Source organism: Eurosta solidaginis, chromosome 1 (genome assembly GCF_040869045.1).
Source record: "Eurosta solidaginis isolate ZX-2024a chromosome 1, ASM4086904v1, whole genome shotgun sequence".
Lineage (NCBI taxonomy): Eukaryota > Metazoa > Arthropoda > Insecta > Diptera > Tephritidae > Eurosta > Eurosta solidaginis.
Window position 1 is genome coordinate 379,215,731 of NC_090319.1, and position 144,179 is coordinate 379,359,909.

General features: G+C 36.6%; 1 protein-coding gene across 1 annotated transcript; it reads left to right on the top strand.

The window, feature by feature from the left end:
- The first annotated feature begins 42,679 nt into the window (after nt 1–42,679).
- beat-Va (beaten path Va) lies at nt 42,680–92,448 on the top strand. The gene is made up of 7 exons (XM_067768819.1): nt 42,680–42,824; nt 54,739–54,892; nt 69,745–69,953; nt 70,309–70,442; nt 70,653–70,929; nt 73,085–73,194; nt 92,335–92,448. The coding sequence occupies exons 1-7, from the start codon at nt 42,782–42,784 to the stop codon at nt 92,446–92,448; spliced, it is 1,041 nt and encodes a 346-aa protein (XP_067624920.1). The 5' UTR covers nt 42,680–42,781.
- Nucleotides 92,449–144,179: the final 51,731 nt, after the last annotated feature.

The window sequence follows — 144,179 nt, forward strand, 5'->3', positions numbered from 1 at the left end:
CAACCGTTATCCATTCAAAGTTATAATACCCTGTGTACAAGTACAGCTGGGTATAAAAATTTAAGTACCAGCTAAAAGCTTAATTTGCAATAAAAAGTTGAAATATACCAGACTTGACTTACTTTTAAAACAAAACACAAAAATAAAAGTAAATTGTTCCGAAACCATTTGGAATTGATACCGAAATATAAATTCCAAGAACTACCCTAATATACTTTCTTTTAACTTGGAATATTTGATTGTCAAATAGAAAAATGTTTTCTTATTTTCATATTGAAATTTCGAGTATAACTATTTAATAGGTTTCGTCCATGAAGCAATAAACCCGAGAGGTGAAGTCAGTAGTACAGCAACAAAGAGCAAGGAAGGCTAAGTTCGGGTGTAACCGAACATTATATACTCAGATGCCAAATTACAGCTTGCAATACTTTTAAATTACCTTCTTTTAAAAGTAGGAGATGCCACGCCCGTTGTCCAAAATTTTACTAATTTTCTATTCTGCGTCATAAGATCAACCCACCTACCTAGTCTCATCGCTTTGTCCGTCTTTGGTAATGAATAATCGCACTTTTTCGGTTTTTCGAAATTTCCGAAATCGAAAAAGTGGGCGTGGTTATTATCCGATTACGTTCATTTTAAAAAGCGATCTGAGATGAGTACTGAGGAACTTACATTCCAAATTTTACTCAAGTTATCATAAAATTTACTCAAGTTATCGTGTTTACGGACGGACGGACGGACGGACGGACATGGCTAAATGAATTTCTTTTTTCGCCAAGATCATTTTGATATATAGAAGTTTATATCTATCTAGATTAGTTTGTACCCCAGTGAGCTCTGCTCAGCTGAGTATAAAGTTGTAGGTAGGGAAAGGTTTTGGGGCCATTTTGCGACTTTATTACTTAGTAATGTTATTTGCGCAGAAAAGCAAAACTCGATTCCTCTTCACATTTAAAACGAAGGCATGAAAAAAAGAAGAGAAAACAACTCCCAGCGGGTTAGGTGGTTAGAATATACCTGCGGTAGGTATGCCTGACGTAAGAAGCGACTAAAATACAAGATTCAAAGGGTTGTGTAGCGCAACCTTTTCGAGTTGCCAACGCAATTTATAGCTTCTCCAAACCCAATTGTCAACCTTACCTATCCGTAGCGAATCCTGTTTCATTAACAGGCGAGCTTCTGGCGACCCCGAACTCCTCATGGATCTAGGGGGTGGGAGGGAAGGATGGCCTAGAAGGTCGCATGTGGTCATAACAAATCGTTCGCGAAATGGTAGGGCTTGATACCGAAACGTACCGGATCTGCATCCGGCAAAGAACCATCAAATCGATAACACTCCCCAAGGCCTTCGGGGAGTGTCCTTATCAGTACAACAACAACAACAACAGAAGAGAAAACAGATGAAATAGAGAGAAACGATTTGGATGGAAATCGGAAAAGTAAAATGAACAAGAGGAAGATGGAGAGTGAGAGTAAAAGTAAAAATAAGGTTAATAGTTTGAGAGTGTTAATGGGTGTTAGACTTGGACAAGACAAGAGCGGGGAGAGTGAGAGAAAAAGCGGGAAGATTTGCGGAAAAATTAAAAGGATAGATAGGAAAATGGAATGAGCCGATTAAGATAAACTAGAAATTGCAGAGCGTAGAGTGAATAGGAGAAGAAGCAAATTAAATGGAGGAGAAGCACATTGGTATATAGAGAAATTTAAATTAATGTATGATGAGTTTCATCACACGGCTGGGAGAATTTCATGGTTGTCTAAACGTTTCTAAGTTAGCGAGAGTTGTTTAAAAAAATGTCTGATAAGCCTAACTTTTATTTGCAATCAGGTCACAAGTTATACTCCCAGATTTGTTGAAGCATCGTCGCTGTAAACCTTCTGCCTCCGCACAATGGCATTTTTGCATTATTAAGACACGAAAAATTAATAACTCACTGAAAAATGAATATATTTCATAGAAAGCAAGTGTATAAGTTTGTATGCCTTACCCCCGGCTTTATCCTTTTGCTTTTGGCCAGGTTGTGCAACCCACACCTCACACAACTACCTTTTTTGATCGTCATTATATCAAAAGGGGGAACTACGGGGATGAAGAATCAATTAAGATATATATAATTATATCGAAGTATTGTAGAAATTCAAAAATTATTGTGGTACAGCGTGGTTCAAACTTTTGGCAGGCTTTTCTTTTCACGGTTTTATATATTTTCAGAACAAATATAATACACATAAATGAACTCACAATTTCGTAAAAAATATTGAACCAAAAAACTACTGAACACTTGAAAAACAATATAATTACATCTCGATTTTAAATGACCAAAAAATGTTTTAGCTTTTGTTTCACCAAGTTTAAGTTGGCTGATCACTGCAGTGTATTCCAAGCGGAAATTGCTGCGATTAAGGATGCGGTGGATGGAATGCTATCCAGTGCTACCACGGTTAGGGAATTTAACATCTACTCTGATAGCCAATCGGCTATCAAGACCTTGAGCTCAACTACAGTGCGATCGAGGGTGGTCTGGGAGTGCCTGACCTCGCTTGCGATTGCATCGAATTATTTTACAATTAAGATTATCTGGGTCCCGGGCCATAGTGATATCCCGGGTAACTGTCAAGCGGATCTCTTAGCCCGCATCGGTACAACTGAACCGGATGAAGATGGCTGTAGGGACTTCGGGATCCCGCTGGCCACCTGTGGATTGCTCCTCCATAGCTGGGCCTCGAATCAGCTCAGCAAACGTTGGGCGGATACCACGTCTTGCAGGGTAGCAAGATCTTTCTGGCCGAAAGTGGATGGCAGGAGGTCTGCTGAAATAATTGGGTTCACTAAGGCTCACCTATCAATGGTCATTGGGGTTTTGACAGGGCACTGTCCCATGGGTATCCATGCGGTACGTCTCAATATACTGGAAACTCCATCCTGCTGCAGCTGTATGGAGGATGATGAGGTGGAATCACCAAATCACTTTATGCTTGATTGTCCAGCTTTTGCCAGAATTAGGCGAAAGTACTTCGGTCGCGACTCACTTGGATCTCCCGAGGATATATCCAAAGTTGAGATCGGTATCATTCGGAGCTTTATCGTTGCTACCCAACGATTCTCTAAGTAGCTGGATCTAGGTCACCGTTATTTTTGGTGTATGTGGTATCACAACGGACCTTCGTGTTGTCCAAGTGAGCTATCCTTATCAGGGCAGCTACCACCTAACCTATCCTATCCTACCCTTCACCACAAAGTTTTATATAATTTTAAACTACGCGTTATTTCCTTTCCGTAAATTGTACTATTTAGCGCGTCATCAACAGCTCACAGTTTGACAGCAGATTATTCAATGTTAAGCTTCTCAGAGAAAATCCATCTTCCTTGCAGATACTTTTCGGAGTCGGCATAAAACATGTAGGTCCCGTCCCGCCAATTTGTAAAGAAATTAAAAAAAGGAGCACGACGCAAATTGAAAAAAAGCTCGGCCTCAATCTCTTTGGTGGTGAATCGTACCTAGTACTCTTTTTTATATATGTACATATTACTACACCAAGGGGTTGTGTAGCGCAACATATAGCTTCTCCAACCCAATTGTCAACCTCACCTTCGAGCGGCGAATCCCGTTTCACTAACAGACGAGGCTCTGGCGACTCCAAGCTTCTGATGGAACTTGGTGGTGGGGAAGGAGGGATGGCCTGAAGGTTCAATGTGGCCATATAAATCGTTCCCGAGATGGTCGGGCCAGCACCTTAATGGTACTGTGTTACCGGAGCGTATCGGATCTGTATCCGACAAAGGACCATCACATCGATAACACTCCCCAAAGCCTTCGGGGAGTAACCTAATCGCTACAACAACAACAACAACAACTACACCAGCCTCCTCTTTCTGCTCGATGAGTCTAACTATGACAGAAAAATGTTGGATATTGAGACCATATACCATAAATGCCGGGTTTTCGTATTACAATCCTGCCAGGTACTCTACCGCTAATTCATAATATTGTTTCAGATTGCCAATCTTCTCATTGGCGTTAGCAGTATGTTTCCATATTCCTCAATTTTGGACAATGTGATGCCCTGAAGATCCAGCCATTCATTTCCGTTGACTAAAACTTTTTCGTTTCCACTCAGGAAGAGGAAAAAGCCCCTCCCAAAAAAAGAAAATACAGACCTCAGGCTTTATTTTTTTTCTGGTTACTTCATTTTGCAGAAAGGTATTAATGTAGTATTTTTTTACGATACTGAAAAAATCAATGCCGCAGATAAATCAAGAAGTTTGGGTATTTTTAAATACGACTCTACTGTTTAATATTGCGTTCACATGTCTGGCTTATTGCATCATTGGATCTATCTTAAAAAGTTTTGATTTTTTTGCTTTGTTCGAAGTTTTATACCAGAAATCCCCTTGTCCTTTGGATGCAATGAAAGCGTCGTATAAATTTCAATATGCAAAAAAAAATGAAAGGCGCGCTAACCTCCGAAGAGATATTAGGCAGGGCTTCCCTTCCAATTTGCGTCGTGCTCCTTGTAAGTTTTCCTACGAATTGACTCCGAACGGCATCTGCAAGGCAGATGAGTTTTCACTGAGAGCTTTTCGTGGTATAAATATACTGGGAGTGCTTTCCAAACACTGCCGAGGGGGGACCCCGCTAACACAAAATTTCTTCTAACCCAAAAACCTTGTTTCCAAAATTTGGATGTTGCTTTCCCGGGGCGTGAATCCAGGATCTTCGGTGTGGTATGCAGAGCACGGCGGCCGCCTCAGTATGTAGTTTATAATAAACTTAAGCTTGAATACTTGTAAGTTTTTTTTTATATTTTAACAAACATTTCAATACTTTTCCACTGTTCATTGATATCGAGAATTATTTATGCAATAAAAGTTGTAGTAGCAAATGTTTCCAAACTTAAGGTTAAACAAAGCATGTCACTCCTTCCTACATGCAACCTTCAATGGAACAATCTAAGCATAACTCATAAGGTAAAGTTAAAATTATGAATTTTTCATTATACAGCGCAGCATATTTTACTAACAAACTAAAAGCAACATGAAAACGAAAACAGGTAACTAAGAAGCGAATGTTTTGCTAAAGAAGACAAACTAAACAAAGTTTTAAAACTACAATAAAAACAAACTTAGCAAAAAATATTGCACGATTTTAGTTATGTTTTGCATCCACGCATATCATAAAATATTCAAAAACAAAAACAAAAAAAAAAAAAAAAAAAACCAAATTGTGACAAAAGTGCTTGGATATTTCACGCATAACCTTTGGTCGAATTGGTGCTTTTGTCATGCATGTAAATGCACAAACAACATAATAATAACAAATGCAAGTCAACGTGGAGATACAGAATGTAAATAAAATAACAGCAACAAAAAGACATGCACAAATGTATCTACAATGCATTTTCCGTATGCTCTGCTATTCGTTTTAACATTTTTCTAAATTTAGGTTTTTTTTATTTTTTTTCTATGCAGTACGGAAGGAATGAAAAAAATTCAAAAAGTAGTAAACAACAACTATTTTGTGGAATATGGATATGTGCTAAACCTCGGCTCATCAAGGAAGGGTTTTGGAAGTAAAATTTGCTCCTTTTTATACGTCTTTGCTACTGGAAGTTTTGTGGTCGTACCAGAAACATTTACAATATTTAAATAAAAATTTTTCATATAGAGATCCTCCCTGGGATATATATTTCCAAGTTTATGATGGTTATAATTTAAAATTAAGTGGGTGTGATCTTTAACGACTTTTCCTCAGATCCTAATATCTTATATATTACTAGCAGAACCGGCAGACGTTGTTCTGCCCTACATTTGGCCCAGCTGCATTCATTTTAAAAAGCTCTTTCCGTCTAACTCTGCCCTCCCCCACTTCTCTTTTTCCTAATCCTTTTATTCACTCCTCCTTCCGTCTTTTTCGCTTCATCTATCTCCATCTTCGTCTCATTCTATCTCTCTCTCAGTCTATCTCTTTTGTTCCAGTCCCAGTCCAAGTCCCACTCCGAGTCTCAGTCCCAGTCCTAGTCCTAATCCCAGTACCAGTCCGTCTCTGGTCCGAAAAAAGGATCGTAAACACTAATAGGCAAATTTATATATCAAATTTCAGACAAATCGAATATGACGTATGTAAATAGGTATGTGGGTATTATTAATTCTTGTCTCTATTTCGGCTTCGTATGCATATTTATCAGTTTTGCCAGGTCGATGCGACTAAATCGAATATCACAATGAAAATTACTTTAGAGCTCTCAGCAACAGCTTTAATTTGTTATCCATATTCTATTAACACATTCCCTGGTCCACGTTTGAACAAAATCGACCGACGCTTCTTTTCAAACACCGGCCAACTAACACACATTTTAGCCTTTCCTTTTATATATGTGACCCGGCCTATGAAAAGGTGGCTTATGACTAAAAAACAATTTTTCCACTTCTTTTTCTGGTTTCGATAGTTTTTTTTATCTTTAACAGCTGTTTATCGCAATTTCTTTTTTAAGTCATAAGCCACCTTTTCATAGGCCGCGTCACATGTATAGATTTTTATTTTTCACACTTCACTATAATATTAAAACGAAATGCAGATATTCATTGCTTTTGAAATTCGGCTTAAAAATTGCACATGGAACAACTAAAAACTCTCCTGAATTAAAAAAAAAATTTCATAGTACTTCTAAATCGCGGGACCCCTCAGAAATCCCAGGTCCGGTGAGCTTTGGCCATTAGTGGTCGGAGTGCTTTTGTTTAGCTATATTTTGTTAAAATAATTTGTTAAAAATAAACGATTGTGGGTACACAAATAAATCTATTTGCACTATTGTGAATATTTGATAGGAACTAACACTGCATTACTGACAGTTGCTAACATTCGCCAAATGGCAGCGCAAGCGCATGTAAGTTTATTGAAGTTTGATTGATAGAACAGCTAAAATCTGTTGATATTTTTTATGAGACTTTTATGTTTGTTGCGCAAGATGCGTATGGGTCCGGCTCATAATATAAAGAAACATAATTTAAAAAATTTCAGAGTGAAACTTACGGCTTCTGATTTACAGCTGCAAAACTTTTAAAATTTCTTCTATTAAATGTGGGTGGTGCCACTCCCATTTTTATTCAGTTTTAAGTTTTCGTACTTTGCTACGCCACTTCACTACTGGTGTGAGATATATATAAGTAAAATTTAGTTACATACCGCAAGGTTGTTGCATTGTTTGTTATTATTAGACTTTGAAAACATTTTTTTTTTAATTGCGCGTGGTCGGCACCCGTTTTCGTTAGTTGAGCAATGTTATTATATAAGAGTAAGGACAACGTCCATGCCAAATTCTCAATGATGTGCGTATTGCAAAATTAAAAATTTTCTTCCTCTAAATGTGGGCGGTGCCTATGCCCATTTGCAAAAATTTTACAAAGTTTCTTTTTTTCGTCATAAAATCAAGCAACGTATCAAGTTTCGTGACTTTATGAATGTTGAGTCATGAATTAAGGCATGTTTGCCATTTTGCGAAATATCGATACCGATGTTTTTTAAAGTGGGTTTGGTCGCCAACCCATTCCATTTCTTTTCACGATGTTTATATATAATAATGAGGACGACGAATTTTTCAATATGATATCTTTAACAGATTTGGATTTACGGCTTAGAAATTTTAAAATGCTCTTCTTCTTAATGTGGCCAGTGCCACGCCCATTTTTCAAAATTTCTGTTTTTATTATAAAGTCAAACAACATATGAAGTTCTAGCACCTTCTATATCCTAGGTAATGAATTAATGCATTTTTCCAATATTTTGATGTCGGTTTTCTTAAAGGGGTGTGGTCGCGAGCTTATATGCTAAATTTAATGGAGCGAAGATAGACGCATATGCAAACGACGCCATAATTTCTGTATAAACGACGAAACACTAGAAGAGGCGCTGCGAAGGCTTTTCGTCTGAGCATCCAAAAGCAGTTTTACCGTAAACCCTAGTAAGACGCAGCTGATATTGTTTACTGTTTTGTTTTAAAAACAAAATACCACAGTTTCGACTGTCCACTGTAAATGTTATTTCCATCACTCTGTCTACGAGAGTCCAGTATTTGGGTGTTGAGATAGATAACAAGCTAAGCTGGAAATCTTATATTGAATGTAGGGTCTAAAAAGCTTACCTAGCCTTCTAATCGTGTAAAAAAATCGTCAGCAGAAACTGGAGTTTAAAACCCAAACTTGTCATAGAATTTCATACGACCGTCGCTAGACCCACACTAATATGAGGAACTATAGCATAGAAGCCGGCCATTGACAAGTAGTACAATATTGAAAAGATGACAAGAGTACAGGGGTTAGACCTCGGGAGGTAACTCATTCACTAAGGTCGTATCCAACTGATGAACTAAATGTGCTTCTAAGCCAGCTGTCACTGCACCTTCACATACGTGCAACTACAACTTGTAAGGCTGCAAGACATCTTAATTCCAAATATTGGAACCTGAGGCAGTATGTCACATTAGTATACTTAGAAGGCCTCTCGGTGTGACACCATCATCAGCTTATCACACGCCATCACCAAATTTTGACAGGTGTCGTCAGATAAAGTTTCACTAAAGAGAAGATTGGAAGGAGTTTGGGTGCACAGGCAGGTGCAGTTTGTGAGCAATTTATGGTGCCGCCGTCAGTTCGTCTTCCCAACTTTTGTAGTTTGGAAGGACTCAGGGAGGTGACGCGTGGTGTGCGTTTACTCAATTAGTAGCGCTCATGCCGCTTAGCTCTCCCATCATTTCGTCTGAGGTCGTCAGCAGCTATAAGCCGCAGCTATCTTCGCAAATATAACCCTTTTGTGGGTACATGGGCACAGGAACATTGGGTAAAGAGAATGCAGATGAGCTTTGCAAAGGCAGGCGACCTGACGAGATGCATCAGTCATATATATATATGACAAATTTAAAGAGTTAGCAATCTCCAACTTTTACTTCTCGAACACCTGAAAGATAAGCAAGCAAAACTGGCCTAGTGTCGATAGTAAGAAAACAGAGGAACTACCCAATAGATCAAGGCTCAGCCTGAATTGTGAGAGAATGACGATTTGCAGGAGCTTCAGCGAGGAAGATAGCAATAAAATTGTCTCGCACTTCCTCCAACCTCCAGTTCACACTAGGCTTTTATCAATGGACAGCTAGATAGTAAAAGATATCAACAGGTTCATTGTTCGCCCTAATTGGTTTAAATGGAACTCCGACTAGCCATACTTAAACAGCTGCAATTGGTAGCAGGAGAATGTTTTTGGTGAAAAACCAATATTCCCTCTGACTATTTTTCAATCTGCAGCCTTGGCTTTCAAGTATAAGAGTGGGTTAAGTAAAGCTGTTGGCTGTTTAAAACAGCAATAACAATACTTGGCGCTTTTAAAAATCTTTCTTTCTTACTTTCTCCCCAGTCAATTGTTGAGTATTAATCAGAAATCACTTTCACTAACTATATAAAAGAATGACCTTGCACCAGGTTTCATTGCATGTATAGTGTTGTTCTGCTAGCATTAGTGTTGGGGCTTTGCGTTGTTAATTTTTTTAAATTTCGTTAAAATTTTTTTTCTTCTGTAAGTACGGATGCAGGCATTTAATACGCTTATTGCATGACTTTTTGTACATACCCAAAAATCCTTCCTGCTCAAAGATTTCCCCTCCAATATTACATGTGTCCAAGATGTTTACATATTACTCTTACATGTCGGAAAATGCAACGTTGACGTTGTCACTCCAATTTTATATATATATGTGTATGCACAATGAGAAAGTAGTGCTCGTGAAAATATATGCTAAGTCGATCGATCGTTGGATGCATTACCAGACGGTCCAATGGTCTGGAAGGCTGGCAGTCATTGGTTAGTGTCAACCGTCAAAATTCAGCTCAAGAAGCTCAGCTGCAACTTTTTCTTCGTTGCATTGACGCCATTTTAAATCTCTTAACAAAATATTTACATAAAAATTTATGAATGTAGATGTAGGTGAGTGTTAGTGTGTGTGCATGAAAAATTCCAGTCATGTGCCCAAAACTAAACCCTGCATTATTCATGAAATGATAAGATGACTTTGTGGTGCTGCACGTACAAGGTTAAGCACTTCCATTGCACACGCAAATACGTTTACATGTATATGTGTATGGGTGTCAAAATGTAAATGTGCTGTGTATCTTGCAGCAAGAATACTTTTGCATTACCACACACTTCCTAACATTTTATGCAATCACACTTTTGCTGCATTTTCGCTTTACATTACATTTTAACTCTTCGCGTGTTTCTTACACCTCGCTGTAATTTGTATTCTCTTTCTTCGTTTGTTGGGTGATTTTTCAAAAGTTTTTTTGTTTTTTTTTTTCTTCTTCGTGTTAGTTACAGCTGAAATTGTAAAAAATTGGGTTATATCATTTCGGTTTCTCACATTTTGGTGATAAATTTAAAATTAGGTAATTTGAACCAGATAATACACCCTATCTGTGAGCATCCTTTTATAAATTATTATTATATCAAATCAAATAAGGTTTTAATTTTAAATTAAACTGGGCCATTTAAGGCCACAAAAGTGATATTCAGGGGCATGCTGCAAGACGGGATATTGTCACCTCTGCTATGGAAAATGGTCATCAACCACCTACTAAGGCGGTTCGTTGTAGAACCTATTAAGCTAATGGCGTATGCAGATCATATTGCAGTGTTTACAACAGCTGGGTCTTCGATGGATCTAGAGCTTCGGGATATATATATTAGGGCGTGTCGATTTGTGCGGAGGCAAAAAATCGCCCATTGCTCTGTGAAAATCATATTCTATGGATCAAAGTAAGAAACTTAGCCGAAGGAACCATACCTCTAAAACGAATTCTGATGTCCCCTCTCCACCCAATTTTGGTCGAACTTTTTTGTAGGGGCAAATTTTGAAAAATCCCACTTTGACCCATTTAGAGTGCTCCAATCAAGTCCAAATATATGACCTACCCCCACTAACTTTGGTGGCCCGACCCACCGATGCCAGTGGCACACCCCCTGAAACACTCTAAATGGGTCAAAGTGAGATTTTTCTAAATTTGCCACTACAAAAAAGTTCGACCCAAATTGGGTGGAGGGGGGACATCAGAAATCGTTTTAGAGGTATGGTTACTTCGGCAAAGTTTCTTATTTTGATCCCTAAAATACGATTTTCACAGAGCAATGAGCGATTTTTAAATCGACCCGCCCTAATATATATATATATATATATATATCTGAGCATAAAATTTTGAGCGTCAACGCGGAGAAGACGAATATGATCTTGTTTACTAAGAGTTACAAGGTCCCAAATTATACTAGACCTAAGCTAGGAGGCAAGACCTTGGAGTAAAAACTTTGCACAAAATATCTAGGAATTATTCTAGACAGTAGTCGTGGGAGCTCAACATGGAGGCGAGATTGACGAAGGCCTCTACGGTACTTTATGTCTTGAACACAGACTATACGGATATAGTAATGTAGCGTCATAAAATATTGGGCAGACAGCCAAGGTGTGCTTTTAATTAGTAACCAAAGTCCTAACAATTTGTTATCGGATAACTTAGCGGATATTTATTGGTGGGTTATGGACGTGTTATCTGTTTCTTATCGACGAGTTATTGCTTCAATATCGGTGAGTTCTCGCCGAGATATAGATGGTTTATGAACTCGCTATCTATAAGAAAGTTTATCAAAGCGTTAACGATTCTCTACCGACGAATTATCATTGTTTTATCGAAAATTTAGCATCAAAAAGTTATCCAAATTAAAAGATTTTATATATTTTCGAAAAGCTATCGATTATTTATCGAAATTTTATCAAAAAGTAAAAGCTTTTTTAACGAATGTTATTGTTTTATTATCAAAAATTTATCGATTCCTAAGCAAAAGATTTACTATCGAAAAATCATAGATTTTTTATCGAACAGTTGTCGGTATGTTGTCACAAAGTTGTCAAATTTTTGAGGAAGGTTTTCAGTTTACCATCAAAAAGTTATAAATTTTATATCAAAAATTATCCAAAAGAGGCGTTGCCAACATTTAATCGGCTTGTTATCGTTAGTTAACAACAACTAATCAGTTTTTTGTAAAATAGATACCGATAATACTTCAATATAAAATCAATTGTCTCAACTGCACCCCATCCTTCAACTAGCCGAGAAGAAAATAGTGAGAAGCAAGATGATAAGTTTGCGATAATAATTTACTATCGATAATAGGCAAATAATAAAACAATTACTTGTCGGTGTCGTTTGTTACCGATATCAAGCGTACGAATTTCTGAACAACATTATGGGTTTCTAGTAAAGTAAACTTTGTTTTGGCTTAACTTCATCCCCTGGGCGACCGCTAGTTATTTTCAAAACATTAGTTTTCTACACGCACATCTCTTTGTTTACATAATGAACTTCACAAGTACTTGAACATCAGCTTTTTTTTTTAATCTCTAGTATTTTTGCTTCTGCGTACTTTAGTCGCCTCTTATGACAGAGATATCTACCGAGGAAGAATTCAAAGTATCTTAAGCCGCTGAAGTTATCGAAACTGTGCTGTTGTTATTGTTGCTGTAGAGTTTAGATATTCCCGAAGGTTTTGGGGAATGTTATCAATGTTATTGGTCCCTTGACGGATATAGATCCGGTAAGAAGCACCTTTAAGGTATATGACCGACCATTTTAGGAACGGTTTAACTTATATGACCATATTAAAACTTCTAGGCCAACTCACCATCCACCTTGGCTTTGCCAGAGCCAGGGCTGCAAGAGAAATAGGATTCGCCAAGGTGAAGTTGCCAATTAAAGCTTTATAACTATTACGCGGGCAGCCCCTTGGAAGGCTTGCGCAACTTAAATTCATAACTGACAAACAATTTTATTTAAAATGTCATTCAATCTTTAAATCATTTTCTAACTATCATCAAATCCCTATCATAACACCAACCAAACCTACACAAACAAATACCAAAATGTCTCCAAATAGTAATACAATTTTGAGCAAACATTTAAGTTTGTGCGAGTAACAATTTGCTCACCTGCACTTAAAATTACAAAAGCATTTCCGGTTGCGGCTTTATAACAATAATCATTTTTCGGTTTTCCGAAAAAAAAAAAAACATTATGTGTGCGGGTAGACATGCATTTGTGTGTATGATTATGTATTGTACAAATTTTTATAGCCGGTTATCATAAATATACTGGACAATAGACTTTAGCTCCCTTGTATACTTTAGACCGTTCTAAATCTGCTTTCTACAATCCGTACGCTGCTCTACTTACAAGACTAGCTTTAGTTTCCGAAAAACGTTTAGGATTATTGCACCATATAGCTGTCTAATCACTTCTCCCAGGATGGTTTCTGTATGGTTCTCAGTTCCTCCGAAAACCAGATCGTAGCTGGTTGGCCAGATGGGATTATGCTTAGCTTAGCTTCACACAGCGCATTCCTTAAAGAAGCAGACCGCTCAGCTGCTGCATCGCGATGGAAAGGCGTGGGTGCACCGGCCTTCGATGGGGATGCAACAGTACATCCGCCTTACGGTGTCAAACATATAGCAAATCTAGATATAAAATCAGCGGCCCAACGACGGGTACATGCTCCCTACCAAACATTTCAGTGCATGATCGTTGTTATCAAATTAGCTTTTGATAAGGTTTTACCTTGGTATGATACAAGGTTTATGTAATTTTAAGGCATTAAGTTACACGGCAGCCTCATCGTGAATTCCAAACACTTATAGCGTAATAAATAAAAAAAAGTGTCAATCCTAAAATAGGTAAAAACACTTAGAACTTGTCGACAAAGCCTACAAAAACAAAATGTATTGCCAACTTTCTAACGAAGATACCGTCTTACTCTGCAGAGAATAGTTTATTGCCAATTTCGAGAGCTGGAAAGAGAGCATAACTGCAAAGAAAATATTTTATAGTTCTCTTCAGCGGACAAGAGACTGCATTGCGCCATTGAGTACGCTTTATTGCCAACTTCCCATATAGTAAACTCCCTCCTTCCGAGGTGAAAACACAGTCCACCAATACGCCCACTAGGAAGCCTACACCAAGGTAGGAGATAAGACCCGTGTCCAAGTGTTTTTGATACAATATAAACAGCGCCTAGCGGATACTGTTTTTAATTAATAATAATAATAATACCCAACGGATTAATACCTTCCAAAGCCCCCTCGGCCGGCGCGAGGGGCGCATCCGCATGACGCACGGATTTGTTTTTTTGTTGCCCAGATGGTGTTAGGCAAAGGCTTATTAAGCGTCGAGATCTAAAACTGCCCAGCTACAGAATAAAAATCATCAGCTGAGTACTATACATAGCAGTTAGAAATAATACATATGTAATACATATTATGTATACTATATTGTTAAAAAAGTTAACATTTTTAGTATGTAAAATTTTTATTTTTATTTTATTTGATTTTTTTTTGCTACGAGTTAAGATAGGATAAGACAGTTTTCTTGATGGTAAAAAGTGAATCCGTTATATCAAATGAATTAGAATGAGTGTTAAAATCATGACACAAACACAGAAAAGATTCATTCAATTCGAAACTAGTTCTATACAGCCTAAAAAGAAAAGGTTTTTAATGTCTTAACACTCGTGGTGGCACGTTAAAGTTTACTTCGTTCAAAAGAATTGAACTAGAAATCAATCCATTCAGGAGTTTAGCGATAAACATAAGACCAAATATTTCGCTACGACTTGCAAGGGTTGGAATATTGATAAGTTTCCACCGATTAGTATAAGGAGGAAGATTATACGCAGAGTCCCACTGAAAATTCCTTAAAGAGAAAAGTAGAAATTGCTTTTGTATGGATTCAAGTCTATCTGCACGAACTCGATATTGTGGATTCTAGACTATTGATCCGTATTCTAGTATCGGTCTAACTAAGTGATGAAAAGAGCTTTAGTTACATAAGGGTCACTAAATTCTTTGGACCAGCATTTCACGAATGAAAGAACACCTCTACGACCGTGTGGGTCGCGCAAGTAACTCACCTGTCCACATTCCTTCACCATTCATGGATTGGATGAGCCATATCCTTAAAGTCGCCTTTCACGACAGGTTTCAACCATACCACAGGCATATATATTACTGCTAATCCACAGAGGCAATAAAGAGGGGAATTCAGGTTACAGGAGGGATGAAAACGTTGCCTCTCGGATTCGCCACCAAAGCGTTACCAGGTGCCACCCCTACATGGGGGAGGGTGTATACACCTACATGTCGACGTTATGGGATGTTGTCGGTTTATGCAAGGCGCGATCCTCATCAAAAGAAGCCATAATAGTTAGTTTTTCTGATAATATAAACAGTTTTTTACATGTTTTGCACGTATGGGGAAACTTTTTGGACCTGTCTAGTGTGTACATGTGTATATATATGTTACATGTGTAAGTATGTATGCATGTACATTAGACTGAGTCGAAAAAAAAGTTTCTAATGTCCGCCCCTAAATTTAAAGATTATGTCGAGAGGGTTTCGGAAAAAAAAAATTTTTTTTTGATCCTTCGAAATACAGCCGAAAAGGTTTTTTCATTGTAACTTGGTTATTTGACGCCCGTTTTTTAAAATTGGATTGTCATTATTTTGGCCTTGAGAAGCTTCACATTTCCGTTTAATGTCCTTTCAAGCTATGAAGTTATTTTCACATGATTATGTCAGCTAACAAAGTTGTAACCCCTTAAAGTATCTTTTTTTCCTACCAAACGAATGTTCTTAAAAATTCAAAAAAATGTTCCTTTCAAATCATATTACTAAAATAATAAAAAAGAAGTTATATAACTTTCAATATTTATTGCAACTGTTATTTTACCTGATTCTTATTATAATTAGACCTTAAACTCATGGTATTTATGGAGAAAAAATGATTATTATGGTTTGCATTGAGAAGTTGATAAGGATATCATAAATAGGGGAATTCAAAGTAAATAAGTGAGTCGAACCTGTTGTTTCGTATTTATAATAATAACACTATGCAACAAAATCAACTATTTTTCTTGGTATTGGACAAAACGCACTTTTCGTAGAGATTGAGGCTTAAATAAACAAAGTTCTAACTCCATTTTTCGAAGTTAGCCTCCAAAAAAAAGATATCGGCTTTCAAATTTCGAAATTCTACATTTCGAAATTTAATTTGTTTTGTTAACGCCTTCAGCAAATTGAAAACTTAAAAATGTGGTCGCGGTCCGCTCTTTTCCCTTATTTGAAGGGCTGAATTCTTTTTTTGAGAAATTTGGTATAACAGCTGTTATTCGAGGTAGGAAATCAGACTCTGACTTCTGAACAGTCAGACTCTAACTTCAGCCCTTCAAATAAGGGAAAAGAGCGGACCACACCCAATTTTTTTCTTTTTCAATTTGCTGAACGCGTTAACAAAAAAAATTAAATTTCGAAAAGTAGAATTTCGAAATTTGAAAGCCGATATCTATTTTTTGGAGGCTAACTTCGAAAAACGGAGGTACTTTGTTTACTTAAGCCTCAATCCCTACAAAAAAGTGGATTTTGTCCAATACCCAGAAAAAAAGTTGATCTTGTTGCATAGTGTTATTATTATAAATACGAAACAACAGGCTTGACTCACTTATTTACTTTGACTTCCCCTATTTATGATATTTGGCATATCCTTATTTACTTCTCAATGCAAACCCTAATAATAATTTTTTCTCCATAAATACCATGAGTTTCAGGTCTAAGTATAATAAGAATCAGGTAAAATAACAGTTGCAATAAATATTGAAAGTGATATAACGTCTTTTGTTAATACTTTAATAATATGGTTTGAAAGCAACATTTTTTTGAATTTTTAAGTACTTTTGTTTTGTAAGGAAAAAAGGATACTTTACTTGCAAGTACTCAGTAAGCAGACCTGTAAAGTACTGAGTACATACTTGTACTAGTACCAAATAAGTAAAAGTACTCAAGTACTTCAAATCTAAGTACAAAGTATCAGTACTACAGTACTTGTACTTCGAATCCGAAAGTACAAGTAGATACACTTACGAAATACTTGCAAGTACACCAAAGTACTTTTTCTGATAAAATATGTCACTTTGATTCATAAATGGAAAATCAAAATATGAGTAAAATTTATATTAGAAAGCAACAAGATGTAAAACAACATACCAAATAAGTAAAAATTGCACAACAGCTAACAATAGCCGTGTTTTTTAACACGCGCGTATACGTTTCGTTTGCGCGTGTTAAAAAACGCCTATCTTCGCTTAGATAATGCTTAGGAGACCCATCTAGCGGCTGTGGTAAAACAACTAGCTACAGCAACAGGGTGTACCGAAAAGCGGAGACGCAACGCTCTGATGGCCATAGGGTATAACATATAGCTGAATCAGTTGCGATGAATTGTGGACACACATCAGGCATGCTTAACCAACGAACCGATATCATTTCGTTACGATAATTAACGTTAATAAACGAAACAAAGTCATTTCGTTTCGTTTATTAACGTTAAAAACGTCAAGTTAGCGAAATGATTTCGTTTCGTTTTCTGCCATATCAAAACGAAATCAAATCGTTTATGTTGATTATTAATTTAAAACTATGCTGGCAAAGCTGATTGATGGCGGAGTCATTAAAGGTGAAAGCATTCGCCAAGCTGATTGCAACTTTTCTCATGAATTTTGACAGTACGAACATTTCTCAGAGTATTTTTGACATTACCACCAACGAATTACACAAACAAATTACATGGAGTTTGTGTGTGTATGTGCCCTCGTTGTTACCACCTTACGGCTTCACCATGGCTATAGCATTGCCAGCACAATTCAAACATAAAGTATCACGTTTTTGTTAACGTTTTTAACGTTAACGAAAGCTTTTCGTTTCAGTTAAAAACGAGATACAATTTATCTTGATAATTTCTTTATCGATAATATTTCGAAGTGTTTCAACGGAAACGGTGGAAATTTTTTGATAAACGATTAGCTTAACGTTAAGGTGCATCCCTGACACACATATAATACATAGAATTAGTGTACAGGGTGAAACAAAGACACATATTTCAGTTACATCTGAGTATAATGCGTATTGAAATTTAGTAGGACAAAATTTATGCGCAGCAATTTCAGAGGTGTATTTATAGTTTGTCTCTTAGAAGTCAATATAAAGTTTAAGCGTAAACGGATATACGCGTGTTAAAAAACACGGCTAATATTATTGTATTTTTGCGTTTGCCTTCATTAGTACTAGCTTTTCAAAGGAAAATTCCGTGACTGATTGCCTTCTAGGACTAAAAATAATGGCTGCTAAAGAAAATAAACGCTATACTGGCTCGGAGGAAGCTAACGGTGTATTCATTTTGAGTGGTAGGTCCTTCATAAGAGGATAACTCTGAAGCATATTGAAATTTGTTGATGTATCATTAAAATACCTGTAAAACTCTTCTTCAACCATTTTGTCAAAGATAGGTGATAGTAGGGTGCTGGTTGATCCGCTTCAAAACAGTTCAATACTTATCAAAATACTTCGGAAATACTTACAAGTACTTTATTTATACTTTAAAAATTGAAGTACAAGTACCTCAATACTTATACTTGTACTCATTTTTCGTAGTACTGAGGTACTGATACTTGTACTTGTACTGATACTTTTTCTTTACAGGTCTGTCAGTAAGTATAGCTACTAGTACCTTCGGATTCGAAGTACAAGTACTGTAGTTCTTATATTTTGTACTTACATTTGAAGTACTTGAGTACTTGCACTTATTTGGTACTAGTACAAGTATGTACTCAGTACTTTACAGGTCTGGATGGATTACATCAAAAAATTTTTTTGCAACATCAACTAAATGATTTTTGGACTAAGAGCTGAAAATAAAATTAAAACAGAATATTTACTATTTCTACTGTTTTATTGTAACGTAGAAATAAAATTCTCTTTTAACAGCCACGTATTGTTTTAAATAATCTTTTCTGGTTTGGTAAATTTTAGTACAATTCTGATAAATATAATGATGATTATAAATTTTAATTATTCAATATAGAAGGTTCGGATGTCAAAGAGCAGCTTTTCTTGCTTTTTCGGTGCAAAATTTTTTATAATAAGCCTTCAATGTGTGGATAGTTGATGATAAACCGTCATGGGTTTTGAAATAGTCGGCTATAGGGTCTATGAAATTTTTTTTTTTCTAATTTACTAGTTTTCTACGTATTAAAATTTAAAATAATATAACTTGTAAAATAGACATTTTACAAAAATAATAAACTTGGTCTTGAAGACAACGAATTAAATTCAAGATAGGTATAGGCTTTATATAAAGTAGTGCCTACAGATAGCGCCAAAATTGACGAGACACGAATAAAGTTGAAAAAAATGTTTTTTGGACAAATTCTTACAGTTCTATTGTGTTTTCTTAATTGATTTATAAATAAAAAAATAAAAATAAATAAATAAAATAAAAAAAATAAATGTAAGGCGCGATAACCTCCGAAGAGATCTAAGGCCGAGCTTCTCTTCTAATTTGCGTCGTGCTTCTTTTGATTTTCCCTACAAATTGGCCGGACGGGACCTACATATTTTATGCCGCCTCCGAACGGCATCTGCAAGGCAGATGAGTTTTCACTGAGAGGTTTTCATGGCAGAAATACACTCGGAGCGCTTGCCAGACACTGCCGAGTGGTGACCCCACTTAGAAAATTTTTCTTCTAATTGAAAAACCTTATTTCTAAAATTTTTGATGTTGCATTGCCCGGGGTGTGAACCCAGGGCAAACGGTGTGGTAGGCGGAGCACGATACCATCACACCACGGTGGCCGCCGGAAATCTGGTGTTATAAGATCCGGTAAGAAAATGAAAATCAGTTTATAAGCAACTAAGTTATAGGGTCATAAGTTTCCAAAGGTAAGAAAACCCGGTTTTTACCCGTAACTTAAGATTTTGAGGGTGTCCGGCAAATTTCTTGTATGCACTCTTGCTCAGCTCTCCCGATCTACCAGAAAAATGCCATCATTTCCCAGGTATTTTCACTTTTGTCTTTTTTGTAACACTGTGTAATATTTTCTATTAACAATTTACAACTTGTCAAATATCACTCTGGAGGTACGAACAGTAAAAAAATATATGCCTACACTTAAGTGTAATACTCTTTTATGTGGGGTCACTTCGATATTTTATATTTATTTACTTGAAATTATATTTTGCGTTCTTTAACTCATTCACTTTTTCTTGAAAACAAAGCCTTCACTTCGATGTACCATTTCAATAGAACGATAACATAATACACTCATCTGAATAATGGGATATTGAACGCTCGCGATTTGATTTAACGAATTTTGCAACTGAAACAGGTTAATCAGTGCAGTCATTAGGTTTTGCGTCAGTTGAGTAATATAAATTGTGCCTTATAAACAGCGTTTTGAGCCAGCTGCCAAATTAAATATTTATTCTTAAATTTAAGGAAAAGCACTTTTGAATTTATTTTTCACACTCCATATTAAAACGAAATGCAGAAATTGCACAGGGAACAACAAAAAAAATTTCCTGAATTAAAAAAAAAATGGCGTAGTACATCTAAATCGCGGGCACCTTTAGAAACCCCTGGTCCGGGGAATCCCCCTTCCCCCACCCCTCTCGGCGGGCCTGGGTACAACTTTGTTAGTTGACGTAATCATGTGAAAAGAACTTCATAGCTTAAAAGGACATTAAGCGGAAATGCGAAGCTTCTCAAGGCCAAAATAATTACGTAACAGTTTTAAAAATTAAAGTTACAACGAAAAAACCTTTTCAGCTGTATTTCGAAGGATCAAAAAAAAAAATAAAATTTTTTTTCAGAAAACCCTCTCAACATAATCTTTAAATTAATTTAGGGGCGGATATTAGCAATTTTTTTTGTATGGGGACCAACTCTGTCTAATGTACATAATGTACTTTTATATACATATACATATGTACATTGTACAATCATGGTTATTCAATTGCGGTTGTGCATGCATTATTATTGTCTTTGTCGTTGTTGTTGTTGTTGTGCGGCTGTCATGTGGAATAACAAAAATTGTCATTGTTGTTGCAGCTGCTGCTGTTTGTTGCTTATATATATATGTATGTAAGTATGAAGTTGCCTGCAGCCGCAAGTGCTTTGTATTAACTTTAGTTGCAGTCTTTACATTCAATTATTGTTGTCATTACCTTTTTATTTATATACAAATATGTATAAATATGTTTGCATGTGCGCTGTATTTCTATGTATGTACATATTTGTAGGTTTTATCTACTTGGGCTACTTTATCTCTCGTGCGCTACTTAAAATGTGTTGTTGTTGCAGCATGTTTGTTGTTATCAAGTTCAAATTTTACTGGCAATTTTTTGGAAACCGCAACCGCCCTGTCACAACTTACCGTTATGTGCCATTTTGCAATTGCTTTTGGCATTTAAGCTTTTGCTTTATACTTGATTGTTGTTAATAGCGCCATTTTACTTTATAAATGTGTATGTATGTATGTAAATATGTATATTTTTAATTGTCAGTTTGCCAAAAATAGTTTAATGAAAATTTCATTAGTGGCAATATAAAAGGGACGATTTTGGACAAAATAAGGACATCCACTCTACGGCACTTACTTAATTGACTCATAAATCTGATGATGTTTTTATATGAGGAGCTCCAAATAAAAACGCAATAACTACAATCGAACATATTCGGAAAATTTACATACTCTAAAAAAAAAACATAAAGCCGTATATCAATTTCACACAGAGGACTAATGAAATAATTAGTCAAGTCAATCTTCCGTACAAAATACAAATTTCTAATTATCTCATTAATGCCTTATTGAATGCCTAATAGAGAGAGATAGTTTTGCCGAATTTATTGTTAATGAAACAAATGACAGTCAAAAATAAATGATTTTCAATAATTTACGAAAAATAGAAAAACACCAAAAAATTAAAAATTTTATTTTCGTTGCATTTGCAGCAAGAGATAAAATGGGGTTTTCAAAAGTACGCACATATTTGTGTAGGTGCAACATCTATAAGTATTTGGGCATTCTTTTTTTTTATACTCAGCTGAGCAGAGCTCACAGAGTATATTAACTTTGTTCGCATAACGGTAATCCGTAACGGCATAAACTAATCGAGATAGATAAAGACTTCTATATATCAAAATGATCTGGGAGAAAAAAGAAATGATGAAATTTGTTATGCATGTTCCTGGGCGCTTATCTCAGATCGCTATTTAAAATGAACGAAATCGGACTACAACCACGCCCAAATTTCGAAAAACCGAAAACGTCCGATAATTCATTACCAAAGAGGGATAAAGCGATGAAACTTCGTAGGTGCGTTGACCTCATGACGCAAAATAGAAAATTAGTAAAATTTTGGACATTGAAATAAGATAATTTAAAAGTTTTTCAAGCTGTAATTTGGCAGTCGTTGAAGATATCACGATGAAATTTGGCAGGCATGTTACTCCTATTACTATATATGTGCTAAATAAAAATTAACAAAATCGGATGACGAACACGCCCACTTTAAAAAAAAAATTTTAAAGTCAAATTTTAGCAAAAAATTTAATATCTTTACAGTATATAAGTAAATTATATCAGCATTCAACTCCAGTAATGATATGGTGCAACAAAATACAAAAATAAAAGAAAATTTCAAAATGGGCGTTGCGCCGCCCTTTTTCATTTAATTCGTTTAGAATACTTTTAATGCCATAAGTCGGACAAAAATTTACCAATCCTTGTGAAATTTGGTAGGGGCATAGATTCTATGACGATAACTTATTTCGAAATCAGTTGAAGCCACACCCAGTTTTTATACACAATCGACCGTCTGTCCTTCCGCTCGGCCGTTAACACGATAACTTCAGCAAAAAGCGATATACCATTACTAAACTCAGTTCACGTACTTATCTGAACTCACTTTGTATTGGTGTAAAAAATGGCCGAAATCCGACTATGACCACGCCCACTTTTTCGATATCGAAAATTACGATAAAGGTAAAAAATTCCATAATTCTATACCAAATATGAAAAAAGAGATGAAACATGGTAATTGGATTGGTTTATTGACGCAAAATATAACTTTAGAAAAAGCTTTGTTAAATGGGTGTGACGCTTACCATATTAAGTAGAAGAAAATGAAAAAGTTCTGCAGGGCGAAATCAGAAGCCATTGGAATCTTGGTCGGAATACTGTTCGTGGTATTACATATATAAATAAATTATCGGTACCCGACAAATGATGTTCTGGGTCACCCTGGTCCACATTTCATCGATATCTTGAAAACGCCTTCACATATACAACTAACGTCCACTCCCTTTGAAAACCCTCATTAATACCTTTAATTTGATACCCATATAGTACAAACACATTCTAGAGTCACCCCTGGTCCACCCTTATGGCGATATCTCGAAAAGGCGTCCACCTATAGAACTAAAGCCCACTCTCTTTTAAAATATTCTTTAATACCTTCCATTTGAAATCCATGTCATAAAAACACATTCCAGGGTTACACTAGCTCTCAGCTGAGTATGTAATGTTCGCTTACACCCGAAATTAGCCTTTCTACTTGTTTTTACATGTCTTTATAGTTAAGAAGGAAACGGCTGCTATCCAGTTTAACATAAAAGCGTAATTTTTTTTGGGGCTGTGACAGATGTTCGCTTAATGAAGCAAGTGGCCATATGTGAAAACGAAAACTTAATTATTTCATTAAACAAAATTTATTTGGATGAAGTTTTCTGTGTGAAACCGGTATTACAATTCAATTATTCTAGTAGCTTTCAGTTGCTATCTTGAATATATTAGAAATGAGAATATGAGTTTATAAAAATCCATAAAAAGTTGTAAGTGAACTTACTGCATTTTGATATGGAACCCCTCATATACATTTATATGTAAACATATTTTTAAATTTCTATATGTTCTGCTTTACGCATATTTCTGTTTATATTAAACCCTATAATTCTAGGTACTGCACTCAACAATTCACTGACAAGTGTTTAGATTGTTATGTCGGAGTTGTTAAGTTGTAATATGCATCACCAGGCAACCAGTTATTAAATTTTAAATTGGTTTCTATGAAAGTCTTAAACAAAATAAAAATAAAAAATAATTTGTAAAATAGTTTCATTATGTGGGTAGAGCGTTTTGTATCTGCAGCAACATCCGTTTATACCTATTTGGGTTATTCCGGTCAATGTTAATAAATTTTAAAATTTTGTTTTTAGGCAATTTGACCTATTGTGGGTTCCAGTAGGAAGTAAAAAGATGGTATAGTCACCCGCAATGCTACCACAATAAGTTACAATTCACCCTGGAAGTAGAACAAAATCACAGCATTCCCTTTCTTGACGTCAAGATCCACAAAAATAATGAATCTCTTTTATTCGATTGGTATGCCAAACCTTCGTCATCGGGACGGATGGTCAATTTCCTTTCATCGCAGCCCTTTAAATATAAATTAAACACAGCGAGAATCTCGTAAACAAATTTCTGTCTATAAACCACGAACAATTTTACAAAGCCAATATCGAAAGATATACCAAATATTAAGAAACAACAACTACCCACATAACATGATACAAAATCTAATACAGCAAAAAACACTGAGAACAGAAACGAAACATACCAAAGCACTAACATCGCAAACAACGAATTCAACGAAACAATACTACAGCGTTATATATATCCCCAAATTTACGGAAACTGTTCGCAAAAGCATGAATATTAAGCCGAACATTACAATAGCACATAAATCCAACTGCACCCTATCCAGCATATTTACAAACACAAAGAGCCCATCGAGATCCTGCAACAAAATAATGTTGTGTATGAAATCAGTTGCATGGGAAACAAAAAAGTTAACGAAAATTGCAACCGGGTATATATTGGGACCACAAACCGAAATCTGAGCATACGACTAAGAGAACACGAAGCTGACATACAGAAGAAAAAGAACAATACTGCGTTATCACAACACATAACATCAACTGGACATACAGCTGATCTCGAGAATACCACAATAATAGACAAAAACAAAAGAGGAAAAGTCCGATACAAGTTAGAGAGCCTGCGAATAATGCAAAAAAGGGAATTCACGATAAACAAGAAGGAGGATACAGAAGCGATTGCAGCAAGGTATCTTTTATGTTTATAATATTTTTATATTCAGACCAATTCTAAATATTCTCGCGGAATTTTGTTCTCGCGGATTTTTTATTCCCGCGGAAAAATTCCTCCAATTCTTTTCTCCTAGGGAGAAGAAAAATTGGGGAATAGGAATTTCGAATTTTCGAAGTCAGCTGTTTTGTCAACTGAAATTTCGTTGCGCATTTCTTATTTTGTTTAAAAAATTGAAAAGCTTAATTATTGTTGCGAATTTGTTTGAAATTAAGAAATAAGGTATAAACAATGCACACTATTGCATTTCATGTGGTATACATTGAAATGAGTAATGAATTGGTGCTACAGCAACATCAACAGAGGAGCATAAGAAGAAGACGGCGGGTTAACACAAATCCGCCGGAGTTACCTGCTTTCATTCTGCAAAGCAATTTTCTGGCGGCCACGTCGAGTTGAGTTCGCCTTTCGCCATATGCCAAAATTTAATTAAGCATTCTTTAAAAATCCTTGCGCAATTTCTGGATGGATGCATCAAATATACAAAGAGCTCTTCCGTTGCTTATGATATACTTTTCGACTTAAAATAAAGAATATTGTTGCTGTTGTTGTTGTATTAACAGTGAGAATATTGTGGTAGAATGTAAATACATATTTTAGCGCAAATTTGTACAAATAAGTTTTCTTTCTTAAAAGAACCAATTTCCTTTAACTATTTTGATGCATTCCCTTCAATTTAACTAGTGAAAAAACTCCTATGAAATGGCAAAGAAATCTCCCTCTCCCTCACATTCATAATACCTACTTTTCTCCCATAACCGGTTTCCTCTATTTCGAACATTGTTCAGAATAGGAGGAAAGGGAGAAGTGAAAAAACTCTCAAGGAATTTTTATTTAGAATACGAGGAATGGGAGAAGGGAAAAAACTCGCACGGAATTTTCGTTTAGAATTGGGCTGATTTAGTATGACTATGATACCCATTGCAAGTGGTACCAAATTTTTAGAGTTAAGAAGAAATATCATGTGAGTGATGTTAATTTTTGTTTACGTGTATATATGTATGTGCGTCCTTTTTGTACCTTAATTAGTATTAGCTTAGCAAAAATTGTTGTTTTGTGACACCTTATTGTTCTTGATGTAAATAATTTCAAAAATTGTGACCAAAAACGAATGTAATTATTTCTTATGTTTTATTGTTGAAAATAAATAGACTTCGCCCCTGAAGAAGCCAGGACGGCTAGCGAAACATAGGGCCGCAACAGTGTAACAATTACCATCTTTTTACTTCCTACTGGAACCCACAATAGGTCAAATAGCCTAAAAACAAAATATTAAAATCCGTTTATACCATATATGTAATACTGCCAATAGAAAATGCTCGCAATGTGTTTTGCATTCGAAATCAAAACAAGGCAGCCTATAAAATTTTTGTGATTGTAGCAGCATAAATGTGACAAGAAAAAATTAAAATTTAGGTACATTCGATTATTGAATACAAAAACAAAAACGTTAAAACAGCAATATATCAGCACTTTGATGTTTGGGAGTAATATAGGAGTATTACATATATGTTTTATACTAAAGTTTGTGTGAGCAATTACAAAACATTGAGACTTATAGTTTTCCTCCCATAAGAAGTAGGGATCCCAAAGCATTCATTTAAAGGGAGGGGGCCTTGGATACAATTTTGGAGGGTTTGGTATTATGTCATATATCCTAACAGCATGTTTGGACTACATTGGGAATTTTGGTAAACATTTCGGAATGACTTCAGACAGACCTCTTAAACTTCCATTAATATTAATAATCGTCAATTTTTTTAATTTTTATATCTTTCATGAAAATGGAGTTGTATGATAATTTTGGCACGAATACCAAATAATAATTCCTTATCGGAGAAGAGATAGACCCACCAATAAGCATACCGAAGCGATCACGAAGACGATGTGATTTAGTCATGTCCGTCTGTCTGTTTTAACGAAAACTAGTTGTTAAGTTGTTTTGAGATATTTTGATGAAACTAAATGAGCGGATTAATATAAATATATATATATCATAGGTCAGAGCCGAACGGATCGGACCACTATATTATATCAATCATACAGCCGATCTTTGGAAAAGAGAGTTTTTTAATTATTAATTTATTCTTCATTTTAACAACTTCCCTGACCAATGAGTCATATGTGACTCGCAAGAGCGTATTAAATAAGTTTATGAGTCACATGTGACTCATTTCTTTATACAACTTAAAGACGCTTTCTTGGTATGAACGTGTCATTAGCTGTATTTCGTTGCTAACTAGTACAATTAAAATACTAGCTAGCTTACCGAATTGCATAGAAAGCAACAATAAAAAGTAATCGGGTTGAGTTGGCTAAGCGCTTTCAGTTGAAACCGCTTAGTTAATTGTCGACCTGATTGACAGTGTTGTATAGTGTTGCATATTCAAAAATACGCCACTATTGTGAATGAGCGAATGAAATGAACATACGAATGTGTAGATAAACAAAAATAACAAAATAACAGCGTGGCGGCAGGGTGACATACATACAAACAAACACACGCATTTCATGTATTTTGTTTTTGTAATTCTCTGGTTGAGTGTCAAAAACATACCGCGCTAGAAGTAGAAATGTCATAGCAGGGAAAAAAAGTAACAATTAGCTGATAAACCTCCACCATCTGTATGGTTTTGGCATAATGAAACTGTTTAGCTAGTTGAAGCGTTTTCTTCAAGCTCGCTTGAAAAAAAAATACACCTATTATATATTAGTAAATTCTATGTGAGCGTATATCAAAAGACCTAAACTTTTGGAAAAATAAAGAAAATTTCGAAATTTTTTTTTTGATACCTTTTTCTTATTTTCTTCAATTTTGTATATACTTCTAACTTCAATTAAACAAAAAAGCACATTAATACATGCTTTTGACATACATCAATTTACCGTTATTGTGATTCGAAAACTTAAATTATTTCTTATGGTCCTATATGTTGACATGTGACTCATTGAACGTGGTAAACAAAATTGTTTTTGCTACGTTCAGGAGTCACATTTGACTGACAAAATAAAATAGCCAAAATAAGGTAAATATAGGTCAAATTATTTATAAAAATAATATTTTATAATATATATTCATATTATTCAATTAAGCAATACAAAAAAATAATGGGCGTGGGGCATTCTCAAAGCGCTTTGTATGGGGACAGGGAAGTTGTTAATAGTCGCACAGGATGTCTGTGACCGCTGCTGTAGCAATAAATTCATGTACAATACCCCCTCGCACATTTATCATTAAAAAAGTTGTATCGTAAATTCTTTCTTCTATTAACAGTAAAATAACGTAACATAAACAAAATACCTCACATATGTTTTCTTTTATAACACTAAATTTTAACAGCAATTTCATATGAAATCTCTATTGAAAGTAAATACAGAGATGTTATAACATTGCTACTATGCCACAAGAGAGCGATGATTAACTTTTATAGGCGAGACAATGAGTTAAATAAAAATTCTCTGTTTATGTTTTCTTAAACGAAAGTGAACACAAAATTTCACTCAGAGTAAATACGCGATTACCAACACACACGCACAACAAATTTCCACACAAGAGCGCAGCATGCAAACGGCAGATGAAAAACCGAGCACAGCATCAGCTGAGTGCTTCAAAAGCTGAAAAATATCAAACATACAAGGAAACTGACGAATGTGAGCATATTATAAGCCGAAGTTAAACGAAGGACAACTCTGCTGGCCACTAACAAATTATGATGCTCAACAATCAGGACAGCTGGAGCAGCAACTCAGCACATTTTGACACTTTAGTCAGTTCATAAACTTGAAACAGTGCGGTAAGCGTAAACGGCGACTCTGCAGCAGAGCGCACACAGAAAATATAAAAACAAAAAACAGGGCGAAAGAAATGTGAAAGAGCTTAAAGCAGATAACAAAACGAGAAAATGTAATTTAATTGCAAACTTTTTTTAATGAAACTGAAAAATGTGACAAATATTTACAGATGCTTAAAGTGTAAGATTTCAGTGTGGTTTTGTGTCATAGGATAAAAATAAAAATTTTTTTTCCAAAATCGCAGTAGTGGACGTTGTGCAAGCAAATACATATGTAAAGGGACCCGAAAAATTTTCCGCTTTTAACGTGCTCGTGTGTACGAGGACGGCAACTGTGTGTGTTTGCGCGTGTGTGTGTGAGTAAGTACGCTGCTAACAAGCAGTAAATTTACCGAATGTCGGAGGTCAATTAGTGGCAAGAAATTTATTGATGTGCTTATCTACTGTGCGTTACCAAATAAATTTTACTAAACACACAAAACTAGCGAATGCAGTGTATGGCATGCGAAAATAGAATTAATTACGTGTTAAATGTGCAAAAAATCTCTAAAAGTAGGCAATCTGGAAAATAAAAATAAACGAGTATTTAACAATGATTTGTATCTACGATTGCTATAGTACGAGCAGGTATTTGTTGGGACAAAAGCGTTCGTTTTACAAATAAATAAATGTGTGTAAAACTGGTGTGTGTTCTATTTAATTCTTTGATAAAGTACCGTAAGGAAATCGAAAAAATGTATTACTACATCAGATTACATTTCAGTAATTACGATGAATGTGCGAGTATTTGTTTGAAAATTTTAAAGTAAGTCGTTTAATCGAACCATGTGGATAGATTGGGATCTTTTCGATTTATTTCATTATCTATCGTAAATATTGAACTTTTGTACCTTCCAAAGAGCTAAGCTAAGAAGAAAGCTTACGAATTCATTTGCTTCAATATCGCTGTGCCTGGAGACCCAGCAACGAAATTCATTTAGGTGCCTTATAGATGCCAACAGTGCTCGATATCGGACTTTATCACGTTGAATTGTAATGCCTTAAAGGCGGCCTGGCTATTGATAAAGATCGCAACTTTGATGTCTGGAGCATTATTGAATTTGTGCAGTCTGGCTACTAACTCTATGGTATATACCATTGATTTGCCTGAAGATGCTTTGACTGCATTCCAGCACTAGTTCCATTTTCAAGTTTTGAGTCGTCAGTCGGGAGTGTAGTATCCCTGCCACTGTCTAGGTCTTCCCTACTTTCCTTCCATCAAGGATTCATTGTGTTCTGCAATTAGAAGTCAAAAACTGCCGTGTTGTGGCCGACGTTGTAGTTGTTGTTGTTATAGTGATAAGGACACTGCACGAAGGACTTGGGGAGTGTTATCGATGTTGCTGGTCCTTTGCCGGATGCAGATCCGTTACTTTCCGGTACCAAGCACCATTAAGGTACTAGTCCGACCATCTAGGGAAAGATTTGGTATGACCACATGAAACCTTCTGGGCCATACCGCCCTCCAACACCTTGAACTATCAGGAGTTCGGGTTGCCAGAGCCTTGGCTGTTAAGAAAACAGGATTCGCTTCGGGTAGGTGAGGTTGACAATTGGGTTGGAGAAGCTATATTTTGCGCTGGAAACCCCTTGAGAGGGTTGTGCTACACAACCCCTTGAATCAATTTGGTATTCTAGTCGCCTTTTATGATATTTCTAAGCCAAATTTGTTAGTTTTTTGTATAATTTATGTTAAAAATTTATATATTTATAAAATTTTTTCTATTGACTATAACGTGTTATTATAATTTTTTTTTTCTTTGTAAGTTTTTTCACATTTTTACACTTTTCAAATTTTTTTCCCACATTTTTATACATTTTTTCATTGTAAAACTCTAAGAAATTTGCTTTTAAAAAATATTAAATTTTGTATAACAAAATTCGTTGCTAAAATAATGAGGGTTGGTTTTAATTTGATATAAAATTTTTTTTCTATTAGAATTTTTTTCTTTGCAAATTTTTGTTTCATAAAAATTTTTTTCTTTGCAATTTTTACACTCAGTTGAACAGAGCTCACAGAGTATATTAACTTTGATTGGATAACGGTTGGTTGAACAGGTATAAAGGAATCGAAATAGATATAGACTTCCATATATCAAAATCATCAGTATCGAAAAAAAATTCGACTGAGCCATGTCCGTCCGTCCGTCCGTCTGTCCGTTAACACGATAACTTGAGTAAATTTTGAGGTATCGTGATGAAATTTGGTACGTAGGTTTCTGGGCACTCATCTCAGATCGCTGTTTAAAATGAACAATATCGGACAATAACCACGCCCACTTTTTCGATATCGAATATTTCGAAAAATCGAAATAGTGCGATAATTCATTACCAAATACGCATTAAGCGATGAAACTTGGTAGGTAAGTTGAGCTTATGACGCAGAATAGAAAACTAGTAAATTTTTGGACAATGGGCGTGGCACCGCCCACTTTTAAATGAAGGTAATTTAGAAGTTTTGCAAGCTGTAATTTGGCAGTCGTTGAAGATATCATGATGAAATTTGGCAGGAACGTTACTCTTATTACTTTATGTCTGCTTAATAAAAGTTAGCAAAATCGGAGAATAACCACGCCCACTTTTTAAAAAAATTTTTTTTTGAATTCAAATTTTAAAAGAAAAGTTAATATCTTTACAGCATATAAGTAAATTATGCCAACATTCAACTCCAGTAATGATATGGTGCAACAAAATACAAAAATAAAAGACAATTTCCAAATGGCCATGGCTTCGCCCTTTTTCATTTAATTTGTCTAGGATGCTTTTAATGCCATAAGTCGAACAAAAATTAACCAATCCTTGGGAAAAAGGGCGAAATCGGTTGAAGCCACGCCCAGTTTTTATACACAGTCGACCGTCTGTCCTTCCGCTCGGCCGTTAACACGATAACTTGAGCAAAAATCGATATATCTTTACTAAACTCAGTACACGTACTTATCTGAACTCACTTTGTATTGGTGTAAAAAATGGCCGAAATCCGACTATGACCACATCCACTTTTTCGATATCGAAAATTACGAAAAATGAAAAAATGCCATAATTATATACCAAATACGAAAAAAGGAATGAAACATGGTAAATTGTATTGGTCTATTGACGCAAAATATAACTTTAGAAAAAAACTTTGTAAAATGGGTGTGACACCTACCATATTAAGTAAAAGAAAATGAAAAACTTTTGCAGGGCGAAATCAAAAGCCCTTGGAATCTTGAAAGGAATACTGTACGTGGTATTACATATATAAATAAATTAGCGGTACCTGACAGATGATGTTCTGGATCACCCTGGTCCACATTTTGGTAGATATCTCGAAAACGCCTTCACATATACAACTAAGGGCCACTCCCTTTTAAAACCCTCATTAATACCTTTAATTTGATACCCATATCGTACAAACACATTCTAGAGTCACACGTGGTCCACCTTTATGGCGATATCTCGAAAAGGCGTCCACACATAGAACTAAGGCCCACTCCCTTTTAAAATACTCATTAACACCTTTCATTTGACACCCATATCGTACAAACACATTCTAGAGTCACCCCTGGCCCACCTTTATGGCGATATCTCGAAAGGGCATCCACCTATAGAACTAAGGCCCACTCCCTTTTAAAATACTCATTAACAACTTTCATTTGATACCCATATCGTACAAACAAATTCTAGAGTCACACCTGGTCAACCTTTATGGAGATATCTCGAAAAGGCGTCCACCTATAGAACTAAGACCCACGCCCTTTTAAAATACTCATTAACACCTATCATTTGACACCCATATCGTACAAACAAATTCTAGTGTCACCCCTGGTCCACCTTTATGGCGATATCTCGAAAAGGCGTCCACCTATAGAACTAAGGCCCACACCCTTTTAAAATACTCATTATCACCTTTCATTTGATACCCATATTGGACAAACGCATTCTAGAGTCACCCCTGGTCCACGTTTATGGCGATATCTCGAAAAGGCGTCCACACATAGAACTAAGGCCCACTCCCTTTTAAAACACTTATTAACACCTTTCGTTTGATACCCATATTGTACAAACGCATTCTAGAGTCAACCCTGGTCCACTTTTATAACGATATTCCGAAAAGGCGTCCACATATAGAACTAAGGCCCACTCCCTTTTAAAATACTCATTAACACCTTTCATTTGATACCCATATTGTACAAACACATTCTAGAGTCACCCCTGGTCCACGTTTATGGCGATATCTCGAAAAGGAGTCCACACATAGAACTAAGGCCCACTCCCTTTTAAAACACTTATTAACACCTTTCGTTTGATACCCATATTGTACAAACGCATTCTAGAGTCAACCCTGGTCCACTTTTATAACGATATCCCGAAAAGGCGTCCACCCATAGAACAAAGGCCCACTCCCTTTTAAAACACTTATTACACTTTTCGTTTGACACCCATATTGTAAAAACGCATTCTAGAGTCAACCCAGGTCCACTTTTATAACGATATTCCGAAATCCACCTATAGATAAAAAGTCGAGTTCTCGATTTCTCGGTTCTCGAAGATCTTGCTAGTGTTCGAGAAGAAATCGTAGGCTCTAACATATTTACAATTTATTGGCATTGAAAATATTTCATTAGAGCTATTCGAAAATTTGCAAAAATTTGTGAATATCCATGGAATGCGCGATGTAATTATATAAACACCGTGCAGATAGCAAAAATTCTTTGGAAAATCCCATTAAAGACAATACCAACATAAATTAGGCTATAATACTTCAAATTTACACTCTCAAATACATACCAATCAGTTGATGTGATTCAATAAACAAGTATAATTACGTGTACGCTCCATTTTAAAAATTAAATTAATGATACCATAAGGAAGCACATATATATATATATATCTAAAAGAATAATAATCTATTTGAAAATAGCAACTCATCTGTTTTCAATGCCTTGTAATCTTATGTAACTTATTTATTTACATGCGAAGCTATCGAACGAACAAGATAAGCTTGGTGTCGAAAATATTCAAAGCAACTCATTTGCATACATGCAAAGATGTTTAAAGTGAAACTTTCAAAAGCAGCAACACAAACATACAGACACATGCACAAACATACTGTGCTAGTAGCATTCATGTATATCCCAGGCGCAAAATTGTCAAGTGATTTCTTTTATAAAACAACTCTAAGCAAGCGAAATCAAATCTACTCAGCGCATCGCTGAGTATGCTTTCTGTACTCCATGTTGAAAAGCTAGATGCAATTGAAGATTGGAAAGAGGAAAACACAATGTCTTAAAAAGAGGAGTTTGTGAAGTCTTTAATTTATAAAACGTATGAGTAGTTTTCGCCAATTTGTATGAAAGCCTAAAAAAGGAGCACGGCTCAAATAGGAATAAAAGTTCAACCTAAATCTTAATATTTATTTATTTTGTTAATATTTATATATTTATTTATTTCATATTTCTTGCTTAGCTCGCTATTGGTCTAAGTGTGCAATATTATCGAAACTAACAATATTTTCAAACTGAAATGTGGGCGAAGCCATGTCTACTTCCAAAAATTGTTTACGCAGCTGACTTTTCTTTTGAGATTTTAATGATTGTACAAAATTGTATTTTTTAGGATGCATTTATGGCAACAGAGATTTCCGGTTGCGCTATTTTGGAAATGTAGGCTTGGCTCTAAACCGAGTTTACTAATTTTCACTGCAAATACTCTGCGTAAAATTCCCCAAAAATTATTTAATTACTGTTCGATTTAATACCTTTTAAACCAGATGGTTGGTGCATCAAGGAACTAAACTGCTTAAGAAATCAGAAAAAGCGTTGGTTTAAGAGATATAAAAAATCTGGACTTCCAAATGACTATAGCAGATATGCGTCATAAATATAATTCTTTGAACAAAAAGTGTTACAAAGGCTACATTAATAAGTTTAAGCTGCAACTTTCCTCTAATCCCAAGGCGTTTTTCAATTTTGTTAACACTAAACGAAAGACTACTGGATTCCCATCCATCATGAAATTTAAAGACTTGGTTTTAAGTGACGGTACTACAGTTGCCGATATGTTTGCTGATTTCTTTAAATCAAACTACGCACAAAATTGAGTGCCGGTTCAACCGAATTTTCTTTTTAGCTCGCCACTGCTTTACGGTGTACGAACCCCTTCGATATCCTGTGACGACCGGTTTTTACACCTAGAAAACCTAAAAATTTCTTATGCTAGTGGTCTCGACAGCATTCCTACTTTTGTTGTAAAAAGTTGCTCGGAATATTTGTATCGGCCCTTAACGAATATTTTTAATGCTTCTCTAAAGCAAGGTGTAGTTCCCTGTTTCTGGAAAGAGTCTTTTATTATACCGCTGTACAAAAGTGGCAGTAAATCATGTGTTGCAAACTATAGAGGCATTGCAAAATTTAGCGAAATACCTAAATTTTCGAATCCATTATAACTAAACAACTAGCTCATTCAGTTTCTCTTATCATTAACCCAGCTCAGCATGGCTTCTGCAAATACAAGTCAACTGAGACCAACCTGTTGGAATTCACTACTCATGTCTCTAGAAACTTTAGAAATAACCTACATACCGATGTAATTTACACGGATTTCAACAAAGCTTTCGATAAGGTTTTCCATACTATTCTCACCTATAAACTTAATGGTTTAGGGTTTCCACCTCAACTTCTGAGTTGGATTTCCTCTTATTTAAAAGGAAGGAAACAAAAGGTGTTATTAAAAAACAGCGAATCTCAATTCATTAGGGTTACTTCTGGCGTACCGCAAGGTGGTCACCTTGGTCCTTTGCTATTTTTGCTATTTATTAATGATCTTCCAAGCGCCATAACTCATTCCGAGATTTTGATGTATGCTGACGATGTAAAACTTTTTAAACCTATATTCACTCCGGAAGACAGATTGCTCCTTCAAGAAGATCTCGACAGTTTAGTCAAGTGGTGAAATATTAATAATATGAGCCTCAACCTAAATAAATGTAAATTCATGAGAAAATCATTTCAGTGCACAATTATCGGATTGGTGACTACCGGCTGGAGCAAGTCACTAGATTTATTGACCTGGGTATTACATTGGATCCAAAATTTGACTTTGAATTTCATATTGAAACTTACGCCCATTACAAAAAAAAATTTAACTTTCATTTATAGATCGCTCACATACACATATACTATATATTTTAACAATACAGTCTCTCTGAGCCCTTTACGTGCCGCTTCACCTACCAAAAAAGGGATTTATAATTTCCGTTATCAGCCATGGTTAGTTTTTAAAATTTAACACCACTTAATTCCTTTGAGTCAAATTTGACTCCAGTAGTGAAATTTGTTGTACAAAAGGAGTTCACAGGCTAGGTTTATACAGCCAATACAGTCTGACAAACCATCGAATGAAGGATATACATATTTTTCTTAGCCAGTGATGCAGAAATTTATAACAGCCAAACTTTTGTTCAATTTCTACATATCGAAGCATCTTCCTTACCTTGATACCCTTATACAATCGTAGATCTTTGGTATCATAATTATCTGATCTGTCAGCGTACCTTTCGTCATAGTCGCTTAATGAAAAGTCCAAGTACGATACGATTACGGACCGAGTAGTCTGCGAAAGACCTTATTTTTAAACAACTTTGATTTCCACTTCCTGCAGGCTTGTTATTGCCAGGGATCATAACCCCACCACTTTTTTCAAATTGGATATAACCAAACTAATAGTGGGGGACCACGATAACTACTTTGAAAATTTCGTTGAGATTGACTGAGAGCTTTGTACACCCAAAGGACACACAAATTTTTATTTATAAGACAGAAATAAAAGCACTTTTGCCAAATCCCGAAATGATATCTTTTGTGACTTTTGAATTGTCTCCTTTTATTAATTTAAATATTTGTCTCCCAACTGTAGGGGGTTACACGTCCGTTTTTCATGGTGTCATTAGTATTCATTGATGAAAACCTCCCGTCCCTATCCTAAAATAGAAAGTCGCAACAATTTCTACACTAAGACTTAGAAATATCTCTGAGCTAAAGATCGGAAACATCACAGGCCAAAAGAAATTATGGGGTTTTGGTGTGTTCACTTTGTACAGATCTCTCTGGGAAAGAGGAAATCCATATACTGACCCTGACTCGAATGCTTGGTCTGCGGATGGATCAACAATTGATGACGAAAAAATGGGAGCTGATATCTATAGAAGAAATTGTACTTGCAGTAGAGAATATCTACGAAGGGGCTTATCCTCTAGGAGTATTCTTTATTTGTCAGACAGCCAGGCAGGCTTGCATGCCTTGCAGTCCTACAAAATTACTTCTACGAGTGGATGATAAAACAGCATTCTATAGCCCTTCTGTGGACGACTCGCAAAAGAACACCTAAACAGGGTAACAAAGCAGTTCAGACAAAACTTGATTCATTGCCAGGACAAGGCCAAATTGTTTATGCTCTCAGCAACGAGAGTGTCAGACAAACTCATTGATCTAAGCAGATAGGACCTTCGAGTTTTCACTGGGTACTATGTTTGCGTATCTAAATAAATAGGAAAAAGCCACATCTCAGCGAAGTCGTTAGTAAAGTCGTATCTCCGGAGACCGATTAAAAAGGTTGTAACGGAAAAGCTTGTTTTGTGGTCAAAAAAGCTTAAGTTTAATTTATTTATTTAAATTTTACTATTCGCAAAAGATTTAGATTGGTCAATAAGTTTTTTATTTCAATTACAATCTTTTCAGTTGAGCTCCTGAGATACGACTTCAATAACAAATTCGCTGAGATACGTTCTTTTTAGCAAAACTTTTAAATTACGACCTTTCTTTTAGAACAGGTCGATATGGAACATAGTCTGCGATATCAACTTAATAAGTTTAATCTATCCGATACACAAATACGTCGCTTTTGTGAGTTGGAGCATGAAATACCGGCTCGGGATCTTTGTAAATGTGTCGCTCTTGCAAAGCAGATACTCTCCCACCCAGGTGGCGTGGCTCTTAGTCCTTTCGTGATATGCCATTAAAAGGCTGAAAGATAAAACACAATAAATCTAAATAAAAGTTGAAGTGAATTGAGGCCTAATAATAACAGTAATATCTCAATTAGCTATGCCATGTTTTTCCATTCTTCGAAAATTCTATATCAAAAAGTGTGATTGGTTTTATCCCAATTAAATTTTTTTCAATACCAATCTGTGTGTAAGTATAACGAGTATAATCAATAATTATTTCACCTATATTTTAAGGCTTTTTAGCTACCGAAATACAGCTTTCATAAGTGATTCTTTGTTCTTCCCTCTTCTACTGGGTAACTTCGACGGTCGCTACTTGACACATCAAAAGCAAATGCGTTACCAGCTGTCGCCTTTTGTTGAGAGAAATTCCCATAACCGACATACATTTACTACACATCGTATGCGTTATCATATACACGGTTGCCACTTTTGGTCCATTTGGACCAAAAATGGTCCCTTCCAACCCCATTTGGTCCGCTGGCCTCTTTTTTCAATTTTGATCCTTTTTAGACAGTAGCCACGATTTTGGTACTGTTCTTCCTTTTTAACTGAGGTTAAAATTCACAACTCTGCCCACAACCTTTGGCACACTTTCATTCACCCGCGAATAATTTTCAATTTACTTATGTATATGGAAATCTTGCCACAAAAACTGCTCAGTCAATAAAATGTAGTAGACCAATGACATTTCATAGCAGATATTTTAGGCGAGGCATTAATAAGAAAAGTGATGTATCTAAGGGAAAACACATTACAGGGACTTATCAGAAAAAATCTTGTGTTAGTATCCAGATATTTCGATCGGTTATCAAAAAGTTTTCGTGATATATTTTTTTCATTAGTTGAGCTTAGAAAATTTTTCTCAAATGCACGTGTGCCTCTAAGAAATTTGGAATGTCTTCCACTGATGGAGCCATTACGATGGCCGTCGAGTTAAAATTTGAATTAAAGACTAAGTAAAATAATGAAACTAATTGGTTTTATGTTTGATAACACTTTCAAAATTTTTTACAAAGAAATCCTATGTAAAAATTGCAGCAGTATTGTGGTGTTCCAGAAGTATTGTGGTGTTCCAGGAGTATTGTGGTGTTAAGGCACGCCGAATACTTAAAAACTAGGTAGCTTGGCATAAGAAATATTTTAACTGTAAGTAAGGCAGGAATACTTCATGAAAGCGGTAACTTTAAAATTGAACAAATTTACTTTTATATTCAGATTTTGAAGCAAATGTAAAAAAGATTTGATTACGAAAGAAGTGTTTTGTGTTTTATTCTTGTAGGTGCAGAACCCCATAAACTTCAAAAAGAATGCTGTTAACTAATTTCTAGTACCTAACTAAATGTAATCAGGTTCCATTATTGCACAGTTGAAACTCTTAAGACGTTTGATTTTTAATTTAAAGCCTGGGGCAAGAATCAGTACATGTGAGTTTTTCAAAAATCACACTTACTAAATCTATTCTTTGGTATGAAATTTCAACATTCAGGGGAAAAAGTAAGCATCATTTATGATTTACTGAGTTTTCTCATAGGTCGGCTACACCAAAACGCAAATTTTTGAGCCTTTTCTTACTAAGACCTAACTGCGCTATAAAATTTCTTTCTTTCCAATTAACAACATAATGCTGGAACTAAGAGCTTTGTCAGCAAAACGATATTCAAAACGTATAGTTAGTGAATAAAAAATAAAAAAAAAAATAGTTAGTTAGTAATAGTTAGTGAAGGCATAGACTTATCCTAGAAATTTGAAAATATATTACCTAAAAGTAGTGTTTTTGTTTGTACAGTTTGTATTAAGTCTCCTGTTCGCTAAGTTTATTAAAATTTTGTATAGGAAAACCTTGAAACATCCTGAAATATTATATTTAACAACGACTACGACACTTTTGCGAATTGCTTGTAGCACAATCAAACAAAACAAAAATTTGGTCCTTTTTTTCTGAGATTTGGTCCTTTTTTTCTACCAATTTTGGTCCCAAAAGAAAAAAATTGTGTGGCAACCGTAATCATATACGTTTACTAAATGAGGTTTACGCATGTACACATAAACACGCACCACTGCCTATGAAGAAGCTAGAAATATTTTACTTACATTTATTCTTTTCAACAATGGAATCGCGCCTTTAAAATGATGTTGGTTAATGATGACAAAGGAAAGCTTTTGTTTTTATTGTTGTTGTCTAACAAAATTCTTTCACAAATCTGTGTGTTGATAAGATTTAAATTAGAAAAGATTAGTAATAACAATAATAAATGGGATGAACATTATATAAACCTTAAGAGAATTGTATTTATCATGCTGTTGGCATATTAAAGTGAAAAAGTTAGAATGTGAAAAAATAAATGAAGAGAAACCTCTCCTAATATACCCCTCTATTGGGCGCACACCTGCCTTGAACAAACAGTTTTTCGTGCATTCGTAAGCGGACGAAGTGACACATATGTATTTGCCAAATAAAAAAGGGGGCTGCCCGAAAAAATCCAATTTTGCATTATATAAACACGTACTAACGTTTAAGAAGCGTTATTGTCTGTCACTACTTAATAAGGCTTTTATCTAATTGAAAAGTAAGGTTTCCAGATTGCCTGAAGTTAGTTAGGATAGGTTGAACTGGTCGATCCTTAAGAGCTTCACATAAGTTGAATGTGTCCACAGCGCTATCAAATATTGTAAACCCACCTCCAGAGCCATTAGCTTTGTTATGAAATAGCTAAGTCCACTTGGAAGGAACTAAAAGTTACCTACGGCCCACGCCACTACCGAATTCTAGAGCAGAAAGTTTGTTTTGACGTGATAAATGATACTTGGAGCTCTACGACTTTTTAACTTACATACTTCGTCGATCATATGCAGATGTTGTCTTTTTTCGTAGTTTATCCACCTTTCCGCTTCTATCTATGCCCATATGACGGCATGCCTTTAGTCAACATAAGATTTTAAGCTTCCCCCTATTTCAAATCTTCCAAGTGCTCATTTGTACTTTAGCACGTTTCCAACTGTTGTGCTATGCGAGATCATGGCCGCAAAAACCGCCTGGTTGTCAATACAGAAGTTTACGCAGTTTTTTCTACAATCTCTGTCAGTTTATACGATCTTGTTACTACCGGATGGGCACAGCATAATATAGACCATCTCAGTTTGGCTCCATTATTGTATCGTGTATCGTATCTTTCGACATTTCGGCTCCTTTGACCAACCCTTCCAACTCTACTGAGGCTCTAAATTCGCAGCCGAGGCAAGTGCTTACATATATTTTAGAACATAAACATAATAAAATAATTTTAAAAATTTTTTTAGCTAAACGGTTTTATTGAAAACAATACTTACATTAAGTAGTAATAATACTAAATGCTAGCAAATAATTAGGTAGGTCCTAGGTACTAGTAATCACACTCCCTATCAATCTACGCCGTTAATCAGACAATTAAATAAAAGCGTTGGGCGCGTGAAATTTCTAAAAATGTGAGGCGTAGCATAATCTGATTAAGGTTCAGTTGGTCTTATATATGACTATCAATAGAAATTTGATGCGTCTAACGCTTTTATTTAATTGTCTGATCAGCGCCCCAGATTGATGTGTGAAAACTAGTACCTAAGACCTACCTAATTATTTGCTAGCATTTAGTATTATTACTACTTAATGTAAGTATTGTTTTCAATAAATCCGTTTAACATAAAAAAATTTTTTTAATTATTTTATTTTCATGTTTTTAGTATTTATTTAATTGCCTATTATTTCTCATTCTATTTAGTTCATTTAGTGACTCATTATTACAAGGACTCTTTCCTAACAATTTTTTACAATCTAAGTCCTCAATACATAATCCTTCCAAAGACTTTACGCGACTCTACGCCACGTGTGCTTGTCCCTCCTCCAACTCCTAAATATTTTGATGTCATTTCTACCGGACTGTATGTAATATTTGTTCCAAATATGAGCCAAATCGGACATCATAGGTCGTTTTCTATTCATGTATGTATTATTTGTTCCAAATATGAGCCAAATCGGACCACAAATACGATTTTTGTGAATATGTCGATCCTTGCGCCACCTAGCGACGATTTTTTTCATAGGTCGCTTTTTATTCTTGTATGTATTATGTGTTCCAAATATGAGCGAAATCGGACCACAAATGCAATTTTTTTTTTATTATTGCATTGTTATCGGATTCTGAACTATATTCCAAGTTTCAAGCTTGTAGCTTATCGGGAAGTTACTTAAATTTCAATTACAAAATTTGTTCACAACGGCCGTGCATGCGGCTGTGCGGCCTGCCTCTCAAGTCAAGCTAGATAAAACCGCTCAAAAATAAAAATGGTTTTTAAGGTTGTGAGTACTAAATCTATTAACTAATTAAAAAAATGTAAAATAGCGACCCATTCTGTTGAGGAGATACCTCTCTTGAGCGGCAAAAGTTTGTTGACGGTGAGTTTTCGCCCCAGGCGAAGTTTCACTGTACATATAAATTTGGAATTAATCAATTACAAGCACGCAATGGTACCATAGGTCTTATTATTTGTTAGTGCTGTGAATGTGAAATAAAGTAAAAATTGTATCAATGAAACCACCTCAAAAACAAACACAAAAAATCAAAAAGATAATTAGTAAAACTAATTAAATCTAATTTAAAGGAAATAAAAATAATTTCAGTTCATCCGCCAGCTCTCTTGAGCATAAACGTGTGTTATACAAACCATGAAAAAACAAAATTTAATGTAAAAAACACTGTTAAAAATTTAACGATAAGCAATATTTAAATCTTCTGCAAAATATTCTTCCTCTTCATACGCCCCAACTGTTGCCAACAATTTGCCAAAGCCACAGCATGGATTTGGTGCTTTTGCTCTGCTTATTTCTTCTAATAGCGGGTAAGTCGCAGCTTTTCTTAATCTGCATACTTTATTATTTCTTATATGTAATTACTTTTTTTTTTGCACTTCAAACTTTTTTAATTGCGAAAAAAAGTTACAAAGTTTGTATATTTGAAATTGCATTTGTATTTGTTCTATTAATTAATTGCTTTGTTCTTACATATGAATACCATCTGATATATGTATATATGTATGTATGTACTTACGAATTATATACATACATGTCACTGTCGCTGTAGGTACAGAAACTTTTCTTTATTTTATTCATTCACAGCTGAAGTTATTGTCATTCAAAGTTAGACAGTATTATTACGTATACACATACAGCAGTCAACACGAAAATAACACCGTCCACTTTTATCACATTTCATCAACTAAATTCTTATTTCTCCCATTCTCATTATTTAAAAATAAATTCTTTAAATCTTGCAACTAAAACAATGCAAACGAATTGCTAAAACGTTTTGAAAAAATACGAAAATTTTGAACTTTCAATTTAGGAATTTTTTGAATGTTATATGAGTATGCAGTAAGTAATTTAACTCTGACAATTCTCATTAATTTTTGACAGCTTTTTTCAGTTAAATATTGTTGTTGTTTTTGTAGCAGTGCTTCGTCCAATAGGTCTGACCAATCACAAATTGTCCTCAATATCCTCTAACGGGAGTCCGGGGAGACTAGCTGTTTCAACCGGGGTGGACCATAATGAAAGAGGTGTTAGAGGCGTTGGTTCCGCATTAAAATTGGAGGTATGGTTGGTGTCATGTGGGGACACATTGCAAGCAGGGCATACATTTTGTATGTCGGGGTTGATTCTAGATAAGTAAGAGTTTAACCTGTTACAGTATCCAGATCGAAGTTGGGCTAGAGTGACACGCGTTTCCCTAGGGAGTGTGCGTTCCTCTTCCGCATGTTTAGGGTATTGCTCTTTGAGTACTGGATTCACCGGGCAATTCCTGGCTTAGAGGTCCGACGCCTGTTTATGGAGTTCACCAAGGACCTGCTTATGTTTTTTGGCTTCACACGGCTGTGATCTCAGGTGCCGTATTTCCTCATAGTGATTGCGGAGGTGGCTCCTTAAGCCCCTGGGCGGTGTTGGCTCATCAATCAGATGTCTGTTGGGATACCCAGGTTTCTGGGTATTCAACAGAAACTGTTTGGTTAGCATTTCATTTCTTTCCTTATTGAGAGTATTCTCGCCTCACTATGTAGATGGTGCTCTGGGGACATAAGGAGACAACCCGTGGCGGTTCTGGGGGCAGCATTTTGGCAGGCCTGTAGCTTCTTCCAGTGGGTAATCTTTAGGCTTGGCGACCATATCGGGGACGAGTAGCATGCAATCGGCTGGCCAATTGCTTTGTAAGTGGTAATGAGCGTTTCTTTATCTTTTCCCCAAGTACTGCCAGCAAGAGATTAGAGGATTTTATTACGGCTCTGGATTTTCGGTACATTTGCGGCTGCATGCTCCCCAAAACGTAGATCCTGATCGAACGTCACACCCAAGATTTTGGGTATAAGATAGTCGGTAGCGTAGTGCTATTGACGTGGACGTTCAAAATGGTCGACATTTGGGACGTCCATGTTGTAAATAAAGTCGCCGCTGATTTAGTTGGTGATAATGTCAGGTTTCGCGTGGTGAAGGAACTGAAGACATCAGGGAGGTAGCCATTTATTTTGTTATATAGCTCATCGATCTGTGGGCCTGGGCATGTGGCCATTATTGTGCAGTCATCGAAATAGGAAACTATAGAAACTCCTTTTGGTGGCGAAGGTAGCTTTTATATGTAAAAGTTAAACAAAAGTGGGGATAGGACACCACCATGTGGCACACCTTGTTTAACTTTCCTTGGTTTAGATGTTTCGTTTCGAAATTGCACCGATGCCTGCCGAACACCCAGATAATTTGCGGTCCACCTTTAAAGACATGGGGGAAGGGTAGACCCTTCCAGGTCTTGCAGTAACATGCCATGGTTGACCGTATCAAAAGCTTTAGATATGTCTAGCGAAACGAGTACTGTTCTATGATGGAGTTTTGACTTAAACCGCAATTTATCTGGTTGCTGATGGCATTTAGCGCGCTGATGCTAATGAGAGGCTAGTGGCAAATTTGCCTTGAAATGGGGCAGCAAAATGGCTTCTAGCGTCTTAGCTACTGACGATAGCAGAGAAATCGGGCGATATGACTCTCTTATGTTAGCTGGTTTCCCAGGCTTTAGTAGCGGGACCACCTTGTCAATTTTTAATTTTTCGGGAATGACAAAGGTGGAAAGAGACAGGTTGAAGACATGTGCTAAATATTTAAAACCATCATTTCCTAGGCTTTTAAGCATCGGTATGGCTATGCCGTCAGGGCTCATCGCTTCAGATGGTTTAGCTTGACCGATGGCATCCTCAACCTCTTTGGTGGTGATGGTAATTGGGGACGCGCTGAATTTATGATTTTGCGCGTATCTGTTGGCCCTCCCTCTAGCTTTGTCAACCGTAGAAAGCATTATATATTGTCGACAAAAGGCACTCGCGCATTTTTTCGCATCCGTCAGCACTTTATCGCCATAGGCGACGGAAATTTTTTCGTTGTGCTTGGACGGATTCGATAGGGACTTTACGGTGGACCAAAGCTTACCCAACCCGGCAGAGAGGTTACAGCTTCTTAGATGCACCTCCCGTTATTGGCGGGAATAAAGCGAGCCGCGGCGGATTCAATGACCTTTCGGAAACCACGTTCCCCTTGGCGAGCATCAGTCGGTATAAGGAGGGCAAAAAAGCGGCTGTCTGTAAGGGATTTATATTCTGCCCACTTTCCTTTTTAAAAGTTTATGAAACTGCGTTTTACAGAGACGATGAAGCCGGCGGTATGCTCGGGCGAGATGAGTATTGGCAAGTGGTCGGATGCCAGTGTTACCATCAGCTGCCAGCTGACGCAGTTTACGAGTCCTGGGCTCACGATTTATATATATGGAGAACTGTGGCAGCTTCCTATCATACGAGTGGGGCGTCTTCGTTTATTGTGCAGAACGTCGTTTCTTCTATTGGATCCGCCAACATCTCACCTTTGTTGTCCGCCTGCAAGTTAGAATGCCATAGGTCGTGATGGGCATTCAAATCGCCTAAGATAATTCGATTGTCGCCAATGAGTAACGCACGATTATTAGGCCGGTATCCACTAGGGCAGCAGGTGGCAGGAGAGATGTGCATGTTGATGATTTCTAGGTTGGCATCGCCTGACCGGACAGATAAGCCATGACGTTCCAGGACATTGTCCCTTCAGCCGATGTCGGGATCAAATATATATTATTGCACTGAGTGGTGTATGGAAAACGCGAGACCGCCTCCATTCACGCTCTAGCGATCTATTCTGTGGATACTGTACCCAGAACTATTCTGCAGAGCAGATCATGCTGTGAGTTTAGTCTCTTGAATCGCAGCAATGCGGATGTTGTGCCGCCTCATGAAATCGACTATCTCCGTGATCTTGCCAGTTAATCCATTACAGTTTAACTGCAGAATTCTGAAGTGCAACGGGAGACGTCGTCACTCTAGGAGTAAGTGAGGGATGACTGCGCCTGGGTTGTGAGAGGCTAGCACGCAATTGCTGTTGCGGCCCTGGGACTGGTGGGACCTGGGTAAGCATTGGCGTGCCCGGTGTATTTGGGTTTGCGACCTGGCAACACGGCGCAATGAAGCCCGTCGGGGGGTTTCCGTCGCGAAGACCAGAACATTTAGCAAATTGGTACCCATTGCGGCATGGGCTGCATTGGGCGAATGTCGCAAACATATATATTCTGTGTTTGCAGACAGTGCAAAAGGTGGTAGGGACTAAGAGTCTGTTTCCCTGACCTAAGGCTCAGATCACGGGACGCCCTTGGGCGTGAACAGCAAGGAGCCATAAAAGAATTATTGAAATTACGGGGATGTCTGGTTTTAGGGTCTAACCCTGAACAACCTGTCCGATGCAACCATCCCTTACACGAGACACACTGACAAGAGTATGACCGTCCTAAAATATTCTTTTCCGGCAAACACAGCAAAAGCATTTCTCAGGTCCGGCGTCAGGAGGCGGACCCAGACCTGCAATAGCGAAGGAGGAGAAAAAAGAAAACGTTTTTTTTTTATTGTACTGGTTAATTTACTTAGCGCTAACGCAATTACAATACCATTTGCGTAATTACAAAGGCATAAATAATAAACTATTTGAGAAAAGAAGCAGAAATTTCCACATAGCACATTGCATGGTACGTAGAGAAAATGTAAACGCCAACAGTTATACGAAAAAATAAATCGATAACGCAAAAACTTCAACAAACCATTTGAACTTCTTAAATCGATATTGAAAAAGTTGCTAAGTTATAGTTTTTACAACTTTAATGCAAGTTGTTTTTTTTTTTTCCTTTGCTACTTTCTTGAGCTGCTGCTTTACATAGTAGTTCTTGTTTTCTTTTCTTCTTGTTCTTCTACGCTATTTTACTTAGTTAAGTAGAGTTTAAAGTTAAATTGCGTTTAAAATGATCGTAATTAGGAATGCTGCCAATGGCGCTGATGACGGCAACTGACAGTTGTGAAAAAGAACAATAAAAGAAAAACAACAACTATCATACAACAGTTACTAGAGCATTTAACACACAAAAACAGCACAAAAAGTTCTAAGAGCTGCGTTAAGATTAAGCCGAAGAAGAAGTTTCAGCGCAAATGTAAATGACTTTAAGTGCAACAACACTCACTCCTACATAAATATTAAGACTGGTAGTCATTTCACACAATCACTATCTCGTCTTGCACATTTCCTTCAACTTATCTTGGTCATTCATTGCTTGTAGTAAATGACAAGCAACTATTTTTTATGAACAGTGACTGTCTGGCATCGCTGGGCAGCTGAGTAACAGCAAAGAACGAACAAAACATGCAACCATGTAAAATGGTATAATGACTTTGGAAAAAAGTTTGCTGTGAACAGCGCTAAACACTGCCAACGTCCATAAAGATTATCGTTATGTATGTATATGTGTGTGTGTATGTAAGATATACTTTAAAAGAATTATAAGTTTTTAAACCAAAACGGTGGAGTATAAAACGCGTGGTGTTTTGCTCACGAAAAAGAAATGTAGGTTATTAAAAGAGGGCAGCGGAAAAAAATTAAATAATTGTTGTAATTTTTTTTAATCAATAGGAAAACGTCGTTGTGAAATATTTTGTAACAAAAGTAATTAAATATACTAGCCGGACCCGTGATATCAATCAATCATCTATCAATAAAAACTGACATGCGCTTTCGCTGCCATCTGGCAAATTTTAGCAACTGCCGAAAATGCAGTGTTTGTTCTAATCAAATATTCACAATAGTGCCATAGTACAAATAGATTTTTTTGTGTGTTCTCAATCGTTTATTTTTAACAAATTATTTTAATAAAATATAGCTAAACAAAAGCAATGCTACCAATAATGCCCAAGGCTCGCTAAAGCACGAATATCCATCTTTACGACTAAAAATTTATTTACAGATTTGGATTCCAAATAAGAGCGAAAAAGGGACCTGCACATAAAAACAGCAATTAGAAATAATATATAAGATAATTGTAGAATATTAAAGTTGGATCCATATGGGTTTACTGTGCACCTTTTACCATACACCATACTTCTGGGCACTTGCCCAGAAGTGTTTCGAAGAGAAAGTGCAAACTTTTAATTTATTATTTCTTATTCTTGTTGTTATAATAGCACTTTGCTTCATCTAAAAGATGCGTGCACCCACAAATTTTCATCAATATCTTCTAACTCGAATCCGAGGAAACTTAGGCCCTTATAGCGTTTTACGATGCGTGATCAAAATAAATTTTTTAAATAACAATAACTCTGAAAATGAGGATCGAATTAATGACATCTGTGAACTAGCGACAAAAAGTAGTCGCAGGGTCTATAACTTATTATAATTTATAGAAAAGTTTAACATGCAACCGGCATTTACCTTTTGAGTGAAACTGGTTTTTCAGTCACTTATCCTAAAACATTATACGGGCATTGCAGTTTCAACAGGATAGGACCGGAACGATAAGGCGTTCATTCCGCATTGCAATTGAAAAAATTATTGGCGTCATGTGAGGAAAAGTTACTAGGGAATACACATTGTATATTTCGCACTTAATTCTTCTTGATAAGTAAGAGTTTAACCTATTCGAATATCCTGATCGAAGTTGAGTGTGCGTGACGCGCGTCTTCCTGGGGAGGAAACTTTCCTCAACTGCAAGTTAAGGGTATTTGTCTTTAAGAACGCGGCTGCATGCTCGACAAAATGTTGACCGTGATCGAACGTCACACCCAGTATGATGTACGTAATTTCCATTGTATAACGAATTGAGTAACAGGAGCACGAAAAATAGTGTACCTTAGTATCTGCAGTAGTAGCCCTCACTACAGCAGCAACTATTTCGTTGGTAAGTAGCTCAGCGGTTTAGCTTCCAAAATGAAGTGAGGATGAGAAGGAAAGGGTGATGATACAGTGAAGGAATATCGAAGTCAGCCTTAATGGCAGGCACCACACAGTCTAAGTGCTGAAAAGCAATGTGCTTTAAAAGCTGCACAAAGGGAAGTAAGATAGCGACATGAGAAGTAAAGATGAAAAAGTTAATAAGCTAAAGGGGGAAACCATCAGACTTCAGCTTACTTTGTGATACTAAAGGGAGATAACGTCGAAACTCTGCTTTTCGTGGAGAAACAGATGAACGAAGTTGCGAAGCGAAGTAATCCCTGACCCTAAAAACAGCTGGGTGATACAATGGGGCTAAATTGATTACCTGCACCAACAAAGCGACTTTATAATGGCTGAAGAGAGTTGCTCCAGACCTCAAAAGACAAGAAGGCGCGAGATTGAATATGTAGGATAGAGCACTGATCCCCACAATACCAAAGGCAGCGGTTTAGATACCACGTAGGGTTTGGAAGTTACATAATGTATATCGACACCTGTTGAAGGCTTGCACTACATCTCCCAATTCGTACCACTCACAGCTGGAAGATTATTCTGGTGCGCTAGGAACTTATGTATATGTATGTTTGCCTTAAATAGGTGCCCTAACAACAGTAACCTCAATTAGCTTAAAGCAGGACAAGTAGAAAAAAACCTCTAGCCTCTGAAAGAGGCGGCAAATAACGAATTCATGGGTGTTGGTAGTGGAAAAATAGCTCAATACCATGATGCTGTGAGTCTTAAAAATAACCACAGTTTTCGAGAGGAAAGGTAGGAAGAAATGAACCTAAGCTTGAAATCAGCGGCAAAATCCATTGCGTGAGCGCAGTGGCGGAGAAATTGGATAAAGGCAAAATAGCTCAGTGGTGTTATGAACCTCCAACACGGTGAAGTGGCGTTGTGCGAGCTTCTGGTAGCTCTTGAGGAGGGTTCGGTTGATATGCCTCTGATATAGGAGCAATGGCTCACATCTAGAGGAAATATTTTTGTACGCAGCGTTTGTAGGATAAGAGGTGCGGTAATGGTGGGGAAATAATACTCTAATATGTTATCTAACTTCCGCGCTGAAAATCGTTTTAATAGGGAAAATAATAGCTGTTCCCTTTCTTAGCCAACTGCTACCAAGTCCATGACGGGAAAACAAACCAGAAGGGTTCATGTCATAGGTGCGATGCCCCGTTTGTTATTGTTTTTGTTGTTCTTGTCTTTACAATTACAAAATAATAACAACAGGGTATAGAATAACGATATAAGGGAGCCCCTTTTTTGTTATATACTACACAGCAGTCTACAGGACATGGTAGATTAAGATATGAATAGTGGGCCTTTGATAGATCATACTTCTTAGAACATGTATATGTACTACTTCAGCATCCCCCTTCAGAGGGTAAAACCTGGAAAACACTATAACAACAGACCGGTGGAATGATAGTTGTTCCAGACTTGTGAAGCAAGAAGAATGGTGCAACCTTGAGAGGTTAATAATGTAAAGGAATTAGAGGAGTGCAAAATTTTTTTATCAAAGGCGCTGACAACTGCTTATAATAGAGTTTGTCCTCTGATATGTTTCAAGGGAAAAGCAAAACCATCGTGCTATGATAAGGAATTGAGTCTTCTTAGAGAGTGGCTAAAGAAGATTTTTGAACTGATAAAAGTTGCGAAAATCGAGCAGTACTGGAACAAGTAAAGGGATCTGTTGAGGATATATGAACGTGAGGTCAGTAGGGCGAGAGGGGTTTGAAAGAAAAATTTCCGCGCGGACATAGAATGCTCCAGCAAAACGTCGATACTGGAGAGGGGCCTATCTAAGGAAGATACAGATAGTGTGGATGAAGAAATATTATTTGCTGTTGTTTGAATAATATCTACCACTGCTTTACCTCAGCAATAAAATTTAGATTTAAAAAAATTCTAAAATTCTTATTTAATTTTCATCCCAATATTAAACTTTTCGAAATACTAATGTCTTACTTGTAGTGGTTCTTTAAGTATATGTGTATGAACATATGTATGTATGCACTTACACAAAAAACTATTGGCAAACTTAATATCTTGAATTAATAGTTTATGATTTGCCCATTCAGTGAAGCTTGTGGAATCGAATGACATGAAGTAGAAAAGTTGGAAAAACACAATTTCCACATATGCAAATATAAAAGAAATAATATGATTTGATGCACTGCATGAGTCCGGATATCGGAGTACACCAAATATTTGAATGAAAGATAGTTCTTGTCTCTTTATAAGTAGATAAGTTTATGAGTTTTTATTTGAGCTTAGATATTTACATGTTGCTTGACCTTAAATTGTTAACGAAAAATTGTTTTGATTTATGTTATTTCCAAACCTAAGCTGGTTGCTCGTCGACCACTTCTTTGGTGCTGGTATGAGTTGCCTAAAAAAATTTTTTTTTGGAATGCAAATAGAAAGAGAGCTTGTTGGAGCTTTGTAATTTCCGCTTCTTATATTAATATAATTGATTGGGAGCAAAAGATTATTAGAATGACGGAAGACTTTGAGCTGTAGATAATGTTCAGCATAATATTCTTTAAACATTTTATGGTTTTAAAGTAAGTACGTAATACTTAGCTCTTATTTTTTAGTTATGAAAAATTTGTTCTAATTGAAATATTGAAACCAAAACAAATGTGGAAAAATTAAACGAAACAGAACAAGAAGAAAACAGAACGCATACAATAAAAAACAGAATAAACAAAAATGTTGACGGTACAAACATGAAAGAGAAAGGTGAAAAAACAGATATGTTAAAACGGAACAAAACGAAAACAAAAGAATGGTACGAAGCGAAAAGTAAAGGTAACAAAACGAACACGAGACGAGCTTGTCGACGACATATAAACCAAAATTAAACAAGTTAAGGAAGCAAACTTTACAGACATTAAATTTATGGGATGAAAGTCAAAATGACAAGGGAATAAAACAAAGCGAAACGTTCCGGTACGCAACGAAGAGAAAAGGTAATAAAAGAAAACCATACTCGAAATTAAATTGTGGAAAGTCGTAAACGAAATACTTAACTAAATGAGAGGAAAACAAAAAGGCCACGGAACTGAAATAAAATTTAAATCAAAATGAAAGGAAAGGAGAAACAAGAGCGACTCGAAAATAAAACAAAGACTTAATAAAAAACAATAACAAAAAAACTAAAGGAAAAAGGAAACGATATGAAGATAAAACGAAAAAAACTTATATGAAACAAAAATGTAACGAAAGCGAAAACAGAACGAAACGAAAATCAAATGAAAAGTCAGTGTTACAGAAACCAGAATGGAACACAACGAAAATAAAATAAAAATAAAACGAACCGAAATGAATGCGAAAGAAAAACGAATCCAAAATCAATTGAAAAGATGATTGTATCGAAATGAAACCAAAGTTTAGCAAAACGAAACGAAAATCAAATGAAAAGGTGATGATACCCAAACGAGAAACGGAAATAAAATTAAGGGAAAATGCAAAAAAAATGAGTGAATAAAATGAAAAAAAAATTAGGTTGAAACAAACCGAAAACGAAATGAAAGTGAAGCGGGCACGATGATCAAAGCGAGAAGAAAGCGAAAACTAAAACGAAAAAAAACTAACCGACAGCGAAATGGAAAGCTAAAAGAAACATAGAAAAAAGAAAACAAAAAGGGGCGAAAAAAATTACAACTGAAAAGAATATAAGATGACAACAATAGGAAAACAAAAAAAACAAATAAAGGTAATACGAATATTAAAGAAACAACGTTTTTTAGTTAGCGAGTCACAATGAAAAAAAACGATAATCGAACGAAAATAAAAAAAAAGACAATATACAGGCGATATAAAAATTAAACAAAAACCAAGCATACCTGTAAGGAGAACGAATCTATAACAAAACGAAAAAAGGGAACGAAACAGCTACTAAATTAAAAAAAAAACAGAAATAATAAACGTATAGAAAGCGAAACAAAGACGAGAAAAACTAAGACTTAGGCGGAGCTGATAGAAGAAAAAAATACCATAGGTTCGACTGCCTTATATAAATGGTACTCGCCTCACCCTGTCTACGAGGGTCAAGTATCTGAGATAGACTTCTGTTCTTGAAAAAACCATCAGCAAAAACTGGTGTCTCAAATGCAAACCTGTGATGTGCTATAGATGGCCGCCATTAGATCAATACTAATATATGGAGCAATAGCTTGGTGGGCGGTCATCGAAGAACTGTATAAAATAAAGAATTTAATAGTATACAGCGGACAGCTTCGGAGAAGCAACATAGAGAGAGGATGTGGCCGCTCCTGCCGGGGGACTTTGTGGGGGCGAAGTGTGGATCTACTCAGATAGCCAAACACCGCACATGGCTTTTAAAAACCTATGGACTTCACCTTAGGCCGTCAGCATTTTCATGGGGTCGCTTCAAGACGCAGTTATCTTCGAAAGCATAACCCCTGTATGGGTGCCTTATCACAGAAATATTGAGAGCACGAAAAGGCAGAGGAACTCGTATAGTTTGGCCCGTACTGGGTTCGGCTGAGGCCTACCTGGCAAATTCAAGGAGTTAGCGGTTTCTAACTCGTACTCTTCAACCACATTCAAGATAACCTAGTCAATAGATAAAGGAAAAAATATTTACGAACACTGTCACAAACGCGGGACACTAGCCACTGGATGCTTACAAAATGGGAATCTTTTCAACATTATTTGCAGGAGCTGCGGTGGGAAAGTCAGTAAAGGAACAGTCGCGAACTACCTGTGTTAATGCCTAGTTCAAGCTCATATTAGTTGTATAACTATGAGCAAATATATGCTATCGGAATTTCAGGAAATAGCTTAATGCTCTGCAAAAGATAAAAGCAAGTGCATTTTCTGCTCCAAATGGTTCAAACGGAGTATCGACTAACCACACGAAATCAGGAGAAATTGGTTCCAGGAAAAATGTATATCAAAATGGCGCCCCGTATGCTAATTGGGCTCGGGTCTTGGGTATACTGGCAGCACAGCAACCAACCAACCAACATTTATTGCCTTTGAAATGTAGCACCTTAAAGTATTGAATATTCCACTTTTAACTCTCGATAAGCGTATGTTTTTCATTTAAAACTTAACTACGATTTTGTAATCGGCGATAAATTTAAGGTAGTTTTCTTACATAACTCTACTGATATCTCATAAACGAATGTCCACATGTGTGTGCGTGCTCATATATAGTGCAGCAAATTTGCATAGTGAAAATATTTCAAATAATATATAATAACAACACACACATATATATATATGTACACATTTACACACTTGCATGTCAATTTACCCCCACACTTCGCAGCATTTCTTATAAACTTTTCGATTTTGTTATTTAATTTCGCAGTATTTCATTTTGAGTTTAAATGTCACATCAATAAAACGCACACACGTATACAAATTTAATACACAGATTTAAATAATTCTTTATTTTCATTATCTGTCTTTCAGATTTCCATCGAATTTCCTGCCTTTTTGTAACCGACATCAGCGTACCGGAAATTGTAGATTTTCGTGATAATGTCACTTTATCCTGCAGTTATGATATGAGCGGGCATACGTTGAATTCAGTCAAATGGTATAAGGATAAAATGGAATTTTTCAGGTGAGTTATAAACGAAATTGTACACATAAAAACATATTTACAAACATAAATATGCGAACATTTTTTTTTTAAGAAATGACAACGCGCATAGCAATTCGCATTAACTGCTCTTATTATACAGTACTTAAATGGGTATACATGGCGTATACGTAACCTGATAATGCTAGGTAAACAAAAACATATCCTTATATATGTATGTGTGTGGCACTAGTCCCAAAGGGCAGCGACTACTCACTCTCTTAGCAAAATGTTTGCGTGCTATAGCCGCTGTAATTCGTAGACTTGGGTTTGGTCAGTTACTTAAAAATTGCCAACATCCAATATGTACGATATTTCTACTCAAACAGCAAATTAATATGCAGTGTTAAATTGAATGGAAAACCAATTGCAGCACGTAAACTGGAAAATTTCTATGTTATACACAAACAACTATCATAGTAAACGAATATGGTCGTCATGCCTGACAGCCATTCGACTCATGCGAAGCTACAAATTTGGCTGGCGTCTGTCGGTCATTTCATTTGCTACATTGCAAAAGCAAAATTCCAATTATGATTTTTCTAATATTTTTTTGGCGTATAACCAATGCTGTGAGAGCGCATACTCAAATTTTCAACTCTTAGCGTTTTTTTTTATCTAATAGTTACTGAACTTTCGAAGTTTAGCAAAAGTACGTCGTACGTGTAGAGCGACTGCTTTGGGTATGTATCAACTATTGTTGCTATAACGGTATAGTTTTAGGGCTTATGATTTTGGTTCCTGCTATAAAATAAATTAGACGTAAGGTCAAGGCAAAGTAAAAGGTTTCAATATAGCAACTGGTATTAAAATAGTACGCGAATTCGGTTAGTTAAACGGTTTCGATAAAAATTTATTTTTAAATTAAACGATACCTCGTTATAGTAACCGATTCAAAAAAGGCAGGTAGTTTTTACTAAACTGTCACAAACCAGGACATCCCAGCAAAAACTGCTCGATCTCGCTCCAACTCCTCGCGGGTTAAGGGAACATCTCCATAAGCCCTAAGGCGATATCCGGCACATACAGCCGTTTGATCCAGGCAAGCATAAGCAGGCGCAAAATCAGTAAACACGTAAAACGGTGAACCTTGTTATTAGTATACAAAATCCTACTCTTGCAGAAGAAGAAAGCATACTACCAAGGGAGATACGAGTCACCCAGGCCAAACTTCCTGCTCTTGCAGAAGAAGAAAGCATACCACCAAGGGAGATACGAGTCACCCAGGCCAAACTTCGTTCCGGATATTGTCACAGATTAAGCTCATACTTGTCCAGAATTAACCCTGACATACGTATGGTATTTCCTGCATGCGATGTGCCCTCACATAATACCAACCATATTTTCAATAGGAATGTGGAGACCAAGATTCTAACTCCAATCTCCCTATGGTCCGTCCCTATTGGAACTGAAACTCTCCGGCGAAGCACTGTTAATATAACAAAATCCAAAAAAGGTACCGGCACCGGTGCGAACCAGAAAACGTACGGGTTCTAAAAAAGTCGTTTCTAGGATAAAATCGGTAGCGTGCTCCGCCTGCCACACCGTATGCCCTGGGTTCACACCCCGGGCAAAGCAACATCAAAATTTTAGAAATAAGGTTTTTCAATTAGAAGAAAATGTTTTTAAGCGGGATCGCCCCTCGGCAGTGTCTGGCAAGCGCTCCGAGTGTATTTCTGCCATGAAAAGCTCTCAGTGAAAACTCATCTGCCTTGCAGATGCCGTTCGGAGTCGGGATAAAACAAGTAGGTCCCGTCCGGCCAATTTGTAGGGAAAATCAAGAGGAGCACAACGCAAATTTGAAGAGAAGCTCGTCCTTATATCTCTTCGGAGGTTATCGCGCCTTACATTTATTTATTTTATTAATAAGATAAAAACGGTACAAAAAGGCGGTTCTAAGATAAACCCGGTACAAAAAAATCGGTTCTAATAAAACCGTTACAAAAAAGAAATGGGTTTTAAGACAGCCGGTTCAAAAACCACCGGCTCAAAAAAATACCGGTTAAAATAGGGAATCACTTGTAAAAACCCGGTTAATTAAAGTGGCCGGATATAGAAAATAACCAGATATAAAAAGCAATCGTTTCAAATCAGTAATTGGATTAGAAATGTAAACTGTTCTAAGAAGCAACCGGTTCGCAACAGTAACTGGCTATGAGAGTAGTCCCTTTGTAAAAGTAACCGGTACACAACAGTAACTGGCTAAGGGAGTAGTCCCTTTGTAAAAGTAACCGGTTCAAAAGAGACCAGTTCAAAAAGTAACCAGTTCATAAAAGTAAACGGTTCAAAAAAGTTACCGGTTTCGATAAATTTACAGTTGCCATAAAAGTCACCGGTGCCGATGCATTTAGAATTGCCATGAGAGTTACCGGTTTCAATGAATTTACTGAGTAACCGGTTTCTGTTGATTTACATATGACATAAAAGCAACTCGTCCAAAAATGAACCGGAGTCGAGAAAAAACCGTTAAAAAAGTAACTTTTTCAAAGAATTAACAAATCGTTATTTTTCTAATAACAAATCGAATTTTCATCAATAATTAATCTACAACTTTTCAAAATCAAATCGATTATTTTTCTATAAAAGATCGATAGTCTTCGAAAACAAATCCGTAGCTTCTCCAAAAAAATCGATATTTTTGGATACCATATCGCTATCTTATTAAAATTAAATCGATATTTTTTCAGCAACAAGTCGAATTTGTGAGTGGTCGCGCCCATAGAAAAAGCAAGTGACCATTAAGAAAAAACTGCAGACTTTGAGGTTTCGCTCCTATATTGAACCAACGCTTGCTAACTATCAAATAATTTGCCGTTCATCTTTTAGACAAGGGGGAGGGGTGAGCCTTCTACTTCTTGGAGTAGGGTGCGATGGTTGACTGTGTCAAAAGCTTTCGATAGGTCCGGTGCCACGAACATCACCATATGATAGGGGTTTTTCCTGATTATTCCGTCTTTTATTCGATTTTTTATTGCGGTTAGCGCGGTGGAAGTGCTATGCATTTTGCAGAAGCCATGTTGATGAGTGACTAGGCGAAGATTGGCAGTGAACCAAATTTATCAATGTCTGGATCGGCTGCGTAGTCGGAAACTCAACACATGATATTATCTACCTGGTCTAGTTGTATTCTTTCCACTAACCAAATAAAAATATGTGCGTGTGGCAGACCTCGTTTTCGCCATTCACTTGAATACATCTAGCAACGTCTTTTTTAACAATGTAGCTCATCATGGACTGCATTTTATGTCAGAATATTGTTATATACCACCAAACGCCAAATCAGTTTTCTACTGCAACTTACCTAGGGAGCTCGGAGCGGGCGTGTAGGCTTGTTTTGACCGGGCTTAGTTACTCGGGAGGTCGGGGTTCTTGCTGCGATCCACCCTAGTGTGAGCGTATGTATATAACTATAAATTTTCATGCACTATGCGGACTAAACCGCCTAAAGACAAAGAGTCAAAATAAAAGGACAAAAAGCAAAAAGCACACAGCCTATATTCGTTGCTTACTCTATTGACTGGCATAGTAGGAACGGACGGACTTCTTACAACAGTGGAATGAAAAACCTCAAGGTGAAGGTCGTAACACACAACCAAAAAAAAAAAAAAAACAAGTAAGGAAGGCTAAGTTCGGGTGTAACCGAACATTAAATACTCAGTTGAGAGCTATGGAGACAAAATAAGGAAAATCACCATGTAGGAAAATGAACCTAGGGTAACCCTGGAATGTGGTTGAATGACATGTGTATCAAATGGAAGGTATTAAAGAGTATTTTAAGAGAGAGTAGGCCATAGTTCTATGGATGGACGCCATTTAGGGATATCGCCATAAAGGTGGACCAGGGCTGACTCTAGAATGTGTTTGTACGATATGGGTATAAAATGAAAGGTGATAATGAGTATTTTAAAAGGGAATGGGCTTTATTTCTATAGGTGAACGCCTTTTCGAGAAATCCCCATAAAGGTGAACCAGGGGTGACTCTAGAATATGTTTGTACGATATGGGTATCAAATGAAAGCTGTTAATGAGTATTTTGAAAAGGAGTGATCCTTAGTTCCCTAGGTGGACGCCGTTTCGAGATATCGCCATAAAGGTGGACCAGGGGTGTCTCTAGTTGTACGATATGGGAATCAAATGAAAGGTGTTACTGAGCGTTTTAAGAGGGAGTGGGCATTAGGTCTATAGGTGGACGCCGTTTCGAAATGTCGCCATTAGGTTGGGCCAGGGGTGGCTCTAGAATGTGTTTGTACGATATGGGTATCAAACGAAAGGTGTTACTGAGCATTTTAAGAGGGAGTGGGCATTAGGTACATAGGTGGACGCCTTTTCGAGATATCGCCATTAGGGTGGGCCAGGGGTGACACTGGAATGTGTTTGTACGATATGGGTATCAAATGAAAGGTGGTAATGAGTATTTTAAAAGGGAGCAATCCTTAGTTCTATAGGTGGACGCCTTTTCGAGATATCGCCATAAAGGTGGACCAAGGGTGACTCTAGAATGTTTGTACGATATGGGTATCAAACGAAAGGTGTTACTGAGCATTTTAAGAGGGAGTGGGCACTAGGTCTATAGGTGGACGCCTTTTCGAGATATCGCCATTAGGGTGGGCCAGGGGTGACTCTAGAATGTTTGTACGATATGGGTATCAAACGAAAGGTGTTACTGAGCATTTTAAGAGGGAGTGGGCACTAGGTCTATAGGTGGACGCCTTTTCGAGATATCGCCATTAGGGTGGGCCAGGGGTGACTCTAGAATGTTTGTACGATATGGGTATCAAACGAAAGGTGTTACTGAGCATTTTAAGAGGGAGTGGGCATTAGGTCTATAGGTGGACGCCTTTTCGAGATATCGCCATTAGGGTGGGCCAGGGGTGACTCTAGAATGTTTGTACGATATGGGTATCAAAGGAAAGGTGTTACTGAGCATTTTAAGAGGGAGTGGACATTAGGTCTATAGGTGGACGCCTTTTCGAGATATCGCCATTAGGGTGGGCCAGGGGTGACTCTAGAATGTTTTTACGATATGGGTATCAAACGAAAGGTGTTACTGAGCATTTTAAGAGGGAGTGGGCATTAGGTCTATAGGTGCACGCCTTTTCGAGATATCGCCATTAGGGTGGGCCAGGGTTGACTCTAGAATGTTTTTACGATATGGGTATCAAACGAAAGGTGTTACTGAGCATTTTAAGAGGGAGTGGGCATTAGGTCTATAGGTGCACGCCTTTTCGAGATATCGCCATTAGGGTGGGCCAGGGTTGACTCTAGAATGTTTTTACGATATGGGTATCAAACGAAAGGTGTTACTGAGCATTTTAAGAGGGAGTGGGCACTAGGTCTATAGGTGGACGCCTTTTCGAGATATCGCAATTAGGGTGGGCCAGGGGTGACTCTAGAATGTTTTTACGATATGGGTATCAAAGGAAAGGTGTTACTGAGCATTTTAAGAGGGAGTGGGCATTAGGTCTATAGGTGGACGCCTTTTCGAGATATCGCCATTAGGGTGGGCCAGGGGTGACTCTAGAATGTTTGTACGATATGGGTATCAAAGGAAAGGTGTTACTGAGCATTTTAAGAGGGAGTGGACATTAGGTCTATAGGTGGACGCCTTTTCGAGATATCGCCATTAGGGTGGGCCAGGGGTGACTCTATAATGTTTTTACGATATGGGTATCAAACGAAAGGTGTTACTGAGCATTTTAAGAGGGAGTGGGCATTAGGTCTATATGTGCACGCCTTTTCGAGATATCGCCATTAGGGTGGGCCAGGGTTGACTCTGCAATGTGTTTGTACGATATGGATATCAAATTAAAGGTATTAATGAGGGTTTTAAAAGCGAGTGGCCCTTAGATGTATATGTGAAGGTGTTCTCGCGATATCGACCAAATGTGGATCAGGTGATCCAGAAAATCATCTGTCGGGTACTGCTAATTTATTTATATATTCAATAACACTAACAGTATTCCTGCCAAGATTCCAAGGGCTGTTGATTTCGCCTTGTAGAACTTTTTCATTTTCTTCTACTTAATATGGTAGGTGTCACACCCATTTTACAAAGTTTTTTCCAAAGTTATATTTTGCGTCAATAAACCAATCCAGTTACCATGTTTCATCCCTTTTTTCGTATTTGGTATAGAATTATGGCATTTTTTTAATTTTTCGTAATTTTCGATATAGATAAAGTGGGCGTGGTTATGGTCGGATTTCGGCAATTTTTTATACCAAGATAAAGTGAGTTCAGATAAGTACGTGGGCTAAGTTTAGTAAAGATATATCGGTTTTTGCTCAAGTTATTGTGTTAACGGCCGAGCGGAAGGACAGACGGTGGACTGTGTATAAAAACTGGGCGTGGCTTACACCGATTTCGCCCATTTTCACAGAGAACAGTTAACGTCATAGAATCTATGCTTCTACCAAATTACAAAAGCATTGGTAAATTTTTGTTCGACTTATGGCATTAAAAGTATTCTAGACACACTAAATGAAAATGGGCGGAGCCACGCCCATTTTGAAATTTTCTTTTATTTTTGTATTTTGTTGCATCATATCATTACTGGAGTTGAATTTTGACTTAATTTACTTATATACAGTAAAGATATTAAATTTTTTGTTAAAATTTGAATTTAAAAAAATTTTTTTTAAAAAGTGGGCGTGTTCTTCATCCAATTTTGCTAATTTTTATTTGGCACATACATAGTGATAGTAGTAACGTTCCTGCCGAATTTCATTATGATATCTTCAACGACTGCCAAATTACAGCTTGCAAAACTTTTAAATTACCTTCTTGTAAAAGTGGGCGGTGCCACGCCCATTGTCCAAAATCTTACTAATTTTATATTCTGCGTCATATCGTCAACCCATCTACCAAGTTTCATCGCTTTAACCGCCTTTGGCAATGAATTATCGCATTTTTTCGGTTTTTCGAAATTTTCGATATCGAAAAAGTGGGCGTGGTTATAGTCCGATATCGTTCATTTTAAATAGCGATCTGAGATGGTTGCTCAGGAACTTACGTACCAAATTTCATCAAGATACCTCAAAAGTTACTCCAGTTATCGTGTTAACGGACGGACTGACGGACGGACGGACGGACATGGCTCAATCAAATTTTTTTTGGATCCTGATTATTTTGATATATGGAAGTCTATATCTATCTCGATTCCTTTATATATGTACAACCAACCGTTATCCAATCAAACTTAATATACTCTGTGAGCTCTGCTCAACTGAGTATAAAAACACAGGACTACGCAAAAGTAAAGTGTGCCTCAGCAAAAGGAAAATGCATACACCAGCGTGTGGAGGAGATAGGTGTCGTTACTCCTCTGAGTGTCTTCTCAATTCCCTGCCCTACCTTGTGTTGAGAGTTACTGGCACTCTCCCATACCCAACCAAAATAAATAAACTCACGACTGCATATTTGGCTTACAAGACCATAACAATAATCTACACTTTATTCATTATTTTGAAAACTATGATTTAATAACCTTATGGATGTAAACTACTGTGCCGTTTATATTTCTGTACAGGCATTACTGTAAAGGTTTTTACAAGTGGCTTAAAGCAACTTGCTTTGTGAAGCGACATAAAGCGTTTCCAGTATTAAATAATTTCTTTAAATTTTTCAAAAAAAATAACGTATATAAGTGTTGGAGGCAACGATTATAATTAATTGGATTCTGAATCCCTTTGTAAATGATAACAACAAAACTCAAGAAAACAGTTTGTCTATTTAGTTGAACTTTTCTTCAAGTTATCTTTCAAAAAAAACGTTGCACATGTAAGAGAATAGTTGCATTGAATATCTGTTAGTATTGCTAAGATTCGTTAGCATTGCAGCTACACTCCTCTCAATGAATGTATGACATCCGAAATTCATGTGTGGATCTACATACATATATTATTTTCATTTTATGTATCTATCCCTATTGAAATTTTGTAGGTATCTAAATGAAACTTATCGTTCAATAAAACTAAGTAGCAAAAAAAAACTTTCCTTAAATTGGTTTATAGGTTTATATCAATTAAGCGTTTCGGCAACGCCGTTTCAACTATTTCAAGCTTATAAAAAAATCAACGTTTGCTTAGTGTTTATCGCAAGAACTTTTCTAAGGAATCTGTATCCTTTTACAATGTTAGTTGGGTTAAATACCCGAAAAAAATCTGTTAAATTACGATTTCCACACCTGTAATGAATTCCGAACAATAATTCATCGTGAATTCATACAGACCATTTGCACGTATATATGTATACACATACGTTTGTTTACCAGTAGAAAAACCCGCTGATGTGTATCACCCCCAAAGCGAGGTGTGGAAATGAAATTTAGTTAAACACGAATGAAATTCATTCAAACTATGAATACTGTTCCTTCACACTTTGAATGATTTAAGCAGAAAGAAAATACGGTAGTTGGCGTACTCTAGTATATTTGTTTAAAAAAATATACGATTACAAATATATACACATGCATATAGCTAAATTTAAATTAGGGTAGGACTTACATTATCCAACGTTGTTTGCGCAAACATGTTGTGAAGTTCCATATTGTTACAATATTGTTATTTTGTTTAGCTGGCTTAAATGAGTACCTATATCCAAATGTATGCTTCCCTTATTAAAGATCTTTCTTCGTATCTATTTATGAACATAGCTTTTACAGTTTTTAAATAAAATTTTGTATTATATTTGGCGACTATAAATTGCTTAGACTTCGAGTCGTATTGTAATCAAAGTTGTTTGCAGTTTTCTTAACTTCGCCTCAAATTGAAATATGCAAAAAAATATCATTTAGTTAGTTTCCATTATATATCGCCTTTTCCGTTTTTTTTTATCTGAGAAAGAAAGTGTGGAGGCGGTGATATAAGAATATGCAGTAGGCGATCACCTTCTAAAATCGTCCACTTCTCGTCGGAACCCGCCAATTATGGTTGGCTATCCTTAATCCTCTGTAAGTATACGTGCACGTGCACCCCGTCATGATCATTGCTGTCTTGTGCTAGACGCGTGCGTGCACTATGAAACTTCTCACCAAATTACGTGGAATGTCTTTCCACTCACCCTTGTCGCCTGGATCAATCACTTTGACTTTTATGACGAATTGTTTGGCAATTCATGCCAAGGCATCTTAGGCAAGCGGCGGTACTCTGCTTAATATTACAAGCGAATTGATACAGGTGCGATGTACGCCCCTTTTCTTTGATAAAAAGGAATGTAATTTTCCTTCAAATATATGCGCAGAAACGCTGCTACGACTTTTAGCAGTCTAATTGCGGTGAGCTTTTTACACAATTTTTGATGATGGCGCACAGAACACCGGATTATAAAAAAATACAAACTTTAATGGTTTACCCAAATTATTGGCGTCCTCTCAAATAAAAATATTGTGTTTCGTCTCGATCCGCCGGTAAAATGGCCGAGCCAAACGAATTTCGTTTTCCATCCACCTCTATTCTCTCTTTCTCAGATATTTCCTTTTTTGACACACCGTGGTAGTGTTGGGTAACGCAAAAGAATAAGGTATAATCAATTTACTACTTAGATCACATCAGGTGGGTTGATATGATGACTGATTCTACCCTAAATAAATCCCTACCCACAATTCTAGGAGACTGCAAAAAAAATTAGTTAAGATAGCTGACAGCCATAACAATATACAATCCAGAGCCACTGCTAGGTCACATTTTGTTCGATATCTCCTTTCGAAACTCTCATTAATAACTCTCATTTGATACCCATCTTATACAAACAAGGGTCACCAACGGTCCATCTTTGGTCGTTATTTCGCAAACGCGTTCCCACAAAGAATTAACCCATAACCTTTTAAAACTCTCATTAATAACTTTTATTTAATACCAATATCATACAAATATATTTAAGGGTCACCTATAGTCCACATTTTGGTCCATACCTCTTAAACCGGGAAATGGTATTAAAGGCGCCTTTTGTCCGAGTTTTGATTCTAAGTTATCTCCCCACCATTTTTCAGTCAAATTTATTCAGCCTGTCTAGTTATAAACAGTGTAACTTACAAAACTTTATTTTGTATATAGATTGAAAATAATCAAATTATTTTCATTGTATTAATTAATTAATTTAATGACTGTTTGTTTATTATTGTTATTTATTTTAATCATTTGATTAATTTTAGATATGTTTGTTAAATATTGTAAATTATTATGCTAATTTATTGTCTTCAAGACCGAGATTACTTTTTTGTAAAATGCTTATTTTGCAAGTTATTTAATAATAAATTATTATACATAGAAAATGAGTAAATTAGAAAGATTTTCTAACTAATAATTAATTATTTACAGACCAGTAAAACCAAGCATAACATTAAATATTTTATGTAATAATTTTAAATGTTTTCAATATTTAGTGTAATGACTGTTTGATTTTAATTGTTATTTGTTTGATTTATCTTGCTTGTTTGATTAGTTTTAAGTATTGGATTATTTTAGTTACTTGATAGCCTTCAATCTTAAACAGGGGCTAATTTTTCCAAATATTTTTAAATATTTTTTAATGACCACATATCTGGATTATTATACTCAGTTGAGCAGATCTCACAGAGTATATTAAGTATGATTGCATAAGGGTTGGTTGTACAGGTATAAAGGAATCGAGATAGATATAGACTTCCATATATCAAAATCATCAGGATCGAAAAAAAATTTGATTTAGCCATGTCCGTCCGTCCGTCCGTTAACACGATAACTTGAGTAAATTTTGAGACATCTTGATGAAATTTGGTATGTAGGTTTCTGAGCACTCATCTCAGATCGCTATTTAAAATGAACGATATCGGACTATAACCACGCCCACTTTTTCGATATCGAAAATTCGGAAAAACCGAAAAAGTGCATTAATTCATTACCAAAGACAGATAAAGCGATGAGATTGGTAGGTGAGTTGAACTTATGACGCAGAATTGAAAATTAGTAAAATTTTGGACAATGGGCGTAGTACCGCCCACTTTTAAAAGAAGGTAATTTAAAATTTTGCAAGCTGTAATTTGGTAGTCCTTGAAGATATCATGATGAAATTTGGCAGGCACGTTACTCCTATTACTATATGTACGCTTAATAAAAATTAGTAATATCGGAGAAGGACCACGCCCACTTTTAAAAAAATGTTTTTTAAAGTAAAATTTTAACAAAAAATTTAATATCTTTACAGTATATAAGTAAATTATGTCAACATTCAACTCCAGTAATGATATGGTACAACAAAATACAAAAATAAAAGAAAACTTCAAAATGGGCGTGGCTTCGCCCTTTTTCATTTAATTTGTCTAGGATACTTTTAATGCCATAAGTCGAACAAAAATTTACCAATCCTTTTGAAATTTGGTAGGAGCATCGATTTTATGACGCTAACTGCTTTCTGTGAAAATGGGGGAAATCAGTTGAAGCCACGCCCAGTTTTTATACACGGTCGTCCGTCTGTCCTTCCGCATGGCAATTAACACGATAACTACAGCAAAAATCGACATATCTTTACTGAACTTAGTACACGTCCTTATCTGAACGCACTTTATCGTGGTGTAAAAAATGAAAGAGATCCGACTATGACCACGCCCACTTTTTCGATATCGAAAAATTCCGAAAAATGAAAAAAAAGCCATAATTCTATACCAAATGCGAAAAAAGGGATGAAACATGGTAATTGGATTGGTTTATTGACGCGAAATATAACTTTGGAAAAAACTTTGTAAAATGCTTGTGACACCTACCATATTAAGTAGAAGAAAATGAAAAGTTCCGCAGGGCGAAATAAAAAACCCTTGAAATCTTTGCAGGTATTAAATATATAAATAAATTATCGGTATCCAACAGATGATGTTCAGGGTCACCCTGGTCCACATTTTGTCGATATCTGGAAAACACCTTCACATATACAACTACCACCACTCCCTTTTAAAACTCTAATTAATACCATAAATTTGATACCCATATCGTACAAACACATCCTAGAGTCACCCCTAGTCCACCTTTATGGCGATATTTCGAAATGGCGTCCACCTATAGAACTAAGGCCCACTCCCTTTTAAAATACTCATTAACACCTTTCATTTGATACCCATATCGTACAGGCGTCCACCTATAGAACTAAGGCCCACTCCCTTTTAAAAATACTCACTAAAACCTTTCATTTGTTACCCATATCGTACAAACATATTCTAGAGTCACCCCTGGTCCACCTTTATGGCGATATTTCGAAAAGGGCGTCCACCTATAGAACTAAGGCCCACTCCGTTTTAAAATACTCATTAGCACCTTTCGTTTGATACCCATATTGTACAAACGTATTTTAGAGTCACCCCTGGTCCACCTTCATGGCGATATCTCGAAAAGGCGTCCACCTATAGACCTAATGCCCACTCCCTCTTAAAATGCTCAGTAACACCTTTCGTTTGATACCCATATCGTAAAAACATTCTAGAGTCACCCCTGGCCCACCCTAATGGCGATATTTCGAAAAGGCGTCCACCTATAGAACTAAGGCCCACTCCCTTTTAAAATACTCATTAGCACCTTTCGTTTGATACCCATATTGTACAAACGTATTTTAGAGTCACCCCTGGTCCACCTTCATGGCGATATCTCGAAAAGACGACCACCTATACAACTACCCACCACTCCATTTTAAAACTCTCATTAATAACTTTAATTTGATACCCATATCGTACAAACACATCCTAGAGTCACCCCTAGTCCACCTTTATGGCGATATCTCGAAAAAGCGACCACCTATACAACTACCACCACTCCATTTTAAAACCCTCATTAATAACTTTAATTTGATACCCATATCGACAAACACATCCTAGAGTCACCCCTAGTCCACCTTTATGGCGATATTTCGAAATGGCGTCCACCTATAGAACTAAGGCCTACTCCCTTTTAAAATACTCATTAACACTTTTTCGTTTGATACCCATACTGTACAAACGCATGGTCCACCTCTATGGCGATATCTCGAAATGGCATCCACCTATAGAACTAAGGCCCACTCCCTTTTAAAATACTTATTAACACCTTTCGTTTGATACCCATATTGTACAAACGCATTCTAAAGTCACCCCTGTTCCACCTTTATGGCGATATCTCGAAAAGACGACCACCTATACAACTACCACCACTCCATTTTAAAACCTCATTAATACCTTTAATTTGATACCCATATCGTACAAACACATCCTAGAGTCACCCCTGGTCCACCTTTATTGCGATACCTCGAAAAGGCGTCCACCTATAGAACTAAGGCCCACTCCCTTTTAAAATACTCATTAACACCTTTCGTTTGATACCCATATTGTACAAACGTATGCTAGAGTCACCCCTGGTCCACCTTTATGGCGATTTCTCGAAAAGGCGACCATCTATACAACTACCACCACTCCCTTTTAAAACCCTCATTAACACCTTTCATTTGATACCCATATCGTACAAACAAAGTCTAGAGTCACCCCTGGTCCACCTCTATTGCGATACCTCGAAAAGGCGTCCACCTATAGAACTAAGGCCCACTCCCTTTTAAAATACTCATTAACACCTTTCGTTTGATACCCATAATGTACAAACGTATGCTCTAGTCACCCCTGGTCCACCTTTGTGACTTTATCTCGAAAAGGCGACCACCTATACAACTACCACCACTCCATTTTAAAACCTCATTAATACCTTTAATTTGATACCCATATCGTACAAACACATCCTAGAGTCACCCCTGGTCCACCTTTATGGCGATATTTCGAAACGGTGTCCACCTATAGAACTAAGGCCCACTCCCTTTTAAAATACTCATTAACACCTTTCGTTTGATACCCATATTGTACAAACGGATTCTAAAGTCACCCCTACAACTACCACCACTCCATTTTCAAACCCTGTTGTTGTTGTTGTTGTAGCGATTAGGTTACTCCCCGAAGGCTTTGGGGAGTGTTATCGATGTGATGGTCCTTTGTCGGATACAGATCCAATACGCTCCGGTAACACAGCACCATTAATGTGCTGGCCCGACCATCTCGGGAACGATTTATATGGCCACATTAAACCTTCAGGCCATCCCTCCCTCCCCACCCCCAAGTTCCATGAGGAGCTTGGTGTCGCCAGAGCCTCGTCTGTTAGTGAAACGGGATTCGCCGCTCGAAGGTGAGGTTGACAATTGGGTTGGAGAAGCTATATATTGCGCTACACAACCCCTTGAATCCCATTTTCAAACCCTCATTAATACCTTTAATTTGATACCCATATCGTACAAACAAATTCTAGGGTCACCTGGTCCACCTTTATGGCGATATCTCGAAGCGGCGTCCACATATGGAACTAAGGATCACTCCATTTTAAAATACTCATTAGCACCTTTTTTTTTGATACCCATATTGTACAAACAAATGCTAAAGTCAACCCTGATCCACCTTTATAGCGATATCCCTAAATGGCGTCCACCTATAGAACTATGGCCCACTCCCTCATAAAATACTCTTTAATGGCTTTCATTTGATACACATGTCATACAAACACATTCCACTGTTTCCCTCGGTTCATTTTCCTACATGGTTATTTTCACTTATGTTGTCACCATAGCTCTCAACTGAGTATGTAATGTTCGGTTGCACCCGAACTTAACCTTCCTTACTTGTTTTTGAATAGTGTTTTAAAAAATTTATTATTATTTGCTAGGTCATACGAAATAGATTAATTAATCATTAAAATTGATAAATGGCAAGGAAATTAATGGCTATTAATTTTAATGGAAATTTAGCAAGCCGGATTTCAATACAAACTATTTAATCAGCTTTAAAGCATTCTCTTTTTTCTTTCAACAGATATTCGCCAATGATGTCTCCGGTGTTTATGAAATTTCCTGTAATTGGCATACAAGTGCAGGATGGACGATTCTTTTGCAACGAATCAACGTGTCGCGTTGAATTGAGTCTACTTGGTGCCAAATCCACCGGAACATATAAATGTGAAGTATCGGGAGATGCACCACACTTTCAATTGGCAGCAAAGGAGGACAATATGACTGTTGCAGGTAAGCATACTTGCAGAAATTACATACAAGCATACATTTAACCACTACATATAAAGAGATACATACTAACTCCATAGAGATATGTATATAGAAAGTCAATAACAGTTATGAACAGTGAAATAAATGGCAAAATCAAAGCGAATAATCACGCAACAACTTGACAGCAAATAGCAAACAGCTAAAGCTATAAAAGCAATCAAATGAATGAAGTAGCGATGTTACTTAGTTGATTTTCTATGATGTCTTCTTCAGATAATCATTTGTGCGAAATCCACTTTTGCACGCACTGCCACTCAATGCATTACGGCGATAATAAATTTTTCTAAAAATTTTCACTTTCTTCCTTTTTGCGCAGCGCTACCTCAGAGTGACCCATTGATCGAAAGTTTCAATTCAATGTATCGCATGGAAGAATTTCTTAGCGCCACCTGCACTTCAGACTATTCAAGTTTGCCAACACGACTGACATGGTACATCAATGGTGAGCAGGTGAGTGTGACCAGCTAAATTGTGTGTGTGTGGATAGTTTTGTAAATAAAATATTTTCTAAATCGCTGCTATTGAGATAATATTTTTTTTTTGTTTTGCAGTTTCTTTCAATCATAGATTTTCGCAATGACTTTATATAGTTTATAATATTTTATTATTTGTTTTTTATTTCTTCTCTTTTTTTTCATCCTCTTGACAAATCTCTCACAGGCTTCACTTGATGAACTGCAACCGAGTATTGATACAAGTATTCCTGCCCATGATTACATATTGCGTCGACAGAAGCTGCAGGTGCGCTTTTATTTAAGCGGTCCACGCTTCTATCATGCGGGAAAAATTCTGGAATTGAAATGTGTAGCGGAGATTGAAAATTTCCCAGAACTGAAGCGTGAAACATCGCTGAATGCAGCGCTCGTACACTATGACAATTTGAACAATCAAATGCTGATACATGCTGGCAGTGGAGCGAGTGGCGCTTCTGCGATTGGTAAGTAGCTTAAAAATTGTGAATGTGTATGTGTTTGAAAATGTACCTATTCAAACAAAGCAAACATCGTAGTTAGTAGCTCTGATTGAGTTCTTTGAGAAGATTTTTAACTTTGGACAATAATAATAGGTTTTACGCAACCCAAGTAAATCATGTAATTTTCCAATGTTCTCAAATTATTAATGCCACTTTAAAGAAGGAAATATTAGAAAACAGAGATCGCATTTACAGTAAGCCAGAAAAAACACTTGGGTTTATAATGGATAGCAACAATAATCAAGTTAAAAAGATTTTTCTTAAAAAGATCAGTTAATTTTTGAATTTTTCTGGTCCTTCATAGTGATAAATTTTTTTTTTAACATGTTTTCTCACTATTACTTGGATCGTATAATATTACTCATTGCTTAAGTTTTATTTAAAACTTTTGTTTTGCGACCGAAATGGGTTTCGGGAATGGTAAAATTTCCATCTTCTATTATAGAGTTAACATGTTGCAAACTTAACATTATGTTAAACCAACTAATAGTCAGTCCTCTGTAGTAATAGTTGGATCAGTTTTCTGTAGTAAGTTATTATGTTGGCACTATTTTGAAAGCGTTATGGGATCATCTTGGGTTCATTATGGAGGCATTTATATTCGAGGTCGATTCGTTATTTTAGTAGTGACTATTTCGGTAACATTTCGGTTCTATTTTAGAATAATTTAGCAGGGTTCGGAAAAAAAGCATTTATAAATAAGAAAAGTTGTTAAACTATCATTATTTTTGGTTTGGTATTGGTTTGTTATCGAAATCGATATGTTTCCGTTAGCTTATCGTTATTTTTTCTGTAACAAATCGGTAATTTTCGATAAAAAATCGATATTTCTTCGATATAAAATCGACAACCTTTCGAAAACAAATCGATATTTTTGGACACCAAATCGATAAGCTTCCGATATTAAAACGATATTTTTTTATAAAAAATCGATAATTTTTCGATATTAAATCGATAATTTTTTGATAAAAGACCGAAATTTTTTTGATAACAAATCGACCTTTTCGAAAACTACTCGATATTTTTTCGAAACCACATCGGTAGTTTTACGATATTAAAGCGATATATTTTTAATTAAAAACGGACATTTTGCGAAAAAATTTTAAAATTTTCGATAAGAAATCAACAGCCTTTCGAGAACAAATAGATAGATAGAAATTAATTATCATTTTCGATAGCAAAACGACAACTTTTCGAAAAACAATCGTTAGTTTTTCGATACCAGATCCATGTTTTTTTTTTTCAATATTTAATCAATATTTTTTTTATACAAAATCGACAACTATTTCATAAAAATCGAATCTAACGTTCTTTCTCATTATTTGGTTGGTGAGCGCCCATTTTAAAATCTTTTGATGTATGGTGATTTTTGATTATTGATGGGAGGGCTGAGAATGTAAACGCAAGGTAGGTGGAGATGTAAACATAGGGTTTGGAAGTGGTGTGCTACGTAGAGGAATAGGGAAAGCAAGAGTCGTCGGGTAGCGTAATGTGGTAGGAATATATGGGCAGAGTTGATATAAGCGAATTAAGAGAGAAAATCAGTTAAATAGTGGATGGAATGAATACAAGTCAATCACAAAGAAAGAAGAAAGTGAAATGATACAAGAAAAGAAGTTAATGTTAAGAAGATGAAACAGGGGAGAGGGGAAAGGAAAGGAGCAATATATATAGATTATAATAACGATGCTTATGGATATCGCCTCGGTTGGTAGGCCAAGGCAAATCAAAAGAGAAAGGAGGGAAAAAAGGCGAGAGAAAAGGAAATACCAGCTGGACTAACCATATCTGTAACTGAAGCAGAACCAAAACCGCAGAGTGCGTTATCATGTAAATATCGAAGTTTTCACGGTTTGTTATCGACACATTATGTGTGAGCTATCCATTTTTATCAACATATTATTGGTATTTTAACGTTTTTTCATCGACGAGATATACAAATATTATCGATTTACTATCGAGCAAATGTGGAATATGATTGCCAACGAAATCTTAGAAAGTCTCTGATCCCCTAAGGACCAATAAAGTACTATTCACTGCAAACAGAACAGATTTCCTCATTCGAAACTAAACGTCACAACAACAAGTCTCACTTCTAAAACCAAATATCGCGGCATAGTTCTCAACTGCAAATTAGGGAATATAGAGAAGAGAAGAAGAAAAGCTATACCAGGTACGCACACCTGGATTTTGGGAGGAGGTGGTGTCAGTCTCACTAAATCACACATAGTATGTTTTACATATTCATTTGAGCGAAACGTAATTTGCCCTAGGATGGTGGAATACGCTACACAGAAAGGCATCCAACTGAAGTTTGGGAAGATTAATATGCCTGGGAATACGAGGGCATACTAAGAGGTGGATTAAATGGTGTCAAGATTCACCCAAGATCCTATACGATTGAAGCAATTGTTTAATTTCATGTACAAAGTTATTCACCGAGAGGATCGATGTGAGAAATTCTCAGACTAAGGACATTGCAGGCTACATACATAGATGCATCAAAAGGAGAAAATGAGACTTAGACTGAACTATTTTTAGTCGTAATTACTTTGCAAGACTTGCAAAGCATGTTAGGTGGTTCTATGGGCCATAAGTTAAGACGGGACCAATGAAATAAAATTGCTGATTAGATAAATGACAAAAGAAACAGATAGGGGCCATTAAAAAACTAAGGTATGATTATAAGTTATCGGTTTGTTATCGGCTTGCTAATGCCGAACAATCGGCATCTTTTTGGTTTCTTATCGGCTTTGTTATAGCCGGGTTACAGATACGACATCGATTTTGTAGTGAGGTTTTTTCGGTATCCGATTTATAGAAAACCGATGAGCTGTCGATAACAGAACGATTACACGCCCATAAAGAGTTACTAACAATTTGGTGAAAAATCTATAACTTTTTGACAATTCGATAATCTTGCGATAACAAGTCGATATTTCTGCTATAACAAATCCATAATTTTTCGGCAGCAAAGCGATAACTTCGCGATAACAAGTCGAGAACTTTTCGCTGTTACACCGCCAACAAATCATAATTTTTGTTAGCATATCAATATTTTTTGTGAATAAATAATCCATAACTTTCCGATAATAGATCAAGTTTTCGACAGCAAACTAATAACCCGTCTATAAAAAATCGATAACACATTGATAACATTTATTATCAAAGCAAACTTACAACACTTCGATAACAAATCGATAACTCGTGTATACCTACACACCTAGCTATAACACATAAAGGACGCTTACGCGTACATTCTGCACTCCCCATACCGTATGCAAAGATGTTCACACATCAAAACTGTTTAGCATGTTTCTGGAATTGTCTAGCCCTTTGTGATATCTATTTAAAGTACAGGGTGAACTAAGGCCGCTTTATACTTTAAAATTACAATTTAAAAATTACAAACTTATAAGATTCTTTAAAAATATTAGAAAAAACTACCAAATTTGTATTACTTGCTGAATATTCTTGGTAATTTTTTTCCTTTTTCTTTTAAATTTTTCTATTATATTCACTTAGCTTACATTCAGTGTGACTCCGGCTGTGTTACCTCGATATTATTTCTCGCGATATGTTTACTTTCGTGCAGTGCGCATTCCTTCTTATGATCTGTATACAAAGTAGTAGTAAATAAACAATATCAGAGGAAAATAACAAATAAAGAATGGCAAGCACAATTGGGAAAACAAAGTGCACCGGCAGCAGGAGAGTGGCAATTCAACTCGGCACCTTTGACGATGAACGCAATTGTGTCTACTATATCACATTAGTTAGTTAGATTCAACCAATTATGATGTAAATAAAGAAATGAAATAATTAAGAATGTAAGAAAATCATATATGAGAAAAAAAAAAAATAAATAAACAAATAAAAATTAACAAAAAACAAAAAAAAAAAATAACAGGAAACTAAGAAATTAAATTAAGAATTTAAAAAATCACCAATCAAAATGAACAATGCTCGCACACTTATGCACTTAAGAATTTAAATCAATATGCATTCGTACATGGAAATATATTTAAAAAAAATCTGCATAAAAACATAAGAATAGGATTTATTTTTTATATAGTTTTGGGTGTTCGCTGCAAATTTTCTATTTATTTTAGTAAAATTTTTCCAGTGACAAAAAGTGCAAATTTTCACATTTTATGTTGATGGTGCATTTGTCCAACCATGGAATGTTTTACCAAAGCACGGAATACTCAAGCGGCAGTGATATCTTTCTTTCCACGGTAAATACGAAAAAAAAATGTTTAAAATAACATTATATTATATTGAAAAGCGTTCGTTTTGTCATGTAAACTTCGCATTTTATCTCCTTGATGCTTTTTATGGGTTCTAAAAGAGCTAAAGACTTTAACAATAATTTTGTGCCATTATTTTTGTGGTGATATATTTTTTTATTAGCTGAAAAAAATTGTCAATCAAATTAGTTGGAAGGAGTTTTAACATACAACGGAATTTTCTGGCGATAGAGATCAATTTGGACGGTGGCGAAACCCCAACTCTTTAGTAACCTTAGCTACTGCTGCGCAGAAGTCATTTGTTTTCCTCTTCAATTGACACTATTATCTTGTTTTTTTTAGCATATCTTCATAAGCTTAGCGACATCTGTCGACAAGTTATTGAACGTATATGTATACAGAAACTCCAAAAAAATAATCCACAAAAAAATTTTCAAGATTTTTTCATAAAAAAACTTGATTTTTCAGCAAAAAAAGAAAATATAAAGAATACCTATTTGGATAAAATATCTGCAAGATTTTCTTCCCAAAGATATGAAAATTGCACTGACAATTCCTTTTAACCTAGGACATGTCCTTCTATTCACTTTTTCATCAGCTATCTTTTCGGGAGCTAAGATTTGAAATCAAAATCTGCAAGATTCATACTGCATGCTGCTTTTAAGGCTGATAGATGATACCTTTATCCACTTAGATGATACCTTTATCCATATGAATGACAACATTTTTAATTGGTCTCTAATTATTGCCTTTTTTGTTTCTATACCTTAACAAAAAATTAGGTACATATGTAATCCAAATATTTTTAGTCCAATTGTATGGAATATTTTCAGGCTTGTTCAACAGAACTTAGTAGTAACATTCGATTTTTAGCAGTGCATTATTAGCAGTGCTTCCACTTTTCACTATTTAGTCAATATTACTAATATGTATTTAATTAGCGCGATATTATTATTAGAGAAAATTTTGTATTAGAGAAAAATTTCGAAATTTGCACGGGCATGTTTATGCAAATTCGTTTATAATACGCCGGAGCGAATTCTTTTACAACATTTACAACAACCCTGAAGAGAAGTCAGTAGATAGTGATACAAATATCTGCTTCAGAACTATACCTAAAGTAGCAATTAAGAGCTTGTTTGATAGCAACTACATATTATCTAATTCACAAATCGAAAGAGTGGGCTTGGAAATTTGATGTCTAACATTAATAAATAACAAATAAATGTAAGGCGCGATAACCTCCGAAGAGATCTAAGCCCGAGCTTCTCTTCCAATTTGCGTGGTGCTCCTCTTGATTTTCCCTACAAATTATTGGCCGGACGGGACCAACATGTTTTATGCCGATTCCGAAAGGCATCTGGAAGCCAGATGAGTTTTAACTGAGAGCTTTTCATGGCAGAAATACACCCGGAGTGCTTGCCAAAAACTGCCGAGGGGCGACCCCGCTTAGAAAAATTGTCTTCTAATTGAAAAACCTTATCTCTAAAATTTTGATGTTGCTTTGTCCGAGGTGTGAACCCAGGGCATACGGTGTGGTAAGCGGAGCACGCTACCATCACACCACGATTGTCGCATATATTTGCTAAATATATATGCTATTTCCAAAATAAAACTGCTACAAGCTTAAAGGGGCTTCGACTATTATAATGCTCGTATTCCCTTCACTTAAATGTTCCATACACTTGAATTGTTTCGTTATAGATTCTACATATTACATCTAGCAAATTACAAGCAACTTATAATGGGGATGATTTATATTAAACATGACTTGGGCTTTTATTGAGAAATTTCCGGGAATTGAAAAACTTTCTGTCAGTATAAACACTCTTATCAAAGGGCATTGATATTTATAATCCAGATATGTATGGAGTGGTTTGAAACGACCGAAGAAGGGTATAAAGTCGTAACCGTAATTTCAGTCTGGCTCGGAGTCAACGGTGTTTTATCAACAAAATAAATAGATCCAAGGTATTAATTTGTTTACTAAATAGCTCAGATCTACCGGAATAGTATTAGTAAGCGGGCTAGTTCTGTACTAGCGGTTTTTAGCTAGTTAGGAATCTTCTTAAAAGTTCAAAAAAGCCAAATATATCACAACTGTTGAGAAAATAATGCAGTGGGGACGATTTCGCCATTAATTCGTCTTAATACATTTAAAAGAGATAGAAAGCAAACTAGTAGTGGTTCCTAATTCACTTAAACTACACCACTTTCCAACAAAGAGATGAGTTATATAAAAACGTTTTTCGCTACGAATTGAGTACTCTAACCAGGGGAAAAATTTTATTTAAAAAAAATTATTATTATTTAAATTTTATAATTAATAATAAAATTTATTTATCTATAGGGATATTTTTTTAAAGATCGTCTTTTTTCATTCACTAATATTAGTCCCTAAAACTATTTGGTTTCATCATTCATTGAATGTAAAATGCAATTCATATTCATGCAACAAATCCTTAAAGAAATAAAAAAATTACATATTGTTTGGCACCAGCTATTTACTCAAAACAGTTCACAAGTCGCTTGTGTAAAAATGTTGAAAAAATTTAGTAAAAAACTGCTTTTTTATAACTTTTACTCAAGGCGTTAACAAATTGTGCTTAAGTTGCTTTTACGACGGTTATGCTTTTTTTTGTGCTTAAGTTGATACAAACTGCGCCGTATCGAAAATCGAAATTGCAGCTGACCTTCTTTTTGTCCCATCTCTGACTTTCATACCTTTAAAAAGTCTGCCCGTCTGCTCTATCCATTTTCCTTACCACTCCACATATATACTCAGTATTATAAAGAATTGAGTATAAAAATCGTTTAATTGCACGAATTAAGAGTTAAGGTGATTTAGCGAGACTGGCTCATATATTTGTATACCTTTCATGAAAATGATTTGGTATATTAAATTTGGTCCGAAATTTAAAACTGTAATTTCTTAAAGGATAAGAGATAGACCCACCAATAAGTACATCAAAATGATCAGGATGACGAGCTGAGTAGATCTAGCCACGTCCGTCTCTCTGTTTGTACGCACACTAGTCTCTCAATTTTTGGAAAATCTGTATGAAATTTTGTCAAGGGGTATAATTGTCGGAAGGAACTGGATGGAACAGCTATAGCATATACATAACTGCCAGAGAAACAATTTTTTTTTTTTCGGAAAAGATTATCGCCATTTTTCACAATTTTGACAGCTAGAAACTTAAAATTTCACCATGTGCTTAAGTATTTAACATACATTTATGTCTGAAAAAATCGTAGAGATCTGCCATATATATAGCATATATATCCGATACAACTATTGCTCAGATAAGAGGATTTTCGCAATATTTCCTTCACTTTAACAGATAGAAGTTTAAAATTTCACCAGGTTCTTACGTAAACATTGTTGTCTTAACGTATACACAGTTTTCAAATACCCAATTTTTCAGATATGAGGATTTTTCGCAATTTGTCTCTGACTTTGAGAGCTAGAAGCTTCTGTGAAATAATTTTAGGCGCGTTCAATAGAGCTTGATCATTGGATTTATAGTACTGCGTAATTCTACGCTGCGCAATTCTACCGCTGTTTACCATTATATCACCTATTTCACAACAATGTGAGTGCGAAATAACAAAAAACATAGCAGTAGCAAACAAACCACCAAGCGTCCGATACTAAGCTCAGTTTTCGTTTTCTTTCGTTTATGTGTGAGACTCATTAAAAGATAAATTCCAAACCTCCTTTTTCGCTCCTAGTTTCAGCTTTGCAGGGAGTTCTTGAAATTCAATACGGAATGCAATTTCTCTCGTAAAAAGTGCATTTTCATGTCAGAAAGAGGTGGTCTTATTAAGTTTTCAGTTAAAAAATATGTATCGCTACATCACCTGATAAATGCATGGCTCAATTTGACTCGTAGTTCTTTAACGTTTACTATTATATTATGTTAAGTTGAACCAAAACACAAAATTCAAACTCCTCAGAAACTAAAAAAAAATCATTGAAAAAAAAAAAACAACCAACAAAAAAAACTATAAATAAAAAAAAATATTATTAACTATGCAATTAAATTGTAAAATAAATACACTTCACGAAAATCACAAAATTAAGTACTATTGTAAATAAACAATTTTAAACTGTAGAAATTGGTTAGCAAGTAAAATCCTAGTACGAGAATTTATTTAAATCTAAAAACAACGTAAATCTCTAAAAAAAAAAAAAAAAAACAAGAAAAAAAATTACCCTAAGACACACTCTAACAATGTTAACTGATTGCAATGAAATGTTCTGAAAGCAAAGCAAAGTCATGCCTAAGTTGGTGCAATTACATATACACACGGATAAGTACTATATGAATTTAGATCTAAGAGAAAAATAACTATGAAAATTGTAAAATAAAAAAATAATATCAAAACATTACTCAAACTTTGTAAAAATTATAAAAATTTTATTTAATAATTTATTTAATTTAATAATTTTATTTTAGTACCATACAGAAAAAATATTTATATTTGAATACTCATATTTAATATGAAAGTACGCTGTGCAATAAATTTGAATGAAAACAGCAATGTTGTGAAACAAATAGAACGCTGAAATATAAAAACTTTGTTCTTATATATTATATAAATTTTTCACAGTCTACTAAAGTTTTTTCTAAAATGACATGAACTATTAACTTCAATTTTAATTTTCAAGACAAATTGATTAGAGAATTTCGATTTCGTTTCGTTGTCGCTCGGGTTCGTTTAGGTTTTATTTTCGTTTTAATTTCTTTGTCATATCATTCTTCTTTCCATTTAGTTTCTCAATGCAGTTTCGTTTCGTTTTCACATCTTTGTTTATTCATTTATTTTTTTTTTATCGTTTCTTTTTCCTTCCGTTTTAAATTCGATTTCGTCTCGCTTTTTATTCGTTTTCCTTTTATTTATAACATTTTCGTTTCGTTTTCTATATTCGCTTGCGCTGCTAGTTTGTTTCGTTTAGATTTTGGTTTCATTTATTTTTGCTTTATATCATTTCGTTTCGTTTCGTTTCAGTTTCTTTTCGTTTTGTCTCCTTCTGTTTTGTTCGCTTCGTTTCGTATATTTCTTCTTTGTTTCATTTCGTTTCGGTTTAGATTAGTTTTGTCTTGTTTTGTTCCCTTTCTTTTCGCTTCGTTTCTTTTCGTTGTTTTTCGCATGCTACCATCTCACCACGGCGGTTGCTGTCGAAGCTATAGCGTAGTGTAATGTAATTCTTTAATCTTTGTCATACAAAATAAATTTAATTACCTAAGTAAAAATCTTCCTTTTTTAAGATAAAAACAACAGAGAGTGATCCACTCAAATAGAAGCAGCTATGAGTTATCAATTAAGCAGATGTCACTGTGCATTTATATATTTAAATATACAACATATTTTTATTATTTACTTACACCAAAGTACTAATAACGAAGTAGTATATTTAAGTGCAAAACGATTGTTAAACTAAATTTTGGTTAAATTAAATATAAAACATTTATTTTGTTAAAATTATATTTTAAGTGTAAGATACAACTATAAGTAAATAAAAAGTTATAAAAAAAATATAAAAAAATTGGTTTTCTTTTCTTTTTTTGGATGGGGTAAAAATTTACAACAAATGAAATGGTAAGCTTCACTGAGGTGTGACCTATTTTTTTGAGGTCTTTTGGTTAAATACTTATTCGATAGTAATTATAGTCCACGCAATCTAGAATATATGGAAATAGGATTATCTAGATTACGCTGTGCTTTTTTATGCATGCCTGCTTCAAAACAACGACAAGAAAATCCGAGTCCAATACCACTCACTGAACCAAACGGGTCTTGGTCAAGTTTTTCACTACAGAATATACAAAAAAGCTAAATTCAGGCCAGCGATCATTTTAAAAATATGAAGCTCCTCACAAGAGCAATACTCTAACTTCGTTTCTCCCTTTTTTGAAATACGGACAGTCAAAAAAAAAAAAAAAAAATGGTTGTCCTCCAACGTGCCGCAATGCATAATGAAGTAAGGTGGAAATAAATGGAGTGAAGACAGGCAGACCTCGAGCGTTTGTTTTGCAAAATATTTTTTTTTGGAATGCTACTCGGCTTGATCAGCGTCTTATAAACGAAAGAGAGAAAATAGATCTTTAAAACAAAGAAATGGGTAGGATAGGATAGGATAGGTTAGGTGGTAGCTGCCCTGATAAGGATAGCTCACTTGGACAACACGAAGGTCCGTTGTGATACCACATACACCAAAAATAACGGTGACCTAGATCCAGTTACTTAGAGAATCGTTGGGTAGCAACGATAAAGCTCCGAATGATACCGATCTCAACTTTGGATATATCCTCGGGAGATCCAAGTGAGTCGCGACCGAAGTACTTTTGCCTAATTCTGGCAAAAGCTGGACAATCAAGTATAAAGTGATTTGGTGATTCCACCTCATCATCCTCCATACAGCTGCAGCAGGATGGAGTTTCCAGTATATTGAGACGTACCGCATGGATACCCATGGGACAGTGCCCTGTCAAAACCCCAATGACCATTGATAGGTGAGCCCTAGTGAACCCAATTATTTCAGCAGACCTCCTGCCATCCACTTTCGGCCAGAAAGATCTTGCTACCCTGCAAGACGTGGTATCCGCCCAACGTTTGCTGAGCTGATTCGAGGCCCAGCTATGGAGGAGCAATCCACAGGTGGCCAGCGGGATCCCGAAGTCCCTACAGCCATCTTCATCCGGTTCAGTTGTACCGATGCGGGCTAAGAGATCCGCTTGACAGTTACCCGGGATATCACTATGGCCCGGGACCCAGATAATCTTAATTGTAAAATAATTCGATGCAATCGCAAGCGAGGTCAGGCACTCCCAGACCACCCTCGATCGCACTGTAGTTGAGCTCAAGGCCTTGATAGCCGATTGGCTATCAGAGTAGATGTTAAATTCCCTAACCGTGGTAGCACTGGATAGCATTCCATCCACCGCATCCTTAATCGCAGCAATTTCCGCTTGGAATACACTGCAGTGATCAGCCAACTTAAACTTGCGGCTTAAATTTAGCTCTTGACAAAAGACCCCCCCACCAACCTTTCCATCCAGCTTTGACCCATCCGTGAACAAGTTAACCGGTCCCATGCCCCAGATAATTCCTCTTCCCCAATCCTCTCTCTCTGGAATAACTGGGGTGAAGGTTGTATAGGGAGCTGTTATCGGCATACAGTAGTCCGTTCTGTCCGGGATGAAGTCGAAACTGGTAAGAAGGCTAGAGTGTCCGCGGTCAGAAAGTCTATATCCCATATCACGAAGCCTGACCAACGACCTTGCCGCGGCCGCCTTTCCCGCAATATCTACTGGGTATATGTTCATCATGACGTTCAGTGCCAAGGTAGGCGTTGTTCTGAGAGCGCCACTGATACCGATCAGCGCCGTCCGTTGCACTGACACTAACATTTTGGAGGTGCTCGCCGTGTCCAGTGCTTTCCACCAGACCAGCACCCCATATAGCAGAATCGGTTTGACCACCATCTCATAAAGCCAGTGTACTATTCTTGGCGAGAGTCCCCATCTCTTTTCGATAGCTCCTCTGCAGCAGTACAAGGCAATGGCGGCCTTCCTGGCCCGATCTTCCACATTGGGTCTCCAGGACAGTTTCTTGTCCAAAACAATCCCCAAATATTTAACCCTATCAGAAAGTACCAACGGTACCCCTCCAATCGAGGGAGTTCTGAAATCGGGCACCTTATATCTTCTTGTGAAAAGGACCAATTCCGTTTTTCCCGGGTTGACCGCCAATCCACATGATTCAGCCCACCTAGCCACAGTATCTAGGTAGCCCTGAAGAACATCGCGCAGGGCGCCCAGAAATTTGCCTCTGACTAGGATAGCGAGGTCATCTGCATAGGCAACCACCCGACAACCATTGGCTTCCAGCTCCACAAGAAGCTCGTTGACTACCACAACCCAGAGGATAGGAGATAGGACACCCCCCTGTGGCGTGCCCCTGCACACCTTCCTCTTAATTATGGCCCCTCCCCACTCCGATGCGACAATTCTGCCGCATAGAAGTTTGCTAATAAATTCAACCAGAGCCGCCTCGACTCCTAAACCCACCAGAGCTCTTTCGATTGACCCCGGTAAGACATTGTTAAAAGCTCCCTCGATGTCTAGAAAGGCACCCAGAGCATACTCTTTGTGTTCTAGGGACCCTTATAAAGCAAATAATCGAATGGAGAGTCGTTTCCGTCGATCTGCCCTTGCAGTACGCATGTTGTGAAGCCGACAGTAACCCCCGAGGTATCCTTTCCCGTAGGTACAGGTCAATCAACCGCTCAAACGTCTTAAGAAGAAACGACGAGAGACTGATTGGCCTGAAATCCTTAGGTGATACATGAGAGCTTCTGCCGGCCTTCGGAATGAAAATAACCCTAACCGTGTGCCAAGACTTCGGGATATAGTTAAGCCTGAGGCAGTTAGTATATATGATGGCCAACCAGCGGCAGGAAATCCCCAAAGACCTTTGAAGCTGCGCAGGAATGATTCCATCCGGGCCCGGAGACTTATAGGGCTTGAACGACCCTACAGCCCAGGTTATTTGACTTTCCCGTATTGGAATGGCAGGCACTTCTGCATGGTCAACGACCGCCGACCATGCAGGCGAAGATCCCTGCGCAACTGGGACATCGGGAAAATGATTGTCCAGTAAAAGCCTTAGGGACTCCTCGCTACTCATCGACCAGTCCCCACCATCATCTCTCAGATACCCCAGAGGAGCGGGGTTCCTAGAGAGTATTCTTCTAAATCTCGCGGATTCATTGCAGCCTTCTACGTTTTCGCAGAAGCTTCGCCATGCATCTCGCTTGGCTATCCTTATTTCATATTTATAAATCCCCAGACTCACCTTATAGAGCTCCCAGTCCGAGGGTAATTTACTCCTCCTGGCTCTGTTGAAGAGCCGCCGACTGGACGCTCTTAGTCCGTCAAGAGAATCCGACCACCAGGGCGGCTTGCCCTTCCCCCTGTAAGTTTTCAATGGGCAGGACAGCTGAAAGGCGCTATTGCTTGCCGAGGTGAAGTTTTCCACCAGAACGTCTATCTCAGATTCGGACAGGCCCGAACTAATGATAGGCACCGCAGGCAGTAGCTCTCCCAGCTTCCTACAATACAAGTCCCAGTTAGTAATTTTAGGGTTCCTAAAAGATATTTTACCGGGACGTTCTTCGTTCACTGAGAACTGAATATATCGGTGATCAGAGAAGGAGTGCTCGTTGAGAACCCTCCATCCAGATATCCGACCTTCCAGTTCTCTACTAACCAGGGTGAGGTCCAGGACCCCTCCCTTAACGCAGTAATAAAAGTCGGGTCATTCCCCCTATTACATATACAAAGTCCCTCATCTACAATAAAAGTAAATAAAGACTCACCTCTAGTGTTGGTATCCGAGCTTCCCCAAATGCTATGATGGGCATTTGCATCGGCACCGATGATCACGCCAACACCTCTCCGCCTTGCTTCAGCGGTGATTTCACCCAGTATCGCAGGTGGTGGTCCCACTACGTCCCCGTGGGGCATGTACGCTGAGACCACCCACATTTCATTACTTCCTCGCTCGAGGCAGACCGTGGTTACGTCAGCATTGCTGAAATTAGAGAGAATAAAAGCTTTAATCTCTTTTTTAACAAGCACAAAGGATCTAGGCCTACTTGCCTCCCCATGCACCAAGGTGTTGAATTTTCCAGTCCTTAATCCAGAAATCTTACTGCCGTTACTACTCAGCCACGTCTCCTGGACAAGGACTATATCCACTCCGCCTTTTTCAAGGCAGAGCAACAAATTTGCGGAAGCCGCCTTAGAGTGCTGAAGATTGATTTGACGGATTTCCATCAAAAGCGCTCTTCTTCCGCACCCCAAAGAAATGGGTAAGTATATTTTTTTAAGCATTAGCAGGTATTATTTGCCCGTAAAAACTTCCTTATTCTATGAAAACTGATATAATAAAACACTTGGGCTAAGACTGTATAAATAGAGAAGAAAGCTAAAAATGAATCATACCAAAGACGGACTGCATTGAAGTAAAACCAACTGCACTATACCAAATTTTCCTATATCATGAACTAGTTATGGCTATTTCACGAAATGCACTCTTTGAAGTTTGGATAAAAAGCAAAGATGGGCAAAGCCATACTAAACCATATTTTTATTATAATTGGAAGAAATGTGGATCATTCAAAATCAAAAAAATACATCATCAAGCTAACTTATAATATTCCTAAAAGACGGGCATATTGTTTTCGATCTACAAGTAGATTTATTGAGAAAAACTCTGAATGGTTATCAGAAAATCTGGATTTTACAGATTATATGCTTGATGTTCAGCCATGCGCTTCTCGTGATATTGTAAAGCCGGGGGTTAGGTTAGCCGGGGAGGCCAACAAAAAACTTCTCTGAGTTATCTGTGCGCAGGAAAAAACAAAAAGCCAAGTAACTAATGAACAATATCGACAATGATCAACTGTTAATGGCAGCGGAATTGAAATTACGATCATCAGTAGAAAGAAATTCTGCAAAAATAATTGAAGAGTTGTCCACGGCATCACCATTAAGAGCCACTGCAATCAAAAAGTCCCGGCCATCGGAAGAAAATAAGAAAATTTTGTCACCAGATCAAGCAATTGTGATGACAGTTGACTCAAATCTTTCAACATATGAATACTCCCTGATTCGGCAGCACACTTCAGAAGTTAACAGAAAAAAAAGAATCAAAGAATTTATTTTGAAAAAATAACCGTAAGGGAAACCTATGCTGAAATTGAATTGCAATCCCTAATTGATCACAGATTGTGTCTTGCACAAGAAGAGGTATTGCTTTCTATTCCTGAGGTTAAAGAACTGAATGCAACTATAAAATGGGGATGTGATGGAGCTGAGTATAGCTGTTACACACAACAATTTTCGGAAGAAAAAATTTCGGACACTAGTATGTTTTTCATTTCACTGATACTCCTTCAAATGTATAGAATGGTTGACAAACGAAAAGTTATAGTTTGGAGTAATCCTGCTCCATCTTCCACGAGATACCGCCGCCAGATAAAATTAGTTTTTACAAAAGAAACACGATTTTTATTTCAAAGGAAGTGCAAGCTGTCAAAGACCAAATTTCCAGTCTTCGGCCTACAACAATTCAAACAGATAACCTAAACTTATTGGTGAAATCAACGTTTTTGTTGGGCGTGATTGATGGCAAAGTTTGCAACGCTCTCTCGGCATATAAATCATCGCAAAATTGCTACATATGTGGGGCTTCTCAAAAAGATATGAATAATATGCGATCCCTGTCGAGCAAAATGTTGACAAAAGCATGCTTGCTTTCGGAATTTCCTCTTTACATTCTTGGATACGATACATGGAATGTATGCTACACATCGCTTATCGAATGGAAATGAAGACCTGGTGTGTGCGGGGCGAAGAAAATAAGGAAAAGATGAAAAAGAAGAAAGAACATACCCAAAAAAAATTCAGGAAAGAAGTTGGCCTTTTGATTCATATGCAACAAAAAAGTCAAGAATATGTAGTAAATTTGATTTGCTGCACAGATTTCTAATATCGTCACACCCGTTCATAAACAGTTTGCGGAAAACCCCTAGGTCAAAGCGGCGAGCATTAACGAGTGAAGTTATTGGCTTATTATTGACTCCGACTAACTTTATACCAGTTAAAATATCACTTTTTATTTGTAAGTATGTATTTCGATTCTGGTTTTACAAGTATATGTACCTATGTTGTGTTTGACTTTGAATATAAATTTTTTTAAATATTAAGCAAAAGCCTCTAAGCTAAAGTTAAGAAATCAAAACAATTTTTATTTATGTTCGCACTGGAAAATGTTTTTAAAGTAGAAAATATGATTATGTGAAATTTCACCTTATATGAGGGCAAGGAGAAAAGTGGGCGGATCATGCCCATTTTTATTCTCAAATCAGATTTAGGTATCTGCAACCACACTGCAAAATTTCAAATGAATTGCTTCATTGGTTTGGCTGTTATTAATTTCTTAGTAAGTGGGGGTTTGTGGGACCTCTACTTAACCCTTGATCAGGGGTGTAGCGCCGGGGGAGTGGGTGGAGGGTTGGGTAGTTTAAACTGACATTGATTTAAAATCAACCAACTTATTGCATGCGTGAATATAATCAATTCAGGCGTTTGGTCGTTTGCCTCATCCGCGATTATATTCATCGGAATAAAAAGGCAAATATGAAAACCTCCATGCGTCTGAATATTTGCATGATTCTTCTGTCCTTACGTCACGGCGACAAGCTACATATAAATATTGCTTACGATTCTGTTTGTTTGCCGAACTAAACGATACTAATTCTCGTGCATTGATTTTATTCTCCACATTTAAATAATACTAAATTTACAGCATTTTTTCGAAGTACACATTTCTTATTTTGAAATATAATGCAAATTTGACATTATTTTCCATGTGGAAAACACATTATTATAATGTAATATCTACATTTTTTTTCATGTCAAAAACACATTTCAAAAATGTAAAATTCAAATTATTTGATAAATGAAAAAGTAATGTGTTGTTGAAAATCTTGTGTACACTTCCAGTAACAACGGCAACGAACGAGAGATCCTTTTCAACTCTTAGTCTGACTAAAAAATATTTGAGAAACACGATGAGTGAAAATCGATTGAATGGCTGTACATCACTAAAGATCCACCGTGATCAAATTGTTACCGTTGATGAAGTTTTAGATGAAATGGCAAAGAAAAGGCGATGCATGCGCTTGAGCTTTTAATGTAACCTTTTTCATATCATATTTTAAATACACGTACTTTAATGTTAAAGCTAAAGACAATATTTTTGTTTTATTTATTTAACTGAAAAAAAAAAATTAAATTTTTTACTCTACCTGCTTATAGAACAGAAGCAGACAAATGTAATTTGTACTGTAAAGGATTAAAATTCTAAAATGAATTACAAAATGATATGAAATGGAAGCATCAATAGCATTGCATACATCACAAATACTCTACGCTGGCACTTGGAAGCTTTCGCACGTACGCAAAAAGTAGCCGAAGCTTATATTGTAACGCATCACTCAACCTAATAAGTGCACGACAGCACAGTGGCGCCTTTTGAGTTTTTTCTTTGCAAAAATCATAACTTTTAAACCAAAGAAGACATTTTAAAAATTTAAAATGCGAATAAAAGCCAACTATTTGAAGTTTTATTTTGTGAAAGCTCAGAATGTCATAGATACAGAGTGCTTCAAAAAAATTCGTCAAATTCGAAAATTTTTAGAAAAATGAAAAAACAAAATGTTTTTAGTGAAAAATAAAAAAAAAATAAAATGAGATTTGTCTTATAATGACGTATTTAAGCATTAAATAAGATAAACTTAAGATTTTGATAAGATAGCGTGGCACTGCCCACTTATGATAAAAAGTTGTATCTAAGTAGTCACGTAATCAATAACTACCAAAATCGATAGACGTATTGTTTCTTTTAAATGGTAATACTCTTATAAGACTCAAATGTCCGTTTATGGTGCCACAATAACAAGGTGCTTCAAAATTCATCGTAAAATTTTACATGTTTTTTTTTTTTTTAATTTACAAGCCAAATATATTTTTTATTAATAACTAAAAGTTATTGAAAGTGGTTCAATGAAATTTTATTCGAGCTAAAGATTAAACAGCCAACGAATTTTGGAAAAGGGGAGTGGCACTGCCCATTTATGCTAAAAATTTTTATCTTAGTAACTGCTTTACCAATTTGTACCAAACTCGATAGACGTATTGATTTCTATAAAAATTTAATAATCGTTTGAAGGCGAAATTCCTAAGCTTTAAAATAAATTTGATAAACTTTAAAGTAATGCAATAACGAAAAGTATATATTTATAAATTACTAAATTAATTAATTCTTTTATTTGAAATAAAAAATTAACTTGTACATAGATATCTTATTTTTCAATAAAGTAACAAAATTGATTAGTAAATCTCTTTTTCATTATTGTGATAAGAAGTGAGAAATTTATTTTATCTTAGCATAGTCATCGTCACTGGAACATATATCTAACAAAGCAACCATTTCTGAGCTATACGCATCTGTAAGATCTTTTTGTGTTCTTACATACCTCATAGATGATATGACTGGATCAGAAGAGATAGCTAACATTTTGAAAAGGTCTTCGTTTCGTCTAACTCGTGATACTTTGCAGGTGTTCATACATCTATATATTTTGTAGTCCTTGTTCTTAGATTTTTCAGCTTCTTCAGACAATTCTCCTAATGGTAAGCAAGGGTACTCTATTAAATCTTTTCCATGTGCTAAAATTGTATGTACCGTTGGTGTAAGTTTCTTCTCAGGATACTTTTGATGAAGCAACTCTGTAGTTTTATATGCATATTCTCCAAATTTGCGTCCATTAACTGGTTCATGGCAGTTTAAAATTACTCCCAATCTTTTCACAATATCTGTATCAACTCCTGTTATGCGAGCAGTCACTTCATCGTTTTAAAAAAATATTATTGAAGAGTTACCATCATTTGTATTTCGGTATCCATACTTTGGACAGTCAACTATAAGACCAATCTCTTTATAAAATGCACCCTGAATTATTTTTTGTCTCCTGTTTTGTTTCTCCTTACATGTTTTATTGTCGTCGAACACTTCTCCTTGTTGTGGTAGTGTATAAGCCAGCTTCAAAACAAATTCCATACATCTTATCCTAGTATGCAAAGGAGATATTCCATATTCATAATTTAGTTCATCAGTTATTGAATAATTAAGATTTTCAAAGTCCTTTTCGCTCCTCTTACAAATTGGACATTTCATTGTAGATGTCGTATTTGTTATTAAGTTCAAAACTTTTCCATCGACCATTGTTAGAAGAAAATCATGCTTTATTGTACTGACATTCCCCTCTTCAATTTCAATTATTGTTGGTTCTAATTTGGCAATTTGATTTTTTATATCACTCACTATAGCTTTTATGATTCCCGAAGACTCCTTCTCGTATTTAAATAATATCGAGCGGCACAATATAGTTGATGATGGACGTGGATTTTTCCAATATTCTGAAGCTTCATCTTTTAGTCGTAATGGAACAATAGAAGCCATAAACATTATTTATATGTGCTTTATCCTGATGATCCATCACAGCCCCACTTAGTTATCGTTGCTAGCTCCTTGGGCAGTGATTTAAACTTTTATTCAGCAAAATTTTGAAGGAGTCGCGTAGACGTATGATCCATTAGGTTTTGTAGCTCAATTTCAGCTGATACTTCAGTTATTTTGGGACATAGAGGAACTGCTTCTTTCTTGGCTTGAGTAATTTTTTTGTATCCAGGTAAAATATCGGCATTACGTTGCAATAATGACTTACACAATACAATATATTTTTTCTTCATTAAACCGAGATCTATAAACAGCGCCAAAGCTTCTTCGGGAGTGTATTTCCTAGGTAGCGCATTTGGTGGTGTGGGAATGCTGTTTTTGATCCCCATCAGTCGCACTGGACTTGCTACCGCAACTGCTTCTGTTATATGAGACTTCACGTTTTCTTCGTCTTTTTTATACTTAATAGCCAGTGCTTCTGAAAGATGAGTTGTGGCCATAGCTTTTGTGTTATAAGACAGCTTCCTTTTCCTTGTGTAGGTAAAACACTCTTCTATGGGATTTGTTGGTCTCCCTCTAGTTGGATTGGTTGACGTGCTAGGCGTTTCTTCGTCCAAAAAAGTTTTGTCAGCTAACCACTTTTCATGCTTACTTAGAAATTTTGAATTGTTGCAATAGACGTCCTTCCATTTTCTTTCTATCATAATGTATTGTAAACCAATTTTTTCTTCCAGGCCTTCCTTTTCTTTAATGCTTGTTTCACTTGCTAATTCTATCATAATAGCCTCAACGAAGTCCCGTCTTGACTTTGTAGGTTTAAACACCGCAAATAATTTCGAGTTTTCTAGACACATATTAGAATTGGCTTCGAGTGTATCTGACTAAATATTAAACTGTGAACTATATTTAAAAATACTATTCACTTTATTTAAGTAACCAGAATACTTAATCTCCGAAACGAATGATAATGTGCATTGTATGATGGATAACTTTATCTACCTACTCAAATTATTAAAATGAATTACAGGTATACAATTCGTAACTAAAATAATGTATGTTGTTAACAAGTTCCAATAACAAAAACGACCTTACTGCCGTACTGAATTATATATACCTGCTCAGGCATAACCCAAGGTTGTTTAACTTTATTTGATGTAAAAAGTGAAGTTGCAGCTGGACGCAGGTAGACTTTATGAATTTAGGTAAATGAATATTTCACAAATAACTATTGTTAATTTGACGGAGCACATATTTTAACATTTTTTTTTTCCATCAAAGTTTTAAAAAGGGCCTAACAATAGGCATTTCGAAAAACAGGTATATCCGCCAACTTTTACCAAAAAAAAAAACAATTTTTTTTTTTGCTTCAATCCTAAGTTAAATTGTCTTTAATTGCTATACGAGAAAACGACAACCGGCCGCCTTATTTACTCAAAAAACAATTTTAAATACAACGAAAAAGAAGAAAAATTTCAAGTTATCCCCAATGTTGAAAACTGGTCAAGTTTGAGCGGCTCTACCTGGTAAACTGTAATTTCCTGTGAAAAAACAGTTGTACATTCTTGATCTCTGGAAAATTCTCTATTAGAAACATGTATTAGTCATGATTTTTTTGATTTTTGCCATGCTTTAACGGCAGAGGCGCCACTGTGCGCCGTTCAGATGTTGCCTTCGCACTTTAAATACGTTAATAGCGTCAGATACAACTGGAAAAATCCTTGCACTGGTGTTATTCGTCTGATACCCATATCTCACTCCATTTAGATAGTTAATAGGTGCATATAAATTACTTTAATTAGATTATGTATTAATTACTATATATATGTAAGTTAAGTTATGATGCCTATTGCACATCTCTGCTAAGTCAACAATATGCCTAGCTTCTCTACGTAGCCTCAGACAACTAGTTAGCAACCAAGTCAAATGGCAAGGTCAATTGATGCAGAGCAAAACAAACCAACAAATGATCATCGCTTGCTTAACAACAATCCAACTCAAATGCCCATCGCTTACCTAACAGAGCTTGCCCAACAACAGCGCAACTAATCGCACAAAAGCACTACGTGACGCTACCATAGTAACATCATGTGCAAGCCAACAGCATAACAACCCACTGCATACGATGACAGCATAGCAACATCATATGCACGGGCTTGGTATGCAACCTAACGGTAGAACAAGTAATCGCGCGTGGTTCTATCATAGCAACGGCAGGTTTAATATCCAGCCCAGCAACGCACTGCACAATGTCACTGCTTGCGCTTGCTTACCATAGCAACGTGATGGTCGTAGGCAGGCATAAAGAGAAGCGTTAAAACTGATCGCGCGACGTCGCTGCTTGCACTTACCTAGCAACTTGCACTTATCATAGCATCACATGCACTAGCAACAACAATGAATGTGCGACCGTTTTACATATGATAACAGCAGCAGCAGAATGGCATTAGGAAAGGTATTTAAGGAGGCATCATTGCCTTTCGAGGGTAATTCAGTTTAATCAGAGAAGTTGCACGGTCAACTAATTAGTTGCTAAATATTTAAAGTTGTTTTAAATAAAGTGTTAAAGTCTATTAAAATAAAGTGTTGTGTTGTGTTATTTATTTAAGAAAAGCAAGGACCATAAGGACCTGCATAACTGGCGCCCAACTATAGTGCAAACCCAAGAGTATAAAAAATACACATATCCTTTAAAGGATTACAATAAAAAAAAAAAATCAAATAAAATAAAAAACAGTGCGAGTGCTTTAAAAAAAATTGATATATCCTTTAAATAAGGGTTATAATTAAAAACAAGACAGTGCAAGACATAAGTATTTTTAAAAAGCTATATCCTGTAAATAAGGATAAAGACTAAAGGAAAATACTTGTTTTATTCAAAAAAATTTTCTTAAATATTTATCCTTATCAAATAACGACATAAAAACAGTGACCATTAAAATAAACCAGTGTTCGGAAAAACTTTAAATGAAGTGAATGTCCTTCAAGGAAGTGTGAAAAAAAAAGTAAAGTCAAAGAAAAATTACCGAATAGTTAAAATATATTAACTTAAAAGCTATCTAAAAAAAAAGTGTACAGAAAAAGGAAAATAAAATCATCCTTATAAAATAAACCAATGTTTGAAAAACGTTATCTAAAATAAAAATCCTTGAAAAAGGATAAGTGAAAACAAACAGTAAATTCAAATAAAAATTAGTGAAACAACTTCGAAATAAATACCTATCCTTAAAAATATAAGAACAAGCATATTAATTTAAAGGCTATTAGGAAAATAGACAGTGTAAAAAAAAAGCATATAAAAAGTGGCAGAAAAGCAACCAACAATATTCTAGAGAAGAGGAAAATTAAATAGTTGTGAAAAAAATTTCGTTTTGACGGTAAATTCTGAATTATTTAAATAAAAGAAAGGTACAAAAAAAACACTGAATACAAATACAATACGCTAAAACAATAATTATTAAATTGTGATGAACACCTTCAAACAGACATTTTTCTAAAAAAAAAAGACGTTGATTTAAAAACTAAAGGCACCCTCTAAATTAAAAAAAAATCTGGAAGTGGCATCTGTAAATCGCAGGACGAAATACTTCACCAATCAATAGGACTCTCGTTACTTCGATATATATGTACGTATAAAAAATTATTAGTTTTAAGAATTGCATTAATAAATATCTATATTCCAATTATCATTATTACAAAAAATTTATAGTGTTTTTACAAAAAATTTTAATAAAAAAATGGATAGAAATCCAGTGGATAGTTTACTGGCGTCGACAGTAGAAGTGGTTGAAGAGAATTTTAGGGAACAATTAGCAGAGCTAAGACGTGATTTTCAGAGTATTATACCTAAAAGAGTAGAAGTTTTCAGTCCCGTAACTATTGTTGCAGGTACGCAAAGTAGCCATACGGATCTTAATTTGATTAAGTCTCTACCAGAATTTAGGGGTAAAATATCTGAATATCCAGCATGGAGGGAAGCAGCTAGGTTCGCGATAAACTATTATACCGAGGGCTCGGAGCCATATTATATTGCCATGGGTATTTTGCGTAACAAAATAACGTCGGCAGCTAACGAAAATCTTAGCGCTTTTAACACTCCGCTAAACTTTAAAGCCATTATTCCTAAGTTAGACCAATTATATGCAGATAAACGACCACTCCACATATTAGAAAATCAGCTCAATATATTGAGGCAGGGACAAATGTCTATTAGTGAATATTATGATGTAGTTGATAGGCAACTTACTTTGATTCTAAACAAAAATATTATGACATATAGCAGTAATGAGGAACTTTGCAATGCGTTTAATGTAAAGGCTAGGGAAAACGCTTTAAGGGTATTCATTTCCGGTCTCAGGCGGCCACTTTGCGATACCCTTTTCTCTGCGAACCCACCAGACTTACCCAGTGCACTAGTTGCAGCGCAAGAGTTGCAACATAATCGAGACAGATATAACTTCGCGCATACATATGCCTCGGGAAGATTGCCACAAGTACATCAAAGTACCCCATTTTCTAATACTCCTCCTCATCCAAATCGATCAAATCCAAGCAGTTCAGCACAATACCCCGTTCCAATGGAAATAGATCAGGGAACCTCTTGTTTCAGAAGAAATCCTCAAATCAGAAACAATCCTTTCGAACAGCGAAATCGCCAACAAACATTTCAACAGGGAAATAGTTCAAATCGACTAAATTCTCATCAACAGCGGACGCGGCAACAAGCCAACAACTTTGCCCAACCTCAACAACAATTCAAGAGACCTTACAATAACACTACCTCCACTCAAGCACCCTTTAACAAACTGCAACGTATTAACGCTATGAAAAATAATTCATTTTCCACGGCAGTGGACGAGTACGAAGACCCTTTGTCGAACGAACCATACTACTCCGAAATGGAAGATAATCAGCCTCTAGATGAGATAAATTTTTTAGGCTAAGGTCGAACTTGCCCTTCATTACTCGAACTTTACCTAATGGGCAAGTTCTTAAAATTCTGATAGACACGGGAACCGCGAAAAATTACATAAAAAAATATGGTTTTTTGAAAGGAATAACCGCCACACAATATCCCTTTCAACTAAGATCTATAAATGGTGTAAATAAAATTTCTGAGAAATGTAAAGTCAATATTCTAGGAACGACTGCTACTTTTTATATATTACCCCAATTAGATACTTTTGATGGAATCATTGGATATGATTTGTTGAAAGATATCGATGCAAATATTGACACAAAAGCTGGACTGATTTTCCATAAAAACGGAAAAGAGAATCTCAACTTTTTTCAATGTCAGGAAGTTAACATGGCTCATACTAAAAAAATTGAAACACCTTGTAGTATTGAAACACTTAAACAAAATAATTTTAACGCATTTGCGAACCCCAATAGAGCTCTTCCGTATAACACAAATGTAATAGCAAGTATAGACATGGTAACTGATAAGCCAATTTATTCAAGAAGCTATCCTTACCCAATATCAGTATCGAATTTTATTAACAACGAAATTCAGTCCCTACTTAAAGACGGCATAATAAGGAAATCATATTCACCCTATAACTCGCCTGTTCATGTAGTTTCAAAGAAAGGGTTAGATGATGACGGAAACCAAAAGTTGAGAATGGTCATCGACTTTCGGAAGCTAAATGAACATACTACATCTGACAAATATCCAATCCCAGATACTACAGTAATACTCTCAAATTTAGGTAAGTCCAAGTTATTTACGACACTCGATCTTAAATCAGGGTTCCACCAGATTTGCCTTCGAGAGAAAGATAGGTGCAAAACAGCATTCAGCATAAACAATGGCAAGTATGAGTTTTGCCGTTTGCCATTTGGCTTGAAAAATGCGCCAAGCATATTTCAAAGGGCAATAGATGACATTTTGCGTGAAGACATTGGGAAAATATGTCACATTTACGTTGATGACATCATCATTTCTAAAGAAAATCGAGCGAGCAGGAATGCGAGTGTCCTTAGAAAAATCTAAATTTTTTAGGAACGAAGTCGAATTTTTAGGTTTCACAGTCTCGCATAAAGGAATTCAAACATGTCCTAGTAAAGTAGATGCCATCCTAAATTACCAACAGCCGAAATCGTTAAGATCTCTACGGTACTTTTTGGGTCTTTCGGGCTATTACCGTAGGTTTATAAAGGACTATGCGCATATTTCAAAACCACTTACGAAATACTTAAGAGGCGACAATGACCACGTTACTAGTAGACAGTCCAAAAAGATTAATATCTCATTAGACGAAGAAGCAATAAATGCCTTCAATAAACTTAAAAATATTTTGGCCTCAGAAGACGTCCTTCTCCAACACCCAGATTACTCTAAGCCGTTCGAGATAACAACCGATGTCTCATCCGTAGCACTAGGAGCTGTGCTTTCGCAAAACGGCAAACCTATAACGATGATATCTCGTACACTATCTAAGGCTAAGGAAAACTATGCCACGAATGAACGTGAACTGTTGGCAATAGTTTGGGCATTCCAAAAGTTAAGGCATTATCTGTATGGCATTAAAAACATACATATTTTCACAGACCATCAGCCGCTTACATTCGCCATGTCAGATAAAAACCCCAATTCGAAAATTAAAAGATGGACCGCATTTATAAATTCATTTGCTCCGAAATATTTTTATAAGCCCGGTAAAGACAACAAAGTAGCGGATGCACTTTCGCGTCAATATATTCACAATCTGGATGACTCAAGCGCTACAGCTCATAGTGAATTATCTCTTTCAGACACAATAAAAACCATAAAAAATCCCGTAAACCAATTTAGATCCCAGTTAGTGCTGACACCATCCGAGGTGAACAGCAAATCCACCAAAATTCTATTCCAAAAACTTGTTAGACATTCCATACACTTAAAAACTGCAGAATATCTTTTACAAACAATCCGGGAAAAGGTTAACCCAAATGTAGTAAACGGAGTTTGTTGTGATCTCGAAACTTTAGCCAGAGTTCAGTCGTTACTCTTGTCCAATTTCCCAAGAGTAAAGTTTATACATACGGAAAGGATTGTAATTGACTTAATAAAAAGAGAAGACCAAATCGAGGCTGCTACCACGGAGCACAACAGAGCCCATCGCTCAATTCAGGAGAACTACAAGCAGTTGATATCTGAATACTTTTTCCCAGATATAAAGAAAACCCTTACAACAATTACTAAAAATTGTAAAACTTGTTCGGAGAATAAATATAATAGACACCCATCAAAATTAGAAGTAGGAAAAACACCAATTCCAGAATATCCTGGCCAAATCCTCCATGTAGACATATTTTCGGTAGATAAATTTCATTTTTTTACCTGCATAGATAAATTTTCCAAATTTACAATTACGATTCCTATCGAATCCAGATCAACAATCGATGTTAAAACTGCTCTACTTTTAGTACTGAACAAGTTCAGAAAAACCAAAATAGTTGTTTCCGATAACGAGAAATCCCTTCATTCCAATACAATATCCAATTTATTGAAATATCATTTCGAAATTGAGCAGTTTTTCATACCAGCCTTACACAGTAAAAGTAACGGCCAAATAGAAAGAGTACATTCAACGCTAACAGAAATCGCAAGATGTATAAAAGCCGAACAAAATATAACAGATACCAATGAATTGATTTTACTTGGAACATATAAGTATAATAATTCAATACATTCTACTGTAAATGCGAAACCCATAGATGTAATTAATAATTTTCCCAAAGATCACCTAGACTCAATTAAAGTAGCGCTTACTGTTGCACAAGAAAATGTCGTTAAAAAATCTGTTAACAATCATAGAAAATTTAATGAAGGAGAAAAGGTATATGTTCGCCGCAATAAACGCCTAGGGAATAAATTAAGCAAGGTGTACGTGGAAAACATTGTACAAAAAGATTTAGGAACAACTGTGTTGATAAATGGCAAAAAAGTCCATAAGGATAACTTAAGATAAGGATTCAGCATATCAAGTATAAACGCAACTGGTTTGTCAAAAAAAAAAAAACAAAAAATCTTTTAAATCAAAGGTATTAAGTCATCAATTCAACGACTTCTACTGATCACCCAATAAAAAACAACTAGCTTTAAATTTAATTCAAAACCATGAAACATAGTTTTTACGAAATATTGGATTCCTTAAATTTTGATGTAAAAAAAAAAAAAAAAAAAATTTTTTATTTTTTGATATTGAATTTTGAAAATTATTATACAAAAAATCGTACATATGTATACGACAACTGTAGTTTTCTTATAATAATTTTCTTAAGATTCTCTACCAACCAAAATCACATGATTATATAAAAAAAATCTAACTACAAACATACCGAATGGAAGTAAAACCAAATAATTTTCATGTAAGGTTTTCCTAGCTTAAGTCGAAATAAAATGTAAATAATATGGAAACAATAATTTTTCGATTAAATTGAGAATACTAACTTAGAAAATATGTATACAATTACCTTAAAACGCAAATTATAAAAGTCCGCATAAAATTGTTCTGAAATGTACATATATATATCTAATTTAGTGAAACAAAAAATTATGAATTTTTGCTATATTTTTCAAGAACTTATAAATAAAATGGAAATAATATTTGAATTAAAAATGTACATATGTATACAGAAAAAAAAAAAATATTTTCAAAACCAAATAAATAAATAAACTATTATTATATTTAAAAATATTATAATTTTTTTCAAAACACTCCCTATAAAAGCTTACTTATAATTTTTCTGAATTGTAAATAGAGAATTGACATGGTTTAGTAAAAAAATATCCAAACATTATAAATATATTTTAAGAGCTACAATAACTCAAGATTAAAATGGAAATAATAAGTATGAAAACAACGTACATATGCATACGAAACACACTATTTCAAAAATTAAATAAATAAATTATTATTATATTAAAAAAAATCTATAATTTTCTTTAAAACGGTTTTTTTAAAAAGCCAAATTCTAATTTTTTTTATGGTAAATATAGAAATATTTTTTATCGAAGCCTAACTTTACGAAGCTACAATAATTCAAAAATAAAATGAAAATAATAATTATATAAAAAACGTACATATGTATACGGAAAACATTATTCACAACATTATAAATCATTGATTACCACTTAAAAAAAAAAAAAAACACACATGTTATATCTTTTAGAAAAGAAAAAAGCTTATTGTAAAAGCCAATTTAAAATTTGTAAGAGAAGTAAATATGGAATTCCCGTAATTTAGTAAGAAATTAAAAAATTTAATATTTGCAGCTAATTAAAATTTCAAAAGATGTCAAATTATAACTCTTTAAAAAAAAGTTACACAAGATCATCCAAATCATTATTTCTTTACGAAGTCCGCAAAAGAAAAGGATATTTAGATTATAGAAAATATATCTTTTTATTTTTTAAAAATATGTATAGTTATAAGTTCGTCGGATCAGGGACGCTCCGAATTTAAGAGGGGGAGGAGTTAAGTTATGATGCCTATTGCACATCTCTGCTAAGTCAACAATATGCCTAGCTTCTCTACGTAGCCTCAAACAACTAGTTAGCAACCAAGTCAAATGGCAAGGTCAATTGATGCAGAGCAAAACAAACCAACAAATGATCATCGCTTGCTTAACAACAATCCAACTCAAATGCCCATCGCTTACCTAACAGAGCTTGCCCAACAACAGCGCAACTAATCGCACAAAAGCACTACGTGACGCTATCATAGTAACATCATGTGCAAGCCAACAGCATAACAACCCACTGCATACGATGACAGCATAGCAACATCATATGCACGGGCTTGGTATGCAACCTAACGGTAGAACAAGTAATCGCGCGTGGTTCTATCATAGCAACGGCAGGTTTAATATCCAGCCCAGCAACGCACTGCACAATGTCACTGCTTGCGCTTGCTTACCATAGCAACGTGATGGTCGTAGGCAGGCATAAAGAGAAGCGTTAAAACTGATCGCGTGACGTCGCTGCTTGCACTTACCTAGCAACTTGCACTTATCATAGCATCACATGCGCTAGCAACAACAATGAATGTGCGACCGTTTTACATATGATAACAGCAGCAGCAGAATGGCATTAGGAAAGGTATTTAAGGAGGCATCATTGCCTTTCGAGGGTAATTCAGTTTAATCAGAGAAGTTGCACGGTCAACTAATTAGCTGCTAAATATTTAAAGTTGTTTTAAATAAAGTGTTAAAGTGTATTAAAATAAAGTGTTGTGTTGTGTTATTTATTTAAGAAAAGCAAGGACCATAAGGACCTGCATAACTTGTATAAGCTAGGCTTAGTATAAGCTGTAAGGAATAAATAAATAAATAAACTAGGTTTGGATTCGTTTTCATCTTGCTCTTACTTAAGCTTCCTTCACATATCTTTTGCAATAATTTTGGTTGTTTTTCGTTTCTTTTCTTTTTTGTTTCGATTTAATTTTGTTCCATCTTCCTTAAGCTCAATTTTCTCGTTTTTAATTCATCCTAGGTTTGTTCCGTTTTCACCTCATCTTATGTTATTAAGAAGTATGCCATAAAATGTTTTATATCTTAAAATTCTTATCACTAACTAGTATTCTTTGATCTTCAAAATAAGGTAAATTGGATCAACTCGTCATTATTTTCTCATTTGTTATATCCAAAAATTTCCACACGTAAAAAATTATAATATAATTCAATATGGCAATTTCAAACGCTCTTCAAAAATAAAATTTGCAACTGTATAAATAGATACAACAAGAATATAATAGACCCATTATCAACGCAAGGCACGTGTACCGTTCACAAAGTTTAGCAAAAAAAAAAAAACATAAACTGTTATAAAACATGTGCCCCCATTTATGCATGAATTACAAAAAAAATGTCTTAGCTAGGAATCAAAAGGTTAAATAAATTCATAAAGTATTACAAGCATAACAAAATGTTAAGACATACAAAATATGCCCAACATTAATTTATTTAATTAACTGAATATGTACAATTAATTATGCTATGCACACTTTTTCGCTCATCAAAGGGCGTCTTTATGCATTGAACGAACGAAAGGATTACATAATTAATTTACTATACAATACGCCATAACGCTCGGCCGCGTCATGACGAGGCACTCTAAGATGCAGCCATTCATTTTGGCATTTAATTTTGCCTGAATCCATTAGAGGCTGGACCCTTCTGCCGCCTATTAGCATTGAAGCAAGTCAAACCATCATTATCTTACTTAGTCATAAAATTCCACGGAAGGCTGTTAACGGAAGGATGACCAAGATAAGGATATAAGGCAAGCAAATGACTTGACTTTTGCTTTTGAAAGTTTACTTAAAGTCAAAAAGTAAGAAATATTCGTAGCAAGTTTTTTAATATAGCAACACACAAACAATGTGACAAGCGCAAGTTGAGCGCAAAATTGAAAGGGAAAACAAGTTAGGAGAACATAAAAATATGTAAATTGCAAACATGTACAGATGCGAAGGAGAGATGTTATCTCCAGAAAGGATTGGGTACAGAAAAATGTATTTTCCTTCCTTTTCATATTTTATTCTTTTACATGAGCTTACTTATTTTTAATGAGCATAATTTTTGGACTGCAAAATCGCCAAAAAATAAGCAAGTAGATATAAATGATGGTATTTTCATGGTGCTAGGGTGAGAGAAAATTTAAAAAATATTATATTCATATAGGGCTTATATTCCTTAACTAAGAGGGCTTTGTTATAAGAGGTTCAATATTTAAATTCTGACTTTTTTTTTTAGAAAGAAAGCATGGAAGCTATAAACTTTCTACGTAATAACCGGATGAATCGGCTTATAGAAAAGAGTCTCATGGAAAAATTGCTGTGCGGATATCGGGTGCTCCAACGAAACAGAGATTGACGAAATTTCTAGCAATGGGAAGTGCATATATTGCAAAGACCATTAAAAAAAGATGGTGGACAGCGTTACCCGAATTGAAGCGTCCCATGAAGCGCTTCTCGACACACATTACCCATTGGGAAATGATGCAGAAGAGTCAGCAGACAACACTTACACTTCAGGCATAAAGCGGATAGATCTGGGCTTGTGACTTATATAAAGATCGAATGGACGAAGGGTTTTTCTAAATTGTAATCGTCGGGCCCAGATGGTATATTTCCCTCCATGCTACATTTATAGAGTAGAGTGATCGTGGAAAGGCTTAAAAAAATATTCGACGGGTACATAAGATTGAATCATGTACCCCATTCTTGAAGAACTGCTCGTGTATTCTTCATACCAAGGGTGCGCAACATCGGTAATATGTAACGTAAGGACTGCAGGCAGGAGTGGTTGATAGATTTAAACTTAAAGTTCTACTGAAACACTGTTTTTCACAAAAAAACATGTGTACAACAAATGCACAAAGGCACTACATAGAGTCGTTATGAACATAGGGAAAGCCCTGGAATATAAGGTGTATGCTTTCGAAGTCTTTTCAGACGTTTCCCGGACTTTCAGCAATGTCTCTAGAAGACTGCTTAATAATGGGGGTTACATAAGGCCACGAAATCAGTGAACAGGGGCACGCCACGGACCGTATGCCCTGGGTTCACACCCCGGGCAAAGCAACATCAAAATTTTAGAAATAAGGTTTTTCAATTAGAAGAAAATTTTTCTAAGTGAGGTCACCACTCGGCGGTGTTTGGTAAGAGCTCCGAGTGTATTTCTGCCATGAAAAGCTCTCAGTGAAAACTCATCTGCCTTGCAGATGCCGCTTGGAGTCAGCATAAAACACGTAGGTCCCTTCCAGCCAATTCGTAGGGAAAATCAAGAGGAGCACGACGCAAATTGGAAGAGAAGCTCGGCCTTAGATCTCTTCGGAGGTTATCGCGCTCTAAGTATGTAGCAACGCCTACGGGCACTAAATACACGCTCTTTTCGGGTTAGTAGCGGATGTACATGTGTATATGGCAAGAAAAATATTTTTTTTTTAAGATAAGGTAGCAAGTGCTTTCGTTTTATACCCATTATTACTTTGTTCACTAAACATAATTGCCCCACCTTGTATGTGCACAAATACAAATTTAACTCATTTTTGGTGCTCAACGTAGTCCCATTGTTCCTGTGTTTAGCTCCTCTACTAATTGCGGTTCGCTAAAAAATCTTTTTTAATTTGTTAATTTATTATTAAATGCCATAGCTTAAATGAAATTTAAGATCAACAAATAAAAAACCAAACGAGTTTATTGAATATTTGGGAATTTCTTAACTTACATAAAATATTAATCAACTATGAATGAGTTTATAGAGAAAACAATTTTTCTTTTTTTTTTTTTTTTTTTTTTTGCTAAGCAATGAGTGTCCTGGGTTGCTTGACTTATAGAAATATTTTGTTAAGCAATTTTTGATTTACTAAATAATTTTTTAAACAATTGAAATGACGCACCATCAGGATAGGCAAAGCGACGGCTATTTCGAACTCTTTTCTCAGTGATGTGGAATTAGAACCCGCATTCTTGCCATGATCGACCTGCTGTGAAACAGACTCAACCAAAGCCATGTCTTGTTGTTTTACAGCTTTATTTCAATGGTATTTTCCTGCATATATTGTATGAAAGTAACAAAATGTCATGAGAACGACTAGAATTATTATATTAGATAAAAGTACATGTACGTATTATAGAGCCCACCACTGATAATACGTGGAGTCGCAACCGATACGTGGTGTCCCTGCTTGTACTGGATGTGGGTTATCTGGAGAAGACTACTTTATAAAAATCGTAATTCCGATTGTAGACCGTATGGTGCTAGTGTAATGAATGGCACTAAAATAATAGCTCATATTGGGGTGACCTCCAAACATCTATTTTGCTGTGCTTGCTATGAAAACACACAAATTGTTCAGTTGAGCAGCTCACGAAAAGTCAGGCCGACTCTGATAAATGGGTGCAAACAACTTTGGCTGAGCCAAAAGCTGCGAACGCATAGCCCGCAATGATGTTGATATGACTAACTATGGGTATTAATAGGATGCATGTTTGTAGGAAGTTTCGCAGGAATCTTAATCAGAAATAAAGCCTCCCCAAAGAGATTTGATAATAGTAGCCATGGTGCAAGCAGGTTAACCAAATGCATTCCGAAGACGCCTTGAATATCAAGGAAGGCAAAATAGATTACATACTTACTAGGGAAAGCATTTAAATGTACCAAACTCAAGTGACACTGGAAAAATTATTTTAATTTATATTATTCGAAGTGTTTGTCGAACCAACAATATGATGCCTGCAGATGTAGAATAAAGACTGAGGGTAGGGTTTTTTTCATGTAGGAATTTGGGGTCATAAAAATATTATTTTAAATGCACTTTATTGTCTGAGAATTGAGAACTGAGAAGCTACTGACAAACTTGTTACTTTAACTTGTATATATCGAAACCTTCTTCCCCACCAGGAGGAGATACCAATGACTGCATGATAATGGCAACAGGTCCGGTCCATCCATTGATGAGCTATGCTATAAAATAAGCAACCATCACCCTTGTCTTTCCAGTTTTCTTCATCTCGCGATATCTCGGCTTAGGCAAAAATAAAGAAACTCTATTAACTACTTATAATGAAAATGACCGGTTGCTTGTAAAGCAAGCGTCTCCCATATGGTCGGCGAGCCTAAAAGATGCACAGTGAAGGTAATTCCAAGTCTGTAAAATACCACGCTCAGAGCTGCATGGGATGTCTCCTTGTGTCTCAAGAACATCGTCAACACAGTGGGGCGAGTAAACGCCCCATACAGAAGTGAAATGAAATGCTAAGCAAACAGTTTCCGCTAGAAACCCGGAGATCTGGGTATCAAAAAATTCATATGATTGAAGGGCCTCTTCCTCCCAAGAACTAAAGAAATCATCTCCGCAAGCTCGTAAGCACTACGAAGAAATCTGGCACTTAAGAAGTCAACCGTATGAAGACGAGGAGCATGAAAATGCTATCAGAGACATCTAAAAATAGTCATCAGATTACTATGCCAACAATTGACCGGCAAGCGCCGTTCTCAAAGACAAATATTCTAAACTAGTAGTTGAGGTAAGCAACCGCCAGAGGGAGACGCGTGCTTGGGTTACTGTAATAGGTTAAGCTCTTACTTATCCAGAATCAACACCGACATACCCAATGTATGTTTGTAACGTGTCCTCACATGACGCCAACCATCTTTTCAATTTCAATGTGTAAAAAACGCCCTTAACTCTTTGGTCCAATCCTGTTGAAACAGCAAGTTTCCTCGAACTCCCGATACAACAACAACAAAAACTGGTTACATGGAGGTTAAAAAATCTTGCCCGATGGAAATGCATAATGTGCAAAAAAAATTCTTTAGTAGATAGATTTAAAACATTTTTAATTGCCGTCAAATTTCTTTCCTGCCGAGCTAGACCCTTGAAATTTTGCGCAAATATTAGACACTTATACCAATGTAACTTTTCCATGCTGTAACTTTTTTTTTTTTTTTCAAAAAAGCACTAATTCAATGACTATATTTACACTGCAGTGTTTGTATCAACCGAACTGTCAACTTTATTTGATATTTCGCAGTTAAAAAAATATTTGTTATGGCATTTTTAATTAAAAACTAATTCTAATGATTTGCTTTCCTCGAAATGGCAAGAAAAAGCTTGTGACAAAATGAATAGCCGTCAGCAGCGTTTGATATCAAAAAACATGACACCAGCAAAAACAGCTAAAAATCAGTATTTAATAAAAATATATTAATAATAATTATAAGAGCGAAAATATGCCAACAGCACTGCAAACGTTAGCGTAAATTTCCAAAGTTTTTAGGCAGTAGAATCTGTTTTCATCTCTTACTTCTTATTCATTGCCCATTGCCGATTATGTCACTGTCACTGTTTTACATTGGAATGCAGCAAATCAAATTAAAAGTTTGCATTGCTTACAAAAACAATCTGCATTTGATGCATTGCCAATTGAAATGGTCGTTGTACTTGTTGTCATTTTCAATTTTCATAAACTTTTTTGCTATACTTTTTTATCTCGCAAATATCTGTGCAAAGAAGGATTTATTTATATCATACTGTTTGTTGTAATGTTTTTTTTTTGTTTTTTTTTTTTAATTAGCAGAATACAAGCGTGCTTAATCTAAAAACTGTATACACACACATAAAAAAATAAAAAAAAATAAAAAAATTGCGCAAGGAAACAAATAAAATCAGGATAGCCTATTGGTTAAAGCAACTGCAGTTTCACCGTGTGATTCACGGTTCGAATTTCGGTGAAACCTTTGATAACATTACGAAATTGCCTGATGATGATTACGTGGCGGTTTTTGAAATGGTACCATCGCAATATGCCAGTAAATGTTTCTTTCTTTCTTTTCAGTTTCTCTTAGAAAAACATAATAATTGAATATTCAATTATTATAAGCCGATGTTAAGCTCATGAATTCTTAATAATAAGTATAAATTGAACACACCATTAAAACAAACAAACAAACATAAATATGCAAAACAAAGCCCGAGTTTACAAAGCTTCTCAGTCGCAACGAAAAAGAAACTTTACAAAAACAAATCTATATAACACGCAAATTAATAGAGTCAGAATGTCTCAACTGTGTTGTTAGTGTAGAAATGAGATAAACTGAATTAAGCAAGGAAACAAATACAAGGTGAGCCTAGTCATTAAGGCAACTGCAGTTCGAAACTCGGTGAAACCTTTGATAACATTACGAAATTGCTTTATAATGATTACGTGGCGGTTTTCGAAATGGTAACATCGCAATATACCAGTATATGTTTCTTTCTTTATTTTCAGTTTCGCTTAGAAAAACATAATAATTGAATATTTAATTATTATAAGCCGGTGTTAAGCTCATGAATTCTTAATAATAAGTATTCTTACAAAATTTCGATATTTCTTTCCTCAGCTGATGGCAAATTACTTTTTTAATTTTTGCTCATAATTTATATGTAGCATAGCGCTGTACACTACGATGGTGTTGGGTATACAAAAATTAAGCGTGTTTAAATACCTCATTTAGGTTTTAATTTTTGGTTTAGGGTCCATTTTGATAATTTTTCTCAATAGACATTTACGTGAAATTTTCTTATCTTTGAGATATACACATTAGGGTAGTGTTATCGAATAGGGTAAAAAAATGAAAAAGATTGCCAAAATTTGAGCGCAATTGGAAGATGTTAACCCGTGCCACTGGGGCCTCAAAGTTTTGAAAATCTCAATTTTTTGCAGTTTGGCGACCAAACCAAGACCTAGACCTCCTTGAAAATCTGATGAAATACGAAAGCATTGTCAAAGAAATATCAGAAAAAGGAATTAAAAAAATGATAAATCTCTTTTGGTATCTTAGTCCTGAACTTATTGCCCTGGCATTGTTTGACCCGACAGTGCAAAACACCGTAAACGTTGGCTTCATTATCTCGAATTCAGTACTATTTATGTAGTTTTTTTTACTGCATCTTAAATATTATTAACAATATCACCTTTAATTTGATGTATGACACAGGCAAATAGCTGTAGCCGTTCCAGAGATATTGGTCGCCGAATTCGCCAAACTGCCAAAAAATCGAGATTTTCAAAACTTTTAGGACCCAGAGGCACGGGTTAACATCTTCCGATTATGCTCAAACTTTGGCAATATTAAAATCTAGGAAACTGAAACGTTTTAGGGGGGCCCCACAAAAAAAAAAAAAATTCGATATCGATTTTACAAAACCACCCTACTGTACACTCAGGAAAAAACACTAACCTAAAATGAGGAAAATATTTCTTAAACAATTTTTCTTTAAGTTCAGAATATTTTTAATTCAGCTAGTATCTAGGAAATTGGTCCTTGACTGGTTTATCTCTCCGGAAAGTCAGCCAAGAACCGACCTATTCCAAATCTCTTTGACCAAGTTAACACTTGAGGAACTTTTCTTTCCGGGAAGTGAACCCGTGGCCGACTGTTTCGAAAGAACTCTAATTATGGTGCAATTCGCTTAAAATTTAGAACAGAAGTTCCTCTTCGACACGCTTCCTAGTTTGGGAAGCTTTCTTTCTCGAAAGTAGGATGGTGCGATTTTTTTGAAATTTATTATTTAAACGGCCTTTCGAATTGGTTTATCTATTGGTAACTATACAACTCGAGAACAGTTTTATAAATAAGTTTTAGTTTCATATGTGTATAAGATATTAATGATGGTTCTGACAGAAGAGCGAGCGGGAAAGGTAGAGTTATACAAAAGTCCATAGGGAAAAAGGAAAATAAGAGAAGTGTGTATTGGCGAAAGAGAACGGTGAGACCAAGCGAAATAGAGAGAGCAGAGGAACGAAGGTGGCAGCAAGAGAGAGAAAAATTGGGAAAGTGAAAAGGGAAAGATACATAGAAGGGACAGTGATCAAACTTGGAGAGGAGGAGGGAGAGGCAAGAAGATAAAATATATTTTTTTTGCATAAGCTGCAGTATGAAAAATGCCTCCTTTAACTGAAAATGGAGATATGTACATCACAGAGAGGAATATTATCGGCCTGGAGAACGTTTCATCTATATATGTCTTGTTTGTAAAGATGAATGCGATTGTAGGAATAGGAGTGGGATAGGGAGAGTAGGAGTGAAATCGGCAGTGGAAATGGGAGTAGAACTGGCATTCGTAGTGGGAGTGCAAATTGGAGTGAGAATGGGCTCTAAAGTGGAAGAAAGATGAATGAAATAAGGGACGTACAAGGATATTATGAAAAATAAAATATAAAGTGAAAAAGAATTGGATATGCAGTGAAGAAGGGAAGCAGGGATCACTTTTGAAATGAAGGCAAACCAGTTTTCGGGGAGAACAAAGTCATTTTCATTTGTTTAAAGCAACATTTTTCAGAAGAATTTTCAATCAAAAATGCGTGATTGAATATTTCTCACAATATTCACAGATACTAGTTGACTCAGCGAAAAGAGCATCTCTACAAAAAATCCATGGCTGTGACTGTTACACAATTTAATTTAAAATAAACTTTGTATTCAATAAGTAGAAACTTCTCATTTTTGTTTACAACATTCCATTAACTTGAGGTTAATTTTTTCTTAATTTTTGTTTTTAAGAATACTAGATTTAATTCTTTCGGCAATATTGACGCATATGCATTAAAATAACATAAATAAATACAAGGCGCGATACCCTCCGAAGAGATTTTAGGCGGGTTTCTCGTCCAATTTGCATCGGCGGGACGTAACCTACATATTTTAACCCGACTCCGAACGGCATCTGCAAGGCAGATGAGTTTTCACTGAAAAGTTTTTCATGGAAAAAATACGCTTGGAGTCTTTGCCATTAGAAAAACATTTTTATAATTTAAAAAAATTTGTTTTTAAATTTTTGATGTTGCTTTGCTCGGGTCTTGAACCAAGAAGTGCCGGTGTAGTAGACGGAGCACGCTATCATCACAACACGACGCCCGCCGTACGAGTGAATAAGATCACTCGACTGTAAAGTTGAGCAACATGACTAGAAAAAGATCTGTGACAGATACGCAATACATTTTTTTAAGTCTTTTCTCACGCAATTCTTTCCATTTTTAAGATCACTTTCAAATACCACTTTTCCTTATTTTGAAAGCTTTTTTCATCGTTTTTACAAAATCAATTTATTTTGTTGTTTTTTTTTTTTTTTTGTTTTCATAGCAAAAGGCGATAAAGTGTTGTAGACAGCATGATTTCAATACAAAGTTCTGTATTTTGCAGTTGGTAAGTGATTGCAATTATTTTCGTTAATTTGAAATTAATTTATTTTCTTTAATCATTGTCGTCTACTTAATTTACTGGTATTCATTTGCATGTCAAAAAGTAAAAAAAAAATAAGTAAAGAGAAATAGTAGAATATATGCACTAGACACAACCCAACAGGTTTTATTAATACTTCTTTTTTTAATTAAGTGTATTCTAATTTCTTTTGTATCTTTCATTTTTTGTATCCACTTGCTTTGATTCGATAATTTCGTGATAAAAAACTAAAGATCGATTGCTTGTTGAAAAGTGGAGCGATTGAGTGATTTGCTAAAATCTACTACACAGCTTTTTTATAGCTTAAGCAGATGCAGATAACAAAGCTTCAAGACTTGCATTTTTTGTTGTTTTTCATTTTTAATCACTTATTCCTCTATGCTTTTATTTTACTATCAAGTATTCAAACGAACTATTGTACATTTTTTTTAAATTTATAATAGGACAAATACTAAATCGTAGCATTTAAAGCTTAGAGTGAGATAATATGAAGTTTAAAATAAGTTATGCTATCTTCAATTATATAAAGCTTTCGTAATAACAAAAACTTAAAAGAATATAAAAACAAGTAAAGGTGTCTAATTTCGGGTGTAACCGAATATTATATACTCAAGGTGAGCTTCAATTGCACATTTCATTTCAGATAAATTACTTTTCTACATAACACGTGGCACCTCCCGTTTAAAAAAATCTATCCCCATTTCCTCTTATAATAAAACTTGATAAGTGAAATATCATTGATTAAAACTATTTCTTGCTAAGTTACAACTTATTATTCTAGTCAACGATCCTTTTAAACTTGTTTTATATCTAATTTTCCGTGGTCTTTAACCGATCCCGTCCATTTTTACTAGAAATATTTTCTGCTATAAAGAAAATATGTGTACACAATTTCACTACGATGTGTTAATTTTTCTTCGAGTTATGGCTCCCGAAACATAGCAAATTGCTTAGTCATAAAAGGGGCGTTAATTTTTCTTCAAAGCATTCCTTATGGTAAAGGCAACCGGTCTGCCGAAGTTTGTTACGATAGTTTTAACGGTTTTTGATTTATGATTAATAATATTTGTAAAATTGATTTTATGACAAGTGGGTGGGGCCACGCCCATTTAAAAAAAATTCCAAATTTTTATCAAGAGTCTCAATATCAGTACACATTTCAACATTCTAGGTGTATTATTTACTAAATTATCAGGTTTTTTTTGTGTTTTCCAAAATTTTATATATATAAAAAGTGGGCGTGGTTATCATCCGATTTAAGTCATTTTCAATACCAATCTATTCTGGGTACAGATAAGCTAGTGTACCAAATTTGGTGAAGATATCTCAATATTTACTGAAGTTATCGTGCTAACGGTCGGACGGACGGACGGACGGACATGGCTCAATCAAATTTTTTTCGATACTGATGATTTTGATATATGGAAGTCTATATCTATCTCGATTCGATAATAAAGTGATAAACTTAAGTTCGTAGGAAATCTCGCTAATTTTTGGTATTTTTTTTTTCTTGGTTAATTATTGAGCACAAGGCCGCAAAGATAAATAAAACACCATATATTTTGTGGTATTATAATGTATATAATTGGCCGATATTTCGGTTTCAATCTGAAACCATCCTCAGGACTAGAAAAACACAAAATTACGAATAACAAACATTAGGCATTTGCAGCAAATCCATGGCCATAAAAACTCATAATTTAAAAGATTATGTGTGCTGAACTACCGGTTTCAAAGAGTCCTTAAATGATCCTGGAAGGGTCCCAAAATGATATCAAAATAGTCCCGAAATGATCCCGACGGAATCCCGGACAAATCCCGAAAACTATATAGAAATTAATCCGGAAGGGCCCGAAAATCATCCCGAAATAGTCCCGGAAAAGTCCCGAAAATACCCTAACGGGATCCCAAAAACCATCCAGAACTTATACCGGAAGAGTCCCCAAATGATACCGAAATAAAACCGTCGCGATCCCGAAAACCATCCATAAATGATACCGGAATACTCCCGAAAAAGTCCCGAAATAATCCTCACGGAATCCCGGACGGATCACGGACGAATCCCGAAAACTATCCTGAAATGATGCCGGAAGTATCCCCAAATGATCCCGAAAAAGTCCCGAAATGGCCCTGACGAGATCAGGAAAGTCATCCAGGAATGAACCGAAAGGATCCCCAAGTGATCCCGCAATAGTCCCGAAATAACTCCGACATATTCACGTACTTAGCAATGAATTCAAGTAGCCAGTTTTGGTATTTTTATATACAAGTGGGTGTGACTTTAATTCGATTTTAAAACTTTTTCCGTCGGCATGTACAAATACAAATATGAAGTTCGCTTGCCAATTTGCAAAAACATTGCTCAAAGTATGTACGAGTTATCGCACTTGAAAGTCCAAAAAATCTTATTTGGAAAGTAGTTGGTGCCGCGCCCATTGTCCAAAAAAATTATATGGATCAACTACATGCAATGTCAGTAATTTACGTGCCAAAATTTAATTAAAATGGCTTCTTTAGATACTCAAATATCGCATGCTCTGTGGGGAAATTTCTACATACAGAAATGGGCGTGGCTACTGACCAATTACGACCATTTCTTTTTTGGAAAGCTTTCCTATCATAGCAGAATGCGGTTTACCAATTTTCACTCTAATAGTTGTATTGGAACGAAATTTATTGCAAAAATCCACTGCAAGTTCACCATTTATACTACGAGATTTTGGATTTAGTTTGTTTATGATAAATTTCTAGTATTATTAAAAGAAATTTTCAAAAGTCCATAAGGTTTTAAATTTTAGGAATCCAGAAGATTGGTAGCAAGTTTTTATACACAGTTGAGCAGAGCTCACAGAGTATATTAACTTTGATTGGATAACGGTTGGTTGTACAGGTATAAAGGAATCGAGATAGATATAGACTTCCATATATCAAAATCATCAGTATCGAAAAAAAAATTTGATTGAGCCATGTCCGTCCGTCCGTCCGTCCGCCAGTTAACACGATAACTTGAGTAAATTTTGAGGTATCTTGATGAAATTTGGTATATAGGTTCCTGGGCACTCATCTCAGATCGCTATTTAAAATGATATCGGACTATAACCACGCCCACTTTTTCGATATCGAAAATTTCGAAAAATCGAAAAAGTGCGATAATTCATTACCAAAGGCGGATAAAGCGTTGAAACTTGGTACTTAAGTTGAACTTATGACGCAGAATAGAAAATATGTAAAATTCTGTACAATGGGCGTGGCACCGCCCACTTTTAAAAGAAGGTAATTTAGAAATTTTGCAAGCTGTAATTTGGCAGTCGTTGAAGATATCATGATGAAATTTGGCAGGAACGTTACTTGTATTACTATATGTATGCTTAATAAAAATTCGCAAAATCGGAGAACGACCACGCCCACTTTAAAAAAAAATTTTTTTAAAGAGACATTTTTTCAAAAAATTTAATATCTTTACAGTATATAAGTAAATTATGTCAACATTCAACTCCAGTAATGATATGGTGCAACAAAATACAAAAACAAAAGAAAATTTCAAAATGGGCGTGGCTCCGCCCTTTTTCATTTGATATATCTTGGATACATTTAATTCCATAAGTCGAACAAATATTTACCAATCCTTGTGAAATTTGGTAAGCGCTTAGATTCTGGGACAATAAATGTTTTCTGTGAAAAAGGGCGAAATCGGTTGAAGCCACGCCCAGTTTTTATACAAAGTAAATCGTCTGTCCTTCCGCTCGGCCGTTAACACGATAACTTGAACAAAAATCGATATATCCTTACTAAACTCAGTTCACATGATTATCTGAGCACACTTTATATTGGTATAAAAAATGGCCGAAATCCTACTATGACCACGCCCACTTTTTCGTTTTCGAAAATTACGAAAAATGAAAAAAATGCCATAATTCTATACCAAATACGAAAAAGAGGATGAAACATGGTAATTGCATTGGTTTATTGACGCAAAATATAACTTTAGAAAAAACTTTGTAAAATGGGTGTAACACCTACCATATTAAGTAGAAGAAAATGAAAAGTTCTGCAGGGCGAAATCGAAAGCCCTTGGAATTATGCCAGGAATACTCTTCGTGGTATTACATATATAAATAAATTAGCGGCACCCGACAGATGATGTTCTGGATCACCCTGGTCCACATTTTGTTCGAAATCTCGAAAACGCCTTCACATATACAACTACCACAACTCCCTTTTAAAATTCTTATTAATACCTTTAATTTGACACCCATATTATACAAGCACATTATAGAGTCACCCCTGGTCCACCTTTATGGCGATATATCGAAAAGGCGTCCACCTATAGAATTAAGGCCCACTCCCTTTTAAAATACTCATTATCACATTTCGTTTGATACTCATAATGTACAAACGCATTCTAGAGTCAACCCTGGTCCACCTTTATAACGATATCCCGAAAAGACGTCCACCTATAGACCTAAGGCACACTCCCTTTTAAAATACTCATTAACACCTTTCGTTTGATACCCATATTGTATAAATGCGTTCTAGAGTCATCGCTGGTCCACCTTTATGGCGATATCTCGAAAAGGCGTCCACCTATAGAACTAAGGACCACTCCCTATTAAAATACTCATTAACACCTTTCGCTTGATACCCATATTGTATAAACGCATTCTAGAGTCATCCCTGGTCCACCTTTATGGCGATATCTCGAAAAGGTGTCCACCTATAAAACTAAGGCCCACTCCCTTTTAAAATACTCATTAACACCTTTCATTTGATACCCATATCGTACAAACAAATTCTATAGTCACCCCTGGTCCACCTTTATATCGATATTTCGAAAAGGCGTCTACCTATAGAACTAAGGCCCACTCCCTTAAATACTCTTTAACACCTTTCGTTTGATACCCATATTTGTATAAACGCATTCTAGAGTCATGCCTGGTCCACCTTTATGGCGATATCTCGAAAAGGCGTCCACATATAAAACTAAGGCCCACTCTCTTTTAAAATACTCATTAACGCCTTTCATTTGATACCCATATCGTACAAATGAATTCTAAAGTAACCCCTGGTCCACCTTTATGGCGATATCTCATAAAGGCGTCCACCTATAGAACTAAGGCCCACTCCCTTTTAAAATACTCATTAGCGCCTTTCATTTGATACCCATATCGTACAAACAAATTCTAGAGTCACCCCTGGTCCACCTTTATGGCGATATCTCATAAAGGCGTCCACCCATAGAACTAAGGCCCACTCCCTTTTAAAATACTCATTAACACCTTTCATTTGATACCCATATCGTACAAACAAATTCTAGAGTCACCCCTGGTCCACCTTTATGGCGATATCTCGAAAAGGCGTCCACCCATAGAAGTAATTCCCACTCCCTTTTAAAATAGTCATTAACACCTTTCATTTGATACCCATATCGTACAAACACATTCTAGAGTCACCCCTGGCCCACCTTTATATCGATATTTCGAAAAGGCGTCTCCCTATAGAACTAAGGCCCACTCCCTTTTAAAATACTCTTTAACACCTTTCGTTTGATACCCATATTGTATAAACGCATTCTAGAGTCATCCCTGGTCCACCTTTATGGCGATATCTCGAAAAGGCGTCCACATATAAATCTAAGGCCCACTCTCTTTTAAAATACTCATTAACGCCTTTCATTTGATACCCATATCGTACAAATGAATTCTAAAGTAACCCCTGGTCCACCTTTATGGCGATATCTCGAAAAGGCGTCCACCCATAGAACTAAGGCCCACTCCCTTTTAAAATACTCATTAGCGCCTTTCATTTGATACCCATATCGTACAAATGCATTCTAAAGTAACCCCTGGTCCACCTTTATAACGATATCCCGGAAAGGCGCCCACCTATAGAACTAAGGCCCACTCCTTTTAAAACACTCATTAACACCTTTCATTTGATACCCATATCATACAAACAAATTCTAGTGTGACCCCTGGTCCACCTTTATGGCGATATCTCGAAAAGGCGTCCACCTATAGAACTAAGGCCCACGCCCTTTTAAAATATTCATTAACACCTTTCATTTGATACCCATATCGTACAAACAACACATTCCAGGGTTACCCTGGGTTCATTTTCCTACGTGGTGATTTTCCCTTATTTTGTCTCCATAGCTCTCAACTGAGTATGTAATGTTCGGCTACACCCGAACTTAGCCTTCCTTACTTGTTTTAATTCGGATAAGCCGTTTATTTGTTATCAAGCGGGAAATATATTTCAGCCTTAAAAAGTAAAAGTCTTGATTTAACTTTTATTTCGGGACTTTTATTTTTAAAAGTCCTATATAATTAGTTCTATCGGACTTAAAAAATAAAAATCCGAAAATAATTTTTATCTTGATCCAAACACATTTAAAGTCCATAATTAATAGTTTTGCTAGGACTTATATTATAAAAGGAATAACAGTTTCAGCGCCTGCTTAAATCCCTTGCTGGCAGTACTTGGGGTAAAGAAAAAAAACGCTCATTGCCACTTATAAAGCAATTGACCAGCCGATTTCATTCTACGCGTCCTCGATATGGTAGCCAAGCCTAAAGACTACTCAATGGAAGAAGCTACAGGCCTGTCAACATACTGCCCTCAGAACCTCCACGGGTTGTCTTCTTATGTCCCCAGAACACCATCTACATAATTAGGCGAGAATACTCCCCATTAGGGAGATAAATGAAATGCAAACCAAAGAGTTCCTGTGGAATACCCAGAAACGTGGGCATCCCAGCAGACATTTTATTGATGAGCCAACACCGCTCAGAGGCTTAAGGGGTCATCTCCGTATGCATTACGAGGAAATGCGGCCCCTGAGAACACAGCCGTATGAAGCCAAAAAACAGAAGCAGGTCCTCAGTGAACTCCATAAGGAGGCATCGGAGCGCTATGCCAGGAATTACACGGTGAATCCTGTACTCAAAGAGCAATACCCAAAACTTGCAGAAGAGGAACGCACACTCCCTAGGGAAACGCGAGTCACTCTAGCTGAACTTCGGTCTGGATACTGTAACAGGTTAAACTCTTACCTATCCAGAATCAACCCCGACATACAAAACATATGTCCTGCTTGTAACGTGTTCCCTCATGACCCCTAAATATGGGTCCAAGACCTCTAACACCCCTCTCATTATGGTCCACCCCTGTTGAAACAGCAAGTTCCCTTGAACTCCCTTTAGAAGATATTGATGACAATTTGTAATCGGTCGCACCTATTGTAAGGGGCGAAGCACTGCTACAACAACAACAACAACAAAAGTTTTTAATATTGAAAGTGTAAAGCTAGACGCAGTGTTGTCTTTCAGCATATGTTTTATTTTTGTGAAGAAATTCTGCAACCACCCGTTAAAATATAAGCTTTAAATTTGGTAGTTACTTGCGGCTGCCATAGTGTGATGGTATCGTGCTCCGCCGAACACACCGGAGATCCTGAGATCACGCCACAGGCAAAGCAACATCAAAATTTTTCAAACAAGTTTTTTCAATTAGAAGACAATTTTTCTAAGCGGGTTCGCCCATCGCCAGTGTTTGGCAAGCACTCAGAGTGTATTTCAACCATGAAAGGCTTCTCATTGATAACTCATCTGCCTTGCAGATGCCGTTCGAAGTCGGCATAAAACAAGTAAATCCCTTCCTGCCAATTTGTAAGCAAAACTCCAAGGTTATCACACCTTACATTTAATTTTATTTATTTTATGTGTCTACCATAGAATGCAAAGGGTAATATATACACAGAGTTCTGTTGAAAATTTACGGGTTGTTTTTAAACAAAACTTCGCATTCCATTCCAAAACTTTTCAATGCATATTAAAAGTTTTAATTCTTATCAAAAGTTCTGAATAAAATTTACAGTATTTCAAAACAAATCTATTTTGAAGAATCTCTAACTCACTCAAGTCTTTGTTTGCGGTCATTTCGGAATAATTTTTTGTACGAGTTTCGACTTATTTGCGAGGTCTAATTCTACACAATCTTTTCTATGAGTGCAGATGACAGTTATTTACAAGATGGAAATATTTTAAAATGTTTTCGAAACATTTTGAAACCATTTCGTGATCAATTTCAAATAAATTTTTTCGAGTTCTTTGGTATGGGCTCAAAAAAAATTTAATTTTCATCAAATGTAACCGAATTGACTGAGATAACGACGTAAAAAATTACAAAACTAGCACAAAACGTTTCGTGTTTCATTCAAAATTCATGCGTTTACGTCCACGCTATCGCACTAGATCTTTAAAACAATGTATTCACACTTTTAACAAATCGAAATACTACAAATAACAAAGTCATTAAACTATCTTGACATATAAATGCCTATTGTAAATACCACAAATAACCTAGCAAGTCATCCAGAGATAACTTAAAGCCAAAAAAACAAGTAAGGACGGGTCTGTCTTCGGCTGTGCTGAAGACTTCATACCTTTCATGAATGGGGCTGAACAATAATCTTATCCCGTTCGTAATCTCCAAATAATCGGATGTATAAGATAAGAAATATATAGTGAACAGACGTACATACCTAAACGATTTTTAAGATAAGTATAAAATAAAAAAATGGCAAAAATCCCTTATCTGAACAATCGGTTGTATGGGATATATATTATATATAGCTCCGATCGAAATGATTTTTACAGGAAATCTTTTATGATATATTAGAAAAAATATCACCAAGTTTAACGTTTTTATATTGGAAATTAAGGGAGAAATTGCCAAAAATCTTTCTATCTGAACGATCGGTTGTTTGGGATATATACTATATATAGCTCCGATCAAAGTGATTTTTTCAGAAAACCTTTTATGATATATTAGAATATATATCACCGAGTTTCACGTTTATACTTTCTAAATTGCGGCAGGAATGACCAAAATCGTCTTACTTGAACGATCGGTCGTATGGGAGATATATATTATAGTGGTCCGATCCTACCGGATCCGACAAATGTCTAATATAATACAAAAATACATCCTTGTGCAAAATTTCATTGAGATATCTCAAAATTTGAGGGACTAGTTTGTGTTCAAACAGGCAGATGGACGGACAAACGGACGGACAGACGAACGGACGGACAGACGGACATGGCTATATCAACTCCGTTCGTCGCCCTGATCAATTCGGTATACTTAATGGTGAGTATATCTTCTATATTTCTCAACGTTACAAACATCGGGCCAAAGTTAATATACCATTTCATGTTCATGAAAGGTATAAAAACACACACACACAAGTATCAAACTCAAATAACAACAAATACATAAAACTTTGAATTTACAATTGGAAAGGAAATGTAAATACAAATGTAAATTTCTTGTCATTTGATTGCTATGTTGTTTGTAGACTACAAAATTTCCAAGCAAATAAAAAAGTTACAGCATTTTTAAAATCGCGAATACTTTTCGCGAAAGTAAGTCATTTGTATGTCAAAGGGGGATTTGAAGTGTTGCATGTGCGTGGAATATTAAAGCGTACCTACCTATATGTGTGTGTGTGTGGTAAATAGCTTTGCGAGATTCATCGAAATACTCCAACTACCATCAACGAGCATTAGGCATATAATTTTAGAGTGTAAACGTGTAATGTTTATATAAAGAGCATATCGGATTTAAACCTCCAAAAATGTTAAATTGTAATGGAAATTGAATTTGTGCTAAAAACAGACATCAACATAAAAGGGCATTGAAGAACAAAGTATTTTATGGTGAAGAAAACATTGATTTAATGGTTGTGCATAATGATTTGATGCTACTTGTATTTTTTTTGGTTCTAAAATTTTAACTTGGATTTTATTTAGCCCTTGATATATTGAAAAAAAAAAGCGAAAAAATATCAGAGGTACAAACATTCCAGCTTTAAATTTTTTTCTTTATATTTCGATATCAAAAAAGTGGGCTTGCTAATAATCTGAATTTGATTATTATTTTAATGCTGATAAGCTGTTATATTAAATTTAGGGAAGATATTTCAGTTTTCGCTCAAGCTATAAACTTCGATTATTTTAAAAGAAACACTTATTTGTCATGGGCCACAATAAAGCCGTAAGGTCGACATAGGGTGCAAAAATGGCAGAACGTACTATGCACGTATACTCTGATGATTCCAAATTATCGAAAGGGGTCTACTCTGCTGTTTACTTTGCCGACTAAGAAATAATTAGATCCTACAGGCCGCCATATGATTGCAGTGTCTTTCAGGCGAAAATTTTAGTTGCAAAGAAAGCTGCCGAAATTCTGAATTCTGAAAGCTGCACTCGCGTCAAAATATATGGGGTATTCCATCCCATTTCGACCAATTTTGAACCCGACCCCTTTAGAATTGGCTGAGTTTTTCTTCCAACTCAAAAAATGTTATGAATTTTTAAAAAAACACCGTTTTTGTTTTCAAAATGCTATAACTTTTCAAAAATTGACCGTTTGGCATCTTTTTTTAAATTTGTTTTTAAATGTACTTTTCGGAAAAAATACAAAAAAATTTTTAAAGTTTTTTTTTAATTTTTCAGTTTTTCGAGATTTTTCGAATTTCGCCATTTTTTTTGTTTTTCTTCTCATAAAAACTTCAATCAATTCTGCAATCATCCTCACTAATCCCGGAATGGGCCGATTTTTTTTATATTTTTTTTTATTTAATTGAAAAAAAGAATTTCAAAAATAAAAATTTTTTTATCAATTTTATTTATATAACAAAAAAATATAAGAAAATGATTTTTAAGTATTCTTTTCTTTATATATTATAGTAATCTACGATTAAGATGACTCGCTTTCGCTGTACAGCAACTGCATTAGGACGGTATACACATACATTCGTATTCAATACTTATCTACGTTTATTAAAAATCATTTTCTTACATTTTTTGTTATATAAATAAAATTGATAAAAAAAATTTAATTTTTGAAAAAAAAAAAAATTTTATTTTTGAATTTTTTTTTTTTTCAATTAAATAAAAAAAATATAAAAAAAATCGGCTCACTCCGAGATTAGTGGGGATGATTGCAGAATTGATTGAAGTTTTTTATGAGAAAAAAAAAAAAATGGCGAAATTCGAAAAATCTCGAAAAACTGAAAAATTAAAAAAAAAACATTAAAAATTTTTTTGTATTTTTTCCGAAAAGTACATTTAAAAACAAATTAAAAAAAAAGATACAAACGATCAATTTTTGAAAAAGTTATAGCATTTTGAAAACAAAAACGGTGTTTTTTTAAAAATTCATAACATTTTTTGAGTTGGAAGAAAAACTCAGCCAATTCTAAAGGGGTCGGGTTCAAAATTGGTCGAAATGGGATGGAATACCCCATATATATTGATAGTCAGACGGAGATTAAGACAATAATTCATCCAGAAGGGTTTTGAAATGCAAAAAGGCATTCAAAAGAGTTTGGACCATACAGCTGTACTAGATTCTCAGCCATAAAGGGGTAGAAATACAATAAAGGACGTTGAGTTGCCAGAGGAAAATGCAGCACTTGATTTTTCGATGGTAGAAGTCTCAACCTATTTGAAAGAAATCAGAAGAAATCAGTAGCATATAACCAATGAACTGTCAAATAAATAAACTCTAATGTTCTGTTTATAAAATGCTCATTATTGGCAGCACCACCATATTGGCAGAACTTCAAAATGTATTCGCATATTTTATTTATAACGTTTTAAAATCAAACTGACTCCCATTGCTTGAACTGCGCTGCAGTTATACTCTCAGTTTTCTACCTATTTTTCCCAGGGCCTAGACTTTTTACGAACAGCCTTTGTTTGCGCGGCATAGGCTGTCAAGCGTACCATTTCCCCATTGTACTTATGTTTACCCATGAATTTATAACTAACCCATATTGTATTATATATTATTATTACATGGAGTTGTATTGTATTCGACTATATTGAATTATATTATATTGAATTATCCCTAGAATCAATGCATTGTATTTACCCTTAAATTCCCTATTGGGTCTCCTCATGGACGTGTGGCAGCCTCCACCGCGAAAATCCACCAAATGGAATTCGCCGCAACTACATATTAGCGATACGGCAGGATCGCTACCTGTCAAAAAAACTACCACCTTTTGTGTATATATAAAATTTGATCTTTGTCATCCGAAAAAAAATCCGAATCAACCTATTGTGCTTTTCGAGTTGATATTTTTTCGTAAATTTGCAAGTGTGCCAAAACCGCGGAATTATCTTATATATACCCAATTTTAATTGAATTTTATGAAATTGAACCGGTTTGGTTTTCATTGGTGCTCGACAAATCCTAGTTCATTTTCCGGTGCATTATTATTACTGCCATGATATTTTTGGCAAACGCAAACAAACGCGCGTGAATACAAAGTGGCTAAACTAAATTTTTCGGTATATTCCATTTGGTGGTTGTGCAAAATATAATTTATATATAATCTAAATTGAAGTATATGCTATGTACACTACTATTTTCATAATTGGTTTGTTGTTGCTCGAATCGAACCTTGAATTATAAATCTATCTTAGTAATACTGAAGTAATTTGTCGGTGGTGCGTAATCCCTGTAAACGCGAAGAAATTGTTAACGTGAATAAATATTAAAATTTAATTGTACGCAAAAATATTTGCGAATATTAAACGGAAAACCTGTGTTTCGTTCAAGTAGAACGTAAGAATTCTTTGAACAACCTATTACTATTCAGTTTCATCAAGTTGTCTGAGGCTGCTCTATCGGAATCTTCCCCAGAATGAAAAAATAGACACCCACCTGCACGCTACGTGCAAACCCGTTTGGCTTAGCCCAAGGCTCGACGATAAAACAGTGCATATATCTACATACGTTAAAGAAGACAAGGCAGCCACAAATCTCAGTGCAGATCTCAGAACGAGGCAGCGACAGCCAGCCTTCTCGCCACTCCAGAGCACCATATCACCAACATCCGGAAAGCCACCAGCAACTCTATCACTACAAATCGGTGAGTAACAATTTCTCAGTTAACTAATGGTCCTTCGTCGCCATTGACGAAATCAGCCTCTTAGCAATACATACACGTACATATTGTTACGATTATTAGCAAAACTGAGGAGTGCTGCCATCTCCAGGTCGATGCTAAGCAGTGACGTGAATTCACATCAATAATTCAATCATTATGTATCTACATAAACGAATCAATACTTGCGTCTACACATATGTACACATTCCGACGAGCAACATTTACATACAAGGCAGCGAGAGATGAGATGTCACACACCGATGAATTTACTTATACGCTTATGTGTGTGCGGGAGACTGTAAACTACAAACACAGGCATATATCTTATCTGAGTGGTCACAAGAGAGGGCAATAATTTGTGCACGTAGTTGTGGCTGGCGATTTTGTAGCCGAAACAACTAGTAACTTCTGGAAATCGAAGAGCCTAGAAGTATGCAGCGTAAACTATAAAAGTGGTGCAGGCGAGTAAGAAGTAATTCAGTTTGATTTGAATTGTCAAGCAGTTACGAGTAAGACGATATCTAGCGAGCAATAGCACTATTATTTTGAAAGTCAGTTTCCTTTAAGCTATCAGTTTGGTTATTAAGCTATTCGTTGCACAGTTTGAGTGTTATTGTGAAGTATTTTAATAAAGGCCATTTTTCCATTATTCAATATTGGAGTTATTTATTCAACAGTTTAGCGATACGATCCTAGCAAAAGGGCAAATAAGAGGATTTGCAGGAAATTCGTTACAATATATTAAGTATATCCCCCGAATAAATTTTGGTGGCTCCCGCCAAATCCAAATTTCTCCCGCCAGAATTATAATTTTCCGCCAAAAATAAATTTATATATATATATATATATATATACGTTCTCACCCCCATATATACACATATGTAAAAGTGGTGCATTACAAACCGGCAAATCGCACTCATACTTTCACAAAGTTAACTTGTGTCCCTTGCGGTATAATTTAAATATATATCCCCACTTTTACATTGTTGGCGATACCCAGCAGTAAATTCGGCCACACTTACCTTGCTTGAAATACCCAGCAGTAAATTCTGAAAGTCATCCCAACTGGTCGCAGACTAATCCCAATTAAGTCTAACTGGTCCTAGCCTACTATACTCTCGACCAATTGAAAAACTTATCCCTTTGGTTTTCCCGCACAAATAAACACTCGGCAATCTCCAAAAATTCCCAAAATAGCTAAAGTAAAATTAAGCAAGTCCCTCTTCAGAATGGCTACCGTGGTCGAAAATATATTTATACCCGGAACGGATCTCTTTACTGATTACTGCGCTCGGTTCGGCACAACAGAGATCGAAGATAACACCGAGGCATCCCTAAAAATAAAAGATAAAAATATCGATGTGTTCTGGGAAAGGGTACAGAGCGCATATGACGCCGTCGTAGAGTCAGATGACAGCGATCTTCCCGTCGACTTTAAGGCCTCAGCCTTTAATAAATACCGCGACTGCCTTATAGCATATGAAGACACAAAGGCAAGAATAGGCGATCAGCTCCAGCTAAGGGTACTAAGCAATCCCGTCCACGCTACAACGACCACTCCCCAAGAAATTTCCGGGATGCACCTCAAAGTACCCGCCTGTGACACCGAAGTATTTTACGGGAGTTATGATCAATGGCCGTCCTTCCGTGACATGTTCACGGCGGTCTATATCAACCACGCCAAATTCTCGAGCGCCCAAAACTGTACCACCTCAGGTACAAAACCCAAGGAAAAGCCGGCCAGATGGTAAAGCAATTCCCACTTAGCGATGACAACTTTACGCTGGCTTGGGAAGCTCTGAAATCCCGATACGAAAATAAAAGAGTCCTGGTCGACAATCAAATAAAAGTCCTCATGAACCTCAAGCCCATTCCGACTGAAAATAGCGAAGACATTCAAAGACTGCAATCCTCTGTAAACAACTGCCTCCAAATATTAGCAACCCAACAAGTATCGACAGAGAGTTGGGATCCCATTTTAATTTATTTAGTAACGTCCAAGCTCCCAGAAAATACTGTTGCGCTTTGGAAACAATCATTAAGCTCCAGACGAGACCTACCGAACTGGTCCCAAATGGATCAATTTCTGACTAACCGCTACGAGATAGTGGAAAGGGTGGATCAATGGCGACCAGCCAAATCCCGATATAATCCACCCTCCACCAATTTCTCAAAGCCTCCCTCAAGTCAAAACAATCCCCAGTTCAGGCAGGCTCAAACCCCTAACCAAAACCGCAACCCCCCGCAGAACAACAACTACTCCCAAAATCGTACAAATGCTCATGTGGCCGAGCATCAAAAAGTATACGCCTGCAGAATGTGCAAGCAGAACTCCCACACGCTACAAAGCTGCTTGCATTACAAAAAGCTGTCAATCCCTGAACGGAAAAAATTCGTAAGAGAAAGCAATCTATGCGAAAACTGCCTGTCCCAAACCCACCTCTTAAACGATTACACAAGCACAAGAACGTGCCTCCACTGCCAAGGTCGCCACAACTCCACGCTCCACGATGCCGGAGTATCTCATAAAACCAATGGCCCTCGGAAAACAACAGCTCAAGTAGCAACTAGTCAGGACGTTGCCAACACAGATCCCAACGAGGAACTTCCCACCACCTCAAACGCTGCCCGCATCCAATCTTTGCATGCAGAAAATGATAGCAAGATCATTCTCCCCACAGCGATAGTGTCCATAGAACACCGAGGGGACTGCTTCAGGCTCAGAGCCTTAGTGGATCAAGGGTCAGAGCGTAGCTTCATCTCATCAAAAGCTCAAATCAAGCTAGGCCTCCCATATACCCACTCCCTCTTTGAAATATCGGGCATGGGAGGCGGAGTAGTACAAACCTCCAACAAGTTATGCTCACTGACCCTAGTCTCAAATGACCACAAGGTGAAAATAAAGGCTCAGGCAATAGTGCTACCCCGGCTCACTAGGCAACTCCCAACACTCAGGCTAAATAACGACCAAATACGTAAATGGTCACACCTCAAGCTAGCAGACCAGAATTCTCAGAATCCCTCCCAAATCGATCTGGTGTTAGGCAGCGATCTCATCCCTCAAATCATGCTAAATGGCATAGAAAAGATCTCGCCCACACTGCTAGCACAAAACACAATATTTGGCTGGATAATAAGTGGCCAAACCCACGAAAAGGTCGGATCACACTCCTCTCAAGCATGGCAAGTGACGAATGTCCAGCTGAATGAACAGCTAAGACAATTCTGGGAAATCGAAGAAATACCCAGAACGCGAGTGGAAACCCCAGAAGATAAAATGTGCGAAGAGTTTTATCAAAGCACCACCACTCGCATGGATAACGGTCGATATATGGTCCGTCTCCCATTTAAATCAACATTCCCGAACGATATCGACCTAGGTCAATCCCGTACTGCAGCCCTACGACAGTTCCACGGCATGGGACGCTCCCTCTCAAAAAAGGGCGATCTCAAGCAGCAATACGACCAGGTACTCGAAGAATATCTGTCCCTAGGCCACATGGAAGAATGCAGTCCCAATGAAATAGAATCCCTGGGTAAATACTGCTCATTCTATCTCCCTCACCATGCAGTCGTAAGGCCAGACAAAAAGACAACAAAAGTCAGAGTTGTGTTCAACGCCTCTAAAAAGTCGGGTTCCGGTCACTCCCTCAACGATGTTTTATGTACCGGACCAACCTTCCAACCCGATCTCCGACTTATGTTGCTGAAATGGCGAACATATAAATATGTGTTTAATGGCGACGTCGAGAAAATGTACCGCCAAATTCTCTTGCACCCCGATGACCGAGACTACAAACGGATAATATTCCGAACCCCCGAACACAGTCCAATCAAGGACTACAAGTTGAAAACGGTCACCTTCGGGGTTAACTGCGCGCCTTTCCTGGCTATTCGCACTCTACACGAGCTGTCGAAAGACATGGCCGATTCCCATCCACGCGCAGCTCCAATACTAAAATCCGAGACGTATGTTGATGATATTTTATCTGGCAGTCATGATCTCCAATCAACCGAGCAATCCCTAACAGAGACTATAGACGCCCTCAATTCAGCCGGCTTTCCCCTTAAAAAGATCACGGCAAACCATCCCGACATCCTCCAAAAAATATCAAAACCTGATCTGATGGAAACAAACTTTCTCGAGTTCGAAAAGACTAGCACCGCCAAGACCCTGGGCATCCAGTGGAACGCCCTAACGGATACATTCTCGTATACCGTCGACTCAAATCCGGCATCCACTGCAGCCACGAAGCGGCACATTCTCTCCTCCATAGCAAAACTTTTCGATCCCGCAGGGTGGCTAACGCCAATTTTGATCCAAGCAAAAATCTTGATGCAAGAGCTATGGCTAGACCGGACTGACTGGGACGAGCCAGTGAAACCCCTCCGTCTCATCATGTGGGCGCAGTTCGCCGAAAATCTCCCAACGATCCCGGAGATTCAAATACCACGCTGGATAAACTACCACCCCGATAAACCAGTTGAGCTCCATGGCTTCTGCGACGCCTCGGAAAAGGCTTATTGCGCGACACTTTACGTAAGAACCACCGTAGGAACTCAAGTCTTCTCTCACCTTTTAGTCTCTAAATGGAAAGTGGCCCCCCTAAAAACCATAAGTTTGCCACGACTAGAGTTATGCAGCGCGGTCTTATTAGCCAAGTTAGTCGCAGTTGTCCAATCCCATCTCGGCCTCAATCAGCGAAAATTAACCATGTGGTCTGACTCCGAAATCGTTTAGCCTGGCTTGAGAAACCACCTCATTCCTGGAAAACCTATGTCTCCAATCGAACTGCGCAGATCATCGACTTCATCGGCAATGCCACTTGGCGACATGAACGCAGCAAGGATAATCCCGCAGATATGGGCACTAGAGGATGCACCCCACTCGAGCTAGCTAGCTCATCGCTCTGGTGGAATGGGCCAGAGTGGCTTTCCCGACCCCCCGAGGACTGGACAACACCAACGGCCAGAAATATTGTACCCCCCGAACTTCGCCGAGTCGAAGCACTGCATGCAGCGGAAGAGTCAGAAGACTTCTTAGAACGGTTCTCCTCCTATCCCCGCGCCCTACGCGTAACAGCGTACATGTTGAAATTTGTAACTCGGCTTAGAAATGCTGCAGGAGGCAATCGTACCCCTAACGATCCCGCCCTCTCTTACGCCGACGTCATGCGCGCGAAAACCCGTCTGCTGAGCTTGACTCAGTCGAGATTCTTTGCTTCCGAAAGAGCATCTCTCGAAAATTCAAAACCAATCGGAAAGCGAAGTCCCCTACTGGCACTTGACCTCTTCCTGGATACAAACGGGATTCTCCGTGCCAACGGAAGATTAGTAAACGCCGACATGACCTACAGTGAGTGTCATCCCATCACTCTCCCCGAAAAGGCTAGATTTACTGCCCTTTATATAAGGTTCCTGCACGAGAGCTTCCTCCATGCGGAAGTCCGCCTCCTGCAACAAGCTATGAGGCAGGAATTCTATACCCCCGACTCAAACCTTAGCTGAAAAAATGTATTTTCCAATGTAAAGTCTGCACCATCCATAAGCGACAAACGCAATCCCAAATAATGGCAGCTTTATCCCCCGAACGATGCACTTTCGCGCCCCCCTTCACTACTACTGGCGTAGACTTCGCCGGCCCGTTCCAAATAAAAGCTTCGATGCTCCGATCTCCAACACTCGTAAAAGGCTATGTGGCCGTGTTCGTTTGCTTCACCACCAAAGCCATCCATTTGGAATTGTGTTCGGATCTCACCAGTAAGGCTTTCCTCGCTGCCTTCGCCCGGTTTGTAGGGCGTCGAGGGTACCCGAAACAAATGATGAGCGACAACGGCACAACAGTCATTGGTGCTAAGCGAGTTCGTCACCTTCCTCAACGAAGTCTCGACAGATATTGTCCAAAAGTATGCGCCACAAGGCATCAATTGGAAATTTATACCCCCCGGCGCACCCCACATGGGCGGATTATGGGAATCTGCCGGTAAAAACTTTAAAACCCAAATTAAAAGGGTTGCCGGAACACACAGCTTCACCTTTGAAGAATTTCACGACTCTATTAATTCGGATCGAGGCCGTCCTCAATTTCGTCCTATCTCCCCGCTTTCTCAGGACCCAGCGGATCTCACCGCCCTCACACCTGGCCACTTTCTCCGAGGCGCACCCCTTCTCGCCATCCCCGAACCGAACTATGAACACCTCTCTTTGATCAACCGTTGGGAACGGTTGAAAGTTTTACATCACCAATTCAGCAAGCGCTGGAAGGATGACTATCTCATGGAGTTACACAAGTGTTATCGATGGCAAACCGGTCAACCTCCCCCTAAAATCGGCGATCTAGTCGTCATCAAGGAAGACAACCTGCCCCCTACCGAATGGCGCTTAGGACGAGTGGAAGGCACCCATCTAGGAAGAGACGGCCATATTCGAGTAGTCGACATACGCACCCAGAATGGCGTACTCACCAGGCCCATCACCAAATTGTGTTTTCTACCGACCTCTGAACCTGAATCAGGCCCTCAAGGCTCGGTAGCATCCCCAGAACGTTATACAGTCCAACCCCCTGTGCTATCGCAAAATTCACACCAATAATCATCACCCCTACCAACATTCTCCTCCCAACTTCATGAGTGACTAACACGTATTTATCCTATCTTCCTCAGATGGATCGCCAACGCCCCCCGGTTCCCACACCCCGCCGCTCCTTGGCATCGCAAGTGACAAGGCCAACGATCCCACCACGAAATGCCGATGCCGTCGCCGACTATCGACGATGCCGTTTGTGTATGCGGCACCACGCGCTGTCGACTTGCCCACTGTTTACGGCCATGGAACCCCAACAACGCGCCTTGATTGCCAGGGCGCACAAATACTGCACCAACTGCCTGGCATTGTCCTATCACACGAGCGTGTGTATGTCCCGCGAGCGCTGCCACGTCTGTGGGCTCCATCACCATACACTCTTGCACCGCGACACCGAGAGTCGCCAACCACAGCATGCAGCATCACAGCCGGTGCGCCACCGTCGTCAGTCGTGCCGCCGCGAACCAACAAATCGCAGCACTGCCGAAACATACCAGCACCCAACGGCAGCAGGAGTGTCCGGTACCGCATCCAGTTCACGGCGCAACACGCGCCCATCGACCGTATCAGATCGCACCATCCGATGCACCGCCACCGGTTTGCGCACCGCCACATATAAAAGCAAAATCGGGAAGCTCCTCATCGAGGAAGCCCAACGAGCTCTCCGAGAGCTAAGACACACGTTAGGCGCTTAGTACGCCTAGGCGGGGCAGGATGTTTGCGCGGCATAGGCTGTCACACGTACCATTTCCCCATTGTACTTATGTTTACCCATGAATTTATAACTAACCCATATTGTATTATATATTATTATTACATGGAGTTGTATTGTATTCGACTATATTGAATTATATTATATTGAATTATCCCTAGAATCAATGCATTGTATTTACCCTTAAATTCCCTATTTGGTCTCCTCATGGACGTGTGGCAGCCTCCACCGCGAAAATCCACCAAATGGAATTCGCCGCAACTACATAGTAGCGATACGGCAGGATCGCTACCTGTCATAAAAACCACCACCTTTTGTGTATATATAAAATTTGATCTTTGTCATCCGAAAAAAAAATCCGAATCAATCTGTTGTGCTTTTCGAGTTGATATTTTTTCGTAAATTTGCAAGTGTGCCAAAACCGCGGAATTATCTTATATATACCCAATTTTAATTGAATTTTATGAAATTGAACCGGTTTGGTTTTCATTGGTGCTCGACAAATCCTAGTTCATTTTCCGGTGCATTATTATTACTGCCATGATATTTTTGGCAAACGCAAACAAACGCGCGTGAATACAAAGTGGCTAAACTAAATTTTTCGGTATATTCCATTTGGTGGTTGTGCAAAATATAATTTATATATAATCTAAATTGCAATATATGCTATGTACACTAAAACTATTTTCATAATTGGTTTGTTGTTGCTCGAATCGAACCTTGAATTATAAACCTATCTTAGTAATACTGAAGTAATTTGTCGGTGGTGCGTAATCCCTGTAAACGCGAAGAAATTGTTAACGTGAATAAATATTAAAATTTAATTGTACGCAAAAATATTTGCGAATATTAAAAGGAAAACCTGTGTTTCGTTCAAGTAGAACGTAGGAATCCTTTGAACAACCGATTACTATCCAGTTTCATCAAGTTGTCTGGGGCTGCTCTATTGAAATCTTCCCCAGAATTAAAAAATAGACACCCACCTGCACACTACGTGCAAATCCGTTTGGCTTAGCCCAAGGCTCGACGATAAAACAGTGCATATACCTATATACGTTAAAGAAGACAAGGCAGCCACAAATCTCAGTGCAGATCTCAGAACGAGGCAGCGACAGCCAGCCTTCTCGCCACTCCAGAGCACCATATTACCAACGATCCGGAAAGCCACCAGCAACTCTATCACTACAAATCGGTGAGTAACAATTTCTCAGTTAACTAGCCTTCTCGATTAGTGGCTTATTTATTTATCTCGTCAGCTGTATCACATTTTCGCTGTTTTCTTTAATGTATATATGTGAATAACGTAAGCTGCGCTCTTTGTTACTGTGTATGTTTATGAGTATTGCCAGCTAAGCCCTTTGTTGCGGTGTATATGTGTGTGTATAATATCGTCAACGTTCGTAGCTGCTGTGTCCATTGGCGCGTAGGTGTTTGCTGTCCCAACTGCTTACATTCCTGTTGTGGTTTAGCACCATTTAATTACCAGAGGCATAGTAACCATTCGAAACTGCTAATATTTGCCACAATATTTTGAATGAAAAAAGTTACTAGATCATTTCGTACATGTTTTTACGTTTTCCGCACATTTAAACCCACGGTATTTTAGTTTGGATTTTAGGTTAAGTTATATACTAGGAAATAAGATAGAATACACGGATTATATTCGATGTTAATATAGCAAGTACGTACAAATTACTTGCTTTTGTTGCACCACAGCAGAACCACTGTATGGCCCAACATTGTTGAAACTACTAGTTTTCACGGACTACATTTAAAAGTTATATAAATTATTTTAAATTAACAAAAAATGTTAACTATTTAACCAAAATGTTGCACAGTGAACATCCTATTGTCAACAAATTTTAAAATATACCTAATCACGTAGCATGTAAAACTGTGTTGCTTTGATATATCACCATCAAAAATTAAAAAATTCATTTGAAAAAAATTTTAAAAACTAAAGAACCAAAAATAGCAAATCCTCCTCACGCCAATAAGATGCAATTTTTGTAACACTTTTAATATGCATTCATTTGTTTTCATTTTCCGGCAGTTGCCTTAACTAACATAGTTTTAAATCTCTTTTATTCGGTTGTGCATATCTATTTAGTTTTTGTTTGTTTGTTTCGTAAATGACGAAAAGTCGAGTAGTTGCAATTAAAAGTTTTCGAAATTCAATTTGTTTATGCTAACAGCAACTGTTGGGTACATAATTAATGAGCACAAAATATCTCCTCTCACCGTAGCTGATGCTGAGTGATAATATCGGCAAAAAAAATACAAAATTGAAGAACAAAAAAAATTATGATCATACTTTGGCTTACAAGCGCATACCTAAAAAAATGATAAACAGAACAAATGGAAATTTTCATGAATTCATTGAAAAGAAAAACGTTGCCTAATTGGAAATAATGGGTTGCAAAAGAAATTTGAGGGGATTGAAAACTTTTTTGATTTCTGCATACAAAAATAATGCTCAACGTCCCCGTACAGAGATAGAGCGAGAGCATAAATGGCAGCACGAAGACAAGAGGTAGAGTAATTCTATTGTAAACAATATGTTTATTAATTGCAAAAATTTGGTAGAATTTATAATTGGTAGCTGTTACGGCTATCCTTACTTGCAAACAAGTAAGGAGGGCTAAGTTCGGGTGTAATCGAACATTACATACCCAGCTGAGAGCTTTGGAGACAAAATAAGGGAAAATCACAATTTAGCAAAATGAACCTAGGGTAACCCTGAAATGTGTTTGTATTACATGTGTATCAAATGAAAGGTGTTAATTATTATTTAAAACGTAGTGGGCCTTAGTTCTATAGGTGGACGCCTTTTCGAGATATCGCCATAAGGGCTGACCAGGGGTGACTCTAGAATGTGTTTGTACGGTACGGGTATCAAATTAAAAATATTAATGAGGGTTTTAAAAGGGAGTAGCCCTTAGTTGTATATGTGAAGGCGTTTTCGAGATATCGATTAAAATGTGGACCAGGGTGACCCAGAACATCATCTGTCGAGTACCGCTAATTTATTTATATATGTCACACCACGACCAGTATTCCTGCCAAGATTCCAAGGGCTTTTGATTTCGCCCTGCAGAACTTTTTCATTTTCTTCTACTTAATATGGTAGGTGTCACACCCATTTTACAAAGTTTTTTCCAAAGTTATATTTTGCGTCAATAAACCAATCCAATTACCATGTTTCATCCCTTTTTTCGCATTTGGTATAGAATTATGGCATTTTTTTTCATTTTCGTAATTTTCGATATCAGTGGGCGTGGTCATAGTCGGATTTCGGCCATATTTTATAGCAATATAAAGTGACTTCAGATAAGTACGTAAACTAAGTTTAGTTAAGATCTATCGTTTTTTGCGCAAGTTATCGTGTTAACGGCCGAGCGGAAGGACAGACGATCGACTGTGTATAAAAACTGGTCGTGGCTTTAACCGATTTCGCCCTTTTTCACAGAAATAAGTTATCGTCCCAGAATCTAAGCCCCTACCAATTTTCATAAGGATTGGTAAATGCTTGTTCGACTTATGGCATTAAAATTATTCTAGACGAATTAAATGAAAAAGGGCAGAGTTACGCCCATTTTGAAAATTCCTTTTATCTTTGTATTTTGTTGCACCATATCATTACTGGAGTCGAATGTTGCCATAATTTACTTTTATACTGTAAAGATATTAAATTTTTTGTTAAAATTTGACTTTAAAATTTTTTTTTTTTAAAGTGGGCGTGTTCGTCATCCGATTTCGCAAATTTTTATTTAGCACACATATAGTAATAGGAGAAACGTGCCTACCTAATTTCATCATGATATCTTCAACGTCTGCCAAATTACAGCTTGCAAAACTTTTAAATTACCTTCTTTTAAAAGTGGGCGGTGCCACGCCGATTGTCCAAAATTTTAAAAATTTTCTATTTTGCGTCATAAGGTCAACGAACCTACCATGTCTCATCGCTTTATCTGTCTTCGGTAATGAATATCGCACTTTTTCGGTTTTTAGAAATTTTCGATATCGAAAAAGTGGGCGTGGTTGTAGTCCGATTTCGTTCATTTTAAATAGCGATCTGAGATGAGCGGCCAGGAATATACATACCAAATTTCATTAAGATACCCCAAAATTTACTCAAGTTATCGTGTTTACAAGCGGACGGACAGACGGACGGACATGGCTAAATGAATTCCTTTTTTCACCCAGATCATTCTGATATATAGAAGTCTATATCTATCTCGATTAGTTTATGCCGTTACGGATTACCGTTATGCGAACATATTTAATATACACTGTGAGCTGTGCTCAGCTGAGTATAAAAATGCATCCGGAACACCAGCTAGTTTAATATATATAACTTTGAGCTTTTTCGACGTCGAGCTACTAATTAGTAATGGGCTTAGTCGAATATAATTATTCCAGTAAGTGAGTGGGACCTGAAGTGAAATTGATTTAGAGAACAATTCAGAAATAGTCCTAAACTAATCCTTAATCAGCCGGAAAATTACAAAGAAAACACAACGTAAAAGCTCCGATGATAACTTGTATAATTCAAATAATTTGTTACTCAGACTCGTTGTCTTAATGTACTAATAATGATTGTTAAATAAAAGAATAATTAAATAACACCGGGATGCTTCCAAGCTGGTTTCAAAACAATTCCATAATGATTCCGAAGTCGATGCAAAATAGTCCAGACATGATGAAGCTATATCCAATCGAGTCTAAGATGGTTTCGATAAAAGTACAGATACGATCCGATGACAGTCCCAAAATGTTCTGAAAATAGTGCCGAACGGATCACACAAACGGTTAATATATGGTATTAAAGTTATGCGAAAATAGTCTCAAAGAATACGAGGATAGTTCCGAAGTGATGCCTATATTTATCGAAAAACACCGCTAACTAATCCAGAGATATTTCGAAAATGATTTCAAAAATGCTGCCAAAATTACGCCAAAAAAGTTTTAGAAAAATGCGAAAAAAATTCCTTAATTTACTCAAAACTGTCTAAAGCAACGCCGAGATATCCCGAATATAGTACTGAAATTTTCTGAAAATAATTCCTTATAAATCATTTAATGATTGGAAATTGATGCTTAAACTAACCTGAAATTATTCTAATCATGACATTGCCGACATGATCATAAAATAATCCAGAAATATTCTGAAATAATTTTAAATAGAACCCAGAAGCAATACTGAGACTGTTTGGAAATTATTTCGAATTGGTAAGGAGAAGTGCTGGGTTTTAAGGGTTTATTTAAACGACCCTTAGGTAGGTTGAACTGGCCGGCCCATATGGACCCCACATAGACTGCTTGAGTCCGTAGTGTTACCAGAAGTTTGTTTTAACGACCAAACTGAAAAACCCTATCAAAAACCAGGACCTATGTTATAAAATAACTCCGTCCTCTTGGTAAATACTAGAAGCTTCCTAGAACTTAAGCCACTTGCTGCTTCTAGATCTGACAGCTATATAACTCCTAATAGCTGGAGTCTTAGCCTGGAAAGTACAGGTCACGAACACAGAACGTGCTCGATTGTTTCCTCCTCCAACCCGCACTTCCTACATCCGTCATAAGTCCACAATTCTTTCTTTTTATGATAGAAGCAATTTGTTAGTCTAAGGTTGTAAGACCTACACATAATCTTCGACACTTTACAGCCCCGCGCTTGAACCCACACCTTTCCCGCTTGGTTGATCATGTGCACCTCGCGGATTCGCTTAATCTCGCCCAATATAATTGGGACATCTACGGAGCAAGCTTCAAGGGATGCGCCCTTTTTAGCTAGTTCGTCCGCTTTTTCATTCCCATCTATTCCCATATGACCTGGGACCCAATATAGATGTATGCTTCTCCCTTTCCCGATTCTCTCCAGATATTTGATAAACGACCCTTGGTTAGACATAAATTTATATGAGGAGTTGTATTCTACCTGAATCTGAGTTGATCATCACACATATTCTTCTTTTCACAGATACTCTTATTATAGGGGGTAGTGCGCTGCCACAACGTCCAATTATTATTATTATTGTTAATGATTTGGGCGAAATATTTTAACTAATATGAGCATTAGAGACTTAGATTGAGATCCACTAAGATTGAGATCAAATTATTTTTGTCAACTTTACTAAAGACCAGCAAACTCGGCATACGTTTTTCTGACCTTACATTGGTTTATATGCTTACAAGACACGTAGGCTTCTGTACAATACATGGGGACACCCCCACACGTACGGTAGGAAGCTATCACAGTTCGCCGGATATATCAATCGTGAGCGCAGAACTCGTAAACTGCGTCAACTGGCAGCCGATGGTAACATTGGCATCCGATCACCTGCCTATACTCTTTTCCCTTGAGCGTACCGCCGCCTTAATCGTCACAGAAAAACTCACTTTCATAAACTTCAAAAAAGGAGGTTGGGGCGAATACAAATCCTTTACAGACAACCCTCCCTATCCCTATCCCGACTGATGCCCGTCAGGCGAGCGTGCTTTCAGCAAGGTCATTGAATCCTCCTCGGCTCGCTTCATTCCCGCCGGTAGAATTCCCTAAATTTGGCCCCACTTTCCGGTGGAGGCTGCAAATTTAGCGAGAGAACGTGACCTTATAAGACAGCTCGATCCCGGCGACACACAAATAAGGGATATAAACCAACGCATCAGATTGCTTGTGGATGAACACAAGCGGCAAAATGGGAGGAGCACCTAAGCAGTTGTAACCTCTCTGCCGGTGTAGGTAAACTTTGGTCCACCGTAAAATCCCAATATAATCCGTCAAAGCACAACGACATAGTTTCCATCGCCTTTGGCGGTAAAGTGCTGTCGGATGCGAAAAAATTCGCGAGCGCTTTCTGCTGACAATATATAATGTATTCTACGGTCGACAAGGATAGACGGAGGGCCAACAGGCACGCACATAAACATAAATTCAGCGTGTCACCAATTACCATCAATGCCAAAGAGGTTAAGGATGCCATGGGTCGTGCTAAACCATCCAAATCAGGGGGCCCAGACGGCATAGCCATGCCGATGCTTAAAAGCCTAGGGCCACCTTTGCTATTCCCGAAAACATTGGAAAATTGCCAAGGTGGTCCCGCTAATAAAGCCTGGGGAACCAGCTAACATAGGAGAGTCGTACCGCACGATATCTCTCCTATCGCCAGTAGCAAAGACGCTTGAACCCATTTTGCTCCCCTCCTTGAAAGCAAATTTGCTGCTAGCCTGTCATCAGCATGGGTTCAGAAAACTTCATAGCACCACCAACGCGCTAAATGCCATTAGCACCCAGATAAATTGTGGTTTAAATCAAGACCCCCACCATAGAATAGTACTCATTGCGCTAGACCTATCAAACGCTTTTGATAGGTCAACCATGGCACGCTACTGCAAGACTTGGAAGGGTCTACCCTTCCCCCTTGTCTTAAAAGTTGGACCGCAAATTATCTGGCTTGTCGGCAGGCATTGGTGCAATTTAGAAACGAAACATCAAAACCAAGAAGAACTAAACAAGGGGTACCACAGGGTGGTGTCCTATCCCCACGTTTGTTTAATTTCTACATACCTAAGCTACCTCCGCCACCAGAAGGAGTTACTATCGTTTTCTACGCCGATGACTACACAATAATGGCCACAGGCCCAGGCCCACAGATTGATGAGCTTTGTAGCAGAATAAACGGCTACGTCCCTAATCTCTCCAGTTTTTTCGCCTCTCGAAACCTGGCATTATCACCGACTAAATCCTCCTCGACCTTATTTACAACATGGACGTACCAAATGTCGACCATTTTGAACATCCACGTCGATGGCACTACGCTAGCGACTGGTGTACACCCCAAAATCTTGGTGTGACGTTTGATCAGGATCTACATTTTGGTGAGCATGCAGCCGCAATTGTACCGAAAATCCAGAGCCGTAATAAAATTCTCAAATCCCTTGCTGGCAGTACTTGGGAAAAGACCAAGAAACGCACATTACTACATACATAGCAATTGGCCAGCCGATTGCATGCTACGCGTCCCCTCTATGGTTGCCAAGCCTAAAAATTACTGACTGGAAGAAGCTGCAGGCCTGCCAAAATACTGCTCTCAGAACCGTCACGGGCTATCTTCTTATGTCCACAGAACACCATCTCCCCATCAGGGAGAGAAATGAGAAACCAAGCAGTTCCTGTTGAATACCCAGAAACCTGAGCATCCCAACAGAGATCTGATTGATGAGCCAACACCGCCTAGGGGTTAAGGAGTCACCTCCGTAAGCATTATGAGGAAATACGTCACCTGAGAACTCAGCCGTATGAAGCAAAAAAACACAAACAGGTCCTCAGTGAAATGCACAAACAGGCGTCGGACTTTTATGCCAGGAATTGCAGTACGAAAAACTTGCGAAAGAAGAACGCATATTCCCCAGGGAAACGTGAGTAACTCTGGCTCAACTTCGTTCTGGATACTGTAACAGGCTAAACTTTTAACTATCCAGAATCAACCCCGACATACAAAATGTATACCCCGTTTGCAATGTGTCCCCACATGACATCAACCATCTCTTAAATTGTAATGTGGAACCAACGCCTCTAACAACCCTCTCATTATGGTCCACCCCTGCTGAAACTGCAAGTTTCCTTGGACTCCCGTTAGAGGATATCGATGACAATTTGTGATCGGTCGCAACTAGTAGGTGGGGCGAAGCACTGCTACAACAACAACAACAACAACACGAAGGCTTCCTCTCCGTTTCACTATCTAGCTCCCTTTCCTTTTCCTTCCTCTGTTTTCTGTGTCTCTTTATTTTCATTAACTCTATATCTCACTCAGTTTATTTCTCCTTCGGTTGATTTTCCTTCCATTTGATGCTCTACCCAAATTTCTAGCAGTCCACTTCATTAAAAAAATTTCGCATAAAAAGTGGTGTCCTAGGTATCTAGGCAAGAAATTACCATCGCAGTCGCCTCCTAAGTACGAGTTTTTTTTGGAATTGATCGGCTTTTGATCCAGTTTGCGAAAAAATACACAGTCAAAGTGGCAGTATATATATTTAATTTTGTCCTTTTCAATTATTTAAAAGTTTTAATCGATTTTGTTGCATAAGTGTGTATGTGACGCCGAAATCAAAATGACATGAAATAAAAATGCCTGCATACTTACGTTTATATGTACGTAGGTCTGGTCGTTTTTACCAGTTGATCAATTCAACATCTAATATGGTGAAATTCTCTCGCTGGATGCATTTTTCAATGGATGGTTGACAGCGAACACACAAACAAAATGTTTTTTGATTACATAAGAGGGAATCAACTATTTTGCGAAGAAGAAATTTTAATATTTCAAAGTTTAATTGCAATTAAGAAATATAACAATCGAGTGATTCGTTGTTAATATAAAGCTTTGAAAATTACAACGTTATGGATTTTATACTCAGTTGAGCAGAGCTCACAGAGTATATTAACTTTGATTGGATAACGGTTGGTTGTACAGGTATAAAGGAATCGAGATAGATATAGACTTCCATATATCAAAATCATCAATATCGAAAAAAAATTCGATTGAGCCATGTCCGTCCGTCCGTCCGTCTGCCCGTTAACACGATAACTTGAGTAAATTTTGAGGTATCTTGATGAAATTTGGTATGTAGGTTCCTGGGTACTCATATCAGATCGCTATTTAAAATGAACGATATCGGACAATAACCACGCCCACTTTTTCGATATCGAAAATATCGAAAAATCAAAAAAGTGCGATAATTCATTACCAAATGTGGATTAAGCGATGAAACTTGGTAAGTGAGTTGAACTTATGACACGGAATAGAAAACTAGTAAAATTTTGGACAAGGGGCGTGGCACTGCCCACTTTTAAAAGAAGGTAATTTAGAAGTTTTGCAAGCAGTAATTTGGCAGTCGTTGAAGATATCAACCCAGCGGGTTAGGGGATCAGAATATACCCGCGGTAGGTATGCCTGTCGTAAGAGTCGACTAAAATACCAGATTCAAAGGGCTGTGTAGCGCAACCTTTTAGGTTGCCAGCGCAATATATAGCTTCTCCAAACCCAATTGTCAACCCCACCTATTCGCGGCGAATCCTGTTTCACTAACAGACGAGGCTCTGGCGACCCCAAGCTCCTCATGGAACTTGGGGGTAGGGAGGGAGGGAATGGACTGAAGGTTTAATGTGGCCACATAAATCGTTCCCGAGATGGTCGGGCTAGCACCTTAATGGTGCTGTGGTACCGGAGCGTACCGGATTTGTATCCGGCAAAGGACCATCACATCGATAACACTCCCCAAAGCCTTCGGGGAGCAACCTTATCGCTACAAAAACAACAATAACAACATATCATGATGAAATTTGGCAGGAACGTTACTCTTATTACTATATGTCTGCTTAATAAAAATTAGCAAAATCGGAGAACGACCACGCCCACTTAAAAATTTTTTTTTTATACCTTTCATGAAAATGAAATGGTATATTAATTTCGTCACGAAACCGAAAATTGTAAGTCCTTAAAGGAAAATAGATAGACCCACCATTAAGTATACCGAAATAATCAGGTTGAAGAGCTGAGTTGTTTTAGCCATGTCCGTCTGTCCGTCTGTCTGTTTGTATGCAAACTAGTCCCTCAATTTTTGAGATATCTTGATAAAATTTGGTGAGCAGGTGTATTTGGGTGTCCGATTAGACATTTGTCGGAACCGACCGGATCGGACCACTATAGCATATATCCTCCATACAACCGATTTTTCAGAAAAAGAGGATTTTTGTAATATCTTACCCAATTTAACAGATTGAAGCTTCAAACTTCATCATATACTTTCGTATATTGAACATATTGTTGCCTGAAAAAATTTATGAGATCGGTCGTATATATAGTATATATCCCCCACAACCGATTGTTCAGATAAGGAACTTTTCGTAATTACTGCCCTATTTTAAGAGCTAGAGGCTTCAATTTTCAGCGAATGCTTACGTATATAGCATATATTGTTGTCTGAAAAAATCATAAAGATCGGTGGTATATATAGTATATATATGGTGGTATATATATTATATATATATAGTATATATATATATATTTTCGCAAATTTTAGCCCCATTTTAACAGCTAGAAGCTTCAAATTTCACCGAATATTTACTTATATAGCATATATTGTTGTCTGAAAAAATCATAGAGATCGGTTGTATATATAGTATATATCTCATACAACCGATTGTTCAGATAAGAAACTTTTCGCAATTTCTACCCCATTTTAACAGCTATAAGCTTCAAATTTCACCGATTGCTTACGTATATAGCATATATTGTTGTCTGAAAAAATCATAGAGATCGGTTGTATATATAGTGTATATCTCATACAACCGATTGTTCAGATAAGAAACTTTTCGCAATTTCTACCCCATTTTAACAGCTATAAGCTTCAAATTTCACTGATTGCTTACGTATATAGCATATATTGTTGTCTGAAAAAATCATAGAGTTCGGTTCTATATATAGTATATATCTCATACAACCGATTGTTCAGATAAGAAACTTTAACAGCTATAAGCTTCAAATTTCACTGATTGCTTACGTATATAGCATATATTGTTGTCTGAAAAAATCATAGAGATCGGTTCTATATATAGTATATATCTCATACAACCGATTGTTCAGATAAAAAACTTTTCGCAATTTCTACCCCGTTTTAACAGTTGGAAGCTTCAAATTTCACAAAATGCCTACGTATATAGCATATATTGTTGTCTGAAAAAATCATAGAGATCGGTGGTATATATATTATATACTTCATATAAACTGTCATATTGACCCCTTTTTTACGGCTAGAAGCTTCAAGATTCATCAAATTTCATCAAATAGTTACGTTTACGTCATATATTTTTGAAATACGTGATACGTAGCCTTAGTTTTTACATGCAGACCACAAAAAACGTGAAGCTTTGCATCCTCACACAGATTACCTACCTATTTTTATACCTTTCATGAAAATGAAATGGTATATTAATTTCGTCACGAAACCGAAAATTGTAAGTCCTTAAAGGAAAATAGATAGACCCACCATTAAGTATACCGAAATAATCAGGTTGAAGAGCTGAGTTGTTTTAGCCATGTCCGTCTGTCCGTCTGTCTGTTTGTATGCAAACTAGTCCCTCAATTTTTGAGATATCTTGATAAAATTTGGTGAGCAGGTGTATTTGGGTGTCCGATTAGACATTTGTCGGAACCGACCGGATCGGACCACTATAGCATATATCCTCCATACAACCGATTTTTCAGAAAAAGAGGATTTTTGTAATATCTTACCCAATTTAACAGATTGAAGCTTCAAACTTCACCATATACTTTCGTATATTGAACATATTGTTGCCTGAAAAAATTTATGAGATCGGTCGTATATATAGTATATATCCCCCACAACCGATTGTTCAGATAAGGAACTTTTCGTAATTACTGCCCTATTTTAAGAGCTAGAGGCTTCAATTTTCAGCGAATGCTTACGTATATAGCATATATTGTTGTCTGAAAAAATCATAAAGATCGGTGGTATATATAGTATATATATGGTGGTATATATAGTATATATATATAGTATATATATATATATTTTCGCAAATTTTAGGCCCATTTTAACAGCTAGAAGCTTCAAATTTCACCGAATATTTACTTATATAGCATATATTGTTGTCTGAAAAAATCATAGAGATCGGTTCTATATATAGTATATATCTCATACAACCGATTGTTCAGATAAGAAACTTTTCGCAATTTCTACCCCATTTTAACAGCTAGAAGCTTCAAATTTCACCAACTGCTTACGTGTATAGCATATATTGATGTCTGAAAAAATCATTGAGATCGGTGATATACATAGTATATATCTCATACAACCGATTGTTCAGATAAGAAACTTTGCGCAATTTCTGCCCCGTGTTAACAGTTAGAAGCTTCAAATTTCAGAAAATGCTTTCGTATATAGCATATATTGTTGTCTGAAAAAATCAAAGAGATCGGTGGTATATATATTATATACTTCATATAAACTCTCATATTGACCCCTTTTTTACGGCTAGAAGCTTCAAGATTCATCAAATTTCATCAAATAGTTACGTTTACGTCATATATTTTTGAAATACGTGATTCATAGCCTTAGTTTTTACATGCAGACCACAAAAAACGTGCAGCTTTGCATCCTCACACAGATTACCTACCTATTTTTTATTTTATATTTATCTTAAAAATCGTTTAGATATGTTCAAATTTCACCAAATGCTTACGTGTATAGCATATATTGTTGTCTGAGAAAGTCATAGATACCGGTGGTATATATAGTATATATCCCATACAACCGATTGTTCAGATAAGAAACTTTGCGCAATTTCTTCCCCATTTTAACAGTTAGAAGCTTCAAATTTCACAAAATGCTTACGTATATAGCATATATTGTTGTCTGAAAAAATCATAGAGATCGGTCGTATATATATTATATACTTCATATAAATTGTCATTTTGACCCCTTTTTTACGGCTAGAATCTTCAAAATTCATCAAATTTCATCAAATAGTTAAGTCTTCGTCATATATTTTTGAAATACGTGATTCGTAGTCATAGTTTTTACACGCAGACCACAAAAACCTGAAACTTTGCATCCTCACACAAAGTACCTACCTGTTTTTTTATTTATATTTATCTTAAAAATCGTTAAGGTATGTAGATCTGTTCACTATATATTTCTTATCTTATACATCCGATTATTCGGAGATTACGAACGGGATAAGATTATTTTTCAGACCCATTCATGAAAGGTATGAAGTCTTCGGCACAGCCGAAGACAGTCCCGTTCTTACTTGTTCATTTTATATTTATCTTAAAAATCGTTTAGGTATGCAGATCTCTTCACT

What these genes read in the sequence shown, in the direction of transcription:
- beat-Va (XM_067768819.1), top strand. Translation starts at nt 42,782, where the DNA reads ATGGATTTGGTGCTTTTGCTCTGCTTATTTCTTCTAATAGCGG. An exon ending in GGTACATCAATGGTGAGCAG is followed by an intron (nt 70,443 to 70,652) that starts GTGAGTGTGACC and finishes AATCTCTCACAG; the next exon opens with GCTTCACTTGATGAACTGCA. An exon ending in GAGTGGCGCTTCTGCGATTG is followed by an intron (nt 70,930 to 73,084) that starts GTAAGTAGCTTA and finishes ATCGCGGCATAG; the next exon opens with TTCTCAACTGCAAATTAGGG.